At 41.2% G+C, this 143,023-nt stretch overlaps 9 protein-coding genes, 1 long non-coding RNA gene and 1 pseudogene across 16 annotated transcripts in view; 3 read left to right on the forward strand and 8 right to left on the reverse strand.

The window, feature by feature from the left end:
* The first annotated feature begins 8,802 nt into the window (after positions 1–8,802).
* On the forward strand, positions 8,803–20,284 carry LOC131125075 (elongation factor 2b). Its single transcript, XM_058066224.2, has 14 exons — positions 8,803–8,952; positions 10,777–10,991; positions 12,121–12,302; positions 12,382–12,593; positions 12,667–12,845; positions 14,368–14,473; positions 14,561–14,813; positions 14,883–15,078; positions 15,149–15,272; positions 15,355–15,597; positions 17,574–17,927; positions 18,010–18,192; positions 18,456–18,588; positions 19,666–20,284. Exons 1-14 carry the CDS (start codon positions 8,950–8,952, stop codon positions 19,857–19,859), a joined length of 2,577 nt encoding a protein of 858 aa, XP_057922207.2. The 5' UTR covers positions 8,803–8,949; the 3' UTR covers positions 19,860–20,284.
* On the reverse strand, positions 19,615–25,551 carry LOC131125076 (BTB/POZ domain-containing protein 2-like). The gene is made up of 9 exons (XM_058066225.2): positions 24,842–25,551; positions 24,647–24,766; positions 24,234–24,390; positions 23,583–23,688; positions 23,304–23,501; positions 23,020–23,212; positions 22,860–22,947; positions 22,636–22,782; positions 19,615–21,872 (listed from the first exon to the last, which is right to left on the reverse strand). Exons 1-9 carry the CDS (start codon positions 25,363–25,365, stop codon positions 21,711–21,713), a joined length of 1,695 nt encoding a protein of 564 aa, XP_057922208.2. The 5' UTR covers positions 25,366–25,551; the 3' UTR covers positions 19,615–21,710.
* A 539-nt stretch (positions 25,552–26,090) lies between these two features.
* On the forward strand, positions 26,091–53,658 carry LOC131125077 (protein unc-13 homolog A-like). The gene is made up of 42 exons (XM_058066227.2): positions 26,091–26,435; positions 31,706–31,735; positions 31,913–32,012; positions 32,962–33,079; positions 33,166–33,289; positions 34,129–34,199; positions 34,313–34,367; positions 34,759–34,788; positions 35,294–35,507; positions 36,303–37,373; positions 37,452–37,554; positions 38,422–38,465; positions 38,931–39,009; positions 39,430–39,435; positions 39,529–39,603; positions 39,690–39,909; positions 40,118–40,345; positions 40,428–40,569; positions 40,843–41,012; positions 41,139–41,254; positions 41,649–41,812; positions 41,899–42,052; positions 42,326–42,394; positions 42,546–42,635; positions 43,164–43,298; positions 43,427–43,554; positions 43,734–43,819; positions 43,934–44,060; positions 44,150–44,246; positions 45,405–45,548; positions 45,636–45,713; positions 46,241–46,318; positions 46,398–46,486; positions 46,574–46,717; positions 46,816–46,939; positions 48,150–48,206; positions 48,273–48,353; positions 48,436–48,583; positions 49,638–49,694; positions 50,136–50,222; positions 50,305–50,461; positions 51,718–53,658. The coding sequence occupies exons 1-42, from the start codon at positions 26,414–26,416 to the stop codon at positions 52,004–52,006; spliced, it is 5,601 nt and encodes a 1,866-aa protein (XP_057922210.2). The 5' UTR covers positions 26,091–26,413; the 3' UTR covers positions 52,007–53,658.
* A 1,308-nt stretch (positions 53,659–54,966) lies between these two features.
* LOC131126415 (RNA-binding protein MEX3B) lies at positions 54,967–61,751 on the reverse strand. 2 transcript variants are annotated; one of them, XM_058068922.2, is made up of 4 exons: positions 61,366–61,751; positions 60,338–60,899; positions 58,955–59,199; positions 54,967–58,863 (listed from the first exon to the last, which is right to left on the reverse strand). In XM_058068922.2, the coding sequence occupies exons 2-4, from the start codon at positions 60,834–60,836 to the stop codon at positions 57,655–57,657; spliced, it is 1,953 nt and encodes a 650-aa protein (XP_057924905.1). In that variant the 5' UTR covers positions 60,837–60,899; positions 61,366–61,751; the 3' UTR covers positions 54,967–57,654. The 2 variants fall into 2 exon arrangements, with proteins under 2 accessions (XP_057924905.1, XP_057924904.1); XM_058068921.2 differs by having other exon boundaries at positions 61,355–61,751.
* A 1,220-nt stretch (positions 61,752–62,971) lies between these two features.
* On the reverse strand, positions 62,972–68,405 carry LOC131125643 (methyl-CpG-binding domain protein 3-like; annotated as a pseudogene). The gene is made up of 6 exons (XR_013627557.1): positions 68,206–68,405; positions 66,587–66,752; positions 66,045–66,182; positions 64,780–64,870; positions 64,524–64,701; positions 62,972–63,795 (listed from the first exon to the last, which is right to left on the reverse strand). The product of XR_013627557.1 is annotated as a methyl-CpG-binding domain protein 3-like (transcript).
* Positions 68,406–68,603: 198 nt separating this feature from the next.
* On the reverse strand, positions 68,604–70,590 carry uqcr11 (ubiquinol-cytochrome c reductase, complex III subunit XI). Its single transcript, XM_058068214.2, has 3 exons — positions 70,473–70,590; positions 69,801–69,931; positions 68,604–69,013 (listed from the first exon to the last, which is right to left on the reverse strand). Exons 1-2 carry the CDS (start codon positions 70,520–70,522, stop codon positions 69,811–69,813), a joined length of 171 nt encoding a protein of 56 aa, XP_057924197.1. The 5' UTR covers positions 70,523–70,590; the 3' UTR covers positions 68,604–69,013; positions 69,801–69,810.
* Positions 70,591–70,859: 269 nt separating this feature from the next.
* On the reverse strand, positions 70,860–92,437 carry LOC131126059 (transcription factor E2-alpha-like). Of its 3 annotated transcripts, none has more exons than XM_078791612.1 (20): positions 91,923–92,437; positions 87,485–87,582; positions 86,892–86,964; positions 83,435–83,508; positions 83,046–83,121; positions 82,397–82,437; positions 82,139–82,274; positions 81,737–81,786; positions 80,502–80,601; positions 79,953–80,089; positions 79,709–79,841; positions 79,533–79,591; positions 79,311–79,389; positions 78,832–78,908; positions 78,556–78,723; positions 78,379–78,490; positions 78,168–78,300; positions 73,745–73,980; positions 73,283–73,430; positions 70,860–73,190 (listed from the first exon to the last, which is right to left on the reverse strand). In XM_078791612.1, the coding sequence occupies exons 2-19, from the start codon at positions 87,536–87,538 to the stop codon at positions 73,324–73,326; spliced, it is 1,845 nt and encodes a 614-aa protein (XP_078647738.1). In that variant the 5' UTR covers positions 87,539–87,582; positions 91,923–92,437; the 3' UTR covers positions 70,860–73,190; positions 73,283–73,323. The 3 variants fall into 3 exon arrangements, with proteins under 3 accessions (XP_078647738.1, XP_057924193.2, XP_057924192.2); XM_058068210.2 differs by lacking the exon at positions 73,745–73,980 and adding an exon at positions 75,204–75,442 and having other exon boundaries at positions 91,923–92,426; XM_058068209.2 differs by lacking the exon at positions 73,745–73,980 and adding an exon at positions 75,204–75,442 and having other exon boundaries at positions 78,168–78,490; positions 91,923–92,430.
* Positions 92,438–97,437: 5,000 nt separating this feature from the next.
* On the reverse strand, positions 97,438–106,302 carry LOC131126330 (solute carrier family 22 member 21-like). Its single transcript, XM_078791039.1, has 10 exons — positions 105,931–106,302; positions 104,782–104,885; positions 101,688–101,842; positions 99,531–99,702; positions 99,006–99,147; positions 98,803–98,897; positions 98,280–98,494; positions 98,009–98,191; positions 97,747–97,882; positions 97,438–97,577 (listed from the first exon to the last, which is right to left on the reverse strand). The coding sequence occupies exons 1-10, from the start codon at positions 106,300–106,302 to the stop codon at positions 97,517–97,519; spliced, it is 1,635 nt and encodes a 544-aa protein (XP_078647165.1). The 3' UTR covers positions 97,438–97,516.
* Positions 106,303–117,859: 11,557 nt separating this feature from the next.
* On the forward strand, positions 117,860–131,921 carry LOC131126329 (one cut domain family member 2-like). 2 transcript variants are annotated; one of them, XM_058068748.2, is made up of 3 exons: positions 117,860–118,928; positions 122,241–122,329; positions 130,586–130,791. In XM_058068748.2, exons 1-3 carry the CDS (start codon positions 117,863–117,865, stop codon positions 130,682–130,684), a joined length of 1,254 nt encoding a protein of 417 aa, XP_057924731.2. In that variant the 5' UTR covers positions 117,860–117,862; the 3' UTR covers positions 130,685–130,791. The 2 variants fall into 2 exon arrangements, with proteins under 2 accessions (XP_057924731.2, XP_057924730.2); XM_058068747.2 differs by lacking the exon at positions 122,241–122,329 and having other exon boundaries at positions 130,586–131,921.
* Positions 130,393–136,737, reverse strand: LOC131126331 (uncharacterized). The gene is made up of 4 exons (XR_013627558.1): positions 136,644–136,737; positions 135,700–135,762; positions 135,409–135,508; positions 130,393–130,931 (listed from the first exon to the last, which is right to left on the reverse strand). It is a non-coding gene; the product is annotated as an uncharacterized LOC131126331 (long non-coding RNA).
* A 4,540-nt stretch (positions 136,738–141,277) lies between these two features.
* The window catches only part of LOC131125050 (leucine-rich repeat and immunoglobulin-like domain-containing nogo receptor-interacting protein 3), a 41,033-nt gene continuing 39,287 nt past the window's right edge, over positions 141,278–143,023 (reverse strand). For both annotated transcript variants that reach the window (XM_058066183.2, XM_078791613.1), the window contains exon 4: positions 141,278–143,023. This exon is cut by the window's right edge and continues 793 nt beyond it. The gene's annotated coding sequence lies outside the window, so the exon portion shown is untranslated.

Below are 143,023 nucleotides of genomic sequence, written 5' to 3' on the forward strand. Positions count from 1 at the left end.
AAAAAAGGGTACAAGAAAAAAGGATTATATGTACAGTTATTCATAATTTAGTCGTAACGCTTAAAAAACTGAAAATTGCATCAAATTTTAACAAATGTATTGAAATATACTGCAATAATTGTTTTGGTTTTTTTGCAATTCGCAATAACACAGTAACAAGTGAGTGGAGCCTCACATTAAATTAACAGGAAATTGTACAAAATGTTAAAACTGTACTTTGAACACAGTGCCTCCACATTTACCCTGCAAACAGCGCAGTATAATAAGTATTGGCTTTCTTACTGATACCCACTGGCATCCACAGGCGTTGCCAGGTAAGGCAGGCAACTGCTTGAAGTGCCAGCCCCGGTTGGGGGCCCCGAGTGCTGAATTTCTACAGCGGCTGCGACGCAATGCAAAAGCACCCCCTGTGAATTTTTTGCCCAAGGCCACAACAGACTCTATCACTTCTGGATATTCAATATTGTCCAGTGCTTCATCACAAATACCAATATACTATAAGCGGCAGTTTACTCAGAGTAATGTTGTGTAATGAATGAACACATAGCGCTTCTTTCATAGACCGTGATGCCACTGGATGCATTTCACAAATAAACACTATTGGTGCAAAACAAGATATATACTAAATACTGTAATATGCAATACAAGTTATTGAAAAAGTGCTAAAACGCCTCAGGAGTGATCCTTCCTCAGGTGTGATATTGTATTAGAAGGAACTAGGTGGTTAAGCCACGCTTTCAGTCATATTCCGCATGCTGATATCATTATCGGCCGGAAAAACAATACAAAAATGATCCAATAGTTGTTTTTTCTGCCATTATGGACCATTAATATTGGCCAGCCAATAATATCTGACATCCTTGGTTTTATTCTATATCCCATTTCATCCTGGTACCTAGGAGAGAGGCTAGAAATCTATGAATTCTGGCTCAGTTAGTCAATTTGACTGTGATTAAAATAAATATGATGCATTTTTGAAGATAAATTATAACTTTTTTGTATGTGAATATATGCTGGTATACACTGTACTTCACAATTTCAAGTTCATATCACTTAAAACTTTTCATACTCAATTATTTTTGAAACTAAATCCACTTGTACTTACTGTTCTCCTCTAAAACTCAGTTGCCAGTTTGTTGCTTTGCGTTCAATCCCTGCTATTTCTCCTCTCAAGGTGATGGCGAGCGTGTCACACTTTGTCCGTGGCCGGCGTCATTAATCCAACAAGCTGATGAAGAGAACAGACAATATGAAAACACGGCGCCAGATCAATATGTTGAGCGTATACGTTGTGACAAGAAGTCTGAAGAAGTCTGACTCAGAGGACAAAGTTGAAGTGCCATATCACTCAAGTGCATTCCCCATCCCAGCTGATCGGCATCCAATCCAGTGTTTAGTGAACAGCTCAGTGAGCCAATCACAACAAATTGGAAAAATAGATTATTCCAGGTGGAAAAAAAATGTTTCTCATCTAAAAACAAGCTTATATCTATGGTATAGTTATATTTTCTGAACATTGTTAAAGTGGTGAAGTGGTCGTCTCTTAACCTGAAAGTTGCGGGTTCGATTCTTCCTTCTCCCATGATCATGCCGAAGTGTCCTTGGGCAACATACTGAACCCCCAGTTACTCCTGAATGCTTCGTCATCAGTGCCGTGGAGGTGGAAAAGTGCTAAACAAGTGAAAATCATCATTGTGAATAATCTTTTACTGTAATTAATACGGGGCTGCACGGCGGAAGAGTGGTTAGCGCGCAGACCTCACAGCTAAGAGACCAGGGTTCAATTCCACCCTCGGCCATCTCTGTGTGGAGTTTGCATGTTCTCCCCGTGCATGCGTGGGTTTTCTCCGGGTACTCCGGTTTCCTCCCACATTCCAAAAACATGCTAGGTTAATTGGTGACTCCAAATTGTCCATAGGTATGAATGTGAGTGTGAATGGTTGTTTGTCTATATGTGCCCTGTGATTGGCTGGCGACCAGTCCAGGGTGTATCCCGCCTCTCGCCCGAAGACAGCTGGGATAGGCTCCAGCACCCCCGCGACCCTTGTGAGCAGTAGAAAATGAATGAATGAATGAATGTAATTAATACGAACATTGTGTCAACATTTGTTATGACTTTGGAAAAGGTTGACAAAGTATGTGATTTTGATCAAAACAGTTTTCCTCTCACCTTCTCTTCTTCTCTTCTCCACGGTGGTGGCGCCACATCATTTTTTTCCAAACCGTGACAACAAGTTTGTTTTGCTACCACCTTCCTAAATCAATCTGCACACATGCAGTCACATGGATTAATCCATTATATGAGAAGGTAGGGGGGAGCGGTCAAATCGATCGTGATAGATTACGCATATTGCTGTAGTTTTAAGCATGTGAATTAAGACTAACACAGTAAAATGTACTTTAAATTAAAGAAAAAAATCATTAATCAGTTTTAATGAGACGCATGGGGCCCCTAGAGAAGTCTGCCCCATAGGTGGAACAGCTGGAGTCTGACCTCAGTCCAATATTCACAGGTACTATTGCTAACATATGTATATGCAAAATCCACACAAATATGCTATATCATCAAAATCAAAATTGTCCCCCAATTGTGGGGGTGGCCACTGGGGTGGCCGTAGAGTGACCAAGGGAGGTCATGGCCACCCCGTAGTTCCGCCACCAAAGCAATGAAAAACTTCATCCTCTGCTCTGTGAGGCATTCAAGAACATTTGTAATTGTGAGAATTAGGCACTAATTCTACCACTACGATTATGCGTATCGCACTTTGTGCCTATAACCTATAACCTAGGTTATAGAGGATCTTTACAATAATTATTTTAGTGGCTAATCTAAGCATGCTGCCTTGCTAATCACATGTTGCGTCAGATTGTGTGGTTAAGTCAATCTGAAGGTTGACTGACTAAGGAAGCACAAACAGGCCACTAAAACAACAAGTTCAAATGTACTACCCAAATATATTGATTCCGCTAAGTTTATAAATTTAAAAAAAACCACACACACACATGAGGAATTATTTGGAAAATTGGACAGAGTGAGTTTTTTTTTATAATTTTTTTGTCTCCTTGTAGAAAAAAATCTATTTACCAATTTATTCCAGCAGTGTGGTTATAGTCTCAAAGCATGGCAACATCAGTTTTGTTTGGAGTGTTATAAAAAAGCGAGAACTCACTGTGCCTCATCTTTCCTTATCTTTACTGCCATAATAAAAGACATCTGTCTCGGGTTTTATTATTAAAGATACACCCCATTAGGGCAAGAATTACATAAGATGCTCAGTAAGATGACAGAAACATGCACACTTGCAAAGATGTATTATCATCTGCGCTCGACAAAAAGAAGATATTCATCTGCACTATTCTTTCATTATGACCTCCAGCTTTATTTGAACACCATCCTCAGGCATATATATATATATATGTATATATAAATATATATATTTTTGGAAATAGTGTGATATTGTTACTTCAAGAAGACATGATACATTTGAATAATATATAGATATCTTTTCTACTGAGGGTGTTGTTGCCTTCAGAAAGCTGAATGAAGGGAGAAAAAATATGATATGCGGGTCAAAAGTCACATTCATAATGCCTCCTGCGTGAGGTTGATTTTTTTTTTAAGGGAATTCATTTCTATTGAATGAAAGAAAACTAGTGGCCACTGTATAAATTCTATGTGATTGATATCCTTCAGTCTCTTGGGTACTTGCCTACTAAGGTGCATTAAAACCTACTTTTATCTGCATCCTCATATTATCAGTACAATAATAAGCCTAATAGCATGGCAGCAGGGTTTTATAATCTTTATTACGGCCTTATCTCCAGAGTGGAGTGTTTCAAAGTACATTTAGATATGACCTAACATGTCAAGCACATCTTCAGCACAAAGAATAACAGATAAATGTTCCTTTACTACTTATGGAATGTCACGTTTTCTTCTTTTGTACTGTTTCTATTGGATTCTTTAAATTACAGCAACTCGAGCCCATCTTGATAAAGCAGGTTGTAGTAAAAGAAACTTCTTTATTCATGGATAAATACCAGACACAGGATAGGTTTGTGTGGTCCTGACCCGTGTAAACAGGTGAGCAGGTGAGTGTGTAGGCTGTAAGCATAAAAGGTTATTACCAATTCCAATGAAATGCTTGCTGAAATGGCTTGCTTTTATCTGTTGAGTAGGGATAAGAAATGTCCAAAAATGATATTGCTTCTTGTGGAAATGCAAAGTGGGACACATGGATGAGAGAATTGAAAATATAATTTCAGTGCTAACATCAAACATTCATTCATCCATTCATTCATTCATTTTCTACCGCTTTTCCTCACAAGGGTCGCGGGGGATGCTGGAGCCTATCCCAGCTGTCTTCGGGCGAGAGGCAGGGTACACCCTGGACTGGTCGCCAGCCAATCCCAGGGTACATATAGACAAACAACCATTCACACTCACATTCATACCTATGGACAATTTGGAGTGGCCAATTAACCTAGCATGTTTTTGGGAATGTGGGAGGAAACCGGAGTACCCGGAGAAAACCCACGCATGCACGGGGAGAACATGCAAACTCCACACAGAGATGGCCGAGGGTGGAATTGAAGCCTGGTCTCCTAGCTGTGAGGTCTGCACACTAACCACTCAACCGCCGTGCCGCTCTGATCAAACAAATTCAATTAATTAATTTTGCAGTTAATCAAACTTCCCTTTCAGACAATGAATGAGACCATGCAGTCCAACGTGTACCCCGACCCTTGCACAAAGTCACCTGGGATAGACTCCAGTTTACCAATGACCCAAAGTGGCATAGAAATGGATGAATGATAAATGAGATAAGGGAGCTCCTTGGCCAAATCTATTAATGTGGGAAAAGGTGATAAAGCCACTAATATAACTTTGGGGCTCCAGCAAACCACAGTGAGAGCCCTTACCCACAAATGGTGACAACATGGAACAGTGGTGAACCTTCCCAGGAGTGACCTTCCCACCCAAAATGATCCCAAGAGAACAGCGACGACTCACCCAAGAGGTCACAAAAGACCCCACAACAACATCCAAAGAACTGCAGGCCTCACTTGCCTCAGTTAAGATCAATGTTCATGACTCCACTACAAAAAGACATTGTGTAATAAACGGCCTGCATGGCAGAGTTTAAAGACCAAAACCACTGCTGAACAAAAAGAACATTAAGGCTCATCTTAAATTTGCCATTTTGATGACCCCCAAGAGCTTTGGGAAAATACTCTGTGGTCCGACAAGTCAAAAGTTGAACTGTTTGGAAGGCCTGTGTCCCATTACATTTGGCATAAAAGTAACAGTACAATATGGTGGTGGTAGTGTGATGGTCTGGGCTGTTTTGCTGCTTCAGGACCTGGAGGAATTGCTGTGATAAATGGAACCGTAAATTCTGCTGTCTAGAAAAAAGTTCTAAAAGAAAATATCCGGCTAACTCAAGCTGAAACCAACTTGGGTTCTGCAGCAGGACATTGATCCAAAACACAGCAACAAGTCCACCTTTGAATGGCTGAAGAAAAACAAAATGAGTGGACTAGTCAAAGTCCTGACCTGAATCCTATTGAGATGCTGTGGCATGACCTGCTGGAAAACCGTCCTTTGTGGGCCAAAATTCCTCCACAGCGCTGTAAGAGACTCATTGCAAGTTACCACAAACACTTGATTGCAGTTATTATTGCTGGGGGGTAACATTATGGTTATCTAAAACCATGTGTAGGACCTGCATTTCAACCCTCATTCAATCCAACAGTTTGGTACTTCAACATCATCATATGATGCATATGATCCTACAAGGGAGTATTCAAGGTTCATAATCAGTCCCAAAATAAAGCAAAGCTGTACCAAAAATGTATTACTATATGTTTTTCAAATACATATTGCATTTTCAGACACCGTTTACTGTGCATGCTTGTAAATGTCACCATCAGGTGGGGTTTATTCTGTTTGTCAGATGTGATTCATGGCCTTTTCCAGGGTCTTTAGAGGTCATCATCTTAACCAGGGGTCTCAAACACGCGGCCCGCAGGCCAAATGTGGTCCGCAGGACACTAGTTTGAGGCCCCCGCCTTGATATGAAAGTTTAATGTTAGTGCGGCCCGCGCAAGTTTGATATGGATGCTGTATGGTATCATGTACCCAGAAAAAATTATTATGTTTGATTAATGTTCATGTTAAAGGTTAAATAAAAATAGTTATCCTCCCTATCCATGTGGAAGTGGTAAGATTTTGGCAATTTAAGTTTAAACGAAATAACTTGAAGGATTGATTTTCTTTATTCTTGATTTGTTTATTTATTTTTCATCTTATTTTGTGCAGAAAAATAAAAATTAAGATATTTGAGAACAGTGAAATGTTTTATCAGAGCTTTTATTGTAGAAAATCGAAACCAAAGCAAAGTTTATTCATTTTTCTGTTTTTAATATATGCAGGTTTTTTTTTTTTGGAAAACCTGATGCGGCCCAGCCTCGCCCAGACCCTAGCTCCAGTGGCCTCCAAGTAAATTGAGTTTGAGACCCCTGATCTTAACCATCATCTCCTTAGTCCCCCATTGCTTTATCCTGCTCTGCCCTCAGCTGGTGAACGTCTGCTACTTCCGAAAAGTACAAACCCAATAATACATGTCGTGAAATTTACTCTGCTCTGAGATTGTATGTCATAACTGAGGACCTGGTACCATTTATTTTGGGTCGTGTTCATGGGTTGTGAATCCCTCTGACCTCAGACCAATTTCTTCAAGCCCATCTACCTTATTGGTGTCTCTCAAAGGGGGCTGTTTGTGGAATTCATAACAGTGTTTTGTATTCACAGTTGCAAGTTAAAAATGAATGAGGTTTGTTGTTTGTCGCAAAAAGAGGGAATGGTATTCATGGCTGTCACTCACTCACAACTTGTGCACAGGTTGTAGCGTACTCGCACATACACCTTCAATGTCAGAGAAGCTAAACAATCAGCATCCATGGCTGAGCGGGAAGATGGCGGTATACGTTTGAATGCTACTGACGCCTCATTGCTTTATCTAACCGTGACAGACGATCACGTCACGGTTATACAAACCATCAATAACATACAAAAACACAATACTAAAAACAACAATTTAAATTGTGTGTACTGGCCCTGACTGCACATACTGGTCTCTTGTCAAGCCTCAACAGTAATGATGGAGGGATTCCATTTACCATGGTAGCGTTTCTCCATAACTGCCATGTTCTGATAGAACTGTTCCCCATGCTCATCACTCACTGCTTAGTAGTCCTGTGGAAAGAAATGCAGTTAGGAATGTAGAAAATGTATCTTCAGTGACACGGAGTGCCCAGTAGTTTGTAAAATGTCTAGAGATTGCTCATAGTTCTCCGACTAATTGTTCCCTCGGAACTCTGCTGCCACTACTGGAAATAATCGCCAAGGCTTCCTTTCCTTTCCACGCAGAAGGGAGGAAGATGTCATCCACTGTGGACCATCAGACACATTCTTTGAGCTTAGCAAAAGTTACATTTGGGGTGCAATTAAGGGTAACCTCCCCACAAATATAGCAGAAATGATCTGGATTGTTTAATGTGTCACTGGCACCATGTGGCGGAGCTACCTGGCCACCCCTGGTCACTCACCAGACAACCCACTGGCCACCTAGGCATGAACTTATTGCCACCTTGGCCACCCCAATGAAAAATGTCTGGCTTTGCCACATGCAGCTTTGCCATTTATTAGATTAGATACTGTAGTTATTACTGCACTCTACACACATCAAAAAAACCACTCACACATTTCTGAAAACCCCTCAATTCTCCTGCAAAATGAAACTTTACATTCAAAACAGTCTTCATTCTTCTCAAAATGGTGTTTTGTCTCCAAATGACGCACACAAACCACTATATGAACAACATTTATATCAACCAGTTGAACACTGATGTGCTCAGTGTAAAACACTGGGATTACATCATATTCATCATGACTCGGGCCTTTTTGTGTTCAGTGTGACACTTCTTGCAAAATGTTTTAGAATTGTTTTTTGATGTGTTTTTTGACTCAGAACACAAAATTACACAGAAATATATATTTTTATTTTTCACAGAAAAACAATCTACAAAGTGTTCATCACAGCCAACACAAAGTTCCACATACAGTGGTCTGCATCTAAATGTATACAGCTTCAATTACAGTTTTTCTCGATTGTTTAAACACATTTTCTGAAAGGATGCCTCATATTCTCAGAACTCTACACACAAATCAAAAAATCACTCACACATTTCTGAAAACCCCTCAATTCTCCTGCAAAATGAAACTTTACATCCAAAACAGTCTTCATTCTTCTCAAAATGGTGTTGTCTCCAAATGACGCACACAAACCACTATATGAACAACATTTATATCAACCAGTTGAACACTGATGTGCTCAGTGTAAAACACTGGGATTACATCATATTCATCATGACTCGGGCCTTTTTGTGTTCAGTGTGACACTTCTTGCAAAATATTTTAGAATTGTTTTTTGGGTTTTTTTGTATTTTTTTGACTCAGAACACAAAATTACACAGATTTTTTTTTCTGCAGTCTGAGTGTAAAGCAGGAATTGTGCTTATAGTTCAGCAGACTTGGTTCATGGAGTTGGTGCATTGGTTATATGTTGTGGTCATTGTGTCTCAGGCCTCACAAATTGTGTGTAAACAATCGAGAAAAACTGTAATAGTCATGAAATTGCCAATGTCATGGCAAGTGAGTCACCACCGTTCACAGCGCACATGACACGCCCATTTAAACGCTAATCTGCACAACAGCACCCCCTGTCGATTCAGCGTGATACTGCATGATCTCGCAGTTAACGCTGTACCGCAGCCTGCCTGAAAAAGCTGCAGCGTCTCTGCACGCACCACAGCGGCTGGCTGCCTGTCATCACCGGCGGCGTTTCGCAGCAATAATATCACAAAAACACACCACCTGGAGGCAAAATGGTGAGTCTGTGTCGAGTTGTCTTGTTGTCTTAGCGCGTTATTGATGAATCTTGTCAGTCGCCGCTCGGAAATAACACCAACGTTTTCTTGTGTAAGACGCAACAAGCCGCTAAAGAAAGACACCGTCAGGGTGTGTGAATGTGTGTTTGTGACATGGATGCCGATGCTTTGTGGTGTTATGTGCTTAGATATGTGTATGTGATCCAGCATTCGACAGCTGATTAAAAAGAGAGCTGAAGGCTGCAAACCGGGCCTACATTCAGCACTGACGTCCATAGCAAAGCATTTTTATATCTGTATGTATATAGCGTCATGGCGTGTTTAATAAACATGTTACTAAACTGCACCCTGATGTAATCATCGCGTCATTTTATATAAAATGCGTCATGTGATCACAATTGACGATTTTATAAATTCAGGAAGTAGCAGCTACTGCGCATTTATCTTCAGTTTTAATACTAAAAAAGAATTTCCTCGTTGCCAGTATATATACAGCAGTCAGGCGAAATAACATTACACATATAATGATTGTATGTTTTTCTACTTAGTTGGCCATAACTTTAGTTACACCCACGCTAATCTAATGAGTTCCAATGCTACAGCCATGTCAAAAGTTTCTCAGTTTTGATTGACACTGTCACAATATTTTTGAGACGTCTCACAATATGACAATATCATTAAATTCAGCCTTAAGCCATATCATTAAGCTTAAATAAGCTTACCTATGGAACTGTGTAGAGCAGTGGTGTCAAACTCGCGGCCCGCGGGCCAAATGCGGCCCACGAGACGCTAGTTTGAGGCCCCCACCTTGATACCAAAGTTTAATGTTGAAATGACAGCTTAAAGCTGTGTGCACACCGGACACATTTTGCCCCGCCCATACTGTTACCCTACCCTGTTACCCCGCCCTGTTTTGCTTTGGATTAGCAATGAAGCTAAAGGCTTATGACGCTGGGTACAAATAAATGCAGGAAATGATTTGGAATAAAAGGGAAAATACACGTCAAGATAAAGCATCTCATCAAACATGTTGTTAAAGTTACCACGCTGCTCCCAGATGGAACTGAGTACGATGCTAACTTGCTAATTGGGTCAAATTATTAAGTTTCATGAATGTTCATGTTAAACGTCAAATAACTGTTAATACTGTACATTTGAATCTGAAAAAAATAATTTCTCTACCAACTGTATGTGGTTTCTTACGTTTTTCTTATTTGCTGTTTTATTATTATTTTACTTATTTATTACTGATTGATTGATTTATTGTCTTTATTCTTAATTTATTTATTTTATTATCATGCTGAATGACACAAGGGTTAGGCTCTCTTCATAGTATCTGTGCATTCGGAATGCCATCAGTACAGTAAAATGTGCCTGTGTTGTGGATGGAGTATTCCATGGTGGCAATGAAGATAGCGAGCATGATTAGGATGCTATGCAGCAACATTCATTCATTCTACCGCTTATCCTCATGAGGGTCGCATGGGGGTGCTGGAGCCTATCCCGGCTGTCTGAAGTTAGTTTTTCTTTATTTTACTCAAGCTGCTGCACCTCCCAGGGTAGGTCCACTTCACACTTTGAAAAACCCTGAAAAGTCCATTCTGCTTTAAGTATTACCTTATTATTGTTGAGGAAGCAGTGGCCTGAAGCCAGTATGTGAATGGAGAATATTTGGCTCAGTCCTTCTCTGGCCAGCCTGATAGATTCAATTTCAAAATGACTTTCTTTTTATAACTCTACTTAGAACGGTTGCAGACCTAGTGGACATGGATTAAGAGAGCACATCTGCTTGTAGTAAATGTAATGATGTCTCCACCCAACCAGGTTAACTTCACTGTGGATCAGATCCGAACCATCATGGACAAGAAGTCCAACATCAGGAACATGTCTGTGATCGCCCATGTGGATCACGGCAAGTCCACGCTGACGGACTCGCTGGTGTCCAAGGCAGGCATCATTGCCTCATCCCGTGCTGGAGAGACTCGTTTCACAGACACACGCAAAGATGAGCAGGAGCGTTGCATCACCATCAAATCAACGTAAGTTCTTCCAGGTCATGGTGAAGGCAATACAGTACGACAAATTAGGGTTGAACTGGTAACGTTCATCATAAGCACAGTTGGATGTTCTTCCTTAAGTCACAATAATTATGTCCACATTCCTCTGCCCTGGGTTCCCCTCATAATTGAATCTGCTGCTTTCTTACAGTACCTGTTTATTTTCAACAGGGGTCTCAAACTTGCGGCCCGCAGGCCAAATGCGGCCCGCGAGGCGCTAGTTTGAGGCCCCCACCTTGATACCAAAGTTTAATTTTGAAATGACAGCTTAAAGCTGTGTGCACACCGGACACCATTAGCATGATTTTGCCCCGCCCATACTGTTACCCTACCCTGTTACCCCACCCCTGTTTTGCTTTGGATTAGCAATGAAGCTAAAGGCTTATGACGCTGGGTACAAATAAATGCAGGAAATGATTTGGAATAAAAGGGAAAATACACGTCAAGATAAAGCATCTCATCAAACATGTTGTTAAAGTTACCACGCTGCTCCCAGATGGAACTGAGTACGATGCTAACTTGCTAATTGGGTACAATTATTAAGTTTCATTAATGTTCATGTTAAAGGTTAAATAACTGTTAATACTGTACATTTGAATCTGAAAAAAATAATTTCTCTACCAACTGTATGTGGTTTCTTACGTTTTTCTTATTTGCTGTTTTGTTATTATTTTACTTATTTATTACTGATTGATTGATTTATTGTCTTTATTCTTAATTTATTTATTTATTTTTATCTTATTTTGTGTATAGAAAAATAAAAATGAAGATATTTGAGAACAGTGGAATGTTTTATCAGATATTTTGGTGTGGAAAACCGGAACCAAAGTACTGAAAAAGTGTAGGGTATAGCAGAAGCAAAAGCATTGAAGATAGTTTTTTTATTGATTTTTTTTTCCAGTTTTTAAAAAATGTGTTTTGGGTTTTTTTTGAAAACCTGATGCGGCCCGGCTTCACCCAGAACCTAGCTCCGGTGGCCCCCAGGTAAATTGAGTTTGAGACCCCTGATTTCCAACATGCATTTTTAGCCACTGGTTCTGGTAACTGATGTAAATGATCCACTTGTTTCTGCTTGAAATGCTTACAAGTCCCAATATTGCTGTTGTTGCAGAGCCATCTCCATGTACTATGAACTCAGCGAGAAAGACTTGGCCTTCATCAAACAATGCAAAGACGGAAACGGCTTCCTCATCAACCTCATCGATTCTCCGGGTCACGTTGACTTTTCCTCTGAGGTCACGGCAGCCCTCAGGGTGACCGACGGAGCCTTAGTGGTGGTGGACTGCGTCTCTGGTAGTCTTCCTAAAATGCCGCTTTCTCCTTCACACATGGATGTTCTCCTTTTAGGCTGAGCTATCATTTCGTCTTACAGGGGTGTGTGTGCAGACTGAGACTGTCCTGCGGCAGGCCATCGCTGAGCGTATCAAGCCAGTTCTGATGATGAACAAGATGGATCGGGCCTTGCTTGAACTACAGCTGCAGCCGGATGAACTCTTCCGCACCTTCCAGCGTATCGTAGAGAACGTCAACGTCATTATTTCAACTTACGGCGAGGACGAGGGAGGTCCTATGGGCAACATCTTGGTAGGGCTTTCACACCTTACTTTATGTTACAAAAATTGCTCATCTGTATTAAGATATGTATTTTTATCCTCAGATTGACCCTGTTATAGGAACAGTTGGCTTTGGTTCTGGTCTACACGGCTGGGCTTTCACATTGAAGCAGTTTGCGGAGATGTATGTGGCTAAGTTTGCTGCTAAAGGCGAAGCTCTGATGAGTCCTGCAGAAAGGTGTAAGAAAGTAGAAGACATGATGAAGAAACTGTGGGGAGACAGGTAAAACACAAGAAATACAAGTCATTTTCTTTAATAAACATGCAAAGATATTTGAATATACAGTAGTGTAACATGCCAGCGCCAAAGGCGGGCGGGTCAAGTATTTGTGCCACCTTAACCTGACAGACAGGTATCTAGAGTGGCTACACGCCTTTGCCTTTCATAGCAGAGGACTGGGTTTGATTCCCGGCCAGAGTTGCGTCAGGTTGCAGCATTGGCATAAAATCTAAACAGACAGCTAGCACTCCCTCGATAAATAAATACCTAGGTAATACCTACCTAGGTAATAAAAATAACATCATAACTCCTCCTTTGTTTTTTCAATTGGGTCTCTGTCAAATGACACGAAGAACCGGTTGGGGAGAAGTTTATTGGCACCACCTCTTGGTTTACATGCATAAACCTCAAACGATAAGAAAACGTATATAAGACAAGCCGTCTTTGTTTGACTTTGTCACATTTATGGGTCAATTATCACAACATTCACGATCTAGCTTAACAGTTGGTCATTGCGCACAAAATACATTGAAATTCACATACACAAGTGCAGTTATTAGGTATTAGAAATATACTGTATATACAATATATATAAAACAATTTTTCTTTGTAGATGGTTTATTCATTCATTCATTTTCTACCGCTTTTTTCCTCACGAGGGTCGCGGTGAGTGCTGGAGCCTATCCCAGCTGTCTTCGGGCGAGAGGCGGGGTACACCCTGGACTGGTGGCCAGCCAATCACAGGGCACATATAGACAAACAACCATTCACACTCACATTCATACCTATGGACAATTTGGAGTCGCCAATTAACCTAGCATGTTTTTGGAATGTGGGAGGAAACCGGAGTACCCGGAGAAAACCCACGCATGCACGGGGAGAACATGCAAACTCCACACAGAGATGGCCGAGGGTGGAATCGAACCCTGGTCTCCTAGCTGTGAGGTCTGCGCGCTAACCACTCGTCCGCCGTGCCGTCCTGTAGATGGTTTAAATTATTTAAATTATTTCTACAAATTACTGTTTACGCTGTACATTGTTCATATTTGATGTAATCTATTTATTCTCCACATTATTATTTATTATTTTTTTTATTTTTTATTTTTTATTTTTTATTTTTTATTTTTTATTTTTTATTTTTTATTTTTTATTTTTTATTTTTTATTTTTTATTTTTTATTTTTTATTTTTTATTTTTACACGGGAGCCAGGCAACAACATTTCGTTGGCAATTTTACTGCTGTGTTATTGTGCAATGACAATATAGAAAGTCTATGTCTATGTCTATGACTATGTGGGAAAACCCACCCAATCACCTAGGTCTGTAATAATTAATAAAATGACGTGGGTGTAGGTCGGCTGCAGCAATCTGGCCTCAGCCAGTGAGGTATAAAAAGTGTGTGAGGCATATTATGGGGGTAGGTTGGCAAAAACAGCCATTATTGACAATTATTTGTTCTATATTTGAAATCGTCTGTTGAAATGTCCCTACTGTTTTTACGATGAATTGACTTTTCCCATTGCAGATATGTTGATCCAAAAAGTGGCAAGTTCACCAAGACATCTAACGGACCTGATGGCCAGAAATATCCTCGCTCTTTTTGCCAGTTTATTTTGGACCCCATCTTTAAGGTGAAAAGCAAATATTCGAGGCATTTCTAAGCTTCATTCAAATAATGCGGCAAAACATTGGCATTCAAACGACGTGGCGTCCCTCAGGTGTTTGACGCCATCATGAATTTCAACAAGGACGAAACAGCCAAACTAATAGAAAAGCTGGATATCAAGCTGGACTCGGAGGACAAAGAGAAGGAAGGGAAGCCCCTGCTAAAGGCGGTGATGCGTCGCTGGCTGCCTGCTGGAGAGGCCCTGCTCCAGATGATCACCATCCATCTGCCCTCGCCTGTCACCGCTCAGAAGTACCGCTGTGAGCTGCTCTACGAGGGGCCAGGAGATGATGAAGCCGCCATGGGTGAGTAGTGCGTTTCTTGTCACCTTAAAGTACACGTACAGAAACTGACAGCGGACTTAATCTTCTCAGGCATTAAGAACTGTGATCCCAAAGGTCCTCTCATGATGTATATCTCCAAGATGGTCCCGACAAGTGACAAGGGTCGTTTTTATGCTTTTGGCCGTGTGTTTTCTGGCTGTGTGTCCACCGGCCAGAAGGTGCGCATCATGGGGCCAAACTTCACTCCTGGAAAGAAAGAAGATCTTTACATTAAACCCATTCAAAGGTGAGCAGTTGTCTACAAATGAAATAAAAGTGATGCTTTTTCTCAATATGTGCTTTATGTACTCATCCAGGACCATCCTGATGATGGGCCGCTATGTGGAGCCTATTGAAGATGTCCCCTGTGGTAACATTGTAGGTCTTGTTGGAGTTGACCAGTTCCTGGTGAAGACTGGGACCATCACCACTTATGAACAAGTACTTGATTCTCTTAATAAATCCTAAACTGCATTTTTTTTACGTTAAAACCCAGCAGTGATTGGACTCATTGCCTCTGCAGGCCCACAACATGAGGGTGATGAAGTTCAGCGTTAGCCCTGTCGTTAGAGTCGCTGTAGAGGCCAAGAACCCGGCTGACCTCCCCAAGTTGGTGGAGGGTCTGAAGCGCTTGGCCAAATCTGACCCCATGGTGCAGTGCATCATTGAAGAGTCTGGAGAGCACATCATCGCAGGAGCAGGGGAGCTGCACCTGGAGATCTGCCTAAAGGACTTGGAGGAGGACCATGCCTGCATTCCACTCAAGGTACAATATAAACCTACAATACAAATATACCTTTGAAAGATAATAATGCTCAGTTTAAACTGACACTGCCCAAACATACCTGATCAGGCTGCGCCACACAACAGTTATCTCATGGCCGTTTTCACATAAAGGTCACACTCATAAATCAAATCAAATCAACTTTATTTGTATAGCACTTTTCCTGCAAAGACATGCAACACAAAGTGCTTTACAGAATTAAAACAATTACCACAATTAAAAGGAAAAACAAAGAAACAAAGGAAAGCCCCTCCTCCCCACCCTCCATACTAGACACACACAATTACACACAATCACACAATCACACACAATCACACAGTAGGAAGACATGGCATGGCACTGAGGATCAAGGAAACGCCACCTTTGGGGCCGTCCACACTGGCCGTCCATCGGGGGAACAGCACCCGGGCCCCCCGACTCCGACAGACGGGCGGACCCCCACATTAAAGGGAGGAACCCTCCACCCAGCCGGGTCGAAGGTACCCAAGGATGGCACCCCCTCAGCAGACCCGACACAGCCCCCAGTGTGGAGGACCCCCCCTGAGGAAACACTGGATTTAAAAGCTAAAGACTAAGAGCATAAAATAGGACTAAAAAGATAAAAACATAAGAAAAGTTAAAAAATCTTAGTTAAAAGCCTGATTAAAAAGGTGTGTCTTCAATCTTTTTTAAAAATATCAACAGTCTCCGCAGTCCTGAGGCTCTCCGGCAGGCTGTTCCACAGGTGGGGGCCATAGTGGCTAAATGCTGCCTCACCGTGGGTTTTCGTTCTGGGTTCTGGTATTGTTAAAAGGCCAGTGCCGGAGGACCGCAGCGTCCACGGGGGTTGATATGGTAAACGCAGATAAATAAGAAGGTGCCATTAAGGCCGTTAAGACATTTAAAAACAGTAAGAGAATCTTAAAATCGATCCTGAAGCGGACGGGGAGCCAATGTAGCGACTTTAAAACTGGTGTCATTTTAAAATGAAAAAAGAGAAACAAGTCAAACTCCACCTGAGCAAGAATGAAGTCGTCCTATTTGAACAGATGCTCCTTTGTACTTTGCTATGACACCTTTCTTAAATTAAGCAGGGTTTCCCATCGTCGAACTAACTTCTGGAAGTTACGACTATTTTTGTAGATGTATTTAATTAAATGAAGCAGATGCATCTTTTTCGTCTTTCTTTTTGGGCTTTTCCCTTCAGGGGTCGCCATAGCAAATGAACCGCCTCCATCCACTTTTATGCATCTGTCTCTCTCACACCAAACTACCCTCATGTATACTTCACTATGTCCATAAACCTCCTCTTTGGTCTTCCTCTACGCCTCCTACCTGGCAACATCCTTCTACCAATATATTCACTATCTCTCCTCTGGACATGTCCCAACCATCTTAGTCTGGCCGATAACTGACGTACTCATGCCTGATCCTATCCATCCTGGTCACTCCCAATGTGAACCTCAGCATCCTCATCTCTGCTACCTCAAGTTCTTCTTCCTGTCTTTTCCTCAGTGGCACTGTCTCCAGACCAAACAACATGGCTGGTCTCACCACCAAATGAAGCAGATGCATCTAAAACTAAGCGGTGCTCTTGAACACCATTAGCGTACTGCACACTGTGCCTAATTATAGAGGAAGGAAGGTTTTAAATGGTTCTGTGTGCGTTCTGTGAACAAATAAACCACCCACAGACATATTGAAGCCAGAATCTGAACATAGTGTCCCAAGTCTAAAAGAACCACTATTAGTTCTTCACAGAGCTTTGTTTGGGCTGTTTGGCGATGTGACAGTGTACAGAAATTCAGACGTATTTATAGCAATAATTTTCCCCCAAAAATAAATCCTATGAAAACAGTTTCCGCTGCATATGAAAACAGAACCACAATAATTGATATATCTTTGTGAAGGTTACAAAAGCCATAGAAATTAATCCCAAAAAAGTTGAAGGGTGACAAAAATACTTTCTCTCTTTGCAGAAATCCGACCCAGTTGTGTCTTACAGAGAGACCGTGACGGAGGAATCAGACCAGATGTGTCTCTCCAAGTCCCCCAACAAGCATAACCGCCTCTTCATGAAGTCTCGTCCTTTCCCAGAAGGCCTGGCTGAGGATATCGAAAAGGGTGATGTCACCGCTCGGCAGGAGCTCAAGGCCCGCGCGCGTTACCTGGCTGAGAAGTATGATTGGGATGTGGGTGAGGCCAGGAAGATCTGGTGCTTCGGTCCAGATGGAAGCGGGCCCAACCTGCTCATCGACGTGACAAAGGGGGTCCAGTACCTGAATGAGATTAAGGACAGCGTGGTGGCTGGCTTCCAGTGGGCTACTAAAGAGGTAAAGTACACATTGAATTCATTTGTGGATTATGAGCTGTGATTTTTAAATGAAAGATTGCGTCGTTGTGCTCCTTGTGCAGGGTGCGCTGTGCGAGGAGAACATGCGCGCGGTTCGTTTTGACATCCACGACGTGACACTGCATGCCGACGCCATCCACCGCGGGGGTGGACAGATCATTCCCACAGCTCGCAGGGTTTTGTACGCCTGCCAGCTGACTGCGCAGCCTCGCCTCATGGAGCCTGTGTATCTGGTGGAGATACAGGTATGTAGGCTTCATGCACACTTCATGCATATTTAATGACATTTTTGTGGTTTTTTTAGGATACCTGATGTGGTCTGATAGTTGCATGTTGCACACAAACAAAATGACTTCACTGCTCTGTATTAAGCATAATATTCATTTTGTAGGGAAGGAAAAATATTTGCTTGATCTTGTGGTGTATTGCCCAAATGCTGAGTTGTGTGCCTTGTTTAAATGTCCAATTTGTAAATATCTAAATGTCCAATATCCATTTTTTCACCTAGTGTCCCGAAGCCGTAGTGGGTGGGATTTATGGTGTGCTGAACAGGAAACGAGGTCATGTGTTTGAGGAATCTCAAGTGATGGGGACCCCCATGTTTGTGGTGAAAGCCTACCTGCCTGTGAACGAATCCTTCGGTAGGTGTTTTTCAAAGTCATTAAACTAGCAGTGCTTAATAATAATAATAGGGTGGGGTGAGGTAAAAGGTGGGTGGGGGGCAACATGTAGGCATTGTTTGTATACACTTGTATGCTGTGCATTTTGTTGCATTTCCCTAGTTTCAGTTCAGAGTGTAGTCTGTGAAATCTGGATAATGACCCTGTGTTGAGGCACCACCATACTCTACAACACTCTACAGCAGGGGTCTCAAATCTGCCAAATGTGGCCCGCAGGACACTAGTTTGAGGCCCCCGCCTTGATATGAAAGTTTAATGTTAGTGCGGCCCGCCGCAAGTTTGATATGGATGCTGTATGGCATCATGTACCCAGAAAAAAGTTTGATTAATGTTCATGTTAAAGGTTAAATAACTTAATACTGTTAATTTTAATCTGAAAAAAATAATTTGTCTACCCACCAACTATATGTGGTCTCTTAAGTTTTTATTATTTGCCGTTTTATTATTATATTTATTACTGATTGATTTTCTTTATTTTTGATTTGTTTATTTTTCATCTTATTTTGTGTAGAAAAATAAAAATTAAGATATTTGAGAACAGTGGAATGTTTTATCAGAGCTTTTCTTGTAGAAAATCGGAACCAAAGCAAAGTTTATTCATTTTTCTGTTTTTAATAAATGCGTTTTTTTTTTTGAAAACCTGATGCGGCCCAGCCTTGCCCAGACCCTAGCTCCAGTGGCCCCCAAGTAAATTGAGTTTGAGACCCCTGCTCTACAGTCTCCTCCCTGCAAACTTTGCATAGCGTGACATACGCCTCTGAAAACCTATAGAACATGTCTACGATTCGTTTCGAGGGTCAACAGTCCACTTCCGTGAACACCTTCTCCTCGGATTTGGGATCAACATTTGAATTAAAATGGCTGCTGTGACACATGGATTAGTAAATAAATAAAATGAGGGCATAATTGAATTAAAGTATTGAGTATTTAAAAGCATGGAAGGTATGTTAAAAATGCTGAGTCAGGAAATTGTTCACACATTTCACCTTTTTTTTTTAATGTATTTATTGTTTGTAGCTAAAAGGTTATTTTCTACAGGGTTCACTGCTGACCTGCGCAGCAACACCGGAGGCCAGGCCTTTCCTCAGTGTGTGTTTGACCACTGGCAAATCCTCCAGGGGGACCCCAAAGACCCCACCAGCAAACCCTCCGTGGTTGTTGCAGAAATTAGAAAACGCAAAGGTCTCAAGGAAGGTATCCCCGCTTTGGACAACTACTTGGACAAATTGTAAAAAAAAACAAAAAAAACAACTTGACCCTGGATTTTACATATGTCCAACTTTTTAGCACTAAATAATGTGGGCACTTTAATGTTTGCACAGGCTAAAACATTTGCACAAATGGTTTGATTCAAAGACAGGAACATAAAAAAAAGCTTAAGCTTGTGTTGTTGGCTAGCAGGGGCAATGATGCTTAATTTCATTTAGCAGCGACAGTACACCAAGTGCCTTGGCCAAGGCTTCTGGGAATATTGGAGTAAAGCTGTTGAAATATCAATTTATTTTAGTCTTTTACATCACCCCCTTTCCTCAATTTTATCTGACACAATGGCTCTGTATGGTGCACTGTGAAACCGCTGCAATAATATTGCAAGCAAGAATGTTCAAGCTAAAAATCTCCTGATTGAACTTCATAATAAATAAAATATTCAACTGCAGATGAAGTGGCTTTTATTTTCTTAATTTCTTACATGACCCAGAAAAGCACTGGTGCTGTCATTGAATGTCCCTCGCTTATGGCTGATGGACATTTTTTAACCCTCACTTTTCATTCAAGTTTTCTTAAGTTATATATGTAATGATAGTAAATGCCACTTAATATACAAAGCTTGATTGCAAAAACAAAAAAAACAATGCAATCATTTGCAAACTTTTCAACTTGCATTCAACAAATTACAGCACTTAGAAATTCACTGTTGATCCAGAAATGTATGAGTAAATCTCAACTTTACAGAAGTTAACCTTGAAATCATACAGTATCTCTTTTGTTTGCACATCAGACAAAGTGCTTGTTGGTGACTTGTGTGATGGGATCAATTTCAGAATGGATTTGTCGCATTATCAAGAACATTGTATTTTATTTTTGTACTGTAGCCTGCTGAATACAGGATGAAAATAAATTGCAAATGATGACATTATCCCTTTTACTGACATTACACAAAGAATTCTGGAATCTGGATTTGTACAACAATAAAATGTCATCACTGAGAGGGTCCGTATATTTACAAGAAAGCTGAAAGAAAACATATGAGTTTAATGTGCATTTGTCACAAAACCAAAATATACAAGGCCCAGAAAGTGCAAGGTCTTATGAATATACTGTAGGAAACTACCAAGTAAAGACACAAGATAGGACCGTTTGTACTGTAGTAATGTATAGTACTCTCGTGGTTAATACGGTAATCCACAAAGCCTTTTAAATCTGCAGGTGGATGGAAGCCACGGGTAACTGCTGCTGTGTAGTTGTGAAATGCTGATGTCTGATCATCTTGGGAACATTCAGTGTCAAGTTTTTGTTGGCAACACACAGCAGTTATTAATGCTGTGAATAATTTAAGCAGATCCTTCTCCCCCTTTTTTTTTTTACTCCACTGCGGACAGCAAGTAAAGACACAAGATAAAACAGTTTGTAATGTAGTAACGTACGGGATCGTAAGGGTTAATCGGAAGGTTCAAATATGCCAAGAATCCATCCAGCCTTTTACATTTGCAGGTGAATGGAAGTAACAGGTAACTACTGATTGTAGTTGTAGTTGTGAAATGCTGGTCTGATTATCTTGGGCAACATTCAGTGTCAAGCATTTTGTTGGAAACTGATATTAATGCTCTGAATAATTTAAGCAGATTCTTTTTCCCCACTTTGTATAGTTCCATTTTTTTTTTTTAAATCACAAATAATGTTACCTACATCACCTCATGACTATTTGTCTTCCAATGTGGCTAGCAGTAGTGCACTGTATGGAGGGGACAGTATTATGACCAATGAGCCCCGAGATGTAGAACCTCCCCCACCCAGCTCCGGGACCTGGTTTCTAGGCAGTCACATTTGATGGAACATTGCTGCAAAAGTCTAAGAAGATGTGACTATGTGTAGAAGATGACCTCAGGAATCTGTCCGTCCTCTACTGAAGTGCCATTGTTGTTGCCCGCCGCGTAGCAGAACGTGAAACAGGTCTTGGTGCCCGTAGTTGACGACTCGTGCGTTACCTTGCGCATTCCCTTGGTGCCGTAATGAGAGTCTGGGCCCTGCAGGACAGTAAAGGATGAATAATTACGGCAAGGCCAAACTCTCCTGTATAGTGATGGGGTGGAGTCTGTTAATTAGACGGCTATATTCCCAGTCTGAATTAGTATTAACGACTAACCAGATTTAACAATTATCATAGTGATTATGGTCGTGTCCTGATACAACTTTTTCAACTTCTGAATCCTATACCGATATTGCAGCCTTGACTATTGGCCAATACTGATTTTTATTAATTACTTAATTGTGGAATGACAAATGGAATATTAATCAAGTGATATTACTCAAACAGACAACAATAATCAGTAATGATATGCATTTACTTCTTTAAACATCTGGGGTATAGCTTTATCCACAGTGTAATGGCAGATTTAAACCCGACTTCACCCACCACCAATAGGGTAAGATTTGATTGGCTGAGCCATGTCATGCTGTCTGTGTGTAAATATTTACTACCATAATAGCTGGAATAACTCCATAGCTAAAACAAGACCATTTTCCTCACAAGGTTCTGCAGGATAAAAACTCTAATCTCATCTAATCTAATCTAATCCCCATTGTAAATATTGATTTTTTTGCAAGAGTTCATGTCAATCAAATGTCTTAAAATACTTATTCTCCAGTGTATAAAAGAAAAGCACTTGAACATTGGCTAAAGGTGAGTCGGTGCCAAACTATGCATTATATAGCTATACCTTTGCCGACATTAAACCCTCCAAAACATTCCCATGTCATGCAGCCTGAAACAAAATAACGTGTACAAACCTTGAGCGTCGCACAGGCAGTGTAGTTAACATTGGGTAGTATCTCCACTGGTTCTTTAAACATGACTCTGAAGGTGTTGGCGGATCCGTCACAGCTGAAGCCTGTTTCGTTCTGACCCAGTACGGTGTTACTGTCTGTGTGGATAATCTGCATGAACAGAGGCAACGTTACAGAATACGTGCGCAAAGAAAGAAACACCACGGCCTACCAGATCTGGATTGTACCTGTATGTTGACTTGGTAGTCTGTTGGTCCGTGTATAGAGCCATACAACCCGAACCCAACCACAAATATCCTCCTGTTTACTGAGAACCTAAAACATGTACATTAGCTTAACACGAGATGTACTGTATATTTGCCGAGGTACAAATGTCAAATATTTCACCGAATGCGGTCGCTTGTCCCACTGTAGCCCCAGCGACTCTCCACTTGTCCAAAGCGTGTGATGCTGCACTCCTTCCCACGAAGGCAGCAACGAGGCCGATCAATGAAGTCTACTCGTGGTTTAGGGTTCACTGTGAAGTGTAGGAAGAGGCTCACCACCTCTCGATCAGTCAAAATACTGGACTGGGCTGGAACTGATGGAAGATAAACGGCATACATTAAATGAGTCTGTGCGCTTTGGGAAAGTGCAAGGCAGATGTGAGTTGTTTTTGTTTTTTTTTTTACCTGCAGCAAACTCTTCAATGGTCATGAGAGGGAAGCGGATGAGTGTTAGGGCCTTGCCCAGCACTTTGCGCTTGTTCTCCGGAGTAGGCTGCAGCTGCTGCCTGTGAGCCTCCGCCTCAGCCCAACGCACAGCAGCGCCAAACAGACGCACCTCCCGCACGCCTAGGGTGTCCCTCTCCAACACGGCCACCAGCGTATCTTAAAAAGGGTACACAGAGGTAAGTATCAGTCAACTGCAATGCATCGTCACAGCATCAAGGTCATGTGAGGCAACAATACCAAGGTCGATGTCTGTGAAGCCTTCAGCGGCGAGAGCGTCTCCTGTGTTCTTGTCAATATTTTCAAGGCAGAGGCTGGCAAGTTGAGGCTCATCAAACAAACGTGCCTGAAACAAAAGCACCCATACAGTAAGATGACACATTAAATTACACATGCACAATCCAATGATATCAAATACAACCGCAGTAACAATAAATAATAATGATAGTACCAGGAATACTGCCATTGTTGTGGAGTTGATATGCACTCTTTTAGCTAAAGAGGCTAAACACACTATTAGAAACTCATTCAGACGTAGAGATCGAGGACTTCACAGCATGCTTGCAGACAGCAGCAGAAGGCGCTTGTTCCAGGTGAGCAACTGTGGTTGTTGAGGACAGCTAACCTGCTAAGTTGGGGACTACCCAGCATTGATGGGAGCACTTCCTGATCCCAGCATGCTTTGCTGGACTGCTTTGTAAATATGACATGTTTAATGTTATGTACATTTTTGACATTCCAGTTAGTATTTGTGTGTCTGCTTGTCTGTTGGTTATGTTATGTTCGCTATGCCTCCCATGATCACTGTTAGTATTTTTCATAGTTACTCCACCTTCATTCCGATTATTTTCTGGTTGAACAAAACATATTGAGCTTGTGTAAAATGTTTACCTGTGTGAGGAGCATGAATGCATTGTCTGCTCTCAGGTTCTTCTTGAGGAACTCCACACAGTGGGCCTCCAGGGCAGGGACGGCGTACTTTTTGGCGGTATACAACGTAGTCATGACGGTCTCTGGCCCGATCTGAACTTCGTCAGAGTACAGAAACCTGCACAGGTTGAAAAATACATTGTCCGTTTACTTTGATTGACGCTAAAGTTTAACTTGCACTTTATGTAGTGTCAAATATTTAAAAAAAAGGGTTGAAGGCATTTGGGATGGGATTAAAGAATAATGCCTGAGACAGTAAATGCACATAATGTCGTCATGCTGATATTACCTCTAATTGTGACAACAGTAATTAGCTGACTGGGAAGCAGAAACACTTGATTGTGACACTAAGGCCATCGTGCACAGTTTCTTACTTTAGCAAAGCCAAAAAAGCAGCTGGTTCCACGTCAGGAAGCTCTATTTCAGTTGACGTCGTCGCCATTCCCCCGTTGAACATGGCATCAAACACAGCACTTCCCACCGCCAGAACGAACCTAGCAATACGAGCATCTATCAGCCTGGGGACAAGTTATAATTGTGTCTGTTGGAGCCGTAAATCTCCATCTTACCTGTGTGCGGGTATCCTCTGAACCCCCATTCCTTTGCCCACCAAGAAGTGCACGTCGCTGAGCACTTCGTTGTTGAACAGAAACGCAAATCTCTCCTTCACTGTGCTCTTCGTTGCCTGCCAGTTGTACACCGGCTCTCGGTACACCAACACGGACGCAGCCGCCGGTGTTGCGGTTGGTGCTGCCGCCGGGGTCGCGTTTGACGCCGCAATTGTTGCCATGTTGGACGCCGGTGTAGCCATGCCTCCTGTCGCTGCAGCGCCTGCCGCTGCGGGCGGCTGCATAGAGCCCTGCGCAGTCGGTGGAGCTCCGTTGGTGGAAACGCCGTTGCCGTCTACGCCGCCAGGCCCCAGTTGCGGGTTGGGGCGCCGAGTAGCTCCTTGCGACCCTCCAGCCGAACCAACCGCACCGCCGTTGGATGTCGGCATTGAGAAAACGCTGTTGCTGGGCTGGCTGTTCCCCAGTGGACCCGGGCCGGCGAAGTTTAGGCAAGGAGGCCTACCAGTATTTTCTCCAGCAGCCATTTTACATGTAGCTTAGGCGTAAACGACACTTCTTCTTCTTTGTCGTTTAACAGCGGATGCTAACTATGTTAGCGCAATACCGCCACCCTCCGGATGTGATATGCTAACTGTCTCGGGAACATTACAGCTCTGACATAGTCTCTGTTTACCTATTAAAAAGTTAAACCAGTGAATCTTCAGGTGAGGTTTGAGAAGTAACAGTTATTTCCCCGTAAATTACTCCAGTTAACAAGTTAACGAGGTGAGCTGTAGGCACAACATGTACATATACTATGCTAGCATCTTTCATTGTGGGCAGGTTACTTTCCACTACACGGACTGGCTAGGCTACAAAAAACGTGTCCGTCTTATCAGCAAATAAAACTTTATATTTAACTGGATTGGTTTTAGCTTGTTTACATTTGTCTAAATCGGCTTTGGACAATGTTGGACAATACAGTTACAGACGGATGAGATGTGCTGTCGTGTATGTCTCTTTCGGTCATCACCATTCATCACATTAATGACATCACACTGAAACCTTAAAATTTTCCAACTTCTGCATTCAAGTTAAACATGTATTTTGTTAGGCTACACATACGACTGCATAATGTCGTTGACTTTTGCCAATATCTACCCACAGTATAGTTTGAATGGTTTGCATTACTCCCGATTTGTATTACAGTCAGGGCACGTTTGCCATGCCGTCCTCTGTTAACCTCCTCTCTTCCTGCTCCTCTCCCCAGTGACGTCACAGCGGCGAGGGGAGCTGTCCTCGCGCACAGTGCTGCTGCTGCTGCTGCTCAAACAAGATGGCTGTGCGGGCGACAGGAGCGGCGAGCTGAGGGCAACTAGAAAAGTGAAGAGAGGGTATTATCCCCGTGAGGCCATTAACCGCCAATAAGGCAACACCTTTACGGAGCGACCCGGCAGCTTTTTTGTGACAAGACTTGTCCATCTTTTCTACAAATCTGGCTAGTAGTCAGACGGAGCGAGCCAACAAATCACGGAGTAGCCAGGCAAGCTGCTCACCGGAGGACAACCGGGAACCCTCACGGCACTTACAGAGATGTCCCTGCTATGTGTGGGAGGTAAGACGCAGAATCTCAGCTTGCTTGGTGTAACACTTGGTCGTGTTTTTTAAGCACTGCACCAATCCGTCTGACGGGGTATCAGCTTGAAAGAAAAGTCTTGTTTCTCCGTGCTGTATATGGATTGTTGGCAAAGCCTGTCACGTCTATTTACAAACGACAATCACACCTGTGACACATTCTTTTACGTCTCACTGTTGTAATTCATCCACGGAAGTAGATGTGTGTGTGTATGAGAGAGAGGGGGACAGAGAGCGACAGAGATAGGTTAACTCCGTTCAGTATCGTCAAAGTACCACAAGCTGCCGAGTTATGAACGAACGTATACTTAGACCGCCGTATCCTGCTCAGGCTACTAACGTTAGTCTTGCGGTTGTTTCCCTTGTGTGTGTGTGTGTGTCTTCCACTATGTTAATTGATGCGTGGGCTGACCGACACGAACAAGACGTGGAAAAGCCCCTGCCTCTACCGCGTTGCCGCTGCAGTTTCCGCCTCCTTCCGCCACTCCGCTGTAGTCGTGAGGGAATACTCGTAGCCTGCTGGAGGTGCGCGTCACTTCTCAACGCCCCCTCCCTTGAAGCGATGCGTCATCTCTTCCCACCCAACTTCCCGGCCCACCTCCCTCCCCTCCCTTCCCAAAAAACATAAACCAAAAAAAAAACACCTGATGCTGATATTTCCTCTCACACGATTAACGAAGAAGTCAGGTGACCCCCTCCTCCGTCTTCTTTGACGCTAGTCAGACACATGTTTGCAAAAGTTGTTTGATACTGAAATACATTTCTCTTCTTAAAAAAAGCTGCAGCAGATCCAAAAATAGAAAATTGTGCTGGTCAGGAGCTTAAAGCTCTAAATGCATGCATGCTTTTAAAAAGTACAAGAACCACACTATTGGTGAATCTCGGCATGACAGTCCTGAATGGTTTGGGTCAGATGCACTGGACCGGTTGCTGGACAAATTCCAGTTTGTTTCCAAGGCCTTGCCAGTGTGCCTTGAACAAGGCATTGGAGCTTTAACTGTGTGTGCGGTTCATGCATTTGCACATCTCTTCCTAGTTACATATAGTATGCATGCCCATTTGATGTCCTTTTGTGTGTGCGTATATACGGTATATGCAGTATATACAAGGGTCTGATTTAATCGGCCGATTATAGCCATTGGAGAATAATCAGTAATTGGACACAAGTTGGTTGATTGATGCTCATTGTGTTTGTGTGTGTGCGTTTTCTTTGGGTACTCCCACTTCCTCCCACATTCCCAAAGTATGCATGTAACTGGATATAACTGGAGACTTTAAATTATCCATTAGGTGTGAATGGTTGTGTTGTTGGCTGGCGGCCAGTCCAGAATGTACCCCGCCTTTTGCCCAAAGTCAGCTGGGAGCGTACCGCAGCGTACCCCCGCAACTCCAGTGAGGACAATCGGCATATAAAATTGATGGCTGGATGAATAATGGGCGGGGCTGCCTATACTCTCTGTCCTATATGCTATCGCTTAATGCCTTGACTTTTCGCTGACCTAAAATATGTACAGTGTAGGAAATGGGACATTAAGTCACAAAGAAGTCTTTTCCCCAGATTGGACAGGCACAGTGCAAAATGGATTGAAACCCCACCAGTCCATAAGGTAGATTGTCCTGTGCAAGGCAGACCGAACAGGAGACGGTTTCATGTACTGTTACATCCCTAATCTCCATTTGCCTACAATAAATACATCAAGAATGTGGTCCTGGACATGCTTTGAATAAAAAAGTGTCCTGATGTAACTTGCAATGGAAATAAAGCCACATGGATCACCTGTCTTTTGCTGCAAATCGAGCAAATTCATTGTCCACCTACAGGTCTCCTGGCTCTAAATGTGAATGATAGCTGTGGTGTGTCAGAGCTCCTGGTCTTGATTGTAGGTGTAATGGTGGAAACGTAGGGAGGCAAGGAGCTGTAAAAGGGGTTTCAAAGTCACCTCATATGCGTCATTATAGATGCCACCCTACCTCATCTCATCCCGCCATGGTCCACCCATTGACTGTCCCTGCACAGAGTCAGACCCAGGTGTCATTAAACCCTTGGAGTTATCCATTCATAAAGGCGCGCTGCGGCGGCTGTCAGAGATGTAGACTACGAGACTTGGCAGAGTGCCTTGCTTCTGTTCCTGTTACATCATTCATGCTTACCTGACTGGAGCTATTTTTGGCATCCACAGTACTTGGGCTTCTTGAAGAGGTTGCGTTTCTTCACAGTATCTGTCAACAAAGCAGAAACATTTTACTTGAAAACATGGCTTGTTTTTCAGACAATATTCAGTATTAAATACTTACTCCTTATTTCTAAAATCACAAATACTTAAACTTGCTGATATATTCATTCATTTTCTACCGCTTTTTCCTCACGAGGGTCGCGGGGGTTGCTGGAGCCTATCCCACCTGTCTTCGGGCGAGAGGCGGGGCACACCCTGGACTGATCGCCAGCCAATCACAGGGCACATATAGACAAACATTCACCATTCACACTTCACACAACATTCATACCTATGGACAATTTGGAGTCGCCAATTAACCTAGCATGTTTTTGGAATGTGGGAGGAAACCGGAGTACCCGGAGAAAACCCATGCGTGCACATGCAAACTCCACACAGAGATGCCCGAGGGTGGAATTGAACCCTGGTCTCCTAGCTGTGAGGTCTGCGCACTAACCACTAGACCGCCGTGCCGATATAGTTAATCTTCAAACAGGTAAAATAATGCATAAGGCTAAAAATAACAAATTACCTAAAAATGTCATCCAATACTTCTCTACAAGAGAGGAGAAATATGATCTCAGGGAAGAACTAAATTTGAAACACTTATATGCTAGGACTGCTAGTTAAAAAGCCATAGCTTTTCAGTATGTGGAATCAAACTATGGAATGGATTGAGTAAGTCCCTCAAACAATGCACAACGATGAGCCAATTCAAGAAACAATACAAGCAGTTGATGTTTTCTAAATACAAGGATGAAGAGTCTTGAACCAGTCATGATGTGCTATATATATCACTATATTGACACTTACTATGGTACACATTATGTCATTGGATGCTCATATCACCTTGTACTTTGGTACATGACAAAAAAAAAACAAAACAAAAAAATAATAATAAAATAACTAAAACTTAAACTATATCAGGAAAGCAGGAAGTGAACAAATGTAACAGTTACTGATTGCAAAAGTACCAGATGGAGGGGTAGGATTTAATAAGCTTTGTTTCTTCCTCCTCCTTTTGGACATGTGGAACAGTGAACTGATTATGTGATGCACTCAATTGTAATCTGATGCATGTTCAAATGAAATAAAACCATTACCATTACCAAATAAAATTCCTAGCTCTGTGTTGTCTCTCATCCCTGTCAAAGCTTGTGAAGCACCAGTTATTAAGGCTTTGATTTAATGTTTTACATCGGTCATCAATCTTCATCAAGCTATTGTTTGGGATTATGGCAGAAGTCAGGTTTGTAAACATGGAATTTTAAATAGATTTCATATGAGTGTATTCACTAATCTGTAATAAAACATTAATTCACAAAAGCTGTGTTGGTGTTAAAGAAAATGTGTCATTTTTAACTGTGCATCTGTGCTGGATTAACATGCAGAGGCTGATTTCCTTCAGCCAGTAAATCAGACACTAATGAACACAATTCTTCAGCAAAGTCATTTTTTTCCTGGCTGTGATCTGTTTATATTTTTAGTCTGTTTCTCTATGACTCATGTCAGCCTTTGTTTTATTGTTGGCTTCATCTTATCGCAAATGCCCGCTCCCTGTTTTACATTCTTCAACAGTACATGGAGCTCGCTTGATGTTGAGCCCGGTTTGCTGTGTCAGGTATTCCATGAATGAAAGCCCTGCAAGTAAAAGCAGGGTTTCGTGCATACAAATGTGTGAGCCTCTTTTCACTATGCTTTTTTTTTTTTTAAATAAGAGAGTGAAATACTGGATCTAGCCTACTCACCCATGACCTGCTTCCAGGAAATTTATCCATATGTTATGGCCCCTCACAGGCACATGTTTATGGGTTCAAGTTCATGTAGTGCAGTGCAGTGTATGTTGGCCGTTGTGCTCTCTGCTTGGGTACGTGTGGCGAAATACAGTATTGTTAATGGAGGCTCATGGACATTTCCTGTGGTAACTCACCCTGTCATAGAGATTTATGATCTTGAACCATAATTAAGCTTCAGCTTTTCACAGTTGAAAATCCAATTCCGGTTCATATTGATTCTTCTCATGTGCTGATATATTTTTAGTTCTCTTTTGATTGTAGTACTAAATACAGTGATCTTAGAAGGATGTTGGGATAGTGTGTATGTGTGTGTTAAATTACATTAAATCTAATCTAATAAAGATTTAGATTTGAATGTAACATCTTATATTTGTATCCTACAGTATGTTCATATAAAAACCTGTACCCACACACATAAACATCTACATGTTAATGTGTTTAAAGGAATGGTATTTTGTTTATCATCAGTGCTGCAGGTACAGGTGAGTGAACTGCAGATGTGTGTGTGTACATAAGTGCTTGTTGATGTAGCTTGCAAAACACAAAAGTGTTTTGCTGACTAGGAGTAATTCTGTATTTATGTTTCATTTTGTGCTGGTTACTATGGTGATGTAGTGGTGTGTCCGGCCACGGCCACTATGAGTGAAGGTAATATTGGTATTACAGCACATGCCTTGTGGGTGATAAAAGTAAAAGCTCGGTTACATAATACGGGCACTTTGGATGCCATTTGTATGTTTGTGTGCATGATGTGTGCACTCTTGCAGAGTGTCGTTGAGATCTTGTAGTGCAAGTGTGTGGCGGAAAGCAGCAGTTAGTGGGACATTAAAAATGTATGCCTGCGCTTCGTCAAAGCTGGTAAAACCGTGCTGCAGCAGTGAGGGCATTCACTACAGACTAAAAAGCCCACTGATGTGTTATGTTTGATGAAAAGGGAACAAAACTTGAATCAAAACATTTGATTTATGCCAGAGGCTCAGCACATTTTGCACAGCATTTCAACAGCACTCTATTGTCATACAAACCCATTGTGAACACTGTACATAAAGTATTTGTCTTTTATTTTCCTGTAATTACAGTAGATGTCACTTTGATAAGGTGTAAGAGGATAGCTGCCTATGTTTACCAGTCAACGGCAACATGCGTGACAAGAAGTAACATACCTAAATTGCATGTTTTGGAGGAAATGAAGACAGATTGTGTTCCCGTTTGTGATTTTGTCCCTCTGTATGGTTCCACAGTGAAGAAAGCCAAGCTGGATGGACCCCAAGGTAAGTCATGACTGTACATCGCATGCATGAATAGATTCGCTGCTAAACAATATGGCAGTAATAGAATAGGGCGTCAATTTAAGTCAATACAATACAATACATGTAGTCTGTCTTTTTGGTTGTTGCCTTGTCATGTCCCCAGATTAAAGAATCTTTTACCCTCTCTTTTTTTGACAGAAAAGTTCAACACTTATGTGACTCTTAAGGTACAAAATGTGAAGAGCACAACCATTGCTGTCAGGGGCAACCTGCCCAGCTGGGAGCAAGACTTCATGTTGTGAGTCTTTCACTGTCCTCTCTGTGACGCTCGCTTTACTACAACTGATGCTTTTCCTTTCTTTCGCTCATGTTACTCTCCACTTCAGCTGCTTGAGCACATCAGATTTTCTTTTTTCCCACCTCTTACCGCCATCTTTCTTCTTATCTTCCTTTTTAATTCCGCCACCCCAAGTGTCATACATCCCTGAGTTGTTGCACAAGGTTTTTGGTTTCCACATCTGCCTCATTGTTCTATGCCACATTCTCCTTCTAAGCCTTGGCTCTCGGCCTGATAATTCTCTGCTTGGGTGCTTCTTGTAAATACAACTTTTTGATCTTCATATGCTCTTTCTACTTCCATGCATTGTTACCATCCTTTTACACGAGTTTGTTTTGCTTGTACCTCAATAACTATTGGAATAATTGAAATCACTAAAGCATTACACAACACAGGATTTTGTGTGGTATCGACATGGCAGCAGCATATGGGTGATAGATGGTGAGAATTTAACACGTAGGCTGCAGCAAGCAGGCTGACTGCGGAGTCCTGTGCATTAGTATGATGCTCGGAGGCGTGGAGCCTTGTTCTGGGGTTGCATCACTGAAGCTCTTAGTCATGTACTGCAGTGTGTGTTGTCTCTTATGTAATGTTTGGGTAGTAGAGAGAGGCTCCGCTGTCCTTCAAAATGACTTAAAATCACTCTCCCCTCGACAGGCACCAGCCCTATTTCTTAATTAAAGTTCCTACCACCTCCTTCCAAGCGTGTGATAGCATCGTCTCCTCCACTGGCTACACCATAGTTTGTCCTGCCTTCATTCATCACCCTCATCCTCTTCTCTCCTGGCCCCTATAAAATACCTTATATCACAATTTGCTTTGGTTTACACACATGTATGTCAACCCTGTGAGTATTTGTGTGTTCATTTGTTACATGCTTTCCCAATTATTCCCCCCTTTTTCATTGTAGTGAAATCAACCGCTTAGACCTGGGTCTAACAGTTGAAGTGTGGAACAAAGGCTTAATCTGGGATACCATGGTCGGCACTGTGTGGATTCCCCTCCACAGCATCAGGCAGTCAAATGAGGTTGGCCACGAACTCACCTCACCGGAAAAATATTGTTGATCACCCATGTTTTGGTGACTCTCTACCCATTTTCACTGTACACACAGGAAGGACCAGGCCAATGGCTCACACTGGACTCCCAAGTCATCATGGCTGATAATGAGATTTGCGGCACCAAAGATCCCACGCTCCACGTCGTGTTGCTCGACACACGGTTTGAGCTACCTCTTGGTGAGCGCATTGGTTCTGTAGTTTGCGATATATCTATATCAAGGGTGTGCAAACTACATCCCCGGGGCCACATCTGGCCTGTCAAGCATTTCAATATCACTCCAATATCATTTTTAACATCCAAGATGATTCGTGGGTAGGGTTGGTCATCATAGGTAACAGTGAAGCATTGTCCAATATTTTTTCACTTTACTGTATGTCCCTTCTCCAACCTCCCTTTCTCCTTATTTAGTATTTTGCCTGATTTTTAGGGTCTATATGCTCTATAAGCTTTGACTGACCTACTTTTCATGCAGTGTTGCATGCTGGATGTGTGTCATTGATGGTTTGTGTTCTTTCCACCTCATCGATCACCCTGTGTTCCTTTTAACATTGATTAGGTGTTATTTTCCTCCTGTTTCCCCTTACTCCAGGCAATACTGAACACCCGACTCCTTCATTTGCAGAGCTGCCCTATTTATAGTTGCATGGCTCTAGAGCTTCAACTTAAAAAGGGCCTGCTTGCAAAGTCCTTTCATTCTGCTCAAGGAAATTGCCTATTTTTGTCTCGATCACATGAGCTAATATAACATACAGTGGAACCTGAAAACATCAAACAGAACTCATTTGTCACAGTTTGTGACGCTTGTTGACTTCGAGGTTGTGATAATTCTCAACAATTTTCCCATATTAAATTAAGTAAAATCAATTTAAGAGAGAATTTTGCTTGTTCTCCAAATTGGGGGCTTTTGACTTCTGAGGTTCTACGATTGACTAAAACTCCAATATGAAAATGTGATAAATGATGTAGGTGATTTTCTGTCAAAAATGTCTCACCTGAGTGCGCCTTTGTTTTTCAGACATCCCAGAGGATGAGGCGAGGTATTGGGCCAAAAAACTGGAGCAACTTAACGCAATGAGGGACCAAGATGTAAGCTTTTACTGTATTTACCATCCCAACATTTTCACAGGTCCTTGCATTTGAAGAACAAACCAACGTGATTAATTGGTGCTCTAATTGTTTTACATCTAATTTATCTGCAGTACTCATACCAAGAGGAGCAGGAACGTCCACTTCGGGTTCCAAGTACTCAGTGCTGTAAGTGACCATTCATTGTTTGTCTTTTGTTAGTGCTGAACAAGAGATTATGGATTTGGTTGTGGACAGATTGCTTTAGTGAACATTATGTGCATAACCACACATGGGTTATTGTGTGGTTGAAGTGCCAACAGTCAGCGTCGCCACACTATATCGGATCAATAGCTGGATCAGGTGTCCACAGGCAAGCTCCTGCAGGATGCTGCTGTGCTTTGACCGTCGTCTCAGTCTGCTGAGTTTGCTGAGCCAACTGTCTGCGGGTGGTGGGAAGAGAGTGTTGGCACTCACTTTTCCACTCTTGCGCTCATTCAGAGAAAGCCAGAATGCCTGCTTATGTATGAATATCATTGTGATTCATGGATGATTCTTACACAATTCTATTTCATTGCAGGTAATTGGAGTTTATGGGGAGACCAACAGAGTGAGTGGACATTGAGAATTTGGAGCACACACGTTTTTATTGTAATATTGGGTAGAATGTCCCTAAATTCATCTTTACACAATAGTTTAAGCTTTGACAATGTCTATAAATGTATTATGTTGGGGGTATTGTAAATAAATAAATAAATGGTTATTCGCTAAAGGTTGCAACTGGACTTGTTGGTTTCACCTTTAATGCAAAATGCTTCTTCAGTCACAGCAGAAGAAGATGGTGAAAGGGCTGCATCTGCTGTCTTCTTCGACGTTTGCGAGACAATGATTAATAAGGATAGATGATTAATAGATAGTAGTCCCAATTCTAACCACATCAGCACTATTAAAGATTCTCATCACTACCCTAATGGTCCATTCCAAGCAGCAATAGATTATGCTCAGGCAAATGGAAAATGAAAGTGAGGATTTTCACCTAAGGTCAATTGACTGTATGTGTTAAAGTGCCACAAGTCCAGTTGCATCCTTCAATTGTGTGTTATGTGTTGGTATAGATGATGACCCAGACAGTGCTGTGGATGACCGAGACAGCGACTATCGCAGTGAAACCAGTAACAGCATCCCCCCTCCATACTACAGTACATCCCAGCCCAATGCTTCTGTCCACCAGTATCCCATCAGCCACCAGCACAGGAACTCCAGGAACCTTTCATACCCACGCTCGACCAACAATCATGACCTTGAATACAACCATCAGAGGACTGTTAGGTATGTGCCTGTCTTTGTCTGGTAACCTGTCATTGATGTCATTAATGGGCCTAATTTACAAGTGGTACTTTATAGTTTAGTTATGTTTTATCTTCGTTATCGGCCACTTGTCAAGCCTCTTTGTTGATTCCTTATCATTACATCCACTGTTTATCAACCATTACCATTGCTCAGTACATTTCTGCTGCACTAAAAATAAGAGTGATGGACACAACAAATAAAGAAGTTCAAGTGGGAAATTACAGCCCGAGTTCTTGTTAGTATTTTGCTGAAAATAGTCAATGAATTTCTGCCATACAACATGTGCCTTTGTGAGCCCTCAATGGGCCGAGCAGACTAAATGTGATTTGTCTTTCATTGTTGTTTACTCCACTGTTAGATTTCTCACCACTTATTGACATATCTTGCACGGACTGGGAGTGAAACTGTGCAGCCCTCTACCTCTGTCTTTATGAATAATTCAAAATGCAATCTAATGGTCAATACGGCACGAAAGATTAGCAGCTTGCGTGAATGTATTGGACGGGGCTACCTCCGCACACCCTGGCACATTCTTCATTCCTCCTCTCTGCTACTTTGCCTCAGTGTTCACTCATCCTTTCCTCTCATCATTCTCTCTCTTTCTCGCCACATCCAGCCTCCCTTATTCACCTTTTAATAGCCCCATTCTTTCTAGTGCAAATTCATTTCCCCTATTTTGCTGTGTTTCATGATACATGTTCTTTTTCCTCTGCCAACTTCTGTTCCAGTCTATTTCATACCTAGTGAATTCTCACCTCTATTTCTTTTTTCCAGCCCCACTGGGAGCTATGCATCATCTGCAGAGTTGAGTCGATGCAGCAGTCAGCTGAGCGAGGAAGACTATGGCGGCGAGTATGGAGAAAGGGACCCGTATGACGAGAATGACTCCTACCACTCCTGCCACTCCTCAGTCAGCTACAGCAAAGGATCCCCAGACTGGGACCCTGATGAGACCCAGGGGGCATACAGTGATGAAGGTGGCTACAGCAAAGATGGAGGTGAGGAAGCAGCTCTGTATGAAGAAGAAGATGGAGGATTGTACGAGGTAGAAGAGGAGGGCCTTTATGAGGATGAAGACTTGATGTATGATGATGAAGATTTATACAATTTGGATGGAAATCTTAGTGAAGATATGGAACCTCCATTCACGCCCACCCCAACATCAACTGCCGTGCCAGCTCTTGAGGTACAAAACTCCAGACCTCCGTTGGAGAAACAACCATCGTTACACCAACAGCAGCCCCCTGCACAACCTTCAAGTCAAATGTCCAGCCAGAGTGCTGTAGGTGTTGGCCCATCAGCACAACCTCCTTCTGGTCAGCAAACCTCTCAAACGCCCAAACAGCCCCAAACACAGGCACAGCAAGCTCCATCTGCCACTTCCTTTTTCTCAATGGCCAAACCTCTAACCGCTGCAGTCACCGGTTTGGCCTCCACGTTCCTGTCCTCTGTTCCCACTGCCCAGCCTACCCAGTCTCATCCCCCAGCTTCAGCCGCTTCTGAACAACACCAGTCTGCAGCAGCTAACACTCTACCACCATCTCACCCTGCCACTATAGCTGCAACTCAACCTTCCTCTGCTGTCATGGGTCCTTCTTCTCAACAGTCGACAGATTCTGCTCAGCCAACGTCTCTGTCTAATGGTTCAGCCACAGCACAGTCGCCTGCACCAGTGGACCAGGGTCTCCAAATGGAAGAGATGCCTTGGTTGGAGGAGGAAACTATACAAGAGGAGACTAGGGTGTCTCCTGACCCCCCAGAGGAGAATCTTAGCATGGATGAGAAAGATTACATTGAAACAAGCAGACCACAAACCCCAGAGGAAAAAGAGATGACACCTGAGAGGTAGAAGAGCACTATAGTGTATATTAATCACCAGCACACACAGACACGAGTCACATCCAAAAATATGCTCTCTTTCAGTCCTCCAATTATGGAGGAGCCCAAAGAGCCAGTGGATCCTGCAGTTCGAGCCAAAGAGAACTGGCTAAGACTCTACAACAAAGTCTTAGATCAGCTTCGGGAGGTAAGTGCACAACTATCCAGGGGGGTTGCTTGGCCCAGTACCGGTGCTGAAGCCCCCTGCGTCCCCATCTACAGAGCCACAAGTTTAATGAAAAATATATAAGTTTCAGAGACTCTAAAGCTGTCTCCCAAGTCTTTGAAATATGTATGTGAAGTGCATTAGTTATTTATGTTAAAAAACACGGTACCGAAAGTTATGAGCTTCTATTGGGATGCTGTTTGTAGTTTGAAATCACAAAGCATGTGGAAAGTGTTTCATCAGTAAATCAACTATTTTCATCATTTTAGTAAAATGACAATTGGTGACTTGACAGACAGTAAACTTGTAGCAATGACGTTTGACTGCCTGATGTAGCTGCTTTATTTAACTGTACACATTGAGTTTGCTTTATTGTTTTGCACTTGCATTATCCACATATTTTGTTGCTGTTCATTTTTTTTTAATTCAGTTGTGCAGAGGATTAATCACTTGCTTCAATGTTTATGTTGTATGTCACGTTTCTTTCTACACTTTGTTTTTGTGCCTGCCCACTTTGTTTTTGTTCCAGTTTCATGTCATTACCATAGTGGCGCTCGCATGCACTTTTCTCGGCCATCATTGGAGCATGTTGACAGGTAGGTGCAAGCTGCTGGTCCAGAGACACTGAAAGTCAATTCTGTTTTGTTCAAACAAATCTTTATTATTATTAAATTCCACATCGTTTGTCTTTTGATAGCTGTTTCACATTATTATTAGCAATTAGTAATTAAGGCTTAATGTTTTAGTCGGGTAAACATAATTATATAGATAGAATAACAGAAAAATAGCATAGTGTTTTTTTTCGCCTGATCTAATTGCAAATTAATGGAAATCATCTCTCTTCTTCAGGCACGAGGAGAAACCTCCAGCTCGCTCTGGTTCGGTAAAGGAGGGTGAGTATTCCTAAAAGAAAACAATCATTGTATTTGTGTCTGATTCCATTGTTGGAATTGTGATCCACTTGAATAATTGCACACCATCAAATAAATCGGGCGTGACAGCTTTAAAATATACTTTTGTGTATGTGAAGTACATTAAGTCTCTCGTTTTTTTATTACCTCCATCAGTTTTGTGGTATTTTTCGAAAAAGCTAATAAGTTGGAGTGGACTGATGGGACTTAGCTGACAAGTCATTAGTAAATGAGGCAGACCTGACATTAGTCAGCAGCTTTTCTAAAAGCAAAAACAAAAAACACCTGGTTGCATTAAACCAAATGAAAGAGTAGCGCAATAATCCATAAAAATGTGTGTTCGGTTGTATTTATTTATTTATTTTTTAAATGACCTTGCGGGATATCTTTACTTTCTGATTGCACTTGTGGAAAAATATGATGATGGGTCTCCCCTTTTGTATTCAGGATGGGAGGTGCACTTTACAGTATTGACAGCATGCCAGACCTCCGTAAGAGGAAAGCCATTCCTCTTGTCAGGGATTTGGTAAGATATTCTCACACACGCGCATGGATGAATGTCATTTGCTGAATAAGATGTCTACACTTGGGTTAATTTGTAGATGAATTGAGCTCTCAATCAGAGGTCCTTCAGAGGTCTTTCCAGGACAACTAAACTTAGGATGCCCTTTCTTTCCCCATGTATTATGTTAATGAGCCCATCTAATTCTTTCAATTGTTACATTTATTATTGTGTTTGTAAAAAATAGTAAATCTGGTCATACAAATTGTGCACCACTTACTTGAGACCCTTATTTTTGAGATGTGTCACAGCATCTGTGGTGACAATATAAAAATATAAATTGAAAATCACAGAATTTTTAATAAAATCACTGTCAAATATGATTAAACTACTTTTGCTTTCTTTGCCTTCACTCTTGATCTGATCCCTGCTTTGTAACACCAGGCAATGGTAAGTCCCCTATCACTTGCGTCTATGAAATGTACATTTGAATACCACACTCTCGTTGTCCACCCGTGATAAAGCCTCTTTTTTCCTCATCAGTCTCTAGTACAAAACTCTCGGAAAGCTGGAATTACCTCCGCCATGGCCTCAACCACTCTTGGAAATGAAGAATTGGTGGGTTTCTTTGTCTCTCATTTCTCTTACTACATCTGTTCAGCACTTGTGTCCCTCCTTAAAATTCCTCTCTGTGTTTTTTGCAGAAGAGTCATGTTTATAAGAAAACCCTGCAGGCTCTAATCTACCCCATCTCCTCCACTACGCCGCACAATTTTGAAGTGTGGACAGCCACCACCCCCACCTACTGTTATGAATGTGAAGGCTTGCTGTGGGGTATTGCTCGACAAGGCATGCGCTGCTCAGAGTGTGGCGTCAAATGTCACGAAAAGTGCCAGGATCTTCTAAATGCCGACTGTCTACAGAGTAAGACAGATGCTTTCACATCTGGTTGCTCAAAATGCACACAACTATATATATACACAAGCTATCAAGAACCTTTGTTTCGTATTTTAGCTCATACTATATTCTTCTGCCCAATGAAACATATTGTGGCGATGGCGCTCATTGCCACGCTAATGTAATTTAATTGATGCACTCCTCCCCCTCTCCCTTCTCCCATCTGTCTCATTAGGGGCTGCGGAGAAAAGTTCCAAGCATGGAGCAGAGGACCGAACCCAAAACATCATCATGGTCCTAAAGGACCGCATGAAGATCAGAGAAAGGAACAAACCTGAAATCTTTGAGCAAATCCAGGAAGTGTTTGGCCTTGACAAATCAACACATGCAACCCACATGAAACAGATTAAGCAGAGCGTGCTTGATGGGACCTCCAAATGGTCTGCAAAAATAAGCATCACTGGTGAGATTAAATGCAATAAGATTGGTTTTCAATGTAGCATATCTCATCACGTAGTGTAAACATGTATCGCTATTTTCCTTAGTGGTGTGTGCCCAAGGACTTCAGGCTAAAGACAAAACTGGTTCGAGTGATCCATATGTCACAGTCCAAGTGGGAAAGACCAAGAAAAGAACAAAAACGATATATGGCAACCTCAACCCAGTTTGGGAAGAGAACTTTCACTTGTGAGTACAATAATTACAGTTTTTTTTATTAGTTGACTTTTTATTGTTAAAATGTGTTTTTTACATGTGTGAAAAACTGATTGTGCCACCATTAGCAGCAACAACTGCAATCAAGCAGTTGCGATAACTTGCAGTGAGTCTCTTACAGTGCTGTAGAGGAATTTGCAGAATTGATGCAATTAAGGCACATTAGTGGTACTCAGTTAGTGCAAAAATTGTAGGATTTGTTATGTTAACATTTGTGTTTTCTAACTATGCCTCTGGCGCATGCAGCGAATGCCATAACTCATCTGACCGCATCAAGGTACGAGTATGGGATGAGGACGACGATATAAAATCTCGTGTGAAACAGAGGTTCAAACGCGAGAGCGATGACTTTCTTGGTCAAACCATCATTGAAGTCCGTACGCTGAGCGGGGAGATGGACGTGTGGTACAACCTGGGTGAGTTCCAAAGTAGATGAAACGGCAGTGAAAGGAGATATACTTTATAACGGAGATAACAACTCTTTTTAAATGCAAGCGCCAACTGACAAAGCATGTGTTGTGTATCTTACTTGCATCTGACAGACAAGAGGACAGATAAGTCTGCTGTGTCTGGAGCCATCCGCATGCATATCAGCGTGGAGATTAAAGGAGAGGAGACTGTGGCTCCTTATCATGTCCAGTACACTTGTCTTCATGAGGTCAGGCTCATTATGGTGGTTAGATTAGCATTTTAACTTTACAAGACGTAAATACTAAATATTTACCAAGCGTGAGTTGGTTTAATCCAGAGATCATACTATATTTGTTAAAATTCTCATTAATGGCCTACCTTAAAAGAGGTTGCATTTATAAACATTGTTAATAAGTGGCCAGAAGTGTATTTTAAGTGTGGGTAAGAAGTACATTAATGGCATTATTATGCCGTATTGAAAACAGAATTACAAATGGATGTTCTGAAAAGCACATCAGGTCTGTCTGTAAGCAGTAACACAGTTTAAAAGGAACATTTTATGTTGACCCAGCAAAAATCTGGCCTGTAACGGTTACCAAAGATTAACATGTGCATATCTCTGTATTTTTTAATCTGTTTAGCATCTGTTCCAATACACTACTGAGGAGCAAAATGGTGGTGTGGTGAAGATCCCTGATGCTAAAGGAGACGATGCCTGGAAGGTGTACTTTGAGGAAACAGCTCAGGAGATTGTGGATGAGTTTGCCATGCGCTACGGAGTCGAGTCCATATACCAGGCTATGACGTCAGTGCTGCTAATAGAGTTTAAGCTCAACAGTCGTGAGATACATTACATGCTCAATGTTGTTGTTTACCTCTTCATATCCACAGCCACTTTGCCTGCTTGTCATCTAAATACATGTGCCCCGGGGTGCCTGCTGTGATGAGCACCTTACTTGCCAACATCAACGCTTACTATGCTCACACCACCCAGTCGTCCAACAATGTTTCTGCCTCCGACAGATTTGCTGCTTCAAACTTTGGCGTGAGTCCCTGACACAATGTGTAAAATGTTGTCTTCATTCAAACATATATTATTTAAATTCCTACTATAATACCCATGTTGTTAGCTTGATCATGCAATACACATAAAATCTTCATCTTGGTGAGTTCAAAGATGTGGCCCGCCCATTTCTGCAAACATTGACTCACCTGAGCTCTATGTGATCGGGCGTAGACGAGTTAAATGGTGTCAACTGATGTATCAGCTGTGCTGTGTTTCTTAGAGCTGTGGTTATTTTTGGTTTGTTTTTTTTAGAAGGAGAGGTTTGTCAAGTTGCTGGATCAGCTACACAACTCCCTGAGGATTGACCTCTCCATGTACCGGGTACTGAATTCTGTTCACTTAATGTTGGGCAATACCATTCCTAATAATCTTGTATAGCAATATGTCTGTCTTAATAGAGGTATACGTGTAACATATACCAAGTTTGTCCATTTTCAGCATAGTCACTGTTTGTTTGTGAATTTACTTTCAGAATAATTTTCCTGCGAGCAGTCCTGAAAGACTCCAAGACCTCAAGTCTACTGTGGACCTGCTGACTAGCATCACATTCTTCAGGATGAAGGCAAGAGTTTTTTTTTTATTTTTATTTTAGTGCTAAAACTCAGCACGACATTGTATGCTCCTTTCCAGCACTTTCTGTGAAATAGCCTGAAGGCCTTGCTGAGAAGGAGCCTAGCATTAGCCTATCCAAACGGAAACTATTAGTGACAAAAACAAACTGTGTGTCTGTTGTTGGTTTTTTTATTTTATTTTAAGGGAACACACACTGTTAGTCAAATTTGCCTTGTCACATTTCTTGATAAGTAATCACATGTATTGAGGAAAAGACTGAATAAACACACATCCAGAAGTTAGATGACACAGTCCTGTCCATGGCAGTCTAATTTAATCTAACGAGAGTAACTGTTTTTACATAGTCATAGACTCATGTAATATCAAGATTCCTTCAAATTTCAAAAACTAAAACCTCTAAAGTGATTTGAATATCACAGACATACAGATTCTGATCATATCAGGTAAACTAACCAATCAGGGCTCTCTTACAGGCTTGAGTTACATATATGCTGTTATATTGTTGGGGTTTGTATAGGTCCAAGAACTGCAAAGTCCCCCCAGGGCGAGCCAGGTTGTGAAGGACTGCGTGAAAGCCTGTCTCAATTCCACCTATGAGTACATTTTCAACAACTGTCACGACCTCTACAATAGAGAATATCAGACAGATCCTGTAAGTCGGACATGTTTAACAAGCTTTTTTAAGGCAGCACCTTCAAGCATGTTGAGCAGCTAATATTTGGGAACAATGGTAATGTTCTTGTGTTTGCTAATGTGAACGTGTGACCTCCTTGTCCCTAGTCAAAGGCGGTCCCTCCAGATGAGCAGGGTCCTAGTGTCAAGAACCTGGACTTCTGGTCCAAACTCATCACACTCATTGTGTCCATTATAGAGGAGGATAAAAACTCATACACTCCCTGCCTTAACCAGTAAGTTTCTCTTGAAGAAAACTGAATGGCGTTATCTTGATACAGATATTTTTGGACACCACGGTTTTTGACAAAAATGTTGCTTAAACTATGTCTCGCAACTAACAAACTAGTCAAGGTCCCATAAAAAGCCTCCATGCATCTCCATGTGTATCTGAGCAGCATGTTTCCTTGTGTAGGTTTCCACAGGAACTAAATGTGGGAAAGATCAGTGCTGAGGTCATGTGGAATATGTTTGCTCAAGACATGAAATACGCCATGGAAGGTCAGCACAGCTTCAGTGACATTTCAGTAGGCTGGGAGGGGACATTTTTTGTGTGCCTTGAGAAACTTGTTTTAAAAATGGAAAATGTCCTTTTTTTTCTCCTTTGGTATTTAGAGCATGAGAAGCACCGCCTTTGTAAAAGCGCAGATTATATGAACTTGCACTTCAAGGTGAAGTGGCTTTATAACGAGTACTGCAAGGAACTGCCCACTTTCCAGAAACATGTACCTGAATATCCAGCGTAAGTGCTTTTATATATAGAATCCTCCTACTTTTAGCAGCAAAACACAAAGACTCATGCTTCCCTCCCATTTATTCTTTACACTGCAGATGGTTCGAGCCATTTGTCATCATGTGGCTCGATGAAAACGAGGAAGTATCAAGGGATTTCCTACATGGAGCTCTGGAGAGGGACAAAAAAGATGGGGTAAGCATCCTTCTGTTGCGCTCATCTCCACACATGGCCTAACATCGCTAGACACAAAATACCTGATATTAGAGATGAGATAGAATAATATAGCATGCGCTAAATTGATGATCTTACAAAAAGGCAAGCAATTTTTACCCAATCATCTCCAAATGTGGTGCACATATACCGTACCTGTAGCAGGTTGAATTTCCAGGAAGTAGCCGCTCTGTTGATTAAAGCCCTTCCTGATCTGTATTTACCTTATCAATGAAGCTTCAAATTATGATATAACCACAAAAAAGTTTCCCCATTGCTTGTTAAACTTACAAATCAGCATGGATGAAGTTTAATGTATAGGTCAGGAGTCAAGGCAGCACCCAGCAAATCATGGAAAAACTTGTAGAAGTGCTCCATGCACCCTGACTGTGAGGATGGCGTATCAATAATCAATCACATTCAATTATCATCAGCAGTTCCGACTTTAAACTGTATTACAAATAGCCCAAACCAACCTGTTCGAAAAGTTTGCACTCACAGAAGACTAAGCGCTGCTAAACTTCCTGAGTCAGCAATAAAATGTAACAGCACTAATGTATTCATGCATGTCTCATGGAAATTCGGGTAGTTCACAGACCCCCTGATTCAGCACATTGTAGGCTGAGAGGCTCAGGCTGAAGACCCCAAAGCAATCAATAATGAGTCAGTTACCAGAGGCAAATGCAAAACGAAAACATCGCTGCAGAGAGACACACATCAATGTGCGCACACAAACGTTTGATAAAACACACACACATTCATCACACGCCGACTTGGCCCAGTTGGCTCTACATATCACACCACAAAAAGGTCAATGCGAAGCAGCTGAACATCGTCCCGTCTCATGTGTCAGGAGCCCTGTGGGTCCAATTACTGTCACCTAAGGCAGCTTCTGCTGTACCGTGTCAGCGAAACAGCAAACCCCATCACATACTGTAACACTGCACTTCTGAGGCAACAGCTGGATTCTTAAATGAGGGCCCTGCCCTCCATCAGGACCCTCTGATCATCTCTGAGATAGAGGCCACAATGAGGAGAATGAAGGATGAAAGAAAGAGACAAGCCAGCTCAAGAGTCTCTTTAATTGGGGATTGGACCTCCTCATATTAAGTGCTCTTGTTCTTTCTTCTTGTTCTGCAGTTCCAGGTCACCTCCGAGCACGCTTTGTTCTCCTGCTCTGTGGTGGACGTGTTCTCTCAGCTCAATCAGAGCTTTGAAATCATCCGCAAACTGGAGTGTCCCGACCCTCAGATTGTTGGCAACTACATGAAGAGATTTGCTAAGGTGACCTTCATCGCTCTCAGCAGAACAGTTCATGATCATTTATCTCCCTGTCCTGGTGCTCATGGTATTATTCTCTCTGTTTCTTAGACCATTGGCAATGTCTTGTTGTCCTACGCTGACATCATAGCCAAGGAATTTCCAAATCATGTGAAGAAGGAGAAAGTGGTAAGTCGCATTGCCACAACATTAGGTACACCTGTGGAATATCACGGTTTGACTGTATTAATTACTGGCATCATACATCTACATACGAGGGGCAAACTATTAGAACATTTAATACAGCTCTTGTATTGCAATACATTTACACATGCAAGTGTACCTAATGTTGCGACTGTTAAGTTTGTGGGCGCAAGCTGGGCTTCTTCATTTTGGCACAAATGATCCTTTCTTAAGTGTCATTGGCATGGCTGGTTGCGGTGTTTCAAAGTGAATTAAATCTGTGTAATTATCTGAATGTTGTGGACGTTGGGGGTGGGGGGTGGGGGGGTGGGGGGGGGTGCGGGCAGCACTCCCAGAGAGACCAAGCGCCTCAGAGGAGGATTTAATGAGTGAACACTCCAGCTTTGCATCGCCATTTGTTTTTGCCAAAGAAGCAAAGAGGACTAGTGTGGACCCTTACAACCAAATACTGGGAACACACGGATGAAAAGAAGAGGCTGTGAAATTATTTCTCTCCTTTTTTTACCCTGCAGCCATGCATCATCATCAATAACATCCAGCAGCTCCGAGTTCAGCTGGAGAAAATGTTTGAGGCGATGGGAGGCAAAGATGTGAGTACCATCCGTGGACAATTTCAGTAAGAAATGATATGATATGGTCTTTGTATTCATCCTATGAATATTTCACCAGCTCAATGTGGAGGCGAGTGACTTCCTGAAAGAGCTCCAGAACAAACTCAACAGCGTCATGGACGACCTCAGCCGTATCTTTGCTGTCAGGTTGGTCATCTGGCCGATTGCCCAGAGCTTCGCTATTTGAGAAGCAAAAGTTCAATAACAAGGATCCTTCTGTCTGCGGTGCCGCAGTTTCCAGCCCCAAATCGAGGACAACGTCAGACAGATGGGGGATATCCTTGCACAGGTCAAAGGTCAGACCGTGCCGGCCAATGGCACCGTAGTTCAGGAAGCAGACAATGTTCTGCAACCCATCATGGATTTCCTGGACAGCAAGTGAGTGTGACTGGGTGTTAAAAATAGAAGGTGCCGCCACAGTGTGTTTTCATGGCATCACAATGCTAACAGGCACTTCTTTTGTGCCTTTCTTTCAGCCTGTCGCTGTTTGCAAAAATCTGTGAGAAGACCGTTTTGAAGAGAGTGCTGAAGGAGCTGTGGAAACTGGTGATGAACACCATGGAGAAAACCATTGTGCTTCCAACGCTCACGGACCAGACGGTGTGTGATCCTATTAACGCTCTTTTCTCTCTAGTTCTTTTCCAAGTTTCTCCACAAAGTAACTTGACACATTTAATTGAATCCCTTCTTTATTGACCGTCTTACCATCATTCTTCCCTTAGGTTATTGTAAGTAAACCATCTTGTCTCTAAGCATGGACAAACATCACTAACTTCTACAGAACGTCTTAGCACCGCACACTACACAGTTAGAATCCTGATCATGCACTTATTTTCAAATGATTCCCAACTAAGGATCGACTGATACATCAGGACGATATTTGCGTTTTTTCCTTGTATCGGTATCGGCCAATACGCGTGTGGGTTCGCCGATTTATTTTTCCACCGCACGATTTACAGTCAGGCATCCGGTCAGAGGACCCCGCAACACACGTAGTTGCGGTACCCCACCCCCACTGTTGAATCACATCAAGGGCACAATTTCAAAAGTAATAGAATTAGCTTGCTTGTAACACTTTACTAAGCCCATCACATTTCACTGGGTGATCGCTAGGCATAACAGTTTAAGTCACGGTGGGACAACAAGAAAGCCCAAAAACGTCACATACCAACGCAACAGACGAATAAAAGCACTCTCACTAGTTGAGCAGAACAAGAATGAACAACTATGCAACTTTAATTAAGTGTGGAGGCGGGGGGGTCTCACTGCGGAGGAGCAGTCATCACATGGATGCTAGATAAATTTAAACTAGGACAGAAATGTTTTGCACATGGTTGAATATTTCTTCCTTTTAAAGTTGATAATGCCGTTTAAATGTGTGTTTAAGAAAGTGTTTACATTTCAATCAATATTTGTTTAAACATGAGACCTGTAATATTTGTTATTATGGTCATTTTTTCATGTAAATTGAGGGATCAAAAGCAGTATCGGCCACAAATATCGGCCCAAGCTAAATCGGCCATCGGCTAAGGGTGATGGAAAAAAATCGGTATCGGCATCGGCCCCAAAAAAAAAACCATATCGGTCGATCCCTATTCCCAACACTTTCCTTCCAAATTACAGACCTTTTCCTTCACACAGAATCCCCTCTGTATTACCCTTGAGCAAGTCAATAGACCTCAACTTTCACTCAAGCTGCACTTTGTTCCCAGTATGTCACAGAAACCAATGCTATGCTATGCTATGTTCACCATCCTGACACTCAACACGCTCTGTATTTTCAAGTGTTTGTCTCTCGTCTGTCTCTCAGGGCACTCAGATGATCTTTAATGCTGCTAAGGAATTGGGCCAACTGTCAAAGCTCAAGGTAATAAGGTTACATCCAGAACATCGAGGTGCCGGAAACGGTGCGCTCATACTTGTCCTCTTGCAGGAGCACATGGGCCGAGAGGAGGCCAAAGCGCTGACACCCAAACAGTGTGCAGTCATAGAGCTAGCACTAGACACCATTAAGGTACTGGGTTTTGGACGGCTAACAGCTCCAATGCATTAAGTGTGCAAATGTGGCCTCTCAATAATGTGGCGTTATTTTATAGCAATACTTCCATGCTGGCGGCGTGGGCCTGAAAAAAACCTTCTTGGAGAAGAGTCCAGACCTTGCATCTCTGCGATACGCCTTGTCTCTGTACACGCAGGCCACCGACAAACTCATCAGGAAGTTTGTCCTCTCACAGAACGCTCAGGGTACAACAATCTACACAATCTATATGTCACTCAAGTACACCGCTGTTAGTTCATGTCATTCATTAGGATTATGGGATTAAAAACACGTGCTTTCCTGCAGTGGCGGAGGGGAATGTTTCTTTTATTGCTTTCAGCCAGGGGTCTCAAACTCAATTTACTTGGGGGCCACTGGAGCTCGGGTCTGGGTGAGACTGGGCCGCATCAGGTTCTCCCAAAAACAAACAAAAAAAACCACATTTATTAAAAACAAAAAAATTTTAAAAACTTTGCTTTGGTTCCAATTTTCCACAATAAAAGCTCTGATAAAACATTCCACTGTTCTCAAATATCTTACTTTTTATTTTTCTACACAAAATAAGATGAAAAATAAATAAACAAATCAAGAATAAAGAAAATCAATCAATCAGTAATAAATAAATATAATAATAATAATAAAACGGCAAATAATAAAAACTTAAGAAACCACATATAGTTGGTGGGTAGACAAATTATTTTTTTCAGATTAAAATGAACAAAGCATTATTAGAGCCCTGTAGACATGACAAAACACGACTATAGTCACATTTATATTCTTTTTACAACATATTGCGCAGGGTCTTGAGACACATGCTAACTCGCAAACTAGAGAGCTAGCGACCTAAACGGTAGCCTTCAAGTTATTTCCATTAAACTTAAATAGCCAAAAACTTACCACTTCCACACGGATAGGGAGGATAACAATTAACAGTTATTTAACCTTTAACATGAACATTAATCAAACGTAATAATTTTTTCTGGGTACATGATACCATACAGCATCCATATCAAACTTGCGCACTAACATTAAACTTTCATATCAAGGCGGGGGCCTCAAACTAGTGTCCTGCATGCCGCGTGTTTGAGACCCCTGCTTTAAGCACTGCTGCTTTCACAATATACTTGGTGAAGCCATTCCACAATAAAATATATTTCATTTCAGGCAAGAACATATATTTAATAAATGGCGCCTTTTAGTAGAAACACGTACGTTTGTTATCATGGTTTTCATTCTCCCATTCCCACTATGTCCCCTCAGTCCACGGAGGCAAAGGAATCCGCTGCACACCAAATGAAGACACACCACCAGAAAAACGTATGTGGGAACCTTGCATGTTTTATCACATTAATCACATCCTAGAGGATGGATGGGTGGATGTGTGGGTGGGTGGATGGGTGGGTTGGGTGAAGCAACACCGGGCACGCTACTTGGCTACAATAGTGGAGTTGCTGTTGATTCAGTCTCAGAACAACAGAACCAATGTTGTAATAGCAGTAAGGAGCAAACTGATTTTAGTAGCGCAGCCAATATCTTAAAGAGGAAATGCAGCAAATGTAGTTAAATGCCATCCTTAGCTGTTATGCTACTAATGCTAATACTACTGCAGTATTCAGAAAACCTGTGGTACTTGTTACTTAAGGCAAGTACATTTTATCATTATCACTTCAAGAAGAAGAAAAGTGATGTGAAAGCACTTTGGAACGATTGCTGCATCATCCAAAACACAATGCACTGAAATGGACGTCTTTTTTGCAGCCTCAGGGGTCGACGCAGTTGGCGAGGTGGTCATGCACGTTGACATTCTACCTCAACCTAACGGCGAGCACAAGATCAGCATTAAAGGTAAGCGGCGACATCCCGCAAACATCTGTCCCTGTTTCTTTCCTCTGTTGTGGTCCCGCTTTAAGTCGTGTTGTTTCTGTAGTGGTGGCTGCTAATGACCTGAAATGGAGGGCGCAAGGTTTCCGGCCCTTCGTGGAGGTCTACATCATCGGGCCTCACCTTAGCGACAAGAAAAGGAAGTTTGCCACCAAGTCCAAGAATAACAGCTGGTCACCCAAATTCAATGAGAGCTACCAGTAGTGAGTATCTGCTCATATCAGATGAATGGAACGGATGAACATCTGTCAGCTGTGGTTGACCTCAATATAAGAAGGGATGGGCTTGTTTATTTCTTTCACATCTTTATCAACGGAAAAGTTACGTGAAGGAACATGATTACATTTGCAAAACTCAGCATGTCCGAGTAGAAGAATAGGAATCCTCTTGTCTTACCCACCTTTGACATGTTTCATTTGCTTACACTTTTTCACACAGTCCAAAGAAAAAGGGAGAAACAAAACTGTTAACAGAAAGATAAGCTTATTGATTACTTTTCATTTTAATCTTATTTTATCTTTAATATTTGAATTTTAAAAAATAAATGTGTTGTATTCATCCTATCTACTACTTTTATTAAATGTTGATGTTATTTTATTTTTCTAAAACATTTTTGTTTATAAAAAAGATGCATTATTAAAGATGTGATTACTTTTATTAAATTGATTTTTTATTTGAATAAATGTTAAAATAAAGTTTAACATTTTTTTATCTTGAACGTTTTTATTAAAAAATATGCAGAAAAATTATGAACAAGTGATACATTATTTTAGTTTTATTTAAAAAAATAATGAAGTTAAAAATGTATTATGTTTTCATTTTTATTTTAATAAAAATGCTCAACTAAGGGTTAAAATTTAATCTTTACTTGAACTATTTTACTTAAAAATAGGGCTAACATTTTTTCAAGTGATATATTATTTTATTTTAATTTTTTTATAAGATAGAAGTGTATTACTTTAAATTAATTATTAAATGTGGATGTTTAATTTGAAATAAAAATGTTAAATATGCAATAAGTAAAAAAAAGAAATGTATGTTTAAATCTTTATGATTATTTAAAATAATTCCTCACTTTTATTCCATTTAAATCTTATTTTATTTGGTCTTTTATTTTTCAAAATAAAAATGTTACAATGTGTGACTTTTTTTTACATTTGAATCTTATTTTAAAAATAAAGAGAAAATCCAATAAGTCATCATTAATATTTTTTTAAAGATGTAAAATAATGATAATAAAATAAAAATAGAATAAAAGCAGGGGTATTAATTTATTTTAATATCCTCCTGGATGACTGAAATAGCAACTATTGTGTATTTCAGCTGTTGTTTGATGACTGCTTCACTGTTGATGGTTAAAGTCCAACTAGAGGAGTACATCTCCCGCTACATCCAGGAAGCTATCTTTCAATGTTCTTGAAACTGACCCCCCCCCCCCCCCCCCCCCATGTGCTTTCAGCTCACTGGGCACGGAGGTGGGTCCGGAGAGTTACGAGCTGCAGGTGTGCGTGAAGGACTACTGCTTCGCCAGGGAGGACCGCACGGTGGGCGTGGCCGTGCTGCAGGTGAAGGACATCGCCAACAAGGGCAGCGTCACGTGCTGGCTGCCGCTGGGCCGCCGCGTGCACATGGACGAGACGGGGCTGACGGTGCTGCGCATCCTCTCGCAGCGCAACAACGACGACGTCGCCAAAGAGTTTGTCAAGCTCAAGTCGGACCAGCGCTCGGCCGAGGAGGGGCGGAGCTGAGGGGCGGTAACGCAAAAAGCACACAGCTGCTCTGTTGTAAATAGACCCGCGTACGTAAAAGAGGGGGATATCTTTCTATCCATTCATTTGGACAAAAAAAAAAACAACCTTTGCTTCAGGTTTTAGCCACTCATCCTAGCCGCACCTTTTTCTACCGCCCACGCTTCCACGCCACAAGACCCCTGTGAATACTTGGAGGATGACCACTTTGCACTTTGACCTCCCTGCGTGACCAGGAGAGCATCTCTATGTCATTTTGTCTGTCTGTGAGTGTGTGTGTGTGTGTGAGTGTGTGTGTGTGTCGTTCTTCCACGCCTGCGTCTCCTGTCCACAGGCCTGAGATCAGCTTCATACGCAATCGCTTCGACCCGGGTCCACATCGCCGTGCTCTGATTAACGTCCCGCATGTTATAAACCTTCCTACCAACACTGTGATTGACTTGCTGTAACCATAGCAACCGTTCACTTCTTCCCGCTACCGACGGGCCGCCTCCCATCCTTGCCCCGGCGTGAGCATGATGCGTCCTCTGTTTGGGATCTGCGGTGTTGCGTTTCCTCGAGGAGCAATACACGCAGCGTGGAGCACAGACGTGACACTCCAGTGCACATTTACTATTTAAAGGGCTACAAGACCCCCCCCCGCCCCCACCCCCCTCTCCCCCTCTGCCATACAAACACGCCCATCTTGGATGAAGGCGAGAGTTCAGAGATTGCGAGCAATACGTACGCGCTGTCAATCAAACAATTGCTGTTTTGTGTTGCGTCTGCACCCGTTTGTCATTTTAAGAAGTCATGTGGTTTTCATGTCCTTAAGTGACCGTTTGCCTTGAGAAGGACCAAATTTGCACGAAGCATAAGCGCTTATTCATTTTTTATTTCAAAGAAGAGAAGCCATCGGAGTCACCGCCAAGCATTAATGACGTCATCTTTGATGTTCACCGCAAAAACCGCCATCATCCGGCTTGTCTTGTGGTCCGAATAATGATGTCATTGACTGTCACGTGTACTGTATGTACATGTACATGTACTCGATACTGTTCGGTTCTACCAAATACTATAACGCTGAATGTTATGTTTGTGCAAGTGTCCAGTCAAAGAGGAGCACACTCGGCCACCGCGCAGTGACATAGTCGTCTTGTGTGGTCATCTATAATGTGCCAGCAGGGGGCTCACACCTGCTTCATGTCATGTAAACACGGGACAAACACAGCAATCTACGCTCAAGCACAAAGGGCCACCATGTCAGATGACACATGCATGCGTGCACGCAGACATCATGGAATGCATCGAACGCCGGCCACCTTTGTGAATAGAAATCACAGCTGCATGATGGGAGATTTCATGTGCCAGCGAGCGTCTCTTTTTCATATTCTTTTCCTGCGTCCATTTTTTTTTTATGATTCTTAGTTGCTGTATTGTTATTCAATGCTAAATCACCCGTTTTGTGTTTCCAGATAGGCTTGTGTATTTGTCACCTGTATCCAATATGAATGTAGTGTGAACACAGAATTCGCATGAGAGGATTATTTTCTACTGAGGATGTTTCTAATTTCTTTCCTATCATAAAGGATTGTTCTTTAAAAGAAGAGGAAGTGGACCTGGAATGCAGCCTGTCTGATCTGCTTCCGATTAAAAAGGACATTTGTGTCACATTTTGGCTGTTTTGGAATTTCTTGTGATCGACTAGAAAACAACATTTAGGTGGTACAAAAGTGGATTAAGTTGGGGTGCTGGAGCCTATCCCAGCTGTCTTCGGGCGAGAGGTGGGGTACACCCTGGACTGGTCGCCAGCCAATCACAGGGCACATATAGACAAACAACCATTCACACTCACATTCATACCTATGGACAATTTGGAGTGGCCAATTAACCTAGCATGTTTTTGGAATGTGGGAGGAAACCGGAGTACCCGGAGAAAACCCACGCATGCACGGGGAGAACATGCAAACTCCACACAGAGATGGCCGAGGCTGGAATTGAACCCTGGTCTCCTAGCTGTGAGGTCTGCGCGCTAACCACTCGACTCATTTGAAATTAAAGTGTAATAATTATTTTTTATAAATATAAAAATATATATTCACGTGACTCAATTTTGTCAACTCCACGTGTTCTTATTTGAGCGTCCTGCCTAACAGCGCAAATGGCACCATCTGTCGGAGGGCGACCGTAATTGCATCAACAATTGAAACGAAAAAAGTAAACTTATTCACAGGAATTCTTTTAAGAAATAATTCGTTGCTAATCACTTTAAATTAAGTTAACGGTAAAAGTAAATCCGTAACCTTGTTGCAAACCTTCAAATATGTACAATTATTTAGATTTAACATTTTTTAGATTCAAGCTAGATTGAGCTCAAGACTTGCAATTATGTAGCAAAACGCTAGGAGGCAGTGTTCTCCTGAGCGTGAGCAACCACAACTCTAGCAACCACAAAACTAGTGAGCAATGGCAACTATGCACATCCAGATCGTTGGGCTATAACTGCATAATAAAGGCTACATTTCACAGTGATTTAGTAGATTACCTGTTCTTTTTCTTTCAGCTTTTTCTTGATGACGGAGTCGCCACAGCGGATCTTTTTTCTATTGATCCGCATACTGATTTTGGCTTGAGCACTTTTATATTCCGGATGCCCTTCCTGACGACTACCAATGATGCTTACTAGTGGAGATTCGAACCCAGGGAGAAGTAGATTACCTGTTAATGGGGGAAAAAAATAATGGAGTTATTGGTAACATTGTTGAATTTGTCAATGCTGCCATCATGTGGTCAACATTGGCAAACACACTGGTAAGACCTCGTGACTCGAGAGATTTGAAGGACTGACTTTGGCGCCCTCTGCTGGACGACATTGTCAATTGCATCCGTGACCAAACGAATATAACGTCACTTTCGAATTTATTACAGAAATTTAAAACCAACTAAGGTAAAACGTAATCACTATTTTTTATTCAATATATAACATTTTACAAATGTTTCGATGGTACCGAGTCAAGAGAATTCGCACGTACATCGATTGCTTTGTATCCCTGCTGAATGAAGGCTTATCAATTCTGCCACCACGTGACCAACAGGCAAATACACAACCTGCACCGTCAAGAAATAAAGACAAGAAACATGTTTATCATTTTACAGTAAAAAATGAAACCAAACCAAAGACTTTATTAAAGAAGCATAAAAAATAAAACTCTTGATACATTTCTCATAACCGTCAAACCAGTTCAAATTATATAATACAATTTTTCCCGGTGTCCGGTTAAAAGGTCCATAAAACTTTCAAATAAAATATATTTCAATTTTAAAATTTTCTTCAATAATTTTCTCATTTTGTTATAAATTGCCTATATGTAGTACACAGGAAATAATGAAAATTAAAAAATGGAAAATAAAAAATAAATTTGAAGTAATAAAAAGGGTCACATTATTGTCTGGGATATTTAGGTAAGCAAATAAATTGTAAAAAATAAAAATGTGTAAAAATTTTTTTGTTTTTTTTCTTTTCTCCTCTTTAAATCTTAAAAATTAGCTAACGCCAGGCGGCTTGAAGACATGCAGATGGTTAACTTACAAATAATGACAAACTACACTTATTTTCAATGAAGTCCTTTTGCTTGTGAAAACAAGATGCCAATGATTGTTTGTTGAGGATATTTACACGCGCTCAGGCCTCACACCTGCTTTGCTGACGTTTACATTTTGGTTCAGCGTACAAAGAGAATTAAAGCAAAAACAAAAACGGGGGGAGCAGAGGCTTGAGTGGAGTCTGCCTCCCCCCCATCATTGGCGAGGTTCTTTGCACCCCCCTCTAAATCACAAAAAAAAAGAAAAAGGTCAGAGGTCACTGGCTAGCATGCCTCAGGAAACCCTGTTTTCAAACCTTTAGGAAGGAAATGGGGGATGGGGATACATTTGGCTTTAAAAATAAAAATCAGCAGTCAATCTGAAAAAAGCCGGTACCTTTTTGTTGAATGAAACCACTGTACATGAAGCCCGACATTCTCATTGGCCGCAAATCACGCCAGAGTCCAGGCTGGACCATCTGGACAACAACAACAACAACTGTTCCAAACTCCCATTTAAGAGGGGCTTTAAGGTGGTCTAAGCACACAGACGTACACTTCCTCCAGCTAGACGGCGCCTTCATCAGTGTGGCTTTGCTATGGTTTCTGCCTTCGTGAGTCGCGGGTGACACCCTGAGCAACATCAGGTGACAACTCATTCCAAGACGAACAACAGGCAAAACATTCCAAAGCTTGCTGGGATTGGAACACAAAGTGTGTGTGTTTGTGTGTGGAAGCCCTGGATGACCTCGCCACTAGCTGCCATAAAGGAGAATTCTTCCTACGGTTGTGAGCTTGGACATTTAAAAAAACAAAAAAAAAACATCTGTGCACTGAGAGAAAGCCCTTAAAGAATCGGATGTCATTCTAATTGAGTTTGTCATGGCTTGTCTCATTCTATGAGCAACATTCCCAGCACGCTCCCACGGCCCCACGTCACCCACATACAAAGACATTAACGCTATAAAAAAGGAGGCAGTTACTGCAAACTCACGCTGGGTTTCAAAGGGAAAACAAGAGGACGAAACAAGCGTCCGTATTAGTGCACTACATATGGCGAGGGGGCGCGGCGCTTCATGGATGCACGGCACGCCGCACAGCTTTGCTGTGACAGGGTGGAAGACCAAAATAAAAACAAGAGTTGTTGCTTTTTGTCATGTTCAGGTAGGCGGCGGGCGGGGTGGGGATGGGGGCTACAGTGTATGAAAAACAGTTCAATTGACCCTGCCCCCAATTATTGTATGGAAGTTCTTAGAACAAGATCACCTTGTTGGAGCAAACATTAGCGTGTTTGAACCTTGCGACCGGGGGCCACATGCCGCCGCAGTCAGAAAATACTGAAGGAGCCCATGGGAGTGTAACAGACAGGATGTGGGCGCACTGGGGAGGAGGGAGGGGCGTGTGGATAGACCGCCGCCTTCCTTTAAGAGCGCCGTGGGGGAGGTGAAGGAGAGCAGGCAGTAAGAACACACAATGGTGTGCGCAAGAGCACGGCAAGCGCGCACAAACACACCACACACACACACACAGGGATGTGAAGGGATTGTCATCAGCCCGAGTGTCCGCACCTCAGAGGTGTTTCTCCTCAGTGAATGAAGATGAATCAATGCAAGCCGGAACGTCTAAAAAGGGCGTGGTCACATCAGTCAGAGTGGTCGCAACCAAAACAATCAGATTTGTGTCGTAAAGAACAGCGCCATGGGTGGGGGTTGGGGGGTCGGGTTATTGGGAGTTTGCACAGCACATGAAGAGACAAGTAGAAAAGTGCAGGCCTCGTTTGACAGCTTTGTCGAAAAATATCTGCTAAGTACAAAAAGTGTCCCAAAAAAAGGCTGAGAGAGAAGAAGCCTGAATGAAGACATGAGAGGGTCCAAAATGAAGGCCTGAAGAGAGATAAGACACAAGTTTGAAGACCACTCTCTAAAGAAATCCTTAGCATCATCATCATTATTATTATTATTCATCGGCATCATTGTCTTTAGTAATGCATTATTATTATTATTATTATGGTCCATTGGGTGTTTCAAGGTTATTAGTGTGACCAATCTTCATCAGCAACGCTTTACCCTCCCAACACTCTTGCCGCCATTAAGAGAAGATGCGGATGCACTGTGTGGTGGGGGTGTGGCACACGGGGCACTCGGGCTCAGCAGACTGGCAGATCTGGCCGGCACACTCCATGCAGAAGAGGTTATGGCCGCAGGGCACTAAGGCGGCGGTCACCTCGCTCTCAAAGCACACAAAACAGTCCCTGTTGACGCCGACTAGCCCCGCCACCCCGGGGCCGGAGCCGCCTTTCAGCCGACTCAGCATCCCGGAGCTGAGGCCTACGCCGCTGCCGCCACCCTCGGAGTCAGTGGGCGAGCCGCCAGGCAGTGAGGACGCCGAGCAGGAGGAGTAGCCGGTGGAGGACCCGCCGGAGCTGGAGCTTGAGCCCCCAGAGAAGGAGCCACCTGCGGTGCTGCCGGACTGGAGCCAGGAGAGCGTGCTCAAGGGGTCGCTTTGGGCACGGCGTGCTAATGGGTGGTCCAGGGGGCCCGTGTCCTGAGGCAGCGTTGGGGACAATCGTGGAGTCATGGCACCGCCACTAAGGCCGCTGCTGTTACGACGTAGAGGCTGTTGCTGCTGCGATGATCCGCCCGACTTGTTGCCACCCCCGCCGCCACCATTGACGAAAGGTGCCCAGATGTTGGAAGCACTGAATTCAAAGCCAAGTTCTTCAGAAGTGGGGAGCCCTGGGGTGGAGTCTCCCCCAAAGGTGAACCCGCCTCCGGCACTGCTGGAGCCTGTGCTGAAGGGACTGGTGGGGCTTCCGCCCTCATTGGCTTTGCGTCCACCACTGAAGTTGTCTGAGCTAATCCCGCCATTGTGCGTGTGATAGGCCACAGAGGAGGACATCTTGCGACCGGAGGAGTGGTTCATGGACATGGGGAGGGTGGGCGGTGAAGAGGGCGGAGGGGGTGGCGGCGCAGAATGGTGGTTGGAGGCCCGGGACCACAGGGACGCCCCCAAACCGGCACTGAGCGAGCCCAGGCCCTCGAGGCTGACGTCTGTGCCGTTGGTGTGGAAGTCGTTGTCCCCCTGGAGGTCCACAAAGGTTCCTGTTCGCAGCGTGATGTGGGTCTCAATCTCCTCCCTGGCACGGTCCACATTCTCAGGCATGCCGGTCACCTCAAACACGGGGTCCTTCTCTCGACTTGGCGTCACGATGTAAGTGTGCGTCTGCTGCTGTATGCGCTTGATGGTGGCTCCTTTTGGTCCCACAACTAAGCCCACCACTCTGTACGGCACCCTCACCTGGACCAAGAGAAACCGAGTCTATAAGTCAGACTGAGCATCACAGAGGAACACAAGTATCACAAATGACCACAAGTGCTGCTTCCAGTACCTGAATGGTTGTTTGTCCTGGGAGGTGTGGCGGTCCGGGGAGTGAACCACCTCCCCCTCCGGGTCCTCCGGCTTTGCATCGGGACGCTCGGATCATGGAGAAATGCTCGGCCGCAGAAACGATCTCACGCTTGGCCATCTCCACATCCTCCCTGCGCCCTGTCACAATGAACACTGGATCTTCACCTCTGACTGGGGTCTTGATGTAGGTGTTTGTCTTGGCACGCAACGCCTTGATCTTACAACCTGGGTGAGAAAGATGGCGACATAGACGATAGATTTAAACAGTTTAAAGCAACACATCATTGTAGGCACATGCTAAAAACATAAAAAATTAAAGCTAACAGGCTAATCACATGACAATATGCATCTCAATCAGCAAACACTGACAAAATTATTAAATCTAATCCAGTCACTGTATCAGAAATTGTGCATTTCCAAACACAATAATGCTGTTTTGATTGACACTGTGGTTGTATAAGTGTACAGGTTTATCATTCTGTATTTTGCTTGGTTACCATATTGGATATCAGATAAAACCTCGTGTGTACGACTTTTGCAACGTGCCACGTGACTATTATCTATATAGATATGAAAATTAATCTGAACAACAAAATGTAGCGTCGCTGTTCTTGCACTGTGCCTTTAAATGATGACGCGTCATTCAGGCGACCAATGAGAGGCGCGGAGTGTGATGTCATTCTGGGAAGCAGAAAGCATGTCTTTTTCAAACAAAGGGAACAATACTGGAAAACGCCGCCGCGGCCGCGACATACCGCCTGGACGCAAAAAAAGCAAGAAATCGCTTTAAAAAACGTGTGCTGGGAACAAAGGACACGAGAATAAAGTCTGAAAGAGGAAGAGCGGCGAAGCGAGCGTCGGCATCCGCGGACGGGGCTTTGGGTGCAGGGCGTAACACCGCCCAGTCCCTGTGTTTGTCATCCTGGATGCTCCACTTCAGCTTCTACAGCACATTCACACACAATAACACGCTGTTGTAAGCATACACGCAACTCATGGCGGACACACTGTTTTCATTCAAGCCCCCTTTTTTGGTTTATGGTGCATAAAAAGCATATTTAGCGCCATTCCCTTTGTTTGGTGCAGGCTACAAGACATGTCCAGACTGCCGACAATCTGCCGCTTTGTCTGACCCTGTCCCACCCCTCCCCCTCCCTTCGTGCTGCTCCTCAACCTCTGTCTGTCAAGCTATTGTCTGAAATGTGTTAAATAGTGTTAAAAGCACATATTAATATAGCAAATATACATTTTTTAAAAAACAAGACCGGTGGATTTTTAAAAAACAGCGGCCCAAGCCCAGTGTGGAAAAGTTGCACCCAAACAAAGAAGCACCATGCAGCCCTCCAAAACAAAAACAACTCACCTTGTCTCCCCACGATCTCAGCCACATGTTCGGAGCTCGGCACAGGCACACACTCGGTCATGTTGACGCTTCTCTTCCTGCTGCAGAGGACGGAGCTTTGCTCCCCGTGGAGCATGGAGTGGGAGCCGGACATGTGGTAGCCGCCCGAGCCGTAGTACTCCGGGGATGGGGAGCAAGACGTCGGCGAGTCCCGAGACCCGCTGGGGTGGTCGAGCATCTGTAGGTCCACATAACCACCACCGCCGCCGTTGCAACCCTCGGAGCTGGGAGCCTGGGTCCCGTCCATGGTGTCCACCAGTCCGCCGCCTCCTCCGCCCCCGCAGTCCACCTTCTCCAGGGCCATGAGTGACAGTTGGTCCAGGGCAAAGCGGAGCACCTCCTGGTGATCCTCATCACGGGATTCTTGGTCTGTTTCTCGGGGCAGGCCAACCCCGTTGTGCTGGCTGCTGATCACCACGTCGTGGTCCATAATCTCGGGGTGGAATAAAGGGCTAGGCATAGTCTCTCCGTGGATCTCACATCAGATCACGGATGCCTGCTTGTTGAGTGAGCTCACACGCTTCTGAAATAATAACAAATTAAATCAAATTGAATAAGAAGCACAAATAAAACAATGGATGATATGTTGCTTTGGGCGCCTTTGCTTTGTCTTGCTGTCTGACAACTCCAAACCCATCAAGACTTGGCTTAGCTTCGTCGGGATAAAAGAATGCTGCCTTGAAACGCCAAAAGAACAGTGTCCCCCCACGCAAACGTCAAGACTATACGTGTCAGCAACGTCCGGTCACTTTTATATCGGAACAAAAACGCAACGAAAAGTGAGCCAAGTGCTGTTGTTAGCTTGAACTAGCAAGTTAGCAGGCTAGCTCCATATAGTCGGCACTCAGTCACGTTGTCGACCCCTTTGTTTGGGAGCACCGCAGCTAAGCTAGCCGCTTTAGCTCCACTCTTACTGGGTGGAAACTCGTTTAAAAACACAAAGGGTTTCTTTTTAAGACAACATTTACGTCAACTTACTTTATCCTTACTTTGTCGACTCCCTCCGCTTGTCGCCAAGTTGTTGCGGGAAAGATGAGAAGTAACCGGGAAGAAGAAGAAGAGGAGGAGGAGCAGCAGCCTTTTTAGCGCTACAGCGTTAGCCGCTTAGGAGGCTAAAACTAGGGGGGCGTAAAAGAGAAACGTTTCAAAAAACGTTAAAGAGAACGCCGTCTTGTCTCATATTCCTGAGCGGGTCTTGGTGGTGAGTGTCGCCTGGAAAGGCTGGCTCGAATCCGAGAGTGGCGGGTTAGCTGTTATGAACTCTCCCAACAAAGTGGGATACTGCTGGGCTCCTTGCTGCTGCTGCCTGACCCCACTCGCTCCACCGCCTTTGTCTCGCCAGGCGCACGCTGCTCCGTCTCCAGCACACGGCGGTGACGTCACCCGCGACACAACAATGGGTTCAAAGGCCACATGCGGCGACGGAGAGAGCGTCCACGCAAAGCCACGGTTGCTGCCATTGCCATTGTGTCAGTCCACACGCTCAAACGCTATTTTATTTACGTGTTGTCCTCCATCCTTGAGTGGGTTGTCTTATTGGGTTCTGCCATTGAACCAAGTCAGCCTTATTGTTTCATGGAAAGGCGGTACTGGACTCTGTTTGTTTGTTTTAATTGAAAATAATAAATAAATAACCATAAATCAACGCCAATATGATTTTTATGTATTATCGTTTTTATGTTCCTTGCATAATTCCATTATAGGTCAACCAATTGTTTTTTTTAATATTACTGTCAGTGGGCATGGATGGAACATGCAAACTAAAAGGTCTCCGAATGCAATTGCAGTAAGACATTTTAAACTTCTTTAAAAATCCTGAGGGTTATGGAACAAAAAAAGCCAAGTGGTTGATTCAAAACAATTTCACCAGCCCGGAGCTGGAGGATCCAACTGGCTGTCAATCAAGACACAGGACAATCCTCAGCCCAAATGAAGGTCGTTAACCATCAGATAGCATCTGTAAGAGAAGAAAATTGCTCTTTCTATTTAAATGTTGCCATCATCAACAATCCTGATGTGAGACATGAACACACGTCTTTCTTTTTTCTGTGTGTTGTAACGATATAAAAAACATCCAAAAGAAGGCAGCTAATTAATGCACAAAATGAGACACACACATTCCACAAAGATCACTGTTTTTTGAACATTCTGTGACCATGAAGTCACAGGCACATTCATAATAACACATTAAATATTTTGCATTAATTACTGTTCATCAGTTTGTACGCTATAATGTGTTCTTAACATACTCTGTATTCAGTATACATTGTCAGTTTCATGCCTCTATTTATTCTGGTCATTACTGAGTACTATAATATCATTAACGCTATCTCTTAACTTGACTGCTACAAATGATTTCTATTAGAAAATGGTGACCTGCTACATTAAACACAAAACGTGAAGGAATAGGATTAAATAAGATCTGATTCTTCCTAATCCTTTTTGGGCTTGTTGAAATGTGCAGCTGTTAACATGTGACATTTGTTAATGTGACTTTGATAAGCATTTTGGAAAGTAAAATCATTTCCATTACTATTGTGTGGCTAAAATATACAAACTTGCGATACATATAGTTAACAAAATAAGACATTCACATCAAAATGATGCATTTATTTAACAATATTAGAACATTTACAGTAGTTAAGTATCGTTGAGTCTTTTGTCAATACAAAATATGATCTCAAACAGAAGTTATTGAAAAACAAAAAAAGGAATACTTGTAAACCAACCCCCCAACTATCTAGTCTTTCTCAAAGAGAAAGTAGAGCATCCATGCATACATTCTGCAACCTTTTTTTATGCTTCTTAGCATAAAACATCACTTACAGTGACAGTGAGGATATAATAGGATAATAATAGTATATAATAGATTGAAAACACAAGTGTTTTTTACACAAAGCCACACACACATACAAACATAATTTACCGTTCACACACGTGATGCCAGGTTTGTTTTTTTTAGCATGTTTAGCAGCTGTATTAATAGCACCATACACATTAGCTAAACAATGATGGAGGTAAAAGCTAAAACAAACTTAAAGCACCATTTTCTGTTGTAGAGAAATAATTGTTTAGCAAATACCTCAAAAGTTAAAAACTAAAAAAAAAAATTTTTTTCTTGACAAAGTGAGTCAGAAAGAAAAATCCCCCCGATTATTGATGACTTGAGTGGAAGTTGTGGTAAACGATGAAAGAAGAATCAGTCAGCACTGTTGGAATCATCACAGCGACGTTGTGTACCTTGGCTATGACTCCTCCTTTTCCACCCGCTCTGCCCCTCCTCCACCTCCTCTTCGTTCTCCTCCTCTTGCAAGCGGGCTGGTGTATCCACAGCGGTGTCTTCGACATGAGCCAACATATCTGCCATGAGGGCTTCCTCCAGCCGCCTCCTCACACTCTGCACCAGGTCCTCCTGTTTCCTGAAAGACAGGCCAAATGATGAATTAACTAACTTTTAATAAAGTCATTAGTGGTTGATACCTTCATTAGAAATTGCTACAACCAAATTGCACTGTAGTGCAAGGTTAGTCTACTATCGTGGAACCTCCAAAGTATTGGTGCTTCCACTTTTGTATAAAAGACTGGCTGGTCAATCAGCACGCTCATGGCCATTTTCATCTTGTAAAAGTAGCTCTTCCAAGAAATATGTTCAATTGTATTTCTATTATGTGTCACAGGCCACAAGTGCCTCCCAGGCTGAATTTGGACTTTGGTCAAATGTCCCTTTTCATATGGTGCTTTTCTCTGCTATAACAGTTGATTTTCCCTGTGTGGGGCTGATAAGACATGTATTTATAACTGTAATTTTACATTACAGATGGTTTATATTCACTCATACACTAAATTCTATTTATACTCTGTTACCAAGATGCATGCACTACATCCCATAAAACCAGGTAAGGTATACCTTACAAATGGTTGTGTTTGAGAGGTGGACTAGCAACACTCAATCAGTCCTAATTTCCCCATGATTGGTCAGAAATTGGATTTGGACCTTCATTTAATGCAAATTATCAACTTGGTTGCTTCGTGCAACCCAACTGTGGTTGTTTATAAAATATAAGTGCCCAAACAGTACAATAAAAACATGAAATGTCAGTATTTAACAAAACAGGTATCATCCCTGACTGTGTATGTGTGTACTCACCTGATATCTTCATCTGTCACCATAAAGGCCTTGCAGAGTGGCTGCGCTGTGTTGAGCCACACTCCCGGATTTTTCTCCACGGCCGCCGTGAGCTGCCCCGTGACAGGAGCCGGGCTGGTGTGCAGCGCGCTGGCAATGGCCGACAGCAGCGTTTTGTCAGAACTGGCAGGCCCTACACCTGAGCAGGACAAAGCGACAAGATGAGTTGAAGCTCAGATTGAAAAACACATTGGCGTGTTTCTTTAGTTGTCTTAACCTTGTAGGCCTTTGGGAAGATCCATGGTTTTCACCAGCTCGTCAGCAATGTCAAAAGCACTTAACCCGCTCAGCTTCCTCTCCCAGAATAACTAAATAATTGGACCCATAAAACCAGAAAGTTGTTACATCTGTCACAATTTAAAGCAGAGCAATTGTTTTTAAATGAAATAATGATTCATCTGTGATCTACACATTTTAAAGCAATTGTATTCAACTTGTTACATACAGTTTATGAGAGTGTATTCATTATGTAGACTGTGGCATTCATCATCATCTTTATGTGTACTTCATACAACACTGCATTAATGCAACATTCCTGACTTTGTGGCTTATTTCCAGTCATTGTGTCAGACTCACATGAAAAAAACTGTATGATGAACTGTAATATAGTCGAGTGGTTAGCGCACAGACCTCACAGCGAGGAGACCAGGGTTCAATTCCACCCTCGGCCATCTCTCAGTTTGCATGTTCTCCGGGTACTCCGGTTTCCTCTCACATTCCGAAAACATGCTAGGTTAATTGGCGACTCCAAATTGTCCATAGGTGTGAATGTGAGTGTGAATGGTTGTTTGTCTATATGTGCCCTGTGATTGGCTGGCCACCAGTCCAGGGTGTACCCCGCCTCTCGCCCAAAGACAGCTGGGATAGGCTCCAGCACCCCTCTGACCCTCGTGAGGAAAAAGCGGTAGAAAATGAATGAATGAATAATTGTAGCTATATTGTGCAGTATATTTACTTGTTAGAGTGTAAATGCCAGAGTATCAATATAGTACATACAGTGGTATACAGTATCAGGGCCCCTGGACACCTCCAAGATGGCCCGCGCCACTATTTGAGAAGCACTGAGGCATTTGAGAGGCACTTTAATCCTTAGTTTGGGTAGAGCTCTTTTCTACACAGTTGGCTGCAGGTGAGATTTATATGGGAAGACTGCGTGTGTGCGTTGCACGGTCTTCTAGCTTTGAATGTGTTTTGCCTATGTAGCATTCTGATGTTTGGGAGTGCGTAATGTTTTGGAATGGAATTCACACAGTTTTCTAAGTGAAGCCCCAGGTATGAAGTGTGTCAACAAGCAGACTTGCAATGCCATCTACTCTACAAAGTTGAAGCTAAAAGCTATGCAGACAATAAAAAAATAAAAAAGTAACACCAAATGTATATGCCGTGGTTGTAATTTCTTTGTGGTACAAATAAATCAATTCAAGGGAAATACTGTCGCACTACAGCATCAGTGACTGAAATGCAACCAGCTCTGTTACTGACCTGTTTTGGTTGGTCCACGGCCCTCTGTGGGTCTGTCTTCACTTTGTTGCTCGGGTGATTTGTTACTTTGGTCACTGGCTGCTTGAAGATGGATGCGGTCTGTCTAACTGGCAGCGTCGTGTTCAAGTCTGGCTTGGCCTTTTGAAAGCAAAGAACAGTGTGACAAACACTGAAATATAACCACTTTGGGATATAAAATTATCCATGGATATATTCATCATCATGAATTCAAATCACTATGCGGATCAAAAAAGATCCGTTGTGGTGATTCAGTAATCAGGAAAAAGTTGAAGGAAACAAAAAGGGGTAGCGTAGTGAATGAGGTATCAAATTAAAAAGTTAGAATGTTAATTAATTGATTGTTGCAATGCATTTGCCATTAACTGTTGCTTACTTGTATGTTTATATCCATAATTAATTTAAACCTGATTCCCTTCGGAAAAAAAACAATGGGAATCGTAAAAACTACAATGATCATAAAAGCATTGTTACAAAGAAGAAAATAGCACCCAGAGGGCTATATGTAGGCAGTTTAATCTCACCCTTATTTGATGGCTGACATTGTTATGGGCGTGCTTGTGCCCATTCCGTTGAACTTTACTAAGAAGTAAATGTGCAGATCGAGACTGGCTGGCCTCTTCTGTGTGAAAGTTGTTGGCTGGACCACGCACCGTCTGTGGTTTATTGAGGACACGCCTGACATGTACACTGGAGAGGAAACACACACATATGACACACATTATATTTTACATATATACATATATATATATATATATATACTGTAAATAAGAATGACATGAATGTTCATATGTACAGACATTGTGTGAGTTGATGCCCACTTTGTAGTGACACTGTCAAAGAGGGATTTAATAATATGTTATTAATTTAGTTTAATAATACGTTATGCTGTTGTGTTTACAGTGAGCAGTGGGCACAACTGGTGTACAATATATTAGAAACCCTTCTCAATATGATGCAAGTTAACATAGATCAATTGTGATATTGTACCGAGTAATATTTCCCCAACCCAAATCAATACAATTATTCGTATTTAATATATATTTTAGTGTTGTATAATATTGGATTCTGCCGGGGTAAAAGTACAAAAGTGTATTTTGGGGCTCTAAATGCAATACACTAAGTTCTATGTGAAGTATTTCCATAATGCCTCATATTAACTCTCCAACAAGATCTCAGTGTATAGACTGGTCATATATCTCATCTCGTTTCATATTATCTACATACTGTATTGTATATAACTCTGGGGAAAACTGTGTTTTTTTGTTAATACTTGGGGTGTTTATATTGTTTGTTTTTCTATATTGTGTATTTTTGTACTGCTTAACTGACTCTGCACTCTTGCTGCTGTGCAATACAAATTTCCCCACTGAGGGACGAATAAAGGCATATCTTAATCTTAATTTACAGTAGCTCGACGGATGCATCGGTAGGTGTAGGTTGTCCCGCCTTATAGCTATACGAAAATGACAGGACAACTGAGATGTCAATCAAACATGTAGCCGCCCACACAGTGTTCATCAAGTGAAAGCATCGCAATGTGTGCTAATGTGCATGTGAGTATCTTGACGGGAGTGAACTTACGATGAAAGAACGCTCAAAAAACACAATTTTAAATACGCTCCGTATATATGTAAAATATATGTGTATGTGGAAGTAGTGTTTCTTTCTCGGCACGTGCAAATGAAGTGGATGACGGACACAAAAATACAGAGATACAGATACACACAACTCAATGAGATAAGAAAACCATGCAAAGCTCGTGTGGGATATATACAACTATATATTCTATTCTATCTTTAAAACATGTTATGAGAGTTAGCGAGTTCTCCAGGGAGCCCATGTTGCCCAAGTCAAGCGTGTGTAAACAATGAAACTTAGCTAGCTAATCAAGCTAGCAGCTATGGCACGCCGCAGAGCGCAAATGAGACGTTACACTGAGTAATGTTATTTGACATACTAATACAATTAACTATGAACTATTTCTATGTAGCGTTTGGTGATATCCAATACGAAATATAAGCATACACAATGGTTGCATTTCCAGCTAGAAAGCGCATGTTCTCGGGCGAGCATTTCCTGCTGAAAAAAAACTTTCATGCTAAAAAAAAATGCCTCGACTCTTAACAGTCCTGACTCCTACCTCTTCCTTTCCATGGTCCGAATGTCCTTGTTAAAGCGTGGAGCAAAACCCAGCTCTTAAAAAGTAACAAACATTAACCAGCAGGCTCTTTTCGCTGTCACGAATTTCCAGTCAGATTTGTTATCGATCACCATTCCTTAGTCCAGACCTTTACAATTGAAGATCACTCCGCCCACCACGTCACCTCCCTCTATTGTAATCCATCCGCTAAACTCACTTCAACTAGTGCGGAAGTGATGACAGAAAATTATCTTACATCAGGATAAAGAAACAAAATATGGCTAAGACTACCCCATACATTCTAAATTAACATAGTTCCACACTTTACATAGAAATATAAAATGATAATTATTCAAATTGAGCATACAGTGGTATACAATAAACTGCTTGAACATGAAGAGGGATGTACACCAACACTTGTATTTTATTGTTACAATTTAAATGTATAAGACTAACAGGAATAATGGCACACAACACAAGATATCGCACATACTTTATACTCTTCCAAAACAGTTGAGGCTTGAAATACATTTGTCAATCAGACCTGGCTGACGTCAAATGTGAAATAATTAAAATAAGAACCTCAAACTGTATGGGGAAAGAAAATAAAAAAAATCCATGCATTGTCTGTATTTTCATATTCTTTCCGCTCATGATTTCACAGTTTGAGGAACACTGAATCCCAAATGTATTGATGGTGGTGGTGATGAACATCTCAGTGCTGTTGCCTCAGCAGGATGAAAATGACAGTTGGTCTGGAGTGCGGTGCAAAACAGCAGCTGCAGCAGTCCTTGTTCATAATCTCCAACTGCCGTGGAAACAAAATGGATGGATAAATCAGTAAAAACAACCATTCAACACCATTTTAAATAATTGTAATTGCAGTAATTGCAGGGTTTCCATGCAAGAGACAACTTTGCTCACTGACATCATAAATGAAGCCAATCGCAGGAGAAATATAGACAATCAACCATTCACACCTACAATTTATGGTAATGGTTTTATTTCATTTGAACATGTATCAGATTACAATTGAGTGCATCACATAATTAGTTCACAGTTCCACATGTCCAGAAGGAGTAGGAGGAAGCAAAAGCTTATTAAATCCTACCCCTCCATCCGGTACTTTTACAATCAGTAACTGTTACATTTGTTCACTTCCTGCTTTCCTAACTTAGAGTCGCCAATTAACCTCACATGCATGTTTTCGGAATGTGGTACCCAGAGAAAACCCACGCATGGGGAGAATATGTAGGGGGCCAACATGCTAATCACTTTCCGACTTCATCCTCCCAATAAGCCCTCCCTCCCTTCCTGTGTGCAAGCCAACCCACAGGGGGAAAATCTCTTTAATATTTTTAATACTATATTTCATTTGTCCTTCATGTGTTCTGTGTACAGCTTGAGTGACTTGAGTGTTAATTAAGGTAGAAGTTCAGACCTGCACTAAAAATCGTAGAAGAAGAACCTGTTCCTAAACAGAGGACCTCCTGGAATAGACAATGCAACTCAGCAGGTCAAATGTAATGACATACTGCTACTGCTTCATCTACTTTTAATTCAATATTCATTACACAACTATTTTAAATACTAACCTGATCGCCACTATTCATCCTTCTTGAACTTTCCACTTATGTAGGGCACATAGTCCAAAAACAATCGCCAGTCTGTAAAGTGAACCATGGCTACACCGCCAACTGTTCCCCAGACAGCAAGTGTTGGGACCCTGAGGAAAAAAAGAATACATTTAAACAGCAAGAAACAGCATGAAACGCATGCAAAAGGCATATACCCAACACTTCAAATTAATATAACTTAACATTGCTTGAGCAACCTCAGTTTTCGAAGGACAGCTTTAAATTGTTGACCTATTTTGTGATCCCTGAAAAGGCCTTTGGGTACAATTCTGAAATATACATTATTTTTCAGTTGTGGGTAACCTTACGTTTTTTTCACCCGTGGCAGTTCACCACTTACGTTTGTACCATTTCAAGTTACTCACTGGACTTGAGTGATTTAAATTGGACTAAATAACTGGAAAACATTGGATGTTTTACAACATTTGGGCGTTCGGTGGAACTATGAACAATTCGTTACTATGTTGATTTTTTTTTAACTCAGTTGACCCTCGCATGTAAAACAAATGTGACCTCAGGTAGGCTAACTGCGAATGCTAGCTGAGGACACCAGCAAGAAATTCCGTCCGCTGAATGCAAGGTTCCCAAAATCGTTTTTGTTTTGTAATTAAAATAAAAGATATGCCTTACCACGACTTGGCAATTGCCACATATTTCTGACCGATCACTTTACTCAACATCGTCGGGTAACTTATAGGTCCTTCACTACGCGCAGCTAGCAGCGACTTCCGTTTAAGGGTACAGCAGGATCCTCATGCGCAGGCGCAAACCGAGGCAAACGATGTGTACCAAACGGTCGCTTCTGCCCCCGAGTGGATTCACTGCGCTATGGCACTACATGTAGTCCTACCGTTGGGTATGCTGAAAACTATGAGGTTATTCCTTAAACTCCTGAATATATAGTTATCAGGAGGTTGGTGTGACGTGTGTCAACAAAGCAAAGGCTAAAATTTTAAATCCATGTATTTTTTTTAAAGCTTTGTAAGGTTCCCCAAATACTGTATTAGGTCACTTTTAGAAGACAATGAACACACTTTGATATTAAAAATGGCACATTTATTGCTACATTACTGTTATATACACAACAGTTTTCAATATCTACTTTATATATAAAAATAGGAAACTGGAGGCACTTTGAGGACATAGCCTACATAGATATTGCCCTCAAATATTTCTGAAGACAGAAAGAGCTGTAAGTCATTTGCTGTAGATGACAAAAACTCTAATAAAGAAAATTGTGTTTTTATACTTGCAAACTTAAAAAAATCATTTACATGATACAAAACAACTCCTTTGTGGTCATTTGCACTATGACAGGAGAAACTTGCTTTCAGATGGAAATAAAGTTAGGGGCTATTCCATATGGCATACTTTGCAAATGAGATGAAGACGTAACCTGATAAAGGTTCAATTTCGGCTTACAAGATTTCAAATGATATATCACATAGCTGTACATACATATGAATGTACATGGCAATGTCTAGTTCAAATATAAACCACCAAGTATTTTTACCAGTTGAAGACCATGTTGTTGGTCAGCGTCAATTCACTCATTCAGATGTTGGTATATTGTCTGTAAACTAGTCCTGTGTCAATGTGTGTTATTATATGCAACGTGTAACTGAATTATTCAGGCACTGGTGAGTAACCATTATCAAAACTCCTAAGGTCAGGAAAATGACTAAGGCCACCCTGACACATTGATGATCATTTGTATTATAAAGATGAACTGTGCCACCACCTCAAATGAATGTAGTCAATATAGAGCTAGACATTGAGACAAAACAAACATTTCATAATAATACCTGCCGCAAACTACGAAATTCAAATACAAATGTCAAGTTCGCACAGAAAGGTGTATTCTTGGTGAACAAAAAGGGAAGAAAGTTATCACAACATGTGACATTACCGCCAGAATTTGTCATTTCTAACATTTGCAAGCATCTGGCACAACAAAAACAACTCATTTTGTTCCCATAGTCTTAAAAAAAAAAGGTTGTCTTCAATCTGAACAATGTAAACAAACAGAAAGAGCATTCCAAATGTATAAACCCAACTCTTAACAACTATCTTACAAAGTGGGAAAAGAAAAATATAAAAAATGGTTAACTAATTCTACAAAAGGAAAATCATTACAAAGAGGCTTTGTGGTTGTTCAAAATGGAAGAGAAAAGAAGAAATGGTCACCACAGAGCAACCAAGTCAATCAACGGTAACTGAGTTAATTGTCCAGAAGGTAGGATTAAAATGCATGATCCCTTTCTACACACTCACTTGTTTTTCCACATACATCTTTTGAGTAATGAGGTTGTCATTTGGAGGTTCTCAGGCCCGAAAATATTTGTGATTGGTCCAGTTACAGACGACAATTGGAGAATGGCATCTGCACTACATTTTTGGGGGAAAAGTACTATTTTAGTTTTCAAAACTAAATGTATTTTGTGTGCATTAGTATTACATAATATCTGATTCTGGTCTGACAAATATAACCTGACAAAGGTTATCAAAACAAACAAGTTGCATGTTTCAAAAACAAGAAGAAAAAAAAAAGTTCCATTGTGACTGGACTGTCCAGGATGATGTTAACAAGTGACGATATGAACACATATCTGTGTGCACACAGTAATCACATCTAGAAGCTGAATTTCTACGGAAACCCCACATATGGGGGACTAACTTATTGTTGGAAATTAGTCTTTCCTCAGTGGTGGCGCTCCCTCCGGCAGTCTTTCTATTCCATTTGCATGGCAGTGACCCGTAGGATCCAAGGTTTACAAGAAGAAAAACACCACACAAGCCAGTATTACCTCATCAGCCAGAGTGAATAAAAAGACCACAAAACAAGACAGAAGTCTCATCCCTTTCTATAAGAGGCTTCCAAGATGGCTAGAGGTCATTCTGCAATGGTGGCTGATATTATCGAACATTAAACATTCAGCCACTAAGCCTCTGTGTCCTTTGTTTATATAGAATGTAGGATCTCCATTGCAGCTGGGAATGCCACATATTTACCAGAGAATACAAATTCTGGTTTTGCTGAAAGTTGTAATTAAGGTCTTTTTGATCCAAACAGGTTTGCTCCCAACACATAATGCATTTTTTTTTTTTTAGAACGTCTTACAAAAACATGATCATAGGTATGTCTCCACATTTATGTCCTTGAGTCAAACATGTAAAGATGAATACACATTTCTCTGTGTCTTTCTATACAAGTGTGCTTGTTACTCTTTTGTTTGTCATTGTGGCCCCATTTGTCGTCTCTGATGAGGCGTGTGCCATCCAAAGAACACACTGAGGTGCATGACAATGATAGATTAAGGCCACGTGTTCAAACGGCTGTAAATTGGGCTGCAAGAGAAAGGAGGTTAAAAACATTAGGTTAATCCGCTCAAACACAGTGCAAATAATAATCAACATGTTGGGTCACCGTGAGAACTAACCTTGGAAATACATATGGCTTTTTTGGGTTGGGTCCATCAAGTCAGAGACCCGTGTGACCACCGCCGAGCTGCATCTGGGGGTCCACGCCCGACCCCTTCTCTTCTTCTCTTCTCTTGAGGCAGGCAGCCTTTGGGTTCAGATTCCGCTCTTTGCAAAAGGCACACAGATATATGTAAGGGCAACTTGAACAAAAACAAAATGTTCTGCCGATAAACAAGAAGGGAAGCAGAGGAAATGAATGGTGAAAAGGAAAAAAAAGGATGATGAGAATTGGGGGCAGAAAAGCAGAGATCCTTCCTCATATATTCTCTCCTTTAACTGGTCCAGTTAATAGAGACAAGAAAAGTGACAGTAGGTGTTACAGAGGGTCAACATGACCTTTAAGAGGAGATATTTCCCCAGCTCTAGTAAGATGCTTGGCTGTCAGTGACTGTCATATCAGACTGGACTGGCTGACCTACCTCGCACCTGCTTCTCCAGGCCCAGTATGACCTGGACAGCCTGCTGCAAGATGACAAGCTTGGTCTGGGCCTTGTCGCTCTGCAGGTGAACCTGACACATCCTGCCCAGCTCTCTGAAGGCTTCGTTTATGTCTCGCACACGCACCCGCTCCCTAGCATTGTTAGCTAGGCGTCGCTCGCGCTCCCTCTGCTCCTTCTCCTCGGCAGTGAGGTTCTCATCGGTCACTGTGACAACACTGCAGCCGGGAGGAGAGCGGTTGGTGGGGCTGGTTAACAAACCCAGATCACAACCTTCGCCGTACCTAGCTCTACTGTCATCATTAAAGATGCACACTGACATGTAATTGCTAGAGAAAAATTGGAATATTACTTTGACTGGAAATTTAGCATATCTTTGATCTAATTGTCAAGTAGCGTTCCAGCTCAAATCTCCTTCCAGCAAATGAGATGAAGAAACATCCCAGTGGAGTGGGCCAGGCCAGAGAGCAACAGGCGGATGTGTCTTTTCTTATGTAAGTTACTTTACGTTATGTAAGTTTTAAGAGGCCATAAAGAACCATATCATAAGCGACACTACAGTCAATAAATATATCCCATTTTGAGTTGTAGGGTCACTGAGGTCCAGGATGGAAGTTGAGGGTAACTGATGACTGTCCAGAAGACAGAAGATATGAGGAGGGCACAAGGAGTAAAAGGAGACAGGAAGCAATGCTCTCTGCCAACTACAGCACATGAAAGAGAACCAGTGAGTGAAGGCTTCCTGTTAAATACATCACAAACTGATGTATTTATTGGAAAGCAGGAAAGAATAGGTCACTGTTGCCATCTGTAAAAAAAAAAGAGCATGATGGTAGACCGGTGCATGGATGAGAAAGTGATAATAATGAGCATGGTTATATTGCAAGGGCATGCAACACTGCAAGGTGAAGGCAGGTTAATAGACATGACAACAAAAGTCGTGTCCAGCTGCTTGTTACACTTAATAGTGCATCAGCTGTCAGCGTGCGAGTTGTCTTTCTAAAGCCAAAAAACGACCAAGCGTAATGAAGCAACAGCAGGAACAAAAACAAATGTCTGCACAAATAGATGTGTTAATTCATTGGGAAGGTGATAGTGGCAGTGAGACATTGAAGCATCTTGAGGAGATAATAAACGAGGGGCAATGTAAGACAAAGAGACACATACTGCATCACAATAGACAGACACCCAGTATGTGCTACCACAGGAGAATCAGAGCCAGAGAATGGGGGTGCTTTAAAAACAGTCACACAACTTCATCTCCTTACTCATCCGTCCTCACTTTGGAGATTACTTAAATGCTTTCATTCACGGATGTCATTTGTGCTGCAAATAAAATTTGCCAAATTATTGATTGCAGGAGCATGAAGTCATGTGAGAGTTTAGTTTGTCAAGAGGACCTTCCCCTCTCCTCCTCCTTCCTCCCTGGACACCCACTGACCTCTGACTTGCTGCTCCAGGTTGAGTATAACGTTAACCGCCTGTTGGAGTACGTTCAATTTGGTCTGCGGTTTCTCATAGTTCAGATGGAGCTGACACATGCGGCCCAGCTCCTTAAAGGCCTCGTTGATGTCCCGCACACGGAGCCGCTCACGGGCATTGTTAGCCATCCTCCGCACTTTCTCCCGCCCAGCTTTAATCTCCACTGGTAGATCTTCTTCATCGTCATCCTCATTCAGACTAGCCAATAGCAGATGAGGAGGGAAGAAAACAACATTGTGGGCACAGTTGACATTAATATATACTTTTCTAAAATGTAGAAGCCTGAGTGAGTTACAGTATTTAATGTTAAATGTAGCTTTCTAACAATACAAAAAATGGATCGCTATACTAAGAACTCCTAACTGATTAGAAGCATTCTCTAACCAAATCACACTTTCCCATAACATATGATATAAATCCAATTAATCAGTTCCAGACTGCCCAAAATGTTACTCTATAGCAGGGGTCGGGAACCTTTTTGACAAAGAGAGCCATGGAGGCCAGATATTTTAAAATGTGTATCTGTGAGAGCCATATACATTTTTTTAAACATTGAATGCAATAAAATGTGTGCATTTTTATGTAAGACCAACAGTTTTAGATAATGGGCTCTAATTATGTAGACCAGGCACACTACCCCACGCCAATGGGGTGTGGCCAGCACACTTTCGTGAGCAGCGCAGTGTCTAATAATAAATCAAATACTTGTTGCCATTAATACAACTTCTGCTGCTGCATAGTTTTGCACCGTACTCCGTAGACGTATTTCATTCTTTTGGCCATCTTCGTCAGAAGGCTTGGTTCTGCAGCTTTAGCCATTTGACTAAAGGAGGAAAGTTTACATTTACATGTTTTTTTGACATCTCAATGACCGAGGTAGACTACAGCATTACCCAGTAATAATCAAGTTTTGGTGTTTGAAAATATCATCAGGAAAGATAGATATGGTTGGCCGTATTGCAGCAGAAAATAGATGGACGAATTAAAATGCATAAGAAAGTTGTTGATTTTGAATATTATTTTTAACAGTCATTTCTGTGATGGTTTACTTTAAAATGTTAGCAAAAATATTTTTTTATTGTGGTAAGAAATGCTTGAGAGCCAGATACAGTCATCAAAAGAGCCCTACCTGGCTCCCGAGCCATAGGTTCCCTACCTCTGCTCTATAGTAATATAATAACATAATATAATACAATTATAGCTTTACATGAAGACAATTCAAAATGCAGATAAATATGGTGAAACCTTGGTTAGCGTACACCCCGGTTAGTGTGTTTTTTGATTATTTTTGGTGCACGTCTTGTCGTGCTATTAACTATTTTTGTAACTATTTTAGTTAGCAAACTACACAGTCAACCTCTGATGAGGGGCGATTTAGGTTAATAAGGCTAATAACAAAGACGTTTTGTAATTAAAAAACCCAAAACCTTTTAAGAACACAAATGGACTTAGGCAGTGTATTAATAACAAGACAGGAAGTGTGCCATAATGTACACCTGATAATGTATGTGAACCAAGGCAAAATATTGCCATACATTTCAACCTAAACCGAAAATATGGGATCATACACTAACTGAGGTTTTACTGTACTCACAGAACCTGTTGTTTTGTATTGTAAATTATCAGCCTTGTTGTCTAAGAATTTACTGTCAATGTTGTGCATTCTGTCTTGTAAACTATATCAGCCATTAAAAAACGAATGAGAATGAAATCGCCATGAATAAAAGACTTTAAAGGGTCCTTGACATGATTAATCACCTTTGCTTAAATACATTATATTCATTCATTCAACCATTCGTCCGCCGTGCAGCCTAAATGCATTGTATATTGTTTGTAATTATGTTCTACATTGTTCGTTTTGTTGAAAGCAAAAAAAACATTTGCAAAAATTACATCTGTAGTTCATGGCGTCAGCCATGACGAACTACTAGTTGTCACAGCTCAGTCTTATTTCCAGATGAGACATAATGAGGGTGATACCACTCATCTAAAGCAGCGTAAACAAACGCTTCTTGGGTAGATAATTGACTCAGTTCAGTGTATTTTTCATCAAAATAGTAATCATGCCAAAAATGTGTTGCTGCTGGATGTTCACATTATCCGAGTAACACTATATGTTTCATTTCTTTTCCAAAAGACTAAGGTTTAAGACAACAATGGATGAAGCAAGTGCAGGGAACGAGAGAGAAATGGACGCCTGCCTCAAATTCTGTCCTTTGCTGTGATGTTTTCGCTGATGACTGCTTTGAAGGAACACCACTATAAAAAGCATTTGGCTTAGAAGTACGGTATAAACACATTTTGAAAAAATAATAAGAAAAAAGGATGCTTTTCTGCAAGTACACAAGAAAGTAGTTGTCACAGAAGGGGGTAAGTCCTGTCAAAGCATTCTACATGTTACATAAACATCTTTTGTAGATACATTAAAAAACCCTTTACGTACCTTAAGAAGCTGATTTAAAACAGTAATTGATGACATGTAGGATAAGCAACCCCAGTGTCTTAATGCTTAAGTCCGTGTTTTGCAAGTTCTCAATTTCATCTCCGAATGTTTTTTCCTTCGCAAACTATTGACACATCGCGCAAATCTTCACTATAATCACTGTAAACATCCTCTGTCTCACACACCGCAATGTTTGTGTAGCTGTTAGTTTGTCAGTTAGTCTGATGACGTCACATCAGGAAATAAGGCTGAGCTGCGACAACTAGTTGGTCAACGCTGGCGCAAACAACCACAAGTTAAAGTTTAGCGAATTTCACCAAACCAAACAATGTAAAACCTAATTACAAACAATATATAATATATTTAAGCAATGTTTACAAATTATGTCAGGGACCCTTTAAATAGTTCTTGCAAATTGTTAAATATTACTTTCTATGAAATCTGCATTGATAAATGAGACAAAGACTCAAAAAAACGCACCTCGTTCGAAGATGGGTCTTCAGCTCTTTGTTCTCATCCTCTGACTTGTCGGTAACAGAGCAGTTTTCATCATCCTGCTTGTTCTCTCGTTTGATGTCAGCACCAGTGGAACGATTTAGGCTGCTCGCCACACCTGCAATTAACAAAACGTTGGCTCCAAGGTGTAAGTCACACAATCTTTCTGCAAGTCGAAAAAGAGACAAAGACTCACTGGTGAAACCATCAGTCTGAGAGCCTGGCAGGCCAGATGTGGAACCGTGGTGACCATGCACAAGCCCTCCACTAGAGGGCAGGCCAGCAGAGTCTTCATGGTGACCTGAGAGCTAAAAGACACAACAATTTTAACAGTGTTTCACCGCAAAGGTGCAACACTATTCAAAAATCTCACCAGTCCAGGCAGGCGACTGGCAAGGCCAAGTGCTGCACTGCTAAAAGCTGGAGGTAATCCCAAACCAGATGCCAGCAGATTCTGCATCTCAGCTAGACCTCCTTGTCCACCAGCATGGCGCTGAAGAACATTAATGGCTTCATCCAGGCGGTCCTCCAGTTTATTAGGCTTAAGACGGGGGAAGGAAAATAATGAGAGGAGGCGATGCCACAAGTATGATGACATAATCACTGTACAGTATCACAGAACATAACAAAACAAAGTTGAAAGCCTCACCATTGTCTGAAGTCCTCCATGAAAGTTAGGTGAAGGTGTAGCTTGTCCAGATGACCTTGTCCACTGGGAAGCAGAACCTAAAGAGAAATACAAATTGTTTATTAAAAAAAAGCTCTTTTAATTAAGTAAAACTAGTCACGTTTCTTTTTTTTAAATCTCTTTCTCATCTCATGCCATGTAATTTGATGTATGTGATGACGTCACTCCTGGACCAATTGTAAAGACAAATAGGGAAGTGACCCCTCCCTCTTTTTATTTTTACTGTACTTTTCCTTCCTCTCATAAGTTATACTTGGAGGCTGAGCACGGCTGAAAGAGCTCTTTAAAAGTCTGGGCTCTAATGCCACATTTGTAGAGAACGCTCCTGTGCTATTATCTGAATAATACACCTAGTTACATGTTATAAAGCTGTCATGATAAGGCTGCAGTTCTGATGACGGCTGCAGACAAAATGCCACAGTGTGAAGCATCTGACTGACCTGAAGTGGCTTGAGGAGAATCGGAGGGGGTGGATGGGGATGAACAGTATCCATTGCTGTTTGGGTCTGAAGGATAGATCTGCACATAAACAATTCTGCTTTGAGTCTGATGAAATGTAATGATGTTAGATCATACATAACCATTACATTATGGTTATTAATAAATTATAAAGTGTAAGGTAACATGAACTACATTACTTTCTTCATTTTTGCACAACTTACAGATGCCAGCGCTTTCCCAATCTCATCACCAGAACTTCCAGGTACTGCTCCCCGATTGGCTTGACAGGAAAGGAAAAAACTTTATGATTAAAAAAGGGGCTGTGATATGATGGTATCACTAAAACATAAAAGTTATTACTCATCAAGATCTGGGTTACTCATAATACTGTCTGTACCAGCAATAGGAGGCGTGTGGCTGGGAACTCCGTAGCTGTTGGAGCCAGAGTGGAAGCCGGCCGGGTGGGCCCCGTTCACTTCACTACCATGTAGGGGGTAGTTTTGGGGTGAGAGGGGCAGTGGCTGACGTTTCTGGGCCGCAAAGAAACCAGATTATTTCAATGGATATGCAGACAAGCGCCTCCAAACCACAAAAGAGCAAAAACATAAAACAAAATGTCCAAATAGACGGTGAAGGCTTACCAGTCTGTCTTGAGGGTTGATGGCGGTGAAAGGACCATGCTGGCTCAGATGGGGGGGGTTACCCAGCATGGAAGGGTATCCAGGCTGAACCATCGACCCAGCAGAACCCCATGAATCGGAGGGTGGGTGGAGGCCTTCTGTCAGGGGGCATCCAACGACAGGGGGTGGGGGTAACCAGTCACAGGAGATGAAAAGACAATAAAAGACACATATGAGACATGTCCCATTAGTGTGATGACTTCATCCAACTGTGATAGACCATACGCATGGCAAAGCACATTGAGTCACCCCATTAAAGTTGTTACAGTAAGCTATGCTGTCAACACACTAAATATTTAGCTGGAGTTTTAGTTTTGTTTATTTCAAACAAGGTTACATTGGAGTATGTCATATTTACAGTTCAACAATTCAAAATGTCTGAAAAGGAGTTGGGATAAGCAGAGCTTCATTTATTTGTTTTTTATTGAAAGTGAGTATCTTCGTCATACTCACGTTAAAACACACAAAAAACAAGTGGATGGTGTTGCACCACATCTTGACTAAACTCACCTTGCATGTAGAAGGGTGGTGGGTAAATGCTTCCTGCTTTGGAAGCAGAGTAGCCTACATTGTCCCTGTTAAATTCATCGTTTGAGGAAGAGGTACAGACCTACATAAGAAAACAAACAGACCAAAAAAATCTCAATAAGTGGAAAACATCAACTAGCACCCTAAGTTTAATTATTTATTTTACCAATAGGTGAGGAAAGTCATGAATTTCTTCTAAAACACATTCACGGCCTCAAGTAATTACTTAAACCAAAAATTAATTACCTACATTGAATGATTGATTTCACTACTCCAAGTAAGGCATGTGTTTATGTAGCCAGTGTGTAGTATCAGGGACGTTAACAGGCTTTGACTGCCATTGCTGAAAGGCCTTAGGTATCATCTTGGCCAAAAGAATGTTTTGGATACTCAACACAAAACTTGGAGACCCCGGAAATGAAGTTGAACAAGTTATACTGATTGAACCAGGCTTCCAAGTCACCAATAGCTTTCTTAATTACAATTATTGTAGATGAAAATCACACTGTGTCTGGGGAAAAAAACTCAAATCCAAACGGACTTGCAGTTTTCTTCTGTAATTTGATTAAACAGAAAGGAAAGGGAGAGGAAAAAGGAGGGTAGAGGAGAAGAGGGAAGGAGAGATGCACTCCTAATTACTGAACCATCTGTCGAATCCTGGATGGCGGCCAGCTCTACTGGCAGCTGGGATGGAGGGGTGGGGGAGGGAGAGAGAAAGGGGAGAGCTGTTGTTCATAGTGGTGAGTGGGAGGGGTTGTGGAGTTGGGGGGTGAATGGGGGTGGGGGGGTTGTGAGGAAGAAACGGAGAAGGGGAGGAAATCTGATGATCAGAGAGCGAGACTGGGAGGGGAAAGAATGAGGTAAGTAAGAAGCATCTAACCCCAGTACGAGTTTCCCTCCACAAGCTACACAAATACGCCTGGCAGAGGGAAGGAAATGTGGCCACAAAATAGAAGAGCCCACAAGTACGACACACTATAAATACACTACAAATGAGCGACTGGCTCAATGAGTGGCTTTTCCCCACTTTTCCTTCTTGAAATGACTGGTGCAGATACACAGCTGTGCAAGCTGAATATACGGCATTGCTGCAATTGGGCAGTTTTGCAAGCCGCAGAGAGGCCAGAGATGCCAAATGGAACATGAACAGGGACATGATCTGACCATGTGGGCTCCCACAAACTCACTGAGATGCAGTTCTGGATGTTAACACTTACAGAGGAAGGCAGGCCAGGGGGCACCTTCCGGATCTTTTTGGGCTGTGAGTCTGATGGGAAAAAGAGAAGGCACATATAGGGTCAAACAGCTCATGCTTGCATATATATGAACTATAGGAAACTGTCACAATATAATTAAATATAGATGGCTTTATTAATGCAGGCCCCTTATGTATGCAAATCATTCTACATTACAACATTACTAGTAACTACCTAATTCTTATCTGATGGGGTTATTCATATAAGACACCTGCAGAGTTTTTGCTTTCTCGGCGTGAAAAGTCACGGTTACTTGAAAAACATGGAGAAGTGATGAGAAATTGACATTGATAAATTGGACTGAAAAAAAAATTGTTACTGAAATGTGAAGCACTGTAGTTGAAACAATCCTTTAAATCTTACCAATGGGGTCTTGTGCGGGTCGTCTGCGAGAATTGTTGCCCTCATAGGAGGAATAAAACTGGGATGCAGGCTTCAAACCAGAGGGTGAAAGGGCATCAGGACTGGGCATGGCTATCTCACTGGGCAGAAAGCCCGGCTGCACACCATGTAAATTGGGGGAAAAAATGAACACAACAATTCTAGAAAATTAAAGTAGAGCTTCATGAAGGCGTGTTTACTCCTACAGCAACCTAGCTTTTGTCTGTCTAACTGATGTACCTGCGTTGCAAACGACGAGTATGGTCCTCTCTCAGCCTTCCCTGTTGGTAGAACAGACAATGAAATTAGGCCATGATTGTGAAAATTAGGCATTAACGTCAATATTAAATCCCAATCTGGCCATTCCCCTGTCTCCATCTCAACGCCTCGCATCTGCTGAGTGATTGTGTATGATGTGCCGTATTTATGGCTGTGGACAGCAAAACAACAACAAATGGACCCATTATAAATGGTTCAGGGGCAATTGTGCCCATCTCCTCTCCCCTCCCCTGACAGTTAAACAGGGGAGAGCTGTAGGCCAATGTAATCCCAAGGGAGAGCCTTGTTTGTGCATGGGCGCCCTTTATAGCTTCAACACCCCATCCGACCCCTAGTACACGCCCACCTTCACAGTGAACATACAGAATGGAGCACACAGCTCGTCCACATCCTGTCTGATTATCCTGCTGCCATCCATCACCACCTGAGCATGAATATAGTTTGCCCTGAAGTAAACATGGCATTGATTTATTAAAAAATGTCTGCTGCAACGGCAGTTACCCCCTTTAAGTGGGATGTGGAAAAACATAAAAATTAAATATCAATTTTGTATGTAAAGACAGCTGCAATGTATGTTTTCAGCCCTTACATTTAATTGAAACTCACTTACCGGCAACCCCTGTGCCAAACACCGTGCCAGGTGGAATGCCATCTTGTGCGCTGTAAATGCCCTCTTCACCAAAACACTGGAAGGGAAGACAGCACAAACTTCATGAATACAAATTAATGGCTGCAGATGCGGACAATGACATTTCAGATATATGAAATTACAATATCCAGGTGGATGAAAAGCAGTACTACTATAAATGATTATTCATTATGGCAATCTTACTGAATATAATAAGTAGTTCCCAACTTCCCAGCTGGTGTCCTTGTGGTTAAATGATTCATGATTCATAGGAGTGTGTAATCTACTACAATCTCATCACCAAAGATAACATCACCTGTGCTGTAAATTACAATACAGGATAAATAGTGGTAGTAAACGTTTGGTCATACCCTGCCCTGACTGAAAGATGGGCTGTTCTGCTCTCCAGGCCCCCAAGAACCGGACCCATTCCTCTCATCAACCCCTGGAATACAGACATATTGGTGAGAAATGAACCATTTTATGACAAACACAACAACATTGAAATCACCCTGTCTTTGCAGAAATAAATCCATATTTACAGGACAGTGAACTGCTTTAAAACAGATTACTGAAGCACACATGTCAGAGCCCACACAGAACCGCAGACAGCATGGTGTGTTGTCACATAGCGTGGATGAGAGCTGTAGGAAGTTTGAATAATTAACACCCAATATGAGAGTCCCAGAATGATTGCCTACATTCTTCACTCTCCCACCCCACGCCTTTACGTTTTCACAGCACAAGTCATTTATAGTCCACCTATTCTCCAGCCTTCATTTGAGCACAGAAATAAGGTCTAAATCTTATAAAAGTGACATGTTATCCCTGACCAGAACACACTGACAGTCAGGGAGATGAATGGTTGAAACGACTGATTTTTAAGGGTTGGTCCCTGCCCATCCTATTTCCTTCAATCCCTTCTCGAACTGCAACACAGAATCTCTAGGGGGAAAGCTGAAGCTTAATTGCAGACTGATTTGCATAATTGTGCATATTAATGAAGCTTATGCTTATGAATATTCATATTTTTTGTTTTGTTGTCTAATTAAAAAGCGGAGCGAGAAGATGATGGGGGGTGTGGAGGCGGGCTAGTCTCATGACAGGATCAGCAGTATAACAGAATGATGGGTCCACAGTGCTGAGGGCTGCTAGATTGCCGTGACAACAGTGATCTATACACACAACACCAGCAGAATAAATGAAGGAAATGTCGTCTTTTCCCTTCTCTATGGCTGACTGTCAGTCAACGTGTGAGTCATCAACATTAAAATAAGAACGTTCGCTTCTGTGGTAAGTCAACAAGAGATAGGCACTAATTCACTGTGGCTGAGATGTGAAAAACAAGATGGCGTTTAGACATAAAAAAATAGTCCAGAAAAAGAAATCTACATAAATGTCTATATACATGCACTGTTGTCAAGTATTAAGGCATGCCGTATGCAAACTAAATGTAATGAAAAGGTTGTCCATGTCACTTTGTTTTTCATCTGTCGCCAACAGGATCACAACAAACTGCTGAGGTGATATCCAGGTCGGCTGGAAGAGGGGTGCAAAATTATAAAAAAATATAATGAAAATTAAAAAATAATGAAAATTATTTTTCCATATTTGCCACAAATCATCCAATTTTTTCTATATATTCTATCATGGGATGTTGAAGTGTCAGCATGTAGTCCAGCCTATACAACAGATTTAATCTTAACATGACAATAGTAGCTCAATAGTAGCCCTTAATTGTATTCATGAGGAGACTGAGGGCAGCAAAAATATAAAACACAACAGAAAACTGCATTATAATGCAGTCCACACATCAGGCACATTAAGGTAAGCCAATGTTAGCATGCATGTTTGTCATTTCTATCCTTATCAATAGAGAGCATTGGGTTCCTATGTGTTGAGATCCCCTCTCACCATGAAAGGGATAACCTCGAAAGAAAATGGATGGATGGATCATTTGGAGTATTTGCCAATTACCTACTGGAAACAGCAAGTGAATAGGAACCCATTTGTTTGCAAACATCATTAACCTAGTATAATGATATGAATTTTGTACAGAACGAGGGACATTTCATTAAGATTCATTAAGAGTGCTATGAGAGAGCAGCAGACTACCAAAAGGACAGCAAAGAAAATTGGACAAAATGATGAGTAACATCAGACAATTTTTGTACCTCAATGCACGGCTCCACCCAACACCCCTTCAGGCATGGCTAGTCTATAATTACCCAGGAAGAGATACTGGAACCAGCCAGCCAGCCTGAGTCATTGGCTAATGGAGTACAACTCTGCCACATACATTGACCAGACTTGCAGACACGTTTTAAGTCTTAACAAGGACATTGCCACCGGCACATATAATTGAGCCTGTCTACACACCTTCTTCCTTCCTGCTGTACGGTGAGTCACACAGACACAAAGCATGAAGTCATATAAAACCTCAAGAGAGTCATGGCTGTTAATGAAATACTGAACAATGTTCAATAACACATACTTGGTTGTTTTAACCTGTGACTCACCAGGGACACAATGCCCGGCGTGCCGCAACTCCCAAAATGTGCACTGCATCTCATATATGCTTTGTAAAGTGAATTTAGACATTATAATTGATGTATGTGCTGTGAGCTACAGGGGGGTTGGGTGGCAGGTAGTAGGGTGGGGGTGGGGGCAATCATACAATACTTCACACTTCTGCATTTCAGTCTCATAATCTGTTTAAAAATATTTCCACCGTTCTCAGTTTCCAGAGACCAAAAAATGAAAGTGTACTGTAAATGACTGAACGAAGAGGTTACAAGAAAGAGTTTAAAGCTGAGATTCAAATTGAAGACAACCACACAAGCTAACCCTCCGCACACCCTAAACCTCTACATATGGCAACCGTATGTAAGAAAGAGTAAAGGACACTGGCGTTTCTAGGGGTACATTTCCCTTTGTGTTTTTTTAAGTCATGCTGTAATATAGAGTCCATGCAACACTATGCTAATGTGGATCAACAGTTTGCCATCCATTGTTTCTTCAAATTGTTTTTAAAATTACTTTTACACATTGCTGGAGAAGAATTAACAAATTCACTATGAAGTAACACAAATACAACCAAAGCCCTGCGGTGCACTGTGATTTAGGATGTTAAATGCTTGCACGTGACCTACACAAAAATTTTGTACTGACAACCGTTTTCAGCATTTCAATGAAAAAAATATATTTTTAAAAGCAGCTCATTTTGAAAACCAGTTATAAATCTTTGTGTTTTTAAGTTCCAAAACGCTCTTGTTGTGTAAACAAATGGCTACAATGACAATTTCACATCAATGATCCCTAAAAGTAAGCTGCAAAACAGCAGAATGGGGTAATATGTTTTTCCCAGAGTCAGCAGAGACAATTAATTGGGCTGTTCCCATCCACCCCCACTGCCTCTGTCTTTGGTGATTGAATAGCAACAGCTGACAAGGTGATGGAAGGGACACCTGCAAGTTTTGGATGAAGAACGGCAGAGGAGATGACACTTGATCTACATAAATGTAAAATTATGTGTCATTTTCATTGGAGTTCTATTAAATAATATGTAATTTTGAAAGCCATTCACATGCTGTGGAAACTGGGGAAGGGGTGGGAGCACAGATATTTTACTACGTTGCAAGCCAATAAGAACTGCTGTACAGCCATTTACTGTGGGCAGTTGTGTTTTAAAATGAGAATCAAGCAAACAATTTATTGCAAATGTTAAAGGAGATTCCAGTCAGAAGTGTAAAGGAATTATTGTCACTCAAGCCCAAGGGGCGGCAGAAAATTAAAAAAAAAAACACACAAAGTTTGTTTTGGACTTACCTGAACCTCCAAACTGACTGCTGGCAAGTGTAGTTGGCCGATTCTTGCCACTTGAAACTGGAAGCTCAAACATCTGAAATGAGAGGAATTCAAATGTGTAAACCACTCAAAAATAATAATGAAACATAACCTGTGTTGTCAGGTAAAAAAATTCAACTCTTATCCACAACCGTTAACACCCAAATTGTATTTAGGATGAGCATGACTAGGATTCCTTGATCAATTAATACAATTTATTAATTCACAGATTTTATTATTTTTATAGGGCAGAATGATGTTGCACAGAATATTTGTGCAATAGAGTGGATGTAGTGCCACTTTCCATAGCTGAAGTTATATTTTTCTAGTTGAGACTGAACCAATAGTGCCTCTTTAGGTTGCAGCCAGGAAGTGTGCTTCATTTTGCATCAATTGCTTGACGATACAATTGTCATTAATAATCGATTTCACACAATTATTCTGGCCATTCCAAGTAAACTGAATAATCCTTCAAATCCTGTCTAACTGACCAATCCCTGAAGGTGCTGACAATTGGTCACTATCCTAGAATTGTATTCAGGGCTTCATGTGTATACTGTATTAAGAATTCTTACCGCGCTAAAATCCAGCAAGTCGCTGAGCTCCTTGTCTGTGCCCACTGCAGTCATTCTCTGCTGCTGTTCACTTTGGCCCTTTCAGTCTCAGCAAGCCACTACAGTCAAGAAAAACATGAGTAATCGTTACCCAAATGTTCCCACAACAACATTTGGGGTACAGGTCTGTCATAAATATATTCTCTCCAGTGTACCTAACAAGACTTAAAGCTGGATGTGAAAGACACAGAATGCCTATCTTTAATGTAAGATTGCAGTTTAGCCATTCTAGTGGTCTCTCTGTATTACTGTACATTTTCATGAAAACACATATGGGTCAGTCTTCTGAAAAGAGTACCAGACAGGGTGCCACCACTTCAAGAGGCATGATGCAAAGACGACAGTGATATGCAACTTGAATTGGCAGGGCAAGATATGTCACCATCTGTGAGTATGTTTGTGACAATTTAAGGTAAGTGTAAAGCAATTATAGTGAGTGATATAGATAATATAGCAATATATATTAAAGTGATACTTAATTTTAATGCGCAAATCGGTTCCAAAATAATTGTTAATCAGGAGACTGACACATAAACAGTAAATTTACAGAGGGCTCCTCTGGTTGCAACTGCCTTCATCCTTGTCGGTTTAAGGAATATTTCCATGGTAAAAATGTCTCATTCAACAACAAAATGATGTTGCATAAAGCGGACATACTACAATAAAGACAATGTCTGCAAGTATGTCAAAATAATTATAATATATCCAAGCAGTCTACAAGTGACTCATTTTTCTTTTCATTGATCTTTACGGGGGCACAGCTCTTCCTTCCAATCATGGTACAGTTCAATATCTCATCAGAGATCATTATTATTCAAGGAGCACATTCTTGCCTCCCACCATCAGATTATTGATCTAGTAGGGAAACATCTAACCAGAATGTAGCTGCACCACATACATTCTAGTGTATGTCACAAAACAAGCTAGGCAAAATAAATAATAACTTTGTAAATGCACTCTGTGTGTTATAAAATCAACAAATTGGGTTTCTTCTATCAGTTTGGGAAATAACCATGCCATTACTGTGTTCTCACCAAACTCAATTATGAACTTTTAAGGTAAAATATGATATTGTGTCAATAATTGTGTCTGTGAAGGGAGCTGACACTTTCACACTGGTGGGTATGTTAATGAGCATCTGCACTGCACTGCATCAATCACCAAAATGAAAGAATAGCCACGTTTACATGCAGCCAAATATTCCAATTCCATTCGGGTTATTTGCTCAAACGGAAAGAATGTAACCTTTGTATACACCTCATTCTGAAAGAAAAGTGCCAATCCGAATGAAAATAAAATCGGATTCACAGGGGTGGAATATTCCTTTCCCCAATCCGATTGAGGTATCTTGTACCCGCTCAATTGGAAAGTTGTCAGGCTACGTTCTTCTTCGTGGTGTTTTTCTTCTTCTGTTGTTTATTGCCGGTTGGCAAGCAGCTTTCATGTGCATTACCGCCATCTGTGGAACAGAATCTAAACCCTTCTATACGCCATTCACAAGTCCAGTTTTATTAAAAAAAGAACATACTTATTTATATAAAACATGTGCCGAGGTTAATTATAAAATATTAGCAAGATTGAACTTTATCTTTTCCTGTTCCCGGGTGCGTTCTTTCAGCTAATAGATATGACGTAACACGCAGCTCGAGACGTTCTTCGATTAAAAAAGAAATGGAGGCGAGACTGAAAGTTTGTTTTTGATTCAAACTAAATTTCAAGACTGGACGAACGAAAAACTGGCAATACAAAGTTATCCCAACAAGTGAAAGAAAAACTGAAGGAAGTTGGTAACACATGATGTTGGTGTTTCCGCTTTACTGCGCATGCCCCATTGACTATTCTGGTTGATTATAGCGGCGCATGTAGATGCGCGATTGGAATATTCCTTTCCATGTATACCATTGCTTTCGGAAAGGTCATTCGGAAAGAGAAAAACTCCTCATGTAAACGTGGCTAATGACTCCAAAACAATGAAAACTACAGGCTGAACTTCTCAGTGTATTGAATCAATCGCAGGTTGTCTTAGAAGATGTTTCACCTCTCACCCGAGCAGGCTTCATCAGTTCATGCTCAAAGACCACACCAGTCAGACTAGCCAGGACAGAAAATGTGACAGCTCTATTCACTCGACCGTCATATCAAATCTGACTGGTATGTCCCACAGAATGCATTGAGAATACAGCGACCTGGATGAATGAGAATCTTCAGAGGCCTACAGGGTGCACTTGCTTATCACCACAGTGGACAAATGATTGTCAAGAGGTATAATTAATAGTATACAACACTGCCAAGAGTCTTGTGTTTTAACAAAACCAGGAAATAAAGTCAAGTAATTAGAGTACTGGCCAAGAAAACATCTGCCAGTAGCTTGTTTAAACATGACTATTTAACATATTAGCATCATAACAGGGACAACTGTGACACATGAATGTCGGCATAAAACAATGTAGACGTCTACAAAGGAGTATTTTGTACTATTGGGAAAATGTATTAATTAATTTTCTATGCCGTTTAATCCCTATTTGGAATTTGTCAAGTTTGACAATTTGAAAGCGTAAACATTTCCACATATATGGTATACACACACTGAACACTTTATAGCCATCCCTCACCATATTGCAAAAGACAAATGTATATGTAGGAATGTGGCCACTAACTTGGCGTCAGCCATGCCCCATTATAGAGACAAGACAAACCATCAGTCATGGCATGCCCGACGTGACGGTGAAAACAACTTCTCCCATACCGGGTGGAAGCGGTAAGATTTTGGCTTCTGTGTCCTTCTTCCCCACTCCGTATTAAACCCTTTTTTAAGTTTGGAATACAGTACTTAGTTGGAGGCTAACTAGTTAGCTTGCTAATGGTTAAAGCCATGGCTGTCTCCTGTGTCTCTGCAGTGATCCTATAGCCTGCATATTACAATTGAGCGGTGTAAACAAAGAATAATGGGAGTGTAAAGGTGATTACCGGGGTGCTATTTTATGTCTAGTGGGCTCTAGTTAGGGTAAAAATTATGTTTAGAAAGAAGGGTTGGGCGATATTTTTTCTATACTGGTATACATTCCTCCAATGATAAGAAAAGGACTTATTCCATCCAGAATAAATGATACATGTTTTAAGACTGCGCACAACAGCAGATAAGATTAATCAAAAGCTGCTATTGTGAGGAGAAGGAACGTTTGTGAGGGAAGTGTTTACTCTGCAGACTGCTCAGTCGTGGGACAAAATCAGTAAACACCGAACAATCCCCTCCTGACATAAACAAGTTGAAATGGTGCTAAATGCTGGCAAAGGTTGGCTGAATCTCCTCTTACAGAACGCAAATGGAAGCTAGCAGCGGTTAGCTTAGTTTTGCACGCTTGTGTGTGTTACAGAAGTTAGGCAGATTGTTGTCAATAAACAAATGTGCTTTAGAATTGTATTTCACTATATAGTTTGTAGACAATATTGATTGCATACAGGACACAAGTTCCATTTCAATTCTATTATCAATATCAAAGTGTTATATGCTGCATATTACACATTGTTAAGTCATATGGTTAAGTCATTATTAAGTCATCCTGAACATAAAACTATTAAAACTGTGGTAAAAGAGGTAAAATTATTGTGCAATTACTCAAAGTTAAAATGTTATCATTAAATATTCCAAACATTTCTGTTATAATGGGCTGTGGTTAAAATGGTGGAGTTAGTCCCTCCTAACAAATGGAAGTTTCTTATGTTTGAGCACCCCCACAGATTAGCCATAAAGAAGTGTGAAAGAAACACAACTCTAAGCCTTGCACTGACACACCAGCAACACCAGTGTGTTTACATGGAACATCCGACGACATGTTCGAAAAAAAGTCCAAACCTGTTGCCTGTCGCCCCACTGCCACTCAGTCACTAGCGAGGAGACTGCACACAAAGAGCCGGCTAGCAAAGTTTCAACGACGTGGTCGAAATACAGCGATTACAGGATAAACATGTATATATTAAAAAAAATTCATTTCTAGAACTACACTAGCGTCCGTTAACACAATTCTACAACAGATACGGGTGCAAAATGTGAGAGTTTTCGGGGACTATTTTACTGGTGTAAAGCGACATACTAGCACAGACATCATTATGTGGAGGGGGGCTAACTCACTTTGGCACTATGCTAATACGCTGAAACATTCAAAGAGCCCACTGAAGTGAAACAAAGACCACTTTTTTCAACTTTTAACACAGTGGCAACACAAATACTATAAGTTAATGGAGCACGAAATAAGCAAAACCGGACATTTTTCCTCGGCGGAAAATGTAACTTGAAAAATGCACTTAAAACTTGACTATTCCACTCGACAACACAATGACAGGTAAGTGGTGTTGAAGAGGCAACTACGTGTAGGGAGTATGTCTTAGAAGAACTATTTACCTTGGCTTAGCTCTGTAGCATCCAAAAATGAGAAATAAACGACCCGATGTGAGAGAAAAACAAAGTTATGGACAGGATCCCTTTCCAGCCTCCGTGCTCCTCCGGACTGTGGGCTTGAGGAAGATGAGGAAAGCCAAGATTGAAACACTCCGCCGCCTCGGTGCAGTCTTGTTCACGAAACTAAAAAGACCTATAGGACACGCACCATAACTAAAGCATTGCGCCGTTTCTCTTAATATTGCTGAAATTGAAGCGACTTCATTTTCCAAGTAGACATTTTAACAGCCTCCACATTGTCGCTTCCAGAAATGTATCCCTCCGCGTCACGGCCCACGGGAGGACATGGACGCATCCAGAAACATCAGCGGTGTCCAATTTCAACAAAAAAACATAGACGATATAAAACGTCTTCCGAATGAGGCATACCAGTGAAAAAATAGTCACAAATTCCGGATATGATTGAATTGGTCTGGAGTCATCGAACGGGGAGGTTGGGACTGACAATTCGCGAGGATCTATGTCGAGGGGCGGATGAGGCAACGAGCTCACAGAGTGTGCCAGCGTATAAAATGGAATGATAATATCAGAGAGGAGGACCAATTGGATACGACCAAATTTGATTGACAGGTGAACCATCCAAATATATTTTAACGTCAACCTCGGAGCAGCGTTGTTTAGCCTGCAGGTTGACTGCACTATCATTTAGCGCTCAAGCAGTAACTGAGCTCCAAACATTGTAATATACACCGCAACTACACAACTGTAGAAGACAGTGTTTTCACCTTGCTTTGGATCCAGCTTTACTTATGCAGTTATTACACTATATTGATATTAGTAGCAATGCCATATTGCCATAAACAATATTTCATTTTTAGTCTAGTGTTGTGGGAATCTGGAATAAAATAAAATAGTGAGTCATTGTATCTTTTCTTTTACAAGGAAAAGAACAATACAGTAACTAAATTAACCACCACAAGGATGAATATAATTTTTTCAAGGGTACTCAATTCAGTTTTTGTTGTTGAAGTAAGTAGATCTGGCTAGTTGGCGGGGGTTGCTATTGCTTCTCAAAACAATATGCGTTCAAAAGAGTAAAAGTAGTTTGTATCACAAAACTGTTTTCCCCAAAAGTCACAATCACTCTGCAATAATGTTGTGTATATAGCAGCCTCATTGGCAATAAAGTCACCCTTGATGCACTACCCTGCTGAAAAAACGCGGCCTGCGGGCCAAATGTGACCCGCAGGACACTAGTTTGAGGCCCCCGCCTTGATATGAAAGTTTAATGCTAGTGCGGTCCACGCAAGTTTGATATGGATGCTGTATGGTATCATGTACCCAGAAAAAATTATTACGTTTGATTAATGTTCATGTTAAAGGTTAAATAACTGTTAATAGTTATCCTCCCTATTCGTGTGGAAGTGGTAAGTTTTTGGCTATTTAAGTTTAAAGGAAATAACTTGAAGGCTACCATTTAGGTCGCTAGCTCTCTAGTTTGCGAGTTAGCATGTGTCTCAAGACCCTGCAGTTGCGCAATATGTTGTAAATAAAAAAAGTATAAATGTGACTATAGTCGTGTTTTGTCATGTCTACAGGGCTCTAATAATGCTTTGTTCATTTTAATCTGAAAAAAATAATTTGTCTACCCACCAACCAAGTTTTTATTATTTGCAGTTTTATTATTATTATTATATTTATTTATTACTGATTGATTTTCTTTATTCTTGATTTGTTTATTTATTTTTCATCTTATTTTGTGCAGAAAAATAAAAATTAATATATTTGAGAACAGTGGAATGTTTTATCAGAGCTTTTATTGTAGAAAATCGGAACCAAAGCACTGAAAAAGTTTGTATATTTTTCTGTTTTTAATAAATGCGTATGTTTTTTTTGGAAAACCTGATGCAGCCCAGCCTTGCCCAGACCCTAGCTCCAGTGGCCCCAGGTAAACTGAGTTTGAGACCCCTGCTTTAAATTAAATTTTGTTTGTTTCTTCTGTGGATGATCACAAAGTCTCGAGTCAGGTTTGGAATCACTTTTACTACAGAAATGAATAGAAACTGAATTGATCTGTTCCAGGCTCAATCTGTTGCCATCATGAAGTAACATAACAGCTGTAAAAGCGTAAAAAGAAGTCAATTTCTTTATAATAAAACTTAAAGGGATAGTTTCTGCCCACTTTGTCCTGTGAGCTGAGTTGTGGTCAGCCGTTCCGGCTAGTTCATGGGGTCACTTAAGTAAAGCGTTTTGCTTCTCAAAATGATATGTGTTCAATGTTAAATGTATTTATATGGTGTCTGCTGTATTACTGTGCAGAAATTACATATTTTTCAATACACTATTGTGAGATCTCTATTGTGAATGGTTAAAAGTATGGGGCTTTTGAAACAAAAAGGCAGCTATGTGAGAGCATCTGAACCACAGAAAATGTCTTGCTGTCTGCTTTTCATGAGCTGAACCTTTGGGGGATAGGTAAACAAAGCTGCAGTTAATGTCACCATTTGTTTTGAGACTTGAGAAAACCTCAATTGGTTTGCGGCGAAATAACCTCAACATCTGCGCTGGGCCTTTACGAGAAAACTCAAGACATTCACGCACACACACACACACACACACACACATACACACAAATACCCAGCATACGCTGCACACATGTACACCTGTATGACATTAACTGTGGTACTAAAAAGAGGTCATCTGGTTATTCTTAAGAACTAAATTCATGTACAAAACAATTTTGTATTCGCTCTTTAATTTTCATGCGTAAAGACAACGAAAGCAACATACTCACCATAGACAGTTTTTCAACAAGAAGTCAGTGTGAGTGGATCAACCTCAATATGACAAAACTCATCTCATGTCATTCACCGTGCAGCTCCTTGCAGTACACCTGGGGAAAAAAACACGGAGCGTGTGTTTGCCACGGAGGTGATCATGTCTCTGTTCTACATGGAACATCAAACGACGCTTGGTTTGCTGCCTTTCAGAAAGTAGGACAAATTACATGTTGTAGTGCGGTATGGGAGACACACACAAAAATCTATATTTAGAGTGGAACTCCATTTTCCTAACACCACAACCCCACCCACGCTTTCATGGCCTCGTCTTACACAAGCACTATAACTTTGTAAATGGGTTACCCCCATGCAGCCACCCACGCATCAGGTACAGTATAAAAACCGAGGGCATCCTGTTATGACTTCTGGCTTCCTGTTTCTTGTGAGCAACAAAAAAAAACGTAAACTACAGCCCCGTCCTCTCACACGCTCAAGTCAATATTTTAAGACAGCTAGCTGGTAATTACAACCTTCATATAGTTATATTTCATGCAGGCGTCCTCATATTTCACTTGCTCATGTGAACTTTAGGTACTCTGTTTGTGTGAAGAACGTGAAAAGAAGTCACACCTCCCGCCATGATACCTGAGCATCCTTCTCCACGGGGGTCAGCTACATCGCTCCTAATGAACAACTCCACCTTCCTGCGGCGCTTCCAGCTTTTTATTGTCAATGTGTACACGCTTAATTGTCTTGGCACAAACCCCAGTTGTCTTTCATTTACTTGAATATGTTGTCTACAGTCGATGTTTTAGGCACAAGTCCACTCATTTTGTTGTTGTGTTTGTTCAGCGGAGAAAAAAAAATGGCACAACATCCTCCTGTTCTTTGTGTTATATATTGTTCTTAAGCTCATCATCCCCCTGCTCCTTCTAGTTTGGAATTCATTAACAATCAAAGAGCCACTGGCGAACGCCCAATCTTAATTACCCTGCCATTTGCATATTTGCATAATAATGACTGCAGACTTAGCTGTTTTTCTGCTGCAGTAGCTAGCCCCCCCCTCCACGCTCCTCTCCCTGCCCATCAACATTGCTCAGATAGCCACCACACGCACACGGCAACATTATGTGTCTTTGTTGCAGCGCAGGACCTTCTTTTTGATTATTATTGTTCTGTTGATTATGAATTATGTAGTTCTACAGGAACTGTTGAGAATTCGTACTCACGTCGCTATGCTATGTTGCTTTGTTATATGTAATCAGTGGCGGTTGTAGCAATGGGTTGTATGGGCAATTGAACGGGGCAGCATTCTCTAGGGAGCGCAAAAGTGGAAAAAAAATAAATTTATTAATGTTCAACACTCATTTCTTCATCAATTCAGGATACTGTATGTGTAGCAGATGGGCTCCCTCTACAGGCGAGATACTTGCACACCCATGCTATTTAAAGGGTGACTGCATTTTGGGGGGGATTTTGCCCATCATTCACAATCCTTATGTGAAACATGAATATTTATTTCGCCTTTCTGTGCATTATAATGACAGAAAACAAGTTAATATGAGCTTGCTAAATATGCACAGCATTGGGTGACACCTATTTTGACTATGAGGCCCTCAAAAAACAGCGTTTTACCGTTTGATATACATGCTGTGATCATGCATTAACATGTACTGTGATGATAACTTGTATTACTTATAGTATCTTGCCGTATTTTGATGATTTAAAACCTTACCAAAATTTATTTCCTCTGCACATTGATTTCACACAACAGCTGTCTGTAATAGTAGCATAGGTACAGAAACGACACTTATAATATCCGGTTGTGTGCGCCAGTCCTCAGGTAAAAACCGCTGACAGCAAACCAGCAACTTTTCGTAACAAGTTTTCGTAGCAACATTTTCAGTAAACAGTAAAATATGGTGGTGGTAGTGTGATGGTCTGTGGCTGTTTTGCTGCTTTAGGACGCGGAAGACTTTTGTGATGGAACCACAAATTCTGCTGTCTACTAAAAAATCCTGAAGGAGAACATCCGGCCATTTGTTTTTGACCTCAAGCTGAAACCAACTTGGGTTCTGCAGCAGGACAATGATCCAAAAATGCACCAGCAAGTCCACCTCTGAATGGATGAAGAAAAACCAAATGAAGGCCTAGTCAAAGTCCTGACCTGAATCCTATTGAGATGCTGTGGCATGACCTTAAAAGGCTTCATGCTGGAAAACCCTGTAATGTGGCTGAATGACAACAATTCTGCAAAGATGAGTGGGCCAAAATTCCTCCACAAGAGGACTCACGTAAGAGACTCACTAGCGCAAACGCGTAATTGCAGTTGTTGCTAAGGGTGGTCCAACCAGTTAATACTTTTTCACACAGGGCCAGGTTTAGATATTTTTTCTCCCTCAAAAGTAAAAAGTTGCATTTTAAAACTACATTTTGTGTTCAGTTGTGTTGTCATCGACTAATATTGACAGTCTTTGTAGGTTTACATCACTGACCTTGCAACTGGCAGGTCAGGCTTCTTCTTGAGATGCAACAGCTATATGCTGCCCCCTAGAGTATGTACCCTGTTATTACAACAGCACAGCATAATGTAAAATACAGTAAAACGACAGATTCGGGGAGTCCTTTAAATTCTATTGTAAAATAAGGATCAGCATATAACAAAACAACCAACAATAGTCAATATAAATAATATAAATGTAATGAAAACAGTTAAAAAATTGATTTAAACAATTGAGGTGTTGATTTATTAAAGACAATGGCGGTAGGTCACAACTTTGAAACACATGCTGGTTTCCAGCAGAGGGAGCTGTTGTATCATGCTTGGCTGTGTGTCGCTTTTTGGGCTGTAGACAGTGTTTTCTTGGGAGTGCAACAGCTTTAATATGAAACGAAAAAGAGCGTTATTAGATTCAGTTGTCTGATTTTGCCAAGTCCCTTTCAGTTATAAGGTTTCATTGTCTTAGTTCAAGTGAAGGCCAGGGGCAACATGTATCTCTGTTAATCATTATTCAGATTATTATCATCATAGAGAGGATATGACATACCTTCGAATGGATTTGGCCTCGCTGATAAGGTCAGGAAGTTTGTTGTTTCTTGTGTCTGGAAGCAACAAGCTTAAAAGAGCAGCCACGATGCTGAATGCACCAAAAATAATATAAGGAAGAATCTTGCTGTAAATTCCTGCAAATAAAACAAAATATATATTTTTGGACTTCTGACTAAAATAAAAAATGACATGCAAAGCACCGTGATCATGCAAAATCTAAGTTTCACAAGCTAAACAAAAGTAAACAAAAGCGCACTTGCCTATGTGGATGACATATGGACTAATGATGGCGCCGATCCGTGCAGATGAGGACAAAAAACCCATGCCTGTGTTTCTGACCACAGTGGGGAATAACTCGGCAAAAACCAGATAGGTAAAGCAGTAGGCAATAGCTACCCCCATTTTCCCTAAAAGAACCAACACTTGGAACGTGACGTGCATGTCTACAAAACAAAGAACAAAATGCCGTTATTCCTCAAAAGGATGACACATTTGTAATAGGATAGAATAGTATAGTACAGAAATGCAAACCCTGAGGAATCAGCTTTATCACAAGCAACATTGTTCCACAGAACATCAGTGTGATGAAGAGGAGAGTGGGCCGTGGAACTCTGTTAAACAAAAGCCATGAGAAAACATAGGCCACGATGTCAGTGGCTGCCGACATCAAGCAAGTGAGGTATATATTTCCATTCAGGTTGCTGGTATTGAGAGAGAGACCATTAAACACCATGGCAACTGCAATCCTGCAGAAACACAAATGCAAGACAGAGTGAGCATGTAAGAGGATGGAAATCTAAGTAATATGCATGGAAAACATTACAATGGCCTGCATTATGGTTATAATTAACTAAACAATATTTTGTTATTGCATTTTATTATTATGGCTGTATATGAGGTAATAAAACAATTTGAAGCTCGTGTGTAGGATATCATTAGATTGTGTATTCTGCATTAGTTACAAAAATATATATATTGTTTTATCCAACAAGGTAATGTTAGAAAGCTGTGTTTAAATCAAATAAATTAAAAAAGAATTGGAGCTTTATATTACCATATGAAAAGACCAATGGCTGTAATGTTCCTCAGGTTAGCGGTGTTCATCAAGTCCATGCATGAATAAGTCTGCTCTTTTTCACCTGTTTTTTTCTGAAATAAGACAGTTACTTTGCATATACAACATTACAGTATCTCTGACAATATTTGTTGCTTATTTCAATCGGGAAACACAAAGCGTGAGAATAAAAATATACCCACCATTAGTTCAGAGACCTCAGCAGGCAGGAATAAAACCTCAGGTGCATGGATTTTGTTTAGTTTGGCAGCTTGTCTTAGAACCATTTCAGCCTCCTTCACCCGGCCTCTCAACAAAAGCCAGCGAGGAGACTCAGGAATCACTCTGGAGGTCATTGAACACATCATTTTTGTTAAAAAAAAATGTTGTGTGGGACATACTGGTCACAACTTACTACCAGAGTGACCACTAACTAAAGCAGCAGAGATGGGAGAGATATTAAAGGCAGTATTCAAGTCAAGTCTCAAGTCAAGACAAGACAGGTCGATTCAAGTCCGAAGTCATAAGCTTGAGTCCTTACCAAATAAAATACCATGACCTCGTAATTTACGAATGCAAATAACATTCTCCTTGTTAGCATGTTGACAGACTTAAGTCAAAGTGAAGTCCCAAGTCATTGATGCCAAAGCCCAAGTCAAGTCCAAAGTCTTGTTTGTGACTTGTGACTTAAGCAGTTATTTTCCCTTTCAAGAACCAATCATGCTTACCTCCAAGTAAGAAGCCAGAGGAGACCCGGGATGGCACTAGCAACCAGCAGCCACCTCCAGCCTCGTAAGAAGTAGGCAAAGAGTGGCAACAACGCATACCCAATGCCAAAACCGAGACTGTGACCCAGGAGGGTGTAGCTCACCCTGACTGACGGACAGAGCATCTCAGATCCTGACCAAGAAAAAAATCATTACAGACAATCTTTATCCTTTGACGTTTTCTCAACTAAACACTAGAAGCAAACCCCTGATGGCGATGTTTAATTAATTGCCCCTTTCAGCCTATCAGGATCAATTAAATGGCTCTTTTAACACAATGTAGTACTTTTCTGCAGACCATATACAACACGTGAAGCTGAAAAAAATAAGCTTGAAAGGAAAACATACAAGTCCATACAGTAACCATAGACCATAGACATTAGGGCAGGGGTCTCAAACTCAATTTACCTGGGGGCCACTGGAGCCGGGCCGCATCAGGTTTTCCAAAAAAACAAAAAACAAAACGCATTTATTAAAAACTGGGAAAAAATCAATAAAAAAAACTATCTTCAATGCTTTTGCTTCTGCTATACCCTACACTTTTTCAGTAGTTTGTTTCCGGTTTTCCACACCAAAATATCTGATAAAACATTCCACTGTTCTCAAATATCTTAATTTTTATTTTTCTATACACAAAATAAGATAAAAAAATAATAATTAAGAATAAAGGCAATAAATCAATCAGTAACAAATAAGTAAAACAATAATAAAACAGCAAATAAGGAAAACGTAAGAAACCACATACAGTTGGTAGAGAAATTATTCTTTTCAGATTCAAATGTACAGTATTAACAGTTATTTAACCTTTAACATGAACATTAATGAAACTTAATAATTGTACCCAATTAGCAAGTTAGCATCGTACTCAGTTCCATCTGGGAGCAGCGTGGTAACTTTAACAACATGTTTGATGAGATGCTTTATCTTGACGTGTATTTTCCCTTTTATTCCAAACCATTTCCTGCATTTATTTGTACCCAGCGTCATAAGCCTTTAGCTTCATTGCTAATCCAAAGCAAAACAGGGCGGGGTAACAGGGTAGGGTAACAGTATGGGCGGGGCAAAATCATGTTAATTGTGTCCGGTGTGTACACAGCTTTAAGCTGTCATTTCAACATTAAACTTTGGTACCAAGGTGGGGGCCTCAAACTAGCGTCTAGCGCCGCGAGTTTGAGACCCCTGCATTAGGATGCATCAAAAAACACAATTATTGAATTTTTATATGGCTGGGTACTACAAGTGTTCCAATATATGTAGAAACAACACATAGAAAATATTTTTCCAATCCATGATTATTTAGGGGTGCCACCATACATCTGTCTTTGTGGAATAAAGTGGTGAACAGTTCAATGGTCGCCATGGAGATTTGAGGTCAGCAAAGACTGCAGCTCAAGAACTCTGAGGTGATCTTTATGTTTTTGTTGGTATTTATACTCCTATTACATATTACTAGCAAATTTGTGGTTTTGTCTTTGTAATTTGAATGATTTGTAGTCATATTTATAGGTATTTAGTGCTCATTGCCTGTACTGTAGCTAACATGAGCTAGCTACAGTTTGCTAATGACAGTTAGCTAATAGCTGAGCAAGCATAACATCAACAACAGTAATATAGAGTAGACAGTATTACTGATGCTTCATATTTATTGAGAGTAGTACTGTAGTTCTACATAATCTGATATACACTTGTCCATTTATTATTTTAGGCACCTAAAATGCTGCCCTCAACAACTAGTTCCTTTCAGACTAGCAGTGGCAGCTTGGTCTTTGGTCTGGGCCCCCTTTGATAACCCTATAGAAAATGATGCTGTATACATGTTCATTGTACTCAACATTTCCAGGTCAAAGTTTTGGCAATTAGAGTAGAAATTGCACATTTCCCGAAATTTTACAAAAGTTTATGTGTGAGGTGGCACCCCTAAATCTCAATGGATTTCCTAAAAAACTTTGCAAAAGACATTTTTATGTTCCTTAGGAAAAAAAGGAATGCCAGCCAAATTGATATTATGAATTTAAAATTTCCCATTCAAATTTGATGCACCCTTATAGACATATATATATATACTCGACACACTGTCGCCGAATGGGGATGAGGATGGGGGATGATGCGGCGTCTCACCCAGAACAAGTGATGCAAGGTAACTGGACACTTGGCCTGTTCCTCTCACAAAGTTAAGAACACAGAACATGAGCCAGTTGACAGACGTGGCCTGGATCAAGGCAGTGATGGAGTGTAACGCCACGGTGGCATACAGCACAAGCTTTCTGCCGAACCTATGTGTCAATCACAGTGGGGACAAACATGAACACAATAGCGCGTGGGAATATGAAAAGATGATATTTGAGAATTCTGTAAGTCTGTAATACAAGATAAGAGTCTATCCAGTTTCACTTTTAAATGAATACAAATGAGGGTGTTTATAACAGGTTATCAAGTTATATTATTTGCCTGCATGGTTAGCTATGAATTGCTCCCATTTTCACATTTTGTTGTTGTTGTGTAATTTTATTTTTTTAAATATGCCCTGAGCTAAAGAAAAATAAGCCGCGGGCCACATACAGTGCATCCGGAAAGTATTCACAGCGCTTCACTTTTTCTACATTTTGTCATGTTACAGCCTCATTCCAAACTGAATTAAATTAATCTCTTACCTCAAAATTCTACACAAAATACTCCATTATGACAATGTGAAAAAAGGTTTTTTGACATGTTTTGAATTTATTAAAAATAGAAAACAAAAAAAATCACATTTACATAAGTATTCACAGCCTTTGCCATGAAGCTCAAAATTGAGCTCAGGTGCATCTTTTTTCCACTGATCATCCTTGAGATCTTTCTACAGCTTAATTGGAGTCCACCTGCAGTAAATTCAGTTGATTGGACATGATTTGGAAATATAATAACTGTCTATATAAGGTCCCACAGTTGACTGTGCATGTCAGAGCACAAACACCAAGCATGAAGTCAAAAGAACTGTCTGTAGACCTGCGAGACAGGATTGTCTTGAGGCACAAATCTGGGGAAGGATACAGAAACATTTCTGCTGCTTTGAAGGTCCCAATGAGCACAGTGGCCTCCATTATTCGTAAATGGAAGACGTTTGGAACCACCAGGACTCTTCCTAGAGCTGGCCGGCCTTCTAAACTGAGCGATCGGGGAAGAAGGGCCTTAGTCAGGGAGGTGACCAAGGCCCCGATGGTCACTCTGTCAGAGCTCCAGCGTTCCTCTGTGGAGAGAGGAGAGCCTTCCAGAAGGACAACCATCTCTGCAGCAATCCACCAATCAGGCCTGTATGGTAGAGTGGCCAGACGAAAGCCACTCCTTAGTAAAAGGAACATGGCAGCCCGTCTGGAATTTGCCAAAAAGCACCTGAAGGACTCTCAGACCATGAGAAAGAAAATTCTCTGGTCTGATGAGACAAAGATTGAACTCTTTGGTGTGAATGCCAGGCGCCATGTTTGGAGGAAACCAGGCACTGCTCATCACCAGGCCAATACCATCCCTACAGTGAAGCATGGTGGTGGCAGCATCATGCTGTGGGGATGTTTTTCAGCAGCAGGAACTGGCAGACTAGTCAGGATAGAAGGAAAAATGAATGCAGCAATATATAGAGATATCCTGGATGAAAACCTGCTCCAGAGCGCTCTTGACCTCAGTAGACTGGTCATGTACCTTGACCATATAGACAGTAGACATTAGCACACAGCCAAGATCTCAAAAGATTGGCTTCAGAACCACTCTGTGAATGTCCTGGAGTGGCCCAGCCAGAGTCCAGACTTGAATCCGATCGAACATCTCTGGAGAGATCTGAAAATGGCTGTGCACAGACGTCTCCCATCCAACCTGATGGAGCTTGAGACTTATTGCAAAGAAGAATGGGCAAAACTGCCTAAAGATAGGTGTGCTAAACTTGTGGGATCATATTCAAAAAGACTTGAGGCTGTAATTGCTGCCGAAGGTGGATCAACAAAGTATTAAGCAAAGGCTGTGAACACTTATGTAAATGTGATTTTTTTGTTTTCTATTTTTAATAAATTCAAAACATGTCAAAAAAAACTTTTTCACATTGTCATAATGGAGTATTTTGTGTATAATTTTGAGGTAAGAGATTAATTTAATTCAGTTTGGAATGAGGCTGTAACATGACAAAATGTAGAAAAAGTGAAGCGCTGTGAATACTTTCCGGATGCACTGTATGACCCCTGAGCCGCACTTCGGACACCACTGATCTAGATTAACCTCGATGTGACACAGTTCCTTTTGGTGTTTTCTCAAAATAATCCATATGCATATGATTCGTTACATAATAACAAATAACAAAATGCAAATAAAATATCTGCAACAACACTTCTTGCATTCATTCAGTGCTGGAGCCTATCCCAGCTGTCTTCGGGCGAGAGGCAGGGTACACCCTGGACTGGTCGTCAGCCAATCACAGGGCACATATAGACAAACAACCATTCACACTCACATTCATACCTATGGACAATTTGGAGTCGCCAATTAACCTAGCATGTTTTTGGAATGTGGGAGGAAACCGGAGTACCCGGAGAAAACCCACGCATGCACGGAGAGAACATGTTGACTCCACACAGAGAGGGCCGAGGGTGGAATCGAACCCTGGTCTCCTAGCTGTGAGGTCTGCACCGCCGTGCCGCCCCACTTCTTACAATCATTTCAATATTTATAGTCAATCAATAAAGTTGTGTTCATATTGTGTAAAAATGTGTTTACTTGTGCATATGTATGCCCGAGGTTCTCCTCGTCTCATTCCCCTTCCTTCTCACCCCCCCTTCATCGTCCAATCATCCTGTCCTGTCCACCCCTAGTCTCACTGCATAGTGTGTTGTATGGATGATTGCACAATTTCTCTTGTACTTCTGTATAAGTGACAAGATCAATACGGGGCGGTTCTACCACGACTACCTCTACCTTTACGACTGAAGTCGGTTGTAACAACAGAATAACTTCAAATTGATGGTTGCTTCTCCGAGATTGTTTGACTGACAGCCATGAACATCGACAGTTTTTATGCAATTTAATTTGCTATTGTGAAAATATTTTTTTAGTACAATCTGCTCTTTGAAACCACTATAACCACCAGTAGTGGTGTCGCTTTATTTTTAACAATGGACGTTGAATGAGCATGAGATAAAGAACAATTAGTGTCACTTTAAGTTATGTTGTTACCAGACAAGACAACAAAACTTGCCTGTCTGAGAGCTGACCACTGATGAAGGTTCCAAACAGGACGCCGACATAGAACACGGAAGTGGAAAAAGGAATCTTCCATGCATTTTCACACACCAGTTCCCACTGTAACACACAAGGTGAGAACTAAGTACGAGTTGGCAAAAGACACCTCTTAAGATGAATCCTATTTTCCCCCTATAGAGCAGGGGTCTCAAACACCTTGATATGAAAGTTTAATGTTAGTGCGGCCCGCGCAAGTTTGATATGGATGCTGTATGGTATCATGTACCCAGAAATAATTATTACGTTTGATTAATGTTCATGTTAAAGGTTAAATAACTGTTAATAGTTATCCTCCCTATCCATGTGGAAGTGGTAAGTTTTTGGCTTTTTTAAGTTTAAAGGAAATAACTTGGAGGCTACCGTTTAGGTCGCTAGCTCTCCAGTTTGCGAGTTAGCATGTGTCTCAAGACCCTGTAGTTGCGCAATACGTTGTAAATAAAAAAGTATAAATGTGACTATAGTCGTGTTTTGTCATGTCTACAGGGCTCTAATAATGCTTTGGTAATTTTAATCTGAAAAAAATAATTTGTCTACCCACCAACTATATGTGGTTTCTTAAGTTTTTATTATTTGCCGTTTTATATTTATTTATTACTGATTGATTGATTTTCTTTAATCTTGATTTGTTTATTTTTCATCTTATTTTGTGCAGAAAAATAAAAATTAAGATATTTGAGAAGAGTGGAATGTTTTATCAGAGCTTTTATTGTAGAAAATCGGAACCAAAAAGTTTGTATATTTTTCTGTTTTTAATAAATGCGTTTTTTTTTTTTTTTTTTTTTTTGGAAAACCTGATGTGGCCCAGTTTCACCCAGACCCTAGCTCCAGTGGCCCCCAAGTAAATTGATTTTGAGACCGCTGCCCTAGAGGCTGTGAGCAGCATAGCAATGACATTTGCATTGAATGTCTCGTAAGTGCTATGCTCTTCCATGGATGCCATGAAATTGTCTTTCTTTGATTGGGTCTAAGAACAATAATTACCATTTTTTTACATTGACATTATTATGATTATTTGTAGCGTGACAGTTTGACATGACTCAAAGAAGACAAAAGTTTTGTTGGTATACATGACTATCAGATGTCCCATACATCTATTCGGTTTTACCTCAGACACAATGGTGTATCTCTCAGTGCTGAAGACCCATCCATCCAAACATGGATCCGTGCCATTGCCCAATTTGATCGTATCGGTCCAGTTTGCATCCTGCGCTTGGTACCGAGAGCAGCTGCCAGGTGTTCCGGCCTCGCTGCTATGCTCTGGGAAAGAAGTCACTCCATTTAAGTCGTAAGGCGTGGAGTTGACCCACGCCTTGCAGTGGTGTGCCGGGGTGTACGTGATGTATACAGCCAAGAATGCCATGTAACCACATGGTATTGCACTTAAACTCAGCAAAACAATGATTACAATTTGAAAGCATCCATAGTCACCCAGAAAAGAAGTGATTTCGTCGAAATCTCTGCATTTTTCATTTGACATTTTAGATGCAAAAATGATGAATTTGTGAAATAAAATAATTATCTTCAATTAAAAAAAAATTGGAAAAAAAAGGTCTGCTTACAGACTCATTTTTACACTGCATATGTGCCTCACACACTGACATTACGTGTACTACAGTGCACTACTTAAAGGGAACATAATACCACAAATGTAAATGATTGAAACTCTCAAGACAATATAAAATCAAAGTCTTCCACGATAAGAAGAGGTCAAAGATCTCACAAGGATGTTCAAAAATTCTATATGATGTGTGCTTCAGTGCTCTCTGCTGGTAGATGGTTTGGAATGGTCATGGTACGGAATCGTTTTTGTTTCCGCTACAGGAAGTAAGGGGAGGGAAGTGTATTCCTTTACATCACAGTTGTCAAACCGTTTTATGTGGCCTGCAAAAGCCTTGAAATAATGCACCTCAAAAAGCTTCTGTCAATTTGGACTCAAATTTCTGCTTGCCACCTTGACTTCTGATTTCAATGTAAATTCCCATCCATCCATTTTCTATGCCGCTATGTCGCCAGCCAATCACAGGGCACATATAGACAAACAACCATTCACACTCACATTTATACCTACGGACAATTTGGAGTCGCTAATTAACCCAGCATGCAAACTCCACACAGAGATGTCCAAGTGCAGATTCGACCCCAGGTCTTCCTGATCGCCTTACTGTGTGACCACTCTTCCACCGTGCGGCCCTCAACGTAAATTTGTTAGTAAAATTACATGAAAATCATAGTAACACTATTTTTATGCTAGTTGTCTCATTTTTTCCAAATTGATTTAGGACCATTTTGCCACGCTGAATCTAAAAATGACCATTTTTCTCAATCAGTTTAGGTTTTTACACTAATTAGATTTGAAAAAAATCCAGTCTTTGGACAAAGTTGATTAAATTTTTGTGACATTATCAGCTGATGTTTTTGTTCATATTTCTCATCCATGAAATACCAATAAAATAAGACATGAATATTTTCCTTTTATTTTTCCGCCCACGGAACAGCTCAATAGTTAAGCTCTATATTTCAACCACAAAGACATTGAAAATGGGCATAACCCCCACAAGGTGGTGCAAATTCACATAAAGACAATTACAGTATGTGATATCATTCAGACAAACAAAGACAAAATGTAAACTGTGAAAATGAATATTAAAAAAGGTTTTGGTGAAGGATTGAATAATGAGGAAAAAGGTCATAATAATTATATTTTGGTATGGCAAAAAATGTAAGTCTTATTAAATAAAAAAATGGGAAAAATAATAATGGTGAAGCACATACAAAAATCAACTGATGCAAACTGGGTCAAAATTTTATCTTCTATATTTTATAAGCAGGCTGCATGGCGGATGAGTGGTTAGCGCGTAGGCCACACAGCTATTTTTCGATTTTTGAGTTGCATGTCTGTGTGGAGTTTGCATCCCTGTGCATGCGTGGGTTTTCTCCGGGTACTCCGGTTTCCTCCCACATTCCAAAAACATGCTAGGTTAATTGGCGACTCCAAATTGTCCATAGGTATGAATGTGAGTGTGAATGGTTGTTTGTCTATATGTGCCCTGTGATTGGCTGGCGACCAGTCCAGGGTGGACCCCGCCTCTCGCCCAAAGACAGCTGGGATAGGCTCCAGTACCCCCGCAACCATGGTGAGAATAAATGGTAGAAAATGAATAAATTAATGAATATTTCATAACCCATACATACTGTAAGGAACCGTATTATAAGTCATACGCTAAAAATAAAACAAAAAAGCAAAAACAGTGAGTTAAGTTGAACTTTATTCTACTCTTTAACAATAAACTCTTGTTGTCAAGTGGTTTGGGCCAATGCTATAAACTATAAATGTGACAACTTATTGACTGGAATTACTTAAATTTGATATAAAAAATTGGACTGTATTGTAGGTTATCATCCCATTTAGTCTAATCAATGATTAATAATCATTCAAATAAAAGTGAAATATAATCTAAATAATCTATTATGGCCATAAGGAGTTGTGAATGAACAGTGGTTGACATCAGTAGTGCAGCATCAGTGACCTCTCTTCTATGGATGTATACACCTTGATGGGTTTCTTCGGCCAGTGCTGTAACCATGACAACCCCTATCCCGCACAGCACATGGCAATGCCCTCTGACCCCTGCCTCGCTGACCCTTGGCCTGAGGGTCATGAAATAGGGTCAGGGGGTCAGGGCTCGCTAGAAGACAGTAAAAGCACTTCACTGATTGGCTATCATTTGCCCTTTCTATAGCCTCATCTATGTAATTGGTGTATTGACCAACTGGCCCTTTGCACATTGTTAGCATCACCTTAAACCCTTTACATTGGATGGAGTACGGCACAGAGATTAGCCTCGTGTGATACTTTTTGCTAAATGTGTGTTTGTCATTTTCTTCACTGTTTTACCCTCCTCTCCGCTGCTCTCTCAATCATGGAGGACAATCCAAAGGTGCTAAATCAACTGATGAAGGAGGGACGACTTTCCCCTGAATGATTACAGTCATTCCAATTGCGGACTAACGGTGTGTAATGCCTTGCACCCGCAGCATGTCTTCTCCTCTCTGCCTATACTGATGATCAATGTCTCCTAGGCCAGTCACTTGTCAATATCTCTACATTAATGTGAGGGACTGCATGGTGGAGAAGACAATAGGTGGGGGGCAGGGATCCCTGAGCAAAGCAGGTAAAGGGAGGCACAGCAGCCAGTGAGGGGGTGGATCATGGCACATGGGAGACAAGGACACGAGAAGGTGAGAGGCAGGACGAGAAATGAGAGGAAAATGAGGTAATGGAGGGTAGGCTGCAGGAGGAAGGAGGAAGCAACCGGGCTATTTTTCCATTCATTTAGCATGTTATGAAATATATGATCTCATAGCACAACATTTGTCTATACTTTCAAAATGAATTTACTGGTATCTAATCTACAGTCTATCCATGATTTACTGTATGACAGGAAACGTCCACAATTGCATTATCACGTGACACCACCTGGCTTCCTGCCAATGTGTGTGAAGGGGGTCTTAGAAGATTCGAATCAATTCGGATGAGTCGGATTTGACTATCAATCTTGCAGTCAAATTGTAAGAAAATACAAATACAAAATCAGACTAATTTTCTGAAGAATTTACAATGCCACATTTTTAACATTAAACAGAAAACCTACACTTACTATGCATTAATGAAATAATCTGCTGCATTTGCACAATTCAACGACACTAAGGCAGGGGTCTCAAACTCAATTTACCTGGGGGCCACTGGAGCTAGGGTCTGGGCAAGGCTGGGCCGCATCAGCCCCCCCCCCAAAAAAACGCATTTATTAAAAACAGAAAAATATACAAACTTTTTCAGTGCTTTGGTTCCGATTTTCTACAAGAAAAGCTCTGATAAAACATTCCACTGTTCTCAAATATCTTAATTTTTATTTTTCTACACAAAATAAGATGAAAAATAAATAAACAAATCAAGAATAAAGAATATCAATCAATCAGTCATAAATAAATATAATAATAATAAAACGGCAAATAATAAAAACTTAAGAAACCACATACAGTAAAGTCTCGTTATATCGATATTGTCGGGAGTCGGAAAAATATCGATATAACCGGACTGTCGATATATCCGATCCTGCGCCGAACTGCCTTAAAAGTGGGCAATAATGCACTCAACATTGTTCTATAGTATAGAACAATAATGAGCAGCTTAAATCAATCTTTGCTTAAGGATTTCAATAACAAAAAAGAACACGGCAAACGGCTGCTTCCAGTCAACTTTATTTTTCACACTTCCACCACCAGAGCACAGCATACACACCGATTCGTGTGTATAGATTCTATACACACGAGAGAAACCACGAACGCTAGCATGTACATATGAAAAACAGTGATTATTGCAAGCGATAAAAAGATATCTGAATACAACACAATTAAATACATGTATTTGTACGCTTGTGTCTTCGTTGGAATAGGTGTGTATGCTATGTCAGTTGGTTCTTCGGAACTAATTATATCATAAAAGACTAGAAATTTGCCGGGAAATGAAAATAGTATCGTAATAAGCAGTAATTCGTTATAACCGATATCAATATAACGAGACTTTACTGTATAGTTGGTGGGCAGACAAATTATTTTTTTCAGATTAAAATGAACAAAGCATTATTAGAGCCCTGTAGACATGACAAAACACGACTATAGTCACATTTATACTCTTTTTATTTACAACATATTGCGCAACTGCAGGGTCTTGAGACACATGCTAACTCGCAAACTAGAGAGCTAGCGACCTAAACGGTAGCCTTCAAGTTATTTCCTTTAAAATTAAATAGCCAAAAACTTACCACTTCCACACGGATAGGGAGGATAACTATTAACAGTTATTTAACCTTTAACATGAACATTAATCAAACGTAATAATTTTTTCTGGGTACATGATACCATACAGCATCCATATCAAACTTGCGCGGGCCGCACTAACATTCAACTTTCATATCAAGGCGGGGGCCTTAAACTAGTGTGCTGCGGGCCACATTTGGCCGCGTGTTTGAGACCCCTGCACTAAGGTGAGCACGAGCACGGAGTCAGTCTCATAATGGCTACTGAAGAAATCATTAGTGTCTAAGTATTTTGTCAACTTTTGTCAGCAACAACAACCAACATGGTGTATCAATTCAAATGAGTAACCCCCGGCCTCACGCTGCATCTGTCACGGCTGCGGTCCTGACCCAATCTGTCTTGCCGCAAAGTGCCATTCACACCTACTCCGACAGATGTTCATGCAATAACTAGCCATGTTGTTCCTGTTTAATATGCACTTTTCTGACCGTTTCTTGGTTTGGTTCATCTTACTTTCAGTGTCACTAAGCAAATAAAGGTACTGTTGTTGTATTAGCTGTCCTTTAAAAAAAACAACAACAAAAAAAACAACAACAATATTTTACGATGAAATGACTATGAGCAAAATGGACTATATGAAAATCTTCCCGAGAAGACATCCCTAGTGTGAACCCCACCTGATGTGGCCAAAGACTTCCGGCAGCAATAAAAATGATGAGTTGTTCAATAACCATTCCCTCCTCTATTATCCTGACATCCGTCCTTTGGGCTCTTGTGATATTTTCCGGGGTCATATGACCTTTCACCTTTCATTGCTCCCATATGAGCTCACCCCGTGTGCACACAATTACACGAGTGGGGAACAAACGACATCCTCACTGACACACAACATCATAGGACCGCCACAGATATTTGCATAGTAAAATGATATCTAAATGTAGTTTTTATACAAATTATTGTTTTTCATTTTGAATCCCACCTTGCCTGCTTGCATGTGTGTTGGATTTTTTAATTAGTTGATTGTAATAAATAACATAATCTGAATTATATGTTCAGTGTTAATTATATTTTAAAGATATTAGAATGTTATATGTTATATTATAAAGTTTTATAATATATATAACATACAGGAAGTGCTGAATATTACATACACTGAAGGGTACTTGTCTTGTTTCTTGTCTTGTTCTTTCAGTCTGTTCGAGGTGTTACTTTTTCAGATTCCTAAATTCTTTAATGCTGATGTCTAAATTTGTTCATGCAAGGAAGACAAACATTTTCTGGTGTTGTGTTTTTTTCTTATTTTTTCAATGCTGGATGCATGGTGTCCATTAGCGCGTATAGGTCAGTATCTGTTTTGTAGAAATGCTTTGTGTATCTTTGTGAATCTGGATAAAAGTGCAGAATTTGAAAACAATAGAACTGTGTCTGACAATGACTGCTATCCCTCGGCCAGGCGAGGTTGCCCCATGTACGGCTTCTCCTGAGCTCCACTGCACCAGCGGTGCTAGGTTACCACTCTCAGTTCATACACGGTAAGTCAGGGGTCTCCAGCCAGTAGATCATGAGTGCTAAGTATGTCCTAAACACTTTTCAATTAGCTCTCCAAAGACTTTATTCATTTATTATCAACTCCTATACCCACTATATTAGAAAGTGGTGTTTGTTGGTGGAAGCACGTTGGACATGTGACCAATTACAGCGGATTGGGAGTGCCTGGAGGTGGACCGTGGGCGGAATTAATTTTAATTGAAACATACCGTTTTGGAGGGAAGCACAAATCCAAGGAAATACAGTTGGAATAGGTGCAGATTCTGCAAAATCTAGAAAATTTTCTGTGCTGGTAATTGTGTGTAGCTGCTCTATAGGAGTCCTCAACTCAATACAAAGGGTCAAAAAATGAGCATAATAGGTCCCCTTCAATTGGGCAAAAATGGGCATATTTCAGACATACTGTAGTTAATGGTCAGTAATCATGATTAATTTATTTAAAAACTATGATTAATCTGATTAAAATGTTTAATCACGTGACAGCCTTAAATATTTCTTAACAGGTTTTCTTTGGCAGAGGTCTACATGCTAATCGTTGGCACCCTTCTCTGAAAGAAGAAAAATATTTTTTGTATGTAAACATCAAACATCAAGAAATTCTGATTTTAGAAGTATTTTTTACTGTATGTATTACAGTGTATATATTGTAATTGTCCATAGGTATGAATGTGGGTGTGAATGGTTGTTTGTCTATATGTGCCCTGTGATTGGCTGGCGACCAGTCTAGGGTGTACCCCGCCTCTCGCCCGAAGACAGCTGGGATTGGCTCCAGCACCCCCACGACCCTTGAAAAGCAGCAGAAAATGAATGAATGAATGAATGAATTTTTTACTGTATGTATTACTTTTGTCAGGTTAGTTATTTCAGAGACCATTGTTGGTTTTTCTTTCTTTTAACAAAGAGTACCAACTATTTAGTCCTCATGTGTAGGCCAATATGGCCGTTGCTATACAATCAATTGGGGCCCAATACTTTTGATTAGAAGTATATGTACTCTTTGCTTGTACTTCACCTTTTTCTAAAAGACTTATTGCTAAACATTTGAAAAGTCCTCGAGGTTGCCTATCGAGTGAGGCTCGCTTCAGTGAATATTTCAGCCTACAGGAATTCATGGAAGTAATGGTCTGCTAAGTAACTTCACTGCATTCAACTCAATAGTTTCTCCAAAGATTTTTGAGGCCATTGTTGTGGAGGAAAAAAATGGCTTGCGTCCGCTTAGTTACGACTGGAACATTTGGAACATTATGCGTATACAGAGGTGTGTGTGTGGTGTGTGTGTGTGTGTAAGTGGTCCAGTAAGCTCTCCAGATTTTCCAGCTCTCCTGCAATCTAATGGGTTATTTGTCATCCACAGAGTAAAGGATTTTTAAAAGTCAAGCCAGGCCCTGACTCCCTCCCTATCCTTGCTCGCACCCCCACCCTCTCGTTCCCACTACCCCCCTGACACATGCAATGGGAGATCGATGGCTTATTGATCAACTCTCTCTATCGCCAACCCACCAGACTAATCACCTTAACACCAGCACAGCTCTCTCTCTCTCTCTCTCTCATTCGCTTTCCCTGTTGCTCACACATAGAAGTCGCATTTGGACATACAGAACTTTGAAACTAACCCGATGTTAAATGCATACCTTTTTGTCTCCTTTAAGACCCATCAATAGTTGGCAAAGAGAGTCTAATGTGGCCCAGTGTCTGATAAAACAAGCATATTTAAACCTGGCAAGGGCTGTTCATCTATTTCTCATTTCTCTCACTTCTCCTCTTCTTGCTCTCTGTCTTCATCGTTCTCTGTCTGTCTTTGTTATAGGCTCAAATCAATGTTGTGTTTAAAATGGCTAGATTTCTCACAATTTCACAGCCATCCATCTATTGTGTATGTGGATATATACTATTAAGTGCAGCATTAAGCACTGATGATGAAGAATAAATATGTGTTTTTGCACCACATGGTGAAAATACAGCGTGACAAAATCTGGTGGAAAAAAAGGCACACATATATGAAATATTCTAAGATATTTGCTCTAAAAAAAAACTCTTTCAAAGTACAAATTGGTGTATGCGTTGCATGTTGCAAAGCCAATTTTGATGTGAAGCAATCATGTCCAATGCGTCCCTTCTGGCTCTCTAGCAGCCTATATGCCTCATCTGTTGCATTGCCTCTCTGTATGTGCAAGATAAGAGTTCCCCTACCAAGGCTTTACCTGCTCCGAGTGCTGAAATTAAATGAGCACATAATCCCTAGAGTCGAATCAAAGCAGCCTCTGACCTTTGGATATGAAATGTTTTAAGATGATGTTATGTGCTTTTGATTGAGTGGCTAAAGTGTGGAAATAGCCAATAAAACAGTGTTTAGTACAGAGAGGGCTGAAGATGATCAAAATAGTTTTATGAAATGTTGTTTAAGCGTCACATTATACCGCCGTGTACAGTTTAATTAACTGCAGAGGCAATATTGCTCTGCCATACTTAAACACACACACACACACACACACCAGAGCGCAGGGAAATTGATTGACGATTCTGTCTTAGTACATCTTTTCATCTGTTACTTAGCAACCGTGCCTGAGAGGATACGGGAGAAGTTTTATTCCCGCGCATGTTCAGTTGATAAATAGAATGTGATTCATGAAAATGTCATTTGGTGTCCAAATACAGAAATACAAAATGAAAAGTAAATATCTGAGACAACTGACCTTTGAAGTTTGAACCTGAATAATGGTGGATTGTAATCATGTTTTGGGGATGTGCCATCTGACCTGAAAGCGTAACTAAAAAGCAAACCAAAAAACAGCCAGAATTTAGTAGTAATAATTTTCCTGTGATGACACACACAAGTTACATGTTTGACTTATATGCATATGTTCTCGGACATGACATGTTGACTTTCACTGAATGTAAATATTGGCCAAATGACATGCATTCTGGGTTCTATTTTGAAGAGCACGTACACAAAAAACAACAGTGTATTCTCCCCTTTTGTGGGCCTGGTTTCAAATGCATCGCACCCTGAATTTTGCACATTAATTACACAATATCTGTAATATTTTCATAAATTTTGTTTGTGTTTATATTTAGTTTTGTATTTCCACACACACTAGTGAACAATTAAATTATTTTAAACTATGTAATTACAGTATTGTATTTTTCAGTTTGATTCATTTTATTTTAACCCTGATTTATGAATTACTTTAAAGCATTTTTTTAAACCAGACTATGAGACTGGGTTTGTGCATTGACGAGGTAAACTTTGCGAGTTACAGCATCACTGCATTTCTATCTGTTGTAAATAAGCTCTATTTTTTGATGGTCAATACTGTTCTCTGCACCATTTCACACTTAATACATGTGTATCTAAATTCAATACGTTTGTTCTGCTATAACTTTACCTCAAAGATGAACAACTTCAGTATACATTTAAGGGAAATGGCTACACATGTATTTAAATGAACAAAAATAGTTAAAGGAAGAAATAATCAGCATTGTGTTTGCCTTACCATTGTGGACTTCGGGTGATATTCCTATCAGCTCCATCACATCGACGAAGCCAAACTGCATGCAGGCCAAGAAGAGTATCAATATTAACCTTATTGGAAAAGATGAGATGCCATAAGTCATTTCTGTTCGATATACAATAAAACAAGACGTGCGACATTTATTTTATTTCTGGTGTCACTCCTTCGCACAGGTCAAAAGAATAACCACAAAAAAAAAAAAAAAAAAACTCGACCTCGCACGAACGTTTCAGTATTTAGGGCAGCACGCCAAGTGAGCCTGAAGTGATCGATGATCGATACATCGAACTTTGCAATCAATTTCGGAACTAAGGAACAAACAGCTTAACCACGGAGCTTTATCATATCCGAGAATAACACAGGGCGTGTTTGTGCCTGTCTTTGTGAGGGTCTAATTAAATATCAAGCACGAAAAAGAAAAAGAAAGTAAGGCTTATTCTGTATGAGGCCTTCAGGCGCTCCAACATTATTTATTTCATGCTTGCCGCCTTCTTTATAATAGCAACTCATTTAGTATGATATAAGTCCTGTGAATATTTATCAAATCAAATATAGTAATTTACATACAATGAATAGAGATATATAAAAGTACATATATTTAGTTAATTGTTTGGATAACCATCACAATTAAACACAATTGTAAAAATGCATTCATTTTCAAAAAGTTATATTTCCGTCAGATGTATATTTGGAATATTCTTGGAGAATCTAAATAAACTTAAATACGCATCGAAGTATTTTCAAAGCTATTCGTTAGTGTACACTCAACACACACACACACACACACACACACTTGGCGCGGACAGTATATCGGCCTGGTTGAAGGAAACGAGTGGTCCAAACATCAATCAGCGGTACTGATCTCATTGTGAGCTCCTTTAGTCTTTGTTAGTTACCGCACTGTCTTGATTGCTGAATCCTTTTAAAAAAAAACATTTTTTAACAATTCATTCGAATTCAAATGTCCAACGTCGCGGGATAGAAGGGAAAGTTTATAGTTGATGCACTACATTTGTATTTACAGTTTAAAGGAACGTTGAATAATAAAGTACAATACAGTTGAACTGCTTTGAATGATGTGCGGTTTTACTCTACTTTTATGGTGGTGTTAAATTAATCATGGACGATTTTGTGAATAAAAAAACCCTAATAAAAACCATTTTAGACACGTTTTAGACTTCCAATTTAAATCCAGTTTTATCTATAAAAATCAATGAAAACTTGCTGTGTGTCTAATATGTTGGATTTTGTTCGAGTGCTGTATAGTATCTACAATTATTGCATTTGTGGCCATGATGTTTCAAATAAGAACATGGACTGTTTTTGCATTTATGATCAAAATCTAAATAAAACGATATTCTCCTTGGACTTGGAGAGTGATGTGCAGCTTTACGATCCTAACTTTGTGACCTCTGTCACCCACCGCCCCCCCCCCCAACAACCCCCCAGCCTGCCCGGAGCCTCGTCATTAATCTCTGTCAATCAATATTTCGATCAGCTTTATCACTAAGCGTATAAATGCAAAACCATACAGTCCGTGGGAAAACAAAAAAAAAGTTTATCTACAAAACAACTGCTGTGCACGGAAACAGATAGTGAGCTGAAGTATATGGTTGTACTTGCAAATGTATGCGTGAAACCCATGCAAGCAAGTACTCGTTACTGTAACAGTACTTTATGCACTAAATGATCACAACATATGTTAAGACTGAGACAAATCCACCGTGGCAAAATGTATTTCCATCTATCACAGTTAAGAGAAGGGGGGAGCTAAATCTGTGCGCGTACACCCGTTCCGAGCACGCGAATGCGCGTCCACGCCTCCCTGACACGCGTCTGCTCGCCTTGAGCAGGAGCGCCGTTAGACCAGAGATGAGATATAACCACGCACAGAGACGTGCACGCTTAAAGCTGCACGACGCCGGGAGGACGACCGCTTCTCCTGCACCTGCATGCGTGGGAACAACAGAACTTCTCCACGCCGGATTGGGCCGTTCGATGGAACGTTTCGAATCAATGGATTGGCGTTGAAATGCTTTGGTAATTTTATCACTCCAGCAGGGCTCGGAGGTTTAGGGAAGAGTGCGCGTCTCTGAGCGGGAGAGACGAGGGCGAGGGTGGGGAGGGAGGGTAAAGGGGAACGTATATATCCTTCTCGCAATGGAGCTCACCATGGAGAATCTTCACAGCATCTCCTCGCACTCCCAGGTGGGGGACCTCATGAGCTCGCGGCCGTCGCCTTCCCCCAGCTCCACTCCACGGAATCTGGTGTCCCACGCTCCTGGCGCGCGGTCAGCCATGGTCTCCGGTATGACCTCGATCCTGGAGGGCTCCGGCGGGGACTACCGAAGTGATCCGTCAGCGCTGTCCGGACACCTGCACCCGTCCATCAGCATGTGCGAGACCGGGATGAGCCTTAGCAACACGTACACCACACTGGCCCCGCTGCAGCATCTACCTCCGATATCCACCGTGTCGGATAAGTTCCACCATCCGCATTCACACCACCACGCCGCAGCCCACCAGCGACTCTCCTCCGGGAACGTCAGTGGCAGCTTCACGCTAATGCGGGACGATCACCGCGGGCTGGCCCCCATGGGCAATCTATACAATCACTACCCTAAAGAGATGTCCGGCATGGGGCACGGCTCGCTCTCCCCGCTTCCGAGCGGCCTGGGCTCTTTGCACAACCCCCAGCAGCCGCTCTCGTCGTACGGCCCGAGCGCGCACCTATCAGCCGAAGCCAAGATGCTTTCCCCGGTGTCAGGGTTCGAGTCTCACGCCTCCATGCTGTCTCGAAGCGAACAGGAGCACCTGGCGAGGAGTTTAGGTGGCCACGGCCACAGCATGATAACCAACCTGAACGGCATGCACCACCACCCACACGGCCACCTTCACTCTCAGCCCGGCGGCGCCGTGATGCTTGGAGACCGCGAGAGGCACGGCCACGGCAGCGGCCAGGGGGTCGCAGGCTCGGGCATACAGGCGGAGGAAATCAACACAAAGGAAGTGGCTCAGAGGATAACGGCCGAACTGAAGAGATATTCCATCCCGCAGGCCATATTCGCCCAGAGGATCTTGAGCCGGTCACAAGGGACTCTCTCAGACCTGCTCCGAAACCCCAAACCCTGGAGTAAGCTTAAATCCGGTCGGGAGACCTTTAGGAGGATGTGGAAGTGGCTGCAGGAGCCAGAGTTCCAGAGGATGTCTGCCCTGAGGTTGGCGGGTAAGAAACGGTCCCTTCATCACTATTACATCACACAATTGATCCAGACTTTTAAAAGACACTAAACTTGGAGAGGCTGCGCACTTCAGCACCATGGACAGTTCATTCTGCTAAAACAAAGCCAAGGCTGCAGCCTGATTCAAATTGATGACATTATGGAGTCCCAATTAACTCATTTGCACTAGCAGACTGCCTCTCAGTTTTCACCAAAATACTATTTATTCATTTATCATAATAATAATAATAATAATAAACAAAGCTAAATGCACCTTCCTGCACTCTCATTTCCAGACTGTAAACACGGTGGGCTTATGCAGGGCCACCTTTGCGTGGGAGAAAGCTGGGGTGACCCCAGGCTGCCTGATCAATAGACGAGTTCTCACTCTCCCTTTTAAATGTGGCATACGAATCAATACTCGTATTGGAGCTGAAAGACGCAATAACCGCACGCTCTGTGTGACTTTTCATTGAGCAGCCTGTAGTAAAAGCTCTAAAATTAGAACACAAGACAGGTATAGGGTGTACAAAGTGCATGTAGCAATGTGTGAGCTTTTAACACTGCATGGGGGGGGGGGGGGACAGTTCATGAAAAGTACATATTTAAAAATACAGGACTTGTCTTATAATGATGCTAAGACATTTAGCTGTATGGATCTAAATGTTAGTCTTCTCCAATGACAACTTCAATAATAAATACATTAAATGTTAAATTAATGAATACCTCAGTATTATATACAGTGAAAATTGAGCTTTACCTATTATATAGACAGCGAAGATAGAAAGATAGATGAATAGATAGATAAAGAGGGATTAGCAGTCGGTGTTGTGAGCGTCATTAATAGTGTAACTCTGTCCTTTTTGTGTTTGCCGAGCTTTGCACATTGGCGATCAATAGTGCTGTTTCCCAACACCCCTCCTTCTTTCTCTATATTTTCTCCCCCTGCTCTGCAGTATGACAGTAACATCATAAAAACCTGACTTTGCTGGCTAACCTGGCAACAGGCAGTCAGGTGGTTTTAGCTTCGGGAAGTCCGAGCAAAACAAAAGAAATAATGGATCAGATGATGCAGCGCCGACCAAGCCGTTTCCCATCCTCCCTGCACTCATATTAGAGGCATCTTGCCATGCCAATCAAACTTGCCTCCCTTATCAAAGATTCATGTCATTCACAAAGGATGATTCAGGATAAACAAAAGTGGTATAGTGCCTGGTTTATATTGTGAAAGGCAAAACTGTCAGCTGGAATATAAGAACAGTACATGCAAGGCTGTGAGATGCCATTGATTGAATGAAGGCAGCCAGGTCTGCGCTTTGTGTGAACAGCCTGATAGAGGCAGGCTAGTGAAAGGATCAATACCAACCTTAATAATTGATAAGTATGAGGGAGACGGAGGGCCGGGGGAAGAAAGGCATTGCAGAAAGTGACGGTGTAAGCTGCTTGTAACAGCATCTTCTAGGTAAGCAAAGTCAAATCTGTGGTTAACGGCTGAGAGGACCACACTCCATCTAAGGGAGAGAAAAAAAAAGGGTGTGCAAGTGGTTTGGAAGAACACCCAAACATCCTGTGAAATTACATCGTTGTCAGAAACAAACATGGTGTAGATTTACATGCTGGAAAAGATAACTCTGCTGTAATTTGTGACAAAACAGTTTCCGGGGAAGGGGGGGGGGCAGGACAACATGGTTGATATTTGATCACAAAGGAGCATCTTAGCAGACAAAGAGCCTCCAGTTACGAGTGAGTTGTTGTGATGAGTGCTTTCTGCCAATGTCAGCACATCCTGATCGCCATCCAAGGTTGTGATGTCATTTGATTTTTAAAGCTTGCTTTATGGCCTTTGTAATAAGTCCTTATGGAGGCATGCGGTGTATGTGTGTGTGAGTGTTTTCACATGTGTGTGCATGTGTGTGACTGGGTTATAGAGTGTGTCTGCACTATACATTGTTCAGGCTTATCTGACTCGCTCTGAATCGGTATTGATTTCCTCTCTTATGCTCTCTTTGGTGCTCTCCCGCTCTTCTTCCATCCTTCCCTTATTTCCTTCTCCTTATTTTATGTCTGGCTCTGGACCAGCACATCATTCATTTGCCCTGTATGCTTATTTCATCTCCTTTCTCTCTTAACACACGTAATTATCATGTGAGAGTGCAAGGCAGCCCTTTGGAGAGTTACATAGCAAAACAATCCCCTGAACAAATATTTCCAATTATCTTTCATGACACACAGAGTAAATATTTTTCCTGCATGCATTTATGGCCACCGAGGCCACACTGAGATCAATCTCATAATTATGACATAAATTTGATTTGTGTGCACAAATTAATGTGGCTAGGGAATAGAAATATATGCAGGAAATGGCTGCACAGTTAGTTTATAACTCTGCATGGTTTAGAGCTGTCATTTAGATTTATTTCTTATTTCATGACCTCAATCTGGAGCAAGCTCAACACTTATAGTACAGTACATTGTGCTGGTAAAATGTCCGATGAAAGGCTATGACTCTTGCATGTGTCAGTAGTGTACAATGAGTTTATGCTTAAACGTGTAAGTTCAGGTGGTTATTGAGTTAAACATGGTCTAGTATTGTGTTAAGTCATTAAACAGGTGGAAAAAGATTACATTAAATAGAACATTATTGTGTTTTTTGTTGTCTCAATTTGCTTTTTTTAAGACACAGGCAACTTATTGGCCAAAGGTTTATGCGAATATAATTTTTAGTGTTTTATTCAGTTACAATAATTATTTACTTATTTTATTATCGTATTTTGTGTAGTATTTTTGTCTGAAAATTACATTTTATTTTGGTTAAATTTAGTGGAAAAAGTTGTTCATACGTTTTAATTAGGAGTATATATATTTTCGTTTCTTTTGATTTGTTTTTTAAATATTAGCTAACATAGAGGTCTCCGGGGAAGGAAATTGGCTCTTTAAATCTTAATTTGTATTGAAAGAAACGCTAAGTAAAAACGGAGAAGGCATAAAAAACAAAAGCCAATAAGACGACGGTTTTTATAGACTACAAGCCATTGCCGGAACGCCATCAAAAGCTTTCCATCACTTGTCCCGACAAGACAACATGCACTTTGAATTGACAACTAAAGGGAATGTTTCAAATAATCCAACCCTGATCAATCTGGGCCATTTTGCAGGGCCGCTTTGCTTGTGTGCGGACGGGCTGATGATGATGGGAGGGTCCTATTCTACTGCCCGGCAATGAAAGGGGCCTATAATATGATCAATACTATCAATAACCGTACAGCTTGAGAGGTGTGACAAAGAGTGATTGACACAAAACTGTTTCTCGCCTGCAGTAGTCCGTCCAGGGCGGGAGAGGGCCCGTCTCACCGCACACAAAGCCCGATCTCATCCCTCCGCCCAGGCGTCGACTAGCAGCAGCACGGTGCGGTTAGTTCGCCGTCTGCCCCACTCATGTCCCATCCACACACACACACACGCAAACACACCATCAAAAACATACATTCATTATACATTTTCTGCAACTTGACTTTTTACTTTACACTGTTCCATAGTGTTACCACAAATATAGATGCATCTTTTCAGTGAGCTTGATGACTTGAAAATTGTATAACGTGTAAAAAAACGTGGTGCTAATGCATTATTATACTTGTAAAGATATTCAGTTGAGATAACACTCTTATACGTATTTGATTGTGCAGGTGTACCTAATAATGTGCCCATTGAGTGCACACTTAGAAAAAGAGAGCAAGAGTAGTAGTTTTACCAGGGGTGCCCAAAATGAGGCCCGGGGGCACATTGTAAAAATAAAATAAAAAAATGTGCATGTACTCCTCATCCTCATTGATGCCATAAATGTGCAGTATAAATCTTAAATGATGCAGCACAGGAGGAGGCCATGGCTTAATCTTTGGATAAACCACAGAGTCTGAGATAAATGGCTGTTGTTGACATATGAAAACAAGCGGAAGCCACTTGAGACCGTTGAGTGTATAGGCGCTTGTCCCTTCAGAAAGGCCCATTTGATAATGAGGCACCTAAAGATAGCTTGTCTTGTCTCAAGAGAGGCTAGTTTAATGAGAAGCTCCCTCCTTCCACTTCCCTGCGGTCCTATTCATTGCTGCAGAGCGGGCCCCGTTCAGGGGCACCATTTGAAATGGACCTATTGATTATCTGAAATATGTATTGACCCAAGCTCAGGCCTTGTGCTAACCCCTCAGGAGGCTCCATTGTATAGGCTATGTTTGGATTTGAATGGAGAAGCAGAGTGGTGTTGGCATTGCGAAATGGCCGGAAGCCCAAACTTGTTGGAAAACAGGCATTACATATTAAATTATCACTATATTAGCACTAGCCTTCAGTCATTACATTAGGGAGTATTGAGTTTGGTTTGAGATAGCACTTAGAGAGCCGCTAGCAGATTCTGGCATGGCTGGACCTGAACCAATTGAATAAATGTTCCATGAAATGGTTTGAATCAATCAATATGGGGGGCTATCAATCTGAGGGCAAATTAAAACAATTGAGAGGAAAAAAAACACACACAAGGGGAGGTGGTGGAAGAAGCACATAAGATGCAAAGAGCAGTTATGCTTTGCTTGCAGTATAACAAACATGAAAAATGGCCCTCCAAACACATGCACGCTCACTCAGTCATGCATACACATGTGCACGTTCATATTGATCTAACCGCACAGTCAAATCTGTTTACTGTTGTTGTCTAAACCTGCTGTAAAGTCATCAATCATGTGCATGCACCACCTCGACTCTGCAGCCTTTCTTTCCAATCCTCATCCTCTCCTCACTGATTCGTGGCAAAACATCACTTTCTGTGTTACACGCGAGGAGACATTACGTTGTCCGCACGCTTTTTTTGAGACATCCTCTTTGTTCTCCAACTGATAAACAATTTCTTCTCCATCTGTCACAAAGCGCGCTTCCGAGTTCTATAACACGCGCATTCCCGCCACACGCACACGCACACGCACACACACACACCTCGGTCTCGCGGATCGATGGCGATCGATAGGGTGGGGAAGGGAGCCCTGATTACTGGACCACGTGTTCGGGAGAAAACCGCGGAAAATCGATCATTGCAGCTTTTTTAGGGCAGCAGAACAGAACAGACTCCCTCCTCCAGCCTTCACGGCCAGAACCGAGACTCACTGACGGTGCATCCAAGCACGGCGACCCCGCGTCTTTGTCAGCATTTCAGTCCTTTGCACGCTCCTCCGATTCCAACAAGCCACACAAATAGCCGCAATCAAGGGGATTTATCCACGCGTGGTCCCCACCACCCTGTTCACCAACTCAACACCATTTTTAAATTGATGAAAGAGAAAGAAGACAATGCCAGAAGTAGACAGCACCTCCGTTTTTCCCTGTAATTCAACATTTTGGTCATTAAACATTCAAAACCAAACCCAAAGTAGGTCAATAAAGCCATCTGAACCATCTACATCAGGGGTCTCAAACACGCGGCCCGCGAGCCAAATGTGGCCCGCAGGCCACTAGCTTGAGGCCCCCGCCTTGACATGAAAGTTTAATGTTAGTGCGGCCCGCGCAAGTTTGATATGGATGCTGTATGGTATCATGTACCCAGAAAAAATTATTACGTTTGATTAATGTTCATGTTAAAGGTTAAATAACTGTTAATAGTTATCCTCCCTATCCGTGTGGAAGTGGTAAGTTTTTGGCTATTTAAGTTTAAAGGAAATAACTTGAAGGCTACCGTTTAGGTCGCTAGCTCTCTAGTTTGCGAGTTAGCATGTGTCTCAAGACCCTGCAGTTGCGCAATATGTTGTAAATAAAAAAGTATAAATGTGACTATAGTCGTGTTTTGTCATGTCTACAGGGCTCTAATAATGCTTTGTTCATTTTAATCTGAAAAAAATAATTTGTCTACCCACCAACTATATGTGGTTTCTTAAGTTTTTATTATTTGCCGTTTTATTATTATTATTATTATATTTATTTATTACTGATTGATTGCTTTTCTTTGTTCTTGATTTGTTTATTTATTTTTCATCTTATTTTGTGTAGAAAAATAAAAAATAAGATATTTGAGAACAGTGGAATGTTTTATTGGAGCTTTTCTTGTAGAAAATCGGAACCAAAGCACTGAAAAAGTTTGTATATTTTTCTGTTTTTAATTTATGCGTTTTGTTTTTTTTTGGAAAACCTGACGCGGCCCAGCCTTGCCCAGACCCTAGCTCCAGTGGCCCCCAGGTAAATTGAGTTTGAGACCCCTGATCTACATTTTAGCAGTGTCATAAGTGAGACAGTGCATTGGTGTCATATTTAATATTATGTCTGCAGATTAAAACAAAGAGATTCATTCTGATCTGTAATTAATTGGTCTTTCTTAAAATGAAACATCAGGCACGCTGACGTTCACGCATCAACAACACTTCTCTTAGCTGCTTTTCCTAGCTCTTTTCTTGTGTTGGGTCCATGTGCACGAGAACGGAAGAAGATGAGATTTTAATATTATTTTTAAGAAAAGTACGTATGAAAGTATGAAAAAATGATTGTCACCACAAGGTGGATGAATGGTTAGGATGTTGGCCACACAGTCAGGAGATTGGGAATATCTGGATTTGAATATCCACTTATGCATCCCTGTGTGGAGTTTGCATGTTCTCCCCGTGCGTGTGTGGGTTTTCGCCGGCTAGTCCGGTTTCCTCCCACATTCCAAAATGTAGGGTGAGTTTAATTGGTGACTCCAAATTGTCCATAGGTATGTGAGCGCGAATGATTGTTTGTCTATATGTGTCCTGTGATTGGCTGGTGACCAGTCCAGCCCGAAGTCAGCTGGGATAGGTTCCAGCATACCCTTGCAATCCCAATGATAATGTGGATAAGCGGTATAGAAAATGGATAGAGGGATAGCTAGATGGATAGAGTTCTCTTATTGTCATTGCACAATTATTATTGTCAACATTATTTTCAGACCAAATAAAGCACTAATGTTATAATATCACAATGGCAATTATTAGGTCTGTCAAAGTTAACTTATTAATAAGGAATTAATGGAAGAACATGTGCACGTCCTGTTTGACCCTCTGCTCAAAACCATAGTTTGAGGAAAAACAGCTGTGTGGTCATTGATGTGGGGCAAATATTGAGTAGAAAGGGGCAAAAAGTTGTAAGCTTTACAGCCCTGGCAGATGGCTCTCCCCACAAGACAAAAGTTATTTGCATCTATACTGATGCCGTGAGTTGAATTGTCACAAAGTACTAGTTACTTGTTCACAGCAGGTATTTTTCATTGTCATTTATACAGTGGTGCCGTTGCATAGAAGTGTACCAACGAGTGTTTTTTTTAGATGCGAGCCATCACTCTGATTTTTTTTTTGCCAGCTCACTGCTATCTAAAATATGTGTTAGGGACTGCTATAGTCATGAGCAGGCATAGCTGAAGACATCTATCTGGGGGCTTGTGTCAATGTGACCAGGCATGGCTGAAGATGAGAATGGATGTAAATATCATTAGCAGCTTGCTAGCTAGTCACTGGGACATGTTTTCAATGCATCAGTAACACGTACGTACATAAGAGCAATGTCATTTATCTTATTGTATAAAACTGTGACAGGAACACCATTAAATGCCGCTTAAGGACCCACCATCCACCAGTATGAGCCTGGAGTTTGTTTGAGATATATATGCAAATTAGTGCTCAATAGGTTAATCAAATCTTACTTTTATGCATTTCAACATAGTGTAATATGAATGAGTTGAAAAAAAAAACAGAAAAATACAGTGGTGTCAAAAAGTGTTTGCCCCTTTACTAATTGTAAGGGAAAGCCACATTTGTTTACAATCCTTACAATCCATCAGGCACAAGTGATTGGAGTTCCTGAAGAAAGAAATGCATTTTAATCTGCAAATGGCAATTCAACAAAGGCCGGGAAATGAGCATAATAGGTCCCCTTTAAAGTTGTTCTGCAGAAATTAAGGCTGATCAAGCTTTTGCAGTTGGTACAACTAATCCCTACAGGTGTTCCAAGTTCTGGGGTACTTCGTATCTGCATAAAAACGGTGTTCCGAACACACTGTGGCAGTATACCTTTGTGAACATCGGTTGAGCTTTGTACTGGAGAAAGTAATTTGTTTTTACAACAATGACAAGAACAAACAGAATTAACAATGACAATGAAGAGAGACAGACCATCTTAAAAAACACTCCAATTTACTTTAACTTATGCTGAGTAGTGTTTGTATCTTTTCTATGTATATATATATATATATATATATATATATATATATATATATATATATATATATATATGTATATAGATAGAGATTCTGTGTGTGTGTGCACACATATCTACTGTATGGCTGATGCTGATTTTTAAGCGCATACTGGACACGTTTGGACATCGCCTTGGCGATAATGTATCTGTATGTAATGTCCACCTATATTTACATGAGACTTGTGTGGATTAAGAAATGTCGTATTTTAGACGGCAGTATTGTTTAGTAAGTATGTTAATTGAGATGCTCATAGATAGTTGATCTTTGAGATTGTAGCTGCAATCTGTACAAATATTCATGTTTACCTTTTGTTATATATGATGTAATATTGCTGTATATAATGTATACAGTACGTTGATACTGTGTTTATATTTCCATGTACAGTTTTACAGAAAAAAGTACAAATTATGTCACTTAAATACAAGAAAAGACTAACCTTGTGTGTTTATTGGAGGACATTTAGCTGTTAACTGGCTGTTGAGATTTGCACAAAGAAATGCACTGCAAGGGCATTCCTTCCTTTCTTCTATCCATCCATCTTCTTCTGCTGCTTGTCCGGATCCGGGTCATGGGGGCAGCAGTCTCAGTAGAGAAACCCAGACTCAGCCACAGTGATGGAACATTTGTGTCCTCAGACTCTGCTTCTTCTATGTTAGGTATGTCAATGTGATTCAGAGAGACCTGAAAATATTCCCTCCACCGTCCGACTATATCCTCAGTTGAGGTCAGCAGGCCTCCGTCGCCAATGTCAACAGTGTGGACCGGGCACTGATTCCCCTCTCTGAGGCGCTGGACAGTTTGCCATCACCTCTTTGAGGAGGACCGAAAGTGGTGCTCCATGGCCTCACTGAACTCCCACACATATGAGTTTTTGCCATCTAATCCAACTCAACAGCTCGGCCCCTCTCTTCAGCCGCGTGTCCAGAACATGCAGATGCAGGTCTGATGATAGGACTACAAAATCGATTATAGACCTGCGGCCTAGGCTGCCCTGTTTCCAAGTGCACCTGTGGACATCCTTGTGTTCAAACATGGTGTTTGTTATGGACAAACTGTGGTTTGTACAGAAGTCCAGCTGCAGGGGTTCAGATAGAGGAGGCTGCTCCTCCCAATCACGCCCCCTCCAGATCACACTGTCATAGTCAACATGGTCATTGAAGTCTCCCAGTAGAAGTACAAAGTCACCAGTTGGGGTGCTCTCCGGCACCCCTCTGATGGACTGCAAGAAGGCTGGGTACTCTGAACTGCTGTTTGGCGCATATGCAGAATTTATTTTATAATGTTTCGACTGATTATTGTTCAATTTGAGTAATATCACTTGATCAAGCCTCTTGTAACATTCCACAATTTAAAATAAGTCATAAAAGTATGTATACTTTGTTATATATATTGATATCTCGTTTATATCTATATTGAACAATATTCAAAGGCTGCAATATCCGTATCAAGTTGGAAGTGAAAAGGTTGTATCGGGACACGCCAATACACAATCAATGTAATTGCGGTATTTGAGGTGAGATATTTATTTATAAGGATGCAAATGTCTTAATTGGGGCACAGCGTGTCTTGGAGAGTGGTTGCCACTAGTGCAGACATTTGACCTAAAGCCATGTAAACCCTACTCTTGCACACTGACATGAATCAGTGTCTTTAAGCACAAAATAGTCTTACTCTGAATTAATTTTCACTTCTTTGATATTCATTCATTCATTCATTCATTTTCTACCACTTATCCTCACAAGGGTCGTGGGGGTGTTGGAGCCTATCCCAGCTGTCTTCAGGCGAGAGGCGTTGGTACACCCTGGACTGGTCGCCAGCCAATCACAGGGCACATATAGACAGACAACCATTCACACTCACATTCATACCTATGGATAATTTGGAGTCTGCAATTAACCTAGTATGTTTTTGGAATGTGGGAGGAAACCGGAGTACCCGGAGGAAACCCACGCATGCATGGGGAGAACATGCAAACTCCACACAGAGATGCCCAAGGGTGGAATCTAACTTGGGGCTTCTACTTGTGTGGCCTGCACGCTAACCACTCAGGTGTGAATTTAATTAGATTTAATGTCGTCAATGTTATTTAATCACAGGGCTTAAAGTAAAAAAAAAATCCTGGGCCTGAACCCCCCCCACCCCACCCCCCAAAAAAAAAAATGTATATATACAGCCTTAACGTTAGCGAGCTAATGCTAACAGAGGCAACAGAGGCAACGCCCAACCGCAGAAGTAAATAGCAACTAAATGCAACGGCCAACGGAAATATCTCCCAGTCAAACTCCTCTATTACTGATAGTTGAAAACTAGCATATGAAACCCGGTTGAGGTAAAAAAAAAGCCAAAGTCCGGATGCAACTAAGTTCAGCCTCCTGCTCCACCGCAGCGAATTGTGAGGGGACGGCAGACTGCTCTGTCTCCATCCCCGACTGCTGAACACCAGTCACTCATTGGCTGATCCGGGCATGCACTGCGGTCTCACGAAGAAACGCATCTTTCTGATATGTTTTAATTGTTCCCGAATACAAACATTTTAAAAGTATTTGTTAGAATTATCTATTTGTAAAAAAGTCATTATTCGTGCGGTTCTGAATACCGTATTCGGGTTCGGCTACACCCCTGTAGCATACACTAGCTTCTTGGAGTATAGGACACAAAAACATACACCTTTACCCGCGTTGTCTTGAACTCAGCATAATTGCAACATTGGACAGTAGCAGTTTGGGGAGGAGGGGCTTGGCAATACCTGCATTCAGAGCCCTACCGCATGGCGACAATGAGTTTGTGTTTGTCTGGGTCTGGCAGATTCTTTTTTTTTTTTTTTCGTTGGTCATATTGAAACGCCGGAGATCCGGCATAGATAATACTTTAAGCCCTGTAATCATTATATGCATACATTTACGAATTCTTACTTATGTGTTCATATAACGCACACAGAACAATGAACAACTTCCTGTTTGCTATCTTTTGCACTGTACTGTAAATCGGACAGTTAGGCTTTAGACACCAATGTAGTCACGCTGTTGTTAATTTGCATTCACGTACCCCCATGACAATTTGTGCACCCCTGGGTGTATGTGTACCCCACTTTGGGCACCTTGGCGCAAGAGTATTTGAAGAAATTAGGTAGTTACAGTTTTTTAAATGTTGGGTTGCACAAGAAAATATGAATAAGTGAGACAAACTCAAGGTGACTGTAAAACATGGTTATTGGAACTTAGGTAAGATTTTAGTGTTATATTGAAATGCAACATAAGCAGTATCATGCATACTAAACAAATGCCCATATTTTGTTTTTGTTGTCACATGACTTTCCTTTAACATTTCCTGTGTTGTGTCCTTGTACATGTTGTTCATTTGTAAAAACTGAATTTGAGAGGGGCTAAAATGCTTTCCCTCCTTCCTCACCCTTCCTGTCTCCAGCATGTAAACGTAAGGAAGAGGACCGAGGACGGGAGCGCAACCAGGTGCCAAAGAAGCAGCGACTGGTCTTCACAGACCTGCAGCGTCGTACCTTGGTAGCCATCTTCAGAGAGAACCGCAGGCCCTCCAAGGAGATGCAGCTCACCATCTCCCATCAGCTGGGCCTGGAGCTCTCCACCGTCTCCAACTTCTTCATGAACTCACGCCGCCGCTGTCCGGACCGTTGGGACGTGGAGGAGCACGGTCACGGGGTACATGGCCATGAGCACACTTCTCACAGACATGGCAATGCCAACTCCTCTCCCATCCACCCTGGTACCTCCTCGGTCGCCACTTTCTCCAAGGCCTGAGGGAGAGATGAGAGGTTGAACACATTCATGGAAGACGGAGGGGTTGTTTTTCATGAAAGCAGTGAGCTACAGAGTGTGTAGTTGTTTGCTTTAGATCTTATTCATCTGCTCAAAGTGCTTGCGACATATGCAGATGAATCAGATTATTTCTTTCAAACTGAATGTTAATATCAGGGGTCAACTGTTCATACCAAAGATACCGTAGCTTGAAGCAAGTTGCTGTGTGGCTCACACCAAACCACATTGTGGGTCTCTGTTGAGTAAAGAGGATAATAATCAAAGCCAAAGCCTTGAGGAGGAAGGAGTTATTTTCATTTAGGTTTGGTGCTGGTTTGCTTGTTTTCAGGGTGTAAAAAAACCCAAATAGCCACAAGATGTTTTTCACAATCAGACAGCAGATGTGCCTGCTGGGCCACAAATCACCACAACTAATCATTTCACTAACACACAATGAAAAGTGTGAGTCAAGTGGTCCCTTGACCTGTGAACCACATGGCTCCTCAATACCTTCACCATTGCATGTGTGTGTATCGTGTGTGCATGCGTGCAACACTTCACATACTAGCTGAATGTAATGAGTCGGCCGGCAATAACACTGCCACCTGCTGTCTATTTAAACCACATCTTCTCGCATGTTAGTGTCCAGTGAGGTCAGAGCTCCTATCTTGTGCGAGCGTCGCACAGAAACACAGTAAACACAAACCAAAGCGCTGACTTAGCATTATGCATGAGTGTCGCTCCGCTAAAACCAAACACACACAACCAAACTACCGTATTCACTCAAATAGTGGCTGCTGGTGTGTTTATGAGGCATTTATCAAGGGAGGAGGAGACACTTTGGCTTCTTACAATAAAACAATATACTGAACGTTTAATCATTTTTTTATACAAAATTAAATAATGTCAATTCATCAAAATAATATATCTTCTTCTTCTTAATTGATTTCAGACATGCATACTATGTTACATTATTCTTTCTCACATATACACTTACAATACAATACACTATATATATATATATATATATATATATATATATATATATATATATATATATATATATATATATATATATATATATATACGTACATACACACACATATATATATACATACATACATATATACACACATATACACAACACCTCATTACTACATATGTCTGAAAAGTACATCTAAAAATATATTAATAGATTTTCAACTTACATATTTTAAATAATCCGTAGCTAAAACAAAAATAATTTCATTCATTGGATTATTTTAATTTGAATTTTGAACATTGAACTTGTATTTCAATTTTACACTAATCAATATCAATTTAAAACATAAATACTTTTTGTTGCACAATATGGACATTTTAAGAAACACAATAAAAATTCCATTTTGTATCACGACTTCCATCAATCATAAGGGGGTCAATCTTGGCCTTTTTATCGATCAGTTTTCTGGACTATGAATTCCAGGTCAATGTTGAAATGTGAGTGCTTTACGGTGGCACACTTTAAGCTCTGCCGTAAACGCCAGCTTTACAGATGCCATGTCTGCTGTGCAGACACTGTATGTCATGACGTCTACCACGACATGGGGTGCATGGTATTGGATGCCATAGTGATAATTACAGCCACTATTTGAGGAAATATGGCAATGACTCCAGCCCATTTGATACGCATTTGAATGTCATTCTCTTATAGAGCACTTATAGGCTCTATTGCTACATGGTTGTTGCCACCTCAGAGGTTATTTTCAGGTTATGTAAAAAGAACAATCAAAAAGGGACTCCATGTGTCATCACCTGCGTGAGGAGCGAGCTCTGCTCTGTTCAAGTGGCCAAAGACAGAGGTCAAATGTCACAATATAGGATCCCGAGTGCCAATGATGTTTGCCTCTTTATGATAATCAGTGAACAGATGCAGCTCGCTCGTTGCCACGTGTCTGGCATGGATCATCACAACCTTCACACCGCAAGCACTACACGGGCATGTCGCCTGTTCCATACCTCAGATTAAAAAAAAAGTTTTCATGTGATCGACACAGTATATAAATGTAAATAACCTTTAATTTAAATGCTCTTTCTCTGTGTCTTATCTATTCTATCTACTTGTGACAGTCCCCGGTGTTGTCTTTCTTTATCCCTTCCCTCCCTAATATTGATGCGGGTAAATCTAGTACCATAGACACATGGTTTCCTCTTTTCATGACTATTGTGCTATGTCGTGCTTGAAACTTAATGTAAAGAAGCACCTTGTTGACAAAATAGTAAAAAAAAGAAAAAAAGAGAGAAGTTAAAGATTAGAAAGAATCAACATGTCATTGACTGATCCTATGCACAGACAAGGAATGGATACCACAAGTGACTGTGCATTTTTGTGAATACAGCGTAGACGGACTATGAGGGACTCTTCCTTGATCGCTGGACTTGTGACACCCATGAATTGGACTGTCATTGCATTCCTCTGCTGATGTATTCATTTTTTGGGTGGGGGGTGCGGGGGGTTACAACGAGTAATGCCTCCTTTTCTGTGTGTGTTTCTTATCCGTACGTGGGCAAAGCCACTAGTTGTGTAGCATCTTCTAGCGGGAGATAATCATACTGGAGAGGAAATGGGAAGATAAAAAGGTCGCAGCAAGGGAGACTCATTCCCATGGCGGCAATGGAAGATCTTAAGCGACATTCTCCCATCTCCAATTGGGCTCGGGTCGCTATGTAGTGCACTATAGAACAGAATCCCTGTTAGAGGTGTCATTTTAGGACTTTTTTTTTAAGTTTGTTAAAAAAAAGATACAGAATGGAGAGGACTGTGATGCAGCCATTAATACCAAAGATACTTCAAGCCTGTTGTGTGCACACTGGACTTGGGACACACACACACACAGAATGAAACACACACACACATTTCCAGAGAGCAGTCATGCTGCATGACAAACACAAGTTTATCATGCAGGAAGAGTTGAGTGCCTTTTTCCTTCAACCAGGAGTTGGACTGCTCTACACACACACACACACACACACACACACACATTTAAGTGAAGGGGGGCACATACTGGGTGAAAAGGGAGCAACTAAAGGGGTGCCACTTTAGTGAGAGCACTTCATATTTATCTGGATATTGCATATTTGGTCTAACAACATGATGTCACTCTCAGTACACACATGCGCACACACTCCTATCAGAGATATTTTTGTGTAATTTGTAATCTGAAAATAGGAGTCTGTGTGCATGTGTGTGTGTCAGATGTAGCCCATTAATAACTGATCCAAAGAGCAGTGATTAGCCTTTTCTTTGGCCCCGCCCATCCAAACCCTCTTCACTGGTCCCTCTGTCCAGAGTAGCAAGCACCGTAAGGCAATTCATGTTGATATACCTCAAATCTCAAAAGCTTGTGTAGCAAACCATTCACATCAATGTTTAGAGAGGACAGTGATGCTACATATAGTTCTTCTTTGAGACCATTTATATTCTTTCTGATAGGATCTCCTGTTTAATGTAAGGCATTTTATGCTTAATTTATTGTTCATATAAGTTTGCACGTCGTCCTATTTGTGAAAAAAACAAACAAATTGGACATAAAGTATGATGAGTTAGGTTATAAAATGAAGAAAATTAGGTGATAAACACGATGGAAAGAACACTATGTTCAGTTCATTTTGTGTTGAAGACTGTCATCTGTGTGTTGAAGTGATTCCCATATTAAAAAAAAGAGAAAGAACCAAACAAAAACACTTCTGTGACTAGGGGTGGGATGAGCAATTCTTTATGCATGGATACTATATATGTACGTGTATTTAAAACGGCAGGATTTAAATGTACCTCCAGGTAGCGGAGAGGGGGAGAGCAACAGAGGAAAAAAAGACTGGGTTCCCAAGTACATTCCTTTTTATGTGATGTTTATGTGTAAATGATGTGTATATGTATACATATAGCGTCAGTCCTGTCTATGTAACCCCTTTTTATGTGTGAGGTCTCCATTTGTTTGTCTGATTTTTTTTTTAATCACGCAAGTACGAGAGTGAGTTTGTGTTGCATGAGTGTCTTTGTTTGTTTCCTGTATTTCAGCTCGCCTGTATTTAATCTCCTGTTCGATTCCATGGGCCAGAGTGTTTGTCTGCTTTAGGAGCTGGCCAGAAGTGTAAACAAACACACGGCCAAGGCTGCTGAAAGGCGCTTTCTTCCAGTGCATCAAAATGGCGTCATTTGTTTTCCCTTCAGACACACCTCAGAGCTGTGGAAGCCCCAGTGTCGATGTTCTCTCCCTCTCCCGCAGCCAATCAATCAATCAGAACCAAGTGTCTTTGTGATGGTAGGAGACAATCAATTTCAAATAGAGCAAAGAGACAAAAAAAAAGACGGAGGGAGAAGAGAGTGATGAAGGAGACAGGAGAGGAGAGATGCAAAGGGAAGAGAAAGGAAGGACGGCTCTCTGAGAGATCTGTTGTGTGTGTGTGTGTGGTCACCTTTGACCCAAGCAGACTGACCTTTTCAGTGGGAGGCTCCCTGGATCCTCTCTGGGGTTACAAAAGGAGCTGGGCTCTGACATGTTAAGCGGACATCTAATCGAAGACCTTGACCAAATGCCTGCACATACACATACAAAGATAAACACACAGAGAGACACGCTTTCTGATCTTCAGCTCTCCTTCACAATTCAGCATGTCATTTCTCTGTCTTTCAACAGTGGAGAAGTTATAACTGCAAACAGTGATACAGCAATGGAAAAAAGTAAAGGGGAATGTGTGTTTAGACTGAAAAAGGAAATAAAGATTCACCCAATTAGCAGACCAGCGTTTCATTGTGCGTGATGGATTCCAAATCACGTACTCTGCCGCCATCTGTTGGCAGAAATATAACACTACAATTTTTGGTATCATTCCGATACCAAGTAAGGGAAAGCCGTATTTGTTTACAATTCCTAAATATGGCACCATTAGGCACAAGTGGTTGGAGTTCCTGATTGCCTAGAAGCAAATCAAACATCTGTCAACGGAATTCACACTGGACTGTTTTGTGAACATGGGCCAGTATGCAGCTGAACTAGGACAAACTTACTAAAGTACAAGGCTTTTCAAACTTACTTGGTCCTGTGGAAGAGTCAGAAGAGCAAGCAGTAAGTAACAATTCATCAGTGTCTTAATTGTGTTTATTTTGTGTAAGTTATGGAGCAAAAGTGGTTGTCTCTATAGCATTATAGAGTGTGCATAAAAGGAGCACGGTTGCTAATTGCCTTTTCCCACCACACCACCCATTAATGGCTTTTTAAACACTGGTAGTGTAATAACCACATTACACTACTAATACTGTAGAAAACGCTAAAATACTAAAGCTACTTACCATTGAGAAATCTATTTTCTTTAGAAGATAAATCGCCGTTTTTTCATCAACTCCTATAAAGTTGGGTTAGCTAGCAACACAACACCGAAAGGAGGGTGACCAACCACAGCGCAGTGGGCGTGGCTGGAGGCGGGGCGTGGGTACAATAAATTCAAACAGATAATTGTGGCGGGAAGCACGAAATCCAAAGAAATACAGCTTGAATAGATGCAGATTCTGAAAGAACTAGAAAGCTTTCTGTGCTGGTTATAGTGTGTAGCTGATCTATGAGTCCACAACTCATTACAAAGGACCGAAAAAGGAGCACAATATGTCCCCTTTAAGGATGATAACAGAAAACACTGAATAACACAAAAGTAGTTAAAACAGAAAAATGGCTTACCCATTGTCATGCCCTCTGGACTTCTTGGCTCCTCGTTTATGTAAACTTCCTTCCAAAATGGAAAACTGTGACCACTACTTTCCTGCATATCTACGAGAGGAAACTAGGCGTACCGTCTGGTAAAACAAACAAACCTAAAGAGTAGTTTTGGCTGTATTAGCAAGAAAAGGTAAGCAGGACACTTCTTAACTTTGTGGTAACGACGTACAAAATTGACTGTTTGGTTTCAGTATAGTGTTTTCAACAGTTATATTCTTTAATCATCTTGTTTTGCGAGTAAAAAAAGCCCAATACTGAATGTGCAATCAGTCGGCACCATATAACATAATATGTGGTGTGACGTCACTAGATTTCTTCATTGAGGTTTGTCGCTTGTGTTGTGGAGAAGCTGCTTTCTCTAAGCAGCACCATCTAGTGTTTGAAACTAAGAAGTACAATATACATGTATTGTATGTGCTCTTGTGTAGAGCATATTTACGGGTATGTAATTTTTATTTTCATCTTAATTAAATTGGAATTTGAGTTTTATATTAATAATGATGACTTTAGACATAACACATTGTAATGAAAATACCAAACACTGGTAGTTTACATAACACTGCATCTCATTCCAAAGTTTATGTATCAAAATATGAGTAAAAAAGCATTTGTTTTTGTGGCAAAGGACCAACAAATTTATATTTCTATTATTTTTTTAGAAGCAAATCAGATTCATATAATATATGCTAAATCAACGGAGAATTCACTTTATTTTGAAACGTTGTAAACCATTTAAAAAGAACTTGAAAACATATTTTTATGATATTTTATTATATCATTCCTATTGTTTAGATGACCCTTTGTGTTTGCTTTGTGTTCTGAGGTCACAACAAGAGTCACAAAACACTTTCGACAGAGTCACATCATGCTTTTATGACAAAAATGACTAACTTTACAAGACAGACAGTATATAAAACATACAATGAAAAAAAGGAACAATTTTTTTTATTGGCAATTATACATTATTGTCTTTTTCCTTCCCATGGAGACCAAGCTGCTATAGATCTGAGCAAAACATCCCCAAGGAAAAGGACTACTTACAAGTAAATCTATTTCTATACCTACAATATTTACAGTCAACAGTCATTTTCCTCTGTCAGACATGGCAATAAAGTCTACAGATTTTGATGACACAATATGGCTAATAGATGTAGCATATATACACACTCTCTTATTCTCACATTTCTATATAGCAAGCCGGATACTCAGTGAGTCCACAGAGTCCACATATGCTTTATAATAGTCTCTTTTTTATAAGCTAGTGAAATGCTTTAATGGTCGCCTGGTGTGAGCCATTCAATCTAAAACAGGAACGGTTTGCTTTTACATCAGCTCTGCATTAAGTTGGAGCGCTTGGCAACCATTCCAAGAAGTTTCACAGGCCACTTAGGACAGAGCCAATAAATATGGTCTATATTCATATTGCAGCGCTTGGACAAATGCAGAGTTCTCTCTGAAGATTAGAGATGTGAGAGAGAAGTTAAGAAACTCTATGGCACCAACATGTTGTTGATTCATATTAAAATGTACATTGTAAACATAGGAATGCGTGACAACCGGTTCTCTTTACACCCCCTACTACTCCAGAGGAATTCAACCAGTGACAAGTGAAATCAATGAAAGTACACCATTGATAATCCGATCCCCACACAGCATTGATCAGTCCCACCATGCCGCTTGGAATACCAATCACTATTATCTACACTCTCTTTTAACACGTCTGAGGACATTCTGTGTGTGTTAAGATCATGGTCATCATGTGAATGGTTCCATTTTTATGGCCACACTTGTTTGACTGGTTTCATGTGGCGGCTTGTTCCACTTGTGGCCCCCTTTACTGTATAGATGCAGGTAATGAGTGTATAGAAAAGGCATGCATAGATTTCACCTGCTATGATGACAAGAAAGCAGTTTTTCATCATCTGCGATGCTAGTGATTTGTGATCAATCGGATCAATCAAGCATTGATCAATTTGGTCTGTTCATCATTTTTTTTCAACCAGATACCAAAAGCTGTTGCCTAGTAGCAGCAGAATAGCTTGCAGTTACAATAAACCGCCGCTAGAGAGAAGTACTGCTCCACTAAAAAGGGAACTGGTCAAGGCTAAGCTGAAGCAGTTGTAGGTCCAGTACAACCAAAGCAGCCGTCATAGCTTCACTACACGACTCTTCAAATTAAACTATATGAACGACAATTTGTATTTGTGTCTATATTTGCTCTTTGTTCAAATTAGGATGGTAGAGAAGCCAGTATTTCCATGGCACCCCGCTCAGAGAGGTCTGTTTTGGAAATGTGACTAATGGGCTAAGTAATCACCACATCAGCCAAGCTTGCTTCCCTGTCATCCTATTAATGCTCCCCTCAGCTATGCTAATTCAACTCAAGACTAATCCAATCAAAATAGCAGCTGTGGGAGCTGGAGCGGGAGATGAATTCATTTGGAGGCGATATATAGTCACAATGACAGAAGGCTAGGGCTTTAAACCCTTAATCTCAAAGGTGACAGTAAAAAAAAATACATTTTCTGCACCAAAATAATGACAAATGACAAGAAATTATGTAAAAAAAAAAAAAAAGCTAAATAATTCAGGCCTAACTGATAGCCATGCCATCATTTCTTTTTTTATTTTGGCATCTGGGGTTTGTCTTATTTTGAAGCATCCCCCACAGGAACATATACTAATAGTGAGACTGCTGCTGCTGTAAATGGAGCTTCTCCACGATGATAAACCAACCCCAGGCAAGGACGAACCGGAGGAGTGAAATAGGGGGTGGGGGTTGTATTGCTAAGCCTACTTTCTCAAGAATCACAGCAGAGGGGATGAATCGAGCTGAGGGTGAGGCGATGGCTTCAGCTTTAAAGCGACTTGAGAGCTTTATGGAAGAAAATGCTGAGAATAATGTCAAGCCATGTCGAATAAAAGACTTTGCTTCCTTGCAAAAAACATTGGCAATGAAGCTGCAGACAAGCTGATTCTTTTGGAGTGGATACAATCGCTTTCTAACCTTGACCTGTACATGTCAAAGTCATGTTTGATGATGGTTTTGTTCTTCAAGGTGTAACAAAACTCACACGTCCAGAGAAATATCAGAGTCCAGAGCAGGAAAGTCCCAGTGATGCTTGAGGAGTGGGTAAGGTATATATGAGAGGGTTTTTCTTTTTTAGGGAACCTGGGTCACCCCTTCCATTTTTTAAACTTCACTAATCTAACAACTGCGTCGTGGCATCTAGACGAGCCATTTTTCATAACACGACAACAAGTGACTCAACAAGCACACAGTACACGTGTCTACTACCACACGACCATACTCCAGCCTAACACTGTGAACGAGGAACAAGAAAGGGGCCAACATTTCCAAAGGGAGGTGAATGGAAAAGAGGAGCAGAAGGAGGATAACAATGAATCTCACCCCTATTTACTTTTACATTTGCACACAATATAACACCATCGCAAATCACTATGGACATTCCCCATGTCCTCTAAACCTAGTTTCCACGGCGGGATAAGGATGGATGGAAATACAAGTGGCTGGGGGGGGGGCATGATGGGGGAATTCTGTTCTCAACATTGCGGAAGGCCTACAAAATGTTGAACTCCTCTCACCCATCAACAAAACTGTGCAACTATATTCTCATAGGTCATAGGTCATTCAGGCTTTAAATTATTATTAAAAAAACTTTAAATTATTATAATTTATTCTAAATTATTCAAATTATTTATACAAATTACTGTTTACGCTGTACATTGTTCATATTTGATGTCATCTATTTATTCTCCCCATTATTATTTATTATTATACGGGAGCCAGGCAACGACATTTTGTCGGCAATTTCACTGCTGTGTTATTATGCAATGACAATAAAGAAAGTCTATCTATCTATCTGTACTAGCATGTCTTCCTCAGGATGTAAAGGTACTTACTTTCATCAAGCACCATTCTACAAATACATTTAAGTTAATTCCTGTCGTCTATACATTCAAACACACATTAATATACTTGGGAAATAGACACCAAAAATAATCACATTCACATTGTATAAAAACAAAAACAATCACGTTGTTTTTGGTGCCTAACTGTTACCCAAGTGTATTAGTGCGTGTGTCAATGTATAAACGACAGCAATTAACTTAAATTTCCTTGCAGAAAGGCGCTTTATGAAAGTAACTACATTTACTTGTATTCATTTACAGCGCAGCCTTGACCCATCCAATATGGCGGCGACGTTGACGTACAGCTCTGGGCACGATGTCCGAGTGGTGGCGTGTGGATGACGAGCGGACGGGCGCCTAAAAAAGGAAACTATTGCATGAATTGGCGGAAAGCTACAGTTTAAACATGTATGAAAACACTTTAATAAGAATGTGTTTGTCTTTTTAGTCAGATTAACATATCTAGATTACACGATTGGAAACTAGTTGCTTCCTAGTCAACTGGCGCTGGGGCGTGTTCTGCGCTTGCGCAGGTTTCCAGCAATTAATTGTAAATGTAAACAGGGAATTTACAAATTTGTTAGCAACACGACAAAAACAAGGCCAAAACCCAGCCAACATGGGAATATGTAATTAATTTTTAAAAAGAACAAACCCAAAGCGTTTTGTTTACATGTGACTTAACAAGTCAACCGGAAAAGCTCCACAGTGCCACCTAGCGTTTTGGAAGACACACAGCACATGGCCAATAATGCAATGCAGATAATGCATATAATTTAGGTGTGAAAACTGGAAAACCAAATTATTTCCGTCATTTGATTTATTCAGTGCATGGTAACACACTGAGTGACGTGCCTCTGTTATTGATTGTATAATTCACACAAGCACAAACAGCTATTAAATACAGAAAATGCTGACTGACCACTTTAAGTGCATATCCATTTTTACTCCACTCTTTTACTATGAAATTGAGATAAAATGAGGTATTCACAGCTTCATTGTTACACCTTACTTTTACTATAAAGACCCATTTTATATAATTCATTCAATCAGAATATGGCTTACTTAATAAATATCATAGCTGATATGTTGAGAACAGAACAGCCCAACATGGAGGAGTGGGAGTGTTAAAAGGGGTCAACAGTGAAAGTGTCACATACGACAACAACCGAGGCAATTAAATCAGGAGGACAAACAACAGATAAAAAAATCACAGTATGTACTCTCCACTACACGATGCAGATGGCGTGGGTAGGGTTAACACGACTTCATTTACATTTTGAATCCGCAGTCTCCAGCCAGGGACCCCTCCCAAAAGGAGGACCCAGTGGGGGTGTATGGGTAAGGTAGAGGGTGAGGAGGGGGGATGCACTGGGCTAGGGGGGCAGAGACATTTGCACACTGGGCCACGTCAGAGGCAGAGAAAGAGCAGTCAAGTCTCACTGTGCTGTGAATGAGTTGATTTATGTGGTTATGGTTGCTCTTAATGGATGGACAAGTGTATGCAAGCCAAGAGACTGTTAATTATCGTTTTAATTATACTCCGTTTGCTGCACCCAATCCAAACCACTGTATAAAAACCAGCACAATTACTATGGCTTAGTTTCTTCCCGCATAAATGTACATCCCCAGAGAATGAGTTGCATTTTCATGGCTCTACACGCATTATTGCTGGAATGTTATAGCTGTTACCCACTCTAGTAATTTGGCTTTTCCTGAGAGAACATTCATGTTTTGATAAAAACGCATCGCTTTGGCATGTGTGAGTGTTTGTGTCCATGTGTAGACCGCTGTGTGTCCTCTGTCTGCCTCTGACTAGGTGCCAACTCTCCAGGCTGCTCCCCCCTGGCAGCACTTGGAAGGTCAGACGTCCACCCACGCAGAAGAGAACAGGGACTAGGGCCTGGGGCCAAAAAAGGTCACCATTTTCCTGTCGATTGCAGCTCACGGTGCAGCTTTTAATGCCCAAGAGAGGAAGAAGATGACCTCTTCCTTCCTTCCTGTTTGACCCAGAAACCCTTCAGTGCTCTCTGCTGTGTTGGTTACATTGGTTACCATGGCGTCCCGTGTCCGATGGGCTTGACTTATGGAAAAAAATCACATGGACACAGAATGTCATGGTAATTCTTGGCCAGTGTGCTCGTCCCAAACTCACACAGCTAACGTTGTTGCAATATATGTCAAAAAATTTAAAAGTTTAAGCTTTAATTTAATATAAATACATTCCAATTAGTAAAATTAATGAAGTATTAGACCTGTCTATCTGATTATATGAACATTCGGTGGTATGGAAGTATCACTTATACCTCAACCTGCAATACATGCTTATTAACAAGGCCTACTTTACTTGAGAGCGAAAAAGTCTATAAATAAAGTCTTTTAAATCTCCCAACTGCAAAGGAGCAGCG

This window comes from Doryrhamphus excisus, linkage group LG6, assembly GCF_037039965.1.
Source record: "Doryrhamphus excisus strain RoL-2023G ecotype Guam linkage group LG6, RoL_Dexc_Guam_v1.1, whole genome shotgun sequence".
Taxonomy (NCBI): domain Eukaryota; kingdom Metazoa; phylum Chordata; class Actinopteri; order Syngnathiformes; family Syngnathidae; genus Doryrhamphus; species Doryrhamphus excisus.

Excerpts from the sequence above, each read along its gene's own strand:
- LOC131126329 (XM_058068747.2), top strand. The coding sequence starts at position 117,863 with ATGGAGCTCACCATGGAGAATCTTCACAGCATCTCCTCGCACTCCCAG. Across the intron at positions 118,929-130,585 it reads GTCTGCCCTGAGGTTGGCGG|CATGTAAACGTAAGGAAGAG; the intron begins GTAAGAAACGGT and ends TCCTGTCTCCAG.
- LOC131126330 (XM_078791039.1), bottom strand. The coding sequence starts at position 106,302 with ATGTCAAATGAAAAATGCAGAGATTTCGACGAAATCACTTCTTTTCTG. Across the intron at positions 98,495-98,802 it reads GCCATTGGTCTTTTCATATG|GATTGCAGTTGCCATGGTGT; the intron begins GTAATATAAAGC and ends GTGTTTCTGCAG. Across the intron at positions 98,192-98,279 it reads GATAAAGCTGATTCCTCAGG|ACATGCACGTCACGTTCCAA; the intron begins GTTTGCATTTCT and ends TTTGTTTTGTAG.
- LOC131125076 (XM_058066225.2), bottom strand. The coding sequence starts at position 25,365 with ATGGCTGCTGGAGAAAATACTGGTAGGCCTCCTTGCCTAAACTTCGCC. Across the intron at positions 24,391-24,646 it reads GCTTTTTTGGCTTTGCTAAA|GTTTCTGTACTCTGACGAAG; the intron begins GTAAGAAACTGT and ends CAACCTGTGCAG. Across the intron at positions 21,873-22,635 it reads CTGCCTGTGCGACGCTCAAG|GGCCCAGACTCTCATTACGG; the intron begins GTTTGTACACGT and ends ACTGTCCTGCAG.
- LOC131125075 (XM_058066224.2), top strand. Across the intron at positions 14,814-14,882 it reads AGATGATGAAGCCGCCATGG|GCATTAAGAACTGTGATCCC; the intron begins GTGAGTAGTGCG and ends TAATCTTCTCAG. Across the intron at positions 17,928-18,009 it reads TCCAGTGGGCTACTAAAGAG|GGTGCGCTGTGCGAGGAGAA; the intron begins GTAAAGTACACA and ends CTCCTTGTGCAG.
- uqcr11 (XM_058068214.2), bottom strand. The coding sequence starts at position 70,522 with ATGTTGAGTAAAGTGATCGGTCAGAAATATGTGGCAATTGCCAAGTCG. Across the intron at positions 69,932-70,472 it reads GTGGCAATTGCCAAGTCGTG|GGTCCCAACACTTGCTGTCT; the intron begins GTAAGGCATATC and ends TTTTTTCCTCAG.
- LOC131126415 (XM_058068922.2), bottom strand. The coding sequence starts at position 60,836 with ATGCCTAGCCCTTTATTCCACCCCGAGATTATGGACCACGACGTGGTG. Across the intron at positions 59,200-60,337 it reads TGAGATCGTGGGGAGACAAG|GTTGTAAGATCAAGGCGTTG; the intron begins GTGAGTTGTTTT and ends TTTCTCACCCAG. Across the intron at positions 58,864-58,954 it reads CAGGACAAACAACCATTCAG|GTGAGGGTGCCGTACAGAGT; the intron begins GTACTGGAAGCA and ends CTCTTGGTCCAG.
- LOC131125077 (XM_058066227.2), top strand. The coding sequence starts at position 26,414 with ATGTCCCTGCTATGTGTGGGAG. Across the intron at positions 41,013-41,138 it reads GGACGTGTGGTACAACCTGG|ACAAGAGGACAGATAAGTCT; the intron begins GTGAGTTCCAAA and ends TGCATCTGACAG. Across the intron at positions 41,255-41,648 it reads AGTACACTTGTCTTCATGAG|CATCTGTTCCAATACACTAC; the intron begins GTCAGGCTCATT and ends TAATCTGTTTAG.
- LOC131126059 (XM_058068209.2), bottom strand. The coding sequence starts at position 87,538 with ATGACTGCAGTGGGCACAGACAAGGAGCTCAGCGACTTGCTGGATTTT. Across the intron at positions 79,842-79,952 it reads TCAACCCTCAAGACAGACTG|AAACGTCAGCCACTGCCCCT; the intron begins GTAAGCCTTCAC and ends TTTGCGGCCCAG. Across the intron at positions 78,491-78,555 it reads CCAGTCGCCTGCCTGGACTG|CTCTCAGGTCACCATGAAGA; the intron begins GTGAGATTTTTG and ends TGTGTCTTTTAG.